Source organism: Pristiophorus japonicus, chromosome 16 (assembly GCF_044704955.1).
Source record: "Pristiophorus japonicus isolate sPriJap1 chromosome 16, sPriJap1.hap1, whole genome shotgun sequence".
Lineage (NCBI taxonomy): Eukaryota > Metazoa > Chordata > Chondrichthyes > Pristiophoridae > Pristiophorus > Pristiophorus japonicus.
In genome coordinates, this window is record NC_091992.1 from 120,917,748 (window position 1) to 121,061,926 (window position 144,179).

At 43.1% G+C, this 144,179-nt stretch overlaps 2 protein-coding genes across 8 annotated transcripts in view; both read left to right on the forward strand.

Annotated features, from left to right (window-relative positions):
* The first annotated feature begins 11,886 nt into the window (after positions 1–11,886).
* Positions 11,887–78,041, forward strand: timp2a (TIMP metallopeptidase inhibitor 2a). The gene is made up of 5 exons (XM_070857767.1): positions 11,887–12,224; positions 56,508–56,608; positions 63,851–63,959; positions 69,210–69,334; positions 74,455–78,041. Exons 1-5 carry the CDS (start codon positions 12,095–12,097, stop codon positions 74,650–74,652), a joined length of 663 nt encoding a protein of 220 aa, XP_070713868.1. The 5' UTR covers positions 11,887–12,094; the 3' UTR covers positions 74,653–78,041.
* A 16,310-nt stretch (positions 78,042–94,351) lies between these two features.
* The window catches only part of usp36 (ubiquitin specific peptidase 36), a 94,388-nt gene continuing 44,560 nt past the window's right edge, over positions 94,352–144,179 (forward strand). For 4 of the 7 annotated variants that reach the window (XR_011587312.1, XM_070857768.1, XM_070857772.1 and 1 more), the window contains exons 1-4: positions 109,343–109,416; positions 116,365–116,516; positions 132,734–132,995; positions 134,194–134,412. Coding sequence is in view for 6 of the 7 variants with exons in the window: in XM_070857768.1 (XP_070713869.1) it covers positions 132,743–132,995; positions 134,194–134,412 (472 nt within the window). In the remaining variant the exon portion in view is untranslated. Of the gene's footprint in view, positions 94,442–109,342; positions 109,417–116,364; positions 116,517–131,845; positions 131,938–132,733; positions 132,996–134,193; positions 134,413–144,179 lie in introns of those variants that run through there. The other 3 variants (XM_070857769.1, XM_070857770.1, XM_070857771.1) reach the window with 3 other exon arrangements.

Consider the following 144,179-nt stretch of genomic DNA (forward strand, 5'->3'; position numbering starts at 1 on the left):
TGGGAGTCTCTGGCAAGGACAGTATTTATTGCCCATCCCGAATTGACCTTAAATGAGTGGCTTGCGAGGAAATTTCAGCGGGCAGTTAAGAGTCAACCACATTGCTGTGGGTCTGGAGTCACATATAGGCCAGGCATTAGTGAACCCGATGGGTTTTTACGACAATCCAGTAGCTTTATGGTCACCATTACTACTAGCTTTTTATTCCAGATTAATTTAATTAACTGAATTATTTAATTTCCATACATAGTTCTGAAGTGCAGTCACTATTGTATTGTAGGAAACGTAACAGCCAATTTGTGCACAGCAAGCTCCCACAAAGGCAAATGGTATGTTGGCCTTCATTGCAAGAGGATTTAAGTACAGGAGCAAGGATGCCTTACTACAGTTATTTAGGGCCATGGTGAGACCACACCTGGAGTATGGTGTGCAGTTTTGGTCTCCTTATCTAAGAAAGGATATACTTGCCATAGAGGGAGTGCAGCGAAGGTTCATCAGACTGATTCATGGCAGGACGGTCGTATGAGGAGAGATTGGGTCGACTAGGCCTGTATTCACAAGAGTTTAGAAGAATGAGAGGGGATCTCATTGAAACGTATAAAATTCCGACTGGGTTGGATAGACTGGATACTGGGAGGATGTTTCCTCTGGCTGGGTTGTCTAGAACAAGGGGTCATAGTCTCAGGATACAGGGTAGGAAATTTAGGACCGAGATGAGGAGAAATTTTTTCACTCAGAGGGTGGTAAACCTGTGAAATTCTCTCCCACAAGGCTGTGGAGGCCAAGTCACTGAATATATTTAAGAGGGAGATCAATAGATTTCTAGAAACAAAAGACATCAAGGGGTATGGGGGGAAAGTGGGAATATGGTGTTGAGATAGAGGATCAGCAAGTGATCAGGAAGGCCAATGGAATCTTAGCCTTTATTGCAAAGGGGATGGAGTATAAAAGCAGGGAAGTCTTGCTACAGCTATACAGGGTATTGGTGAGGCTACACCTGGAATACTGCGTGCAGTTTTGGTTTCCATATTTACGAAAGGATATACTTGCTTTGGAGGCAATTCAGAGAAGGTTCACAAGGTTGATTCGGAGATGAGGGGGTTGACTTATGAGGAAAGGTTGAGTAGGTTGGGCCTCTACTCATTGGAATTCAGAAGAATGAGAGGTGATCTTATCGAAACGTATAAGATTATGAGGGGGCTTGACAAGGTGGATGCAGAGAGGATGTTTCCACTGATGGGGGAGACTAGAACCAGAGGGCATAATTTTAGAATAATGGGTCACCCATTTAAAACAGAGATGAGGAGAAATTTCTTCTCTCAGAAGGTTGTAAATCTGTGGAATTCGCTACCTCATAGAGCTGTGGAAGCTGGGACTTTGAATAAATTTAAGACAGAAATGGACAGTTTCTTAAATGATAGGGGAATAAGAGTTATTGGGGAGCGGGCAGGGAAATGGACCTGAGTCCATGATCAGATCAGCCATAATCTTATTGAACGGCGGTGCAGTCTCGAAGGGCCGAATGGCCTACTCCTGTTCCTATTTTCTACGTTTCTATGTTTCCATGTGATAACAGTCAAGTGTTATGGGGAGCAGGCAGGAAAGTGGAGTTCAGGCCAAGATCAGATCAGCCATGATCTTATTGAATGGTGGAGCAAGCTCGAGGGGCCAAATGGCCTGCTCATACTCCTATTTCTTACAATCTTATCTTATATAATCTGTTTTACTGATGTTAATTGAGGGATAAATATTGGCCAGGACACCGGGAACAACTTCCCTGCTCTTCAAAATAGTGCCATAAGATCTTTTATGCCCCCTGAGAGAGTAGACGGGGCCTCAGTTTAACGTCTCATCCAACTCCACAGGGCATAAATGCTGTGATCTCCGCTCCTGACCCGATTGGAGAACCCAAGGTCAGGGCAGGATCAGCTCATTTCCATGTCTTCAGCAGACCCCCATACCAGTATGCTTGCTTGTTCGAGGGGGAGACAGGAAATGGAGAACTGGTGGCCACTTGGGACTGCTGTTGACAGGTTCTGTTCAATAGCGCAGGCTCCCCAGCCAATCGGGGCTGGTCAAAATATTTCTTGACAGAAGTTCTGGGGCCTTCCAGGGCATGCCACTGGCCTGGGCACCTTGGTGGACCTCACTTGCAACCCCTACAGCAATTTGTACGCCAGGTTCTTCTCAGTGTCCAGATGAGTAGGCAGCTTGGAGACAGGTGGTAAGTGAATTCCAACATGGGAAAGCCCTCCCCCCAGCACCACCTCACCCAATGCCTTCACAAGATCACAAAGGAAGGCCATCTTAGTTCATCCATCCAGAGAAAACCCAATTCCAGATTATAGCATCCAGTTGTTTTCTAAATCATTCTAGGTTTTTGCCTCCATACTCTATCTGGAAATATATTCCACATGTTGATCACTCTTTGAGTAAAGAATTTCATTAAACTGTCCAAAAATGTTCTTTTACTACTTTGAACCTGTGTCCCCGAGTTCTTCTTCTGCAGTTTAATTTGAAGCAATATTCCGGATTAACTATCTCTTTATAAGAACATAACAACATAAGAAATAGAAGCAGGAGTCGGCCATACGACCCCTCGAGCCTGCTCCGCCATTTAATACGATCATGGCTGATTTGATCATGGACTCAGGTCCACTTCCCCATCCTCTCCCCATAACCCCTTATTCCCTTATTGTTAAAAAACTGTCGATTTCTGTCTTAAATTTATTCAATGTCCCAGCTTCCACAGCTCTCTGAGGCAGTGAGTTCCACAGATCCACAACCGTCTGAGAGAAGAAATTTCTCCTCATCTCAGTTTTAAATGGGCGGCCCCTTATTCTAAGATTATGCCCCCTAGTTCTAGTCTCCCCCATTAGTGGCAACATCCTCTCTGCATCCACCTTGTCAAGCTCCCTCATAATCTTATACGTTTCGATAAGATCACCTCTCATTCCTTTGAATTCCAATGAGTAGAGGCCCAACCTACTCAACCTTTCCTCATAAGTCAACCCCCTCAACTCCGGAATCAACCTAGTGAACCTTCTCTGAACTGCCTCCAAAGCAATTATATCCTTTCGTAAATATGGAAACCAAAACTGCACGCAGTATTCCAGGTGTGGCCTCACCAATACCCTGTACAACTGTAGCAAGACTTCCCTGATTTTATACTCCATTTGCAATAAAGGCCAAGATTCCATTGGCCTTCCTGATCACTTGCTGTAACTGCATGCTATCCTTTTGGGTTTCATGCACAAGTACCCCCAGGTCCCACTGTACTGCAGCACTTTGCAATCTTTCTCCATTTCAATAATAACTTGCTCTTTGATTTTTTTCTGCCAAAGTGCATGACCTCACACTTTCCAACATTATACTCCATCTGCCAAATTTTTGCGCACTCACTTTGCCTGTCTATATCCTTTTGCAGATTTTTTGTGTCCTCCTCACACATTGCTTTTTCTCCCATCTTTGTATCATCAGCAAACTTGGCTACATTACGCTCGGTCCCTTCCTCCAAGTCGTTAATACAGATTGTAAATAGTTGGGGTCCCAGCACTGATCCCTGCGGCACCACACTGCTTACTGATTGCCAACCCAAGAATGAACCATTTATTCGAACTCTCTGTCCTCTGTTAGTTAGCCAATCCTCTATCCATGATAATATATTACCCCCAACACCGTGAACTTTTATCTTGTGCAGTAATCTTTTATGTGGCACCTTGTCAAATGCCTTCTGGAAGTCCAAATACACCACATCCACTGGTTCCCCTTTATCCACCCTGTTCGTTACATCCTCAAAGAATTTAGCAAATTTGTCAAACATGACTTCCCCTTCACAAATCCATGCTGACTCTGCCTGACTGAATTTTGCATTTCCAAATGTCCTGCTACTGCTTCTTTAATATGGACTCCAACATCTTCCCAGATGTTAGGCTAACTGGTCTATAGTTTCCTGATTTTTGTCTGCCTCCTTTTTTAAATAGGGGCATTACATTTTCAGTTTTCCAATCTGCTGGGACCTCCCCAGAATCCAGGGAATATTGGTAAATTACAACCAATATATCCTCAACAATCTTGTACACTTCGATAAGATCACGCCTCAGTCGCCTCCTTTCTCGGCTGAAAAGGCCAAGTTTCTCCAGACTATCCTCATAAATTAGACCCAACTGCTGTGTATCTGTAAAGCATGCACTCCCATGTTCTGCCACCAGGGAGCTCATCCCCTGAAGTCCCAAGGGATCCCAGCATCCCTTGGGAGCACTGTATATAAGCCGATCCTGAAGGCCTGTTCCTCACTCTGGAGTGTCTTATTAAAGACTGAGGTTACTGATACTTTAACCTCCCTGTGTGCAGCCTCATCTGTGTCAGGAACACAATAACTGGCGACGAGAAGACGAATCCAACGCAAAGATGCAGAAAACTGTGGGCATCCTGGAGAAGTTCTCGGAGGGTGAGGACTGAGAAGCCTATGTCGAACGGCTAAACCAGTACTTTGTAGCCAACGAGCTGGATGGAGCAGAAAGCGCTGCAAAAAGGAGAGTGGTCCTCCTCACAGTCTGCGGGGTACCAACCTACAGCCTCATGAAGAATCTTCTGGCTCCGGTGAAACCCACGGATAAGTCATATGAGGAGCTATGTACACTGGTTCGGGAGCATCTTAACCCAAGGGAGAGCGTGCTGATGGCGAGGTATCGGTTTTACACGTGCCAGCGATCTGAAGGTCAGAAAGTGGCGAGCTACGTCATCGAGCTAAGGCAACTTGCAGGACAATGTGAGTTTGATGGCTACCTGGAGCAAATGCTCAGAGACTTTTTTGTACTGGACATTGGCCACGAGACCATCCTACGAAAACTTTTGACTGTAGAGACACCGACCCTGAGTAAGGCCATTGCGATAGCACAGGCGTTTATGTCCACCAGTGATAACACCAAACAAATCTCTCAGCACACAAGTGCTAGCAATGTTCATAAATTAACTGGAACTGTGTTTGCGAGCAGAAATGTACAGGGCAGAACCCACGAGTCTGCAACTGCCAGCGGGCCTCAGGTGACCCAGATGACTCAGAGTCCCCAACAAAGGAAGAATGCAAGGCAATTCACACCATATTGGTGTTGTGGAGGCTTGCATTCAGCCTATTCATGTCGCTTCAAAGGGTATGTTTGCAAGAGCTGTGGAACAATGGGGCACCCCCAACGAGCTTGCAAACGAGCTGCAAGCTCTGCAAAACCTGCTAACCACCATGTGGCAGAGGAAGATCGGTCCATGGTGGATCAATGCAATTTCAAGCCTCAGAGAGAGGAGGCAGAAGCTGAAGTACACGGGGTGTACACATTTTCGATGAAATGTCCACCTATAATGCTAAATGTAAAATTGAATGGCTTACCCGTAGCCATGGAACTGGGCACTGGCACTAGCCAATCCATCATGAGTAAAAAGATGTTTGAGAGACTGTGGTGCAACAAGGCATTCAGACCAGCCCTGAGCCCCATCCACACCAAACTGAGAACGTACACCAAAGAGCTTATCACTGTCCTGGACAGCGCCATGGTCAAGGTCACCTATGAGGGCACGGTGCACGAACTGCCACTCTGGATTGTCCCGGGCAATGGCCCCACACTGCTTGGAAGGAGCTGGCTGGGCAAAATCCGCTGGCACTGGGATGACATCCGAGCGCTATCACATGTCAATGAGGCCTCATGTACCCAGGTTCTGAAAAAGTTTCCTTCCCTTTTTCAGCCAGGCATAGGAAACTTTTCCGGGGCGAAGATGCGGATCCACTTGGTCCCAGAGGCACGACCTATTCACCACAAGGCGCGAGCGGTACCTCACATGATGAGGGAGAGAGTGGAAATCGAGCTGGACAGGCTGCAACGCGAGGGCATCATCTCCCCAGTGGAATTCGGCGAGTGGGCCAGGCCGATTGTTCCAGTACTCAAAAGTGATGGCACGGGTCAGGATTTGCGGCGATTATAAAGTATCTATTAATCGTTTCTCGCTACAGGACCAATACCCGCTACCTAAGGCAGACGACCTATTTGCGACACTGGCAGGAGGCAAGACGTTCACCAAGTTCGACCTGACTTCGGCCTACATGACGCAGGAGCTGGAGGAGTCTTCGAAGGGCCTCACCTGCATCAACATGCACAAGGGACTGTTCATCTACAACAGATGCCCGTTTGGAATTCGGTCGGCTGCAACGATCTTCCAGAGAAACATGGAGAGCCTACTCAAGTCAGTACCACACATGGTGGTCTTTCAGGATGACATATTGGTCACGGGTCGGGACACCGCCGAGCACCTGCAAAACCTGGAGGAGGTCCTCCAGCGACTGGATCGCGTAGGGCTGCGGCTGAAGAGGTCGAAAATGCATTTTCATGGCAACAGAAGTGGAGTTTTGGGGGAGAAACATCACGGCGGACGGTATTTGGCCCACAGATGCAAAGACCGAGGCTATCAGGAACGCGCCCAGGCCACATAACATCACGGAGCTGCGGTCGTTCCTGGGACTTCTCAACTATTTTGGAAACTTCCTACCGGGGTTAAGCACCCTTTTAGAACCCCTACATGTGTTATTGTGCAAAGGTGAGAACTGGGTATGGGGAAAAAAACCAAGTAATTGCTTTTGAGAAAACCAGAAACATTTTATGCTCCAACAAGCTACTTGTATTGTATAACCTGTGTAAAAGACTTGTGCTAGCATGTGACGCGTCGTCGTACGGAGTCAAGTATGTAGCACAACAAGTTAACGTGGCGGGGAAGTTGCATCCTGTCGCCTATGCTTCCAGGAGCTTGTCTAAGGCCGAGAGGGCCGACAGCATGATTGAGAAAGAGGCATTAGCGTGTGTGTTCGGGGTAAAGAAAATGCATCAGCACCTGTCTGGCCTCAAATTTGAGCTGGAGACCGATCACAAGCCTCTCACATCCCTGTTCGCTGAAAACAGGGGGATAAATACTCATGTCTCAGCCCGCATACAAAGGTGGGTACTTGCGCTATCAGCGTATAACTATACCATCCGCCACAGGCCAGGCACCGAGAACTGTGCGGATGCTCTCAGTCGGCTACCATTGCCCACCACGGGGGTGGAAATGGCGCAGCCTGCAAACTTGTTGATGGTGGCACAGCCCGCAGACTTGTTGATGGTCATGGAAGCGTTTGAAAATGATAAATCACCTGTCACGGCCCGCCAGATTTGGACTTGGACCAGCCAAGATCCTCTACTGTCCCTAGTAAAAAAACTGTGTACTGCATGGGAGCTGGACCAGCATCCCCGTTGAAATGCAAGAGCCAATCAAGCCGTTCCAGCGGCGAAAGGACAAGCTGTCCATTCAGGCAGACTGCCTGTTGTGGGGTAACCGCGTCGTACTACCAAAAAAGGGCAGGGAGACGTTCATCTCAGATCTCCACAGCACACACCCGGGTATAATAATGATGAAAGTGATAGCCAGATCCCACGCGTGGTGGCCCGGTATCGACTCTGACTTAGAGTCCTGTGTACGGCAATGCAGCGTATTTGCTCAGTTGAGCAACGCGCCCAGAGAGGCACCACTAAGTTTGTGGTCCTGGCCCTCCAGACCATGGTCGAGGATCCATGTCGACTATGCGGGCCCATTTCTCGGTAAAATGTTTCTGGTGATGGTGGATGCTTTTTCAAAATGGATTGAATGTGAAATAATGTCGGGAAGCACCGCCACCGCCACCATTGAAAGCCTGAGGGCCATGTTTGCCACCCACGGCCTGCCTGACATACTGGTCAGTGACAACAGGCCATGTTTCACCAGTGCCGAATTTAAAGAATTCATGACCCGCAATGGGATCAAACATGACACCTCGGCCCCGTTTAAACCAGCCTCCAATGGGCAGGCAGAGCGGGCAGTACAAGCCATCAAACAGAGCCTTAAACGAGTCACAGAAGGCTCACTCCAAACCTGCCTGTCCCGAGTACTGTTCAGCTACCGCACAAGACCCCACTCGCTCACAGAGGTGCCCCCGGCTGAGCTACTCATGAAAAGGACACTTAAAACCAACTCTCGCTGGTTCACCCCAACCTGCATGACCAGGTAGGAAGCAGGCAGCAGCAACAAAATGTAAACGATGGTCGTGCCACTGTGTCACGGGAAATTGATCTGAATGACCCTGTGTATGTGCTAAACTATGGACATGGTCCCAAGTTGATCGCGGGCACGGTGATAGCTAAAGAAGGGAATAGGGTGTTTGTAGTCAAACTAGACAATGGATAAATTTGCAGAAAGCACCTGGACCAAACGAGGCTGCGGTTCACAGACTGCGCTGAACAACCCACAGCAGACACCACCTTTTTCGAGCCCACAACACACACCCAAAGGATCAACCACACCACGCCAGACCAGGAAATTGAACCCATCAAGCCCAACAGCCCAGCAAGGCCAGGCTCACCTAACAGTCCTGCAGGGCCAACAACACGCCAGCCCAGCGAGGGCACAGCCAACACACCAGAACAGACATTTGTACTGAGGTGGTCCACCAGGGAAAGAAAGGCTCCCGACTGCCTCACCTTGTAAATAGTTTTCACTTTGACTTTGTGGAGGAGTGATGTTGTGTATCTGTAAAGCATGCACTCCCATGTTCCGCCACCAGGGAGCTCATCCCCTGAAGTCCCAAGGGATCCCAGCATCTCTTGGGAGCACTGAATATAAGCCGGCCCCTAAGGCCTGTTCCTCACTGTGGGGGGTCTTATTAAAGACTGAGGTCACTGTTACTTTAACCTCCCTGTGTGCAGCCTCATCTGTGTTAGGAACACAATACTAACACTTGGGATTGGCCTTGTGGTTGTTCTTTGAGTGTCTTTCATATTTCCTGCTGACCATAACTGGATGCGCTATTCAAGGTGCAGTCTGATGAGAGCGCTATAAAGTTTGATCCTTACCTCGTGTTTGGGGACAGTAGCAGTTCCGCCCAACATCAGGCTCCATCGGGAATTTCCGATGCCTCCTCTTTTGGTTGGAGACCCTGCCTTTCTGGGACCTGTTCAACCTTCTGTCCCTGCCAGGCCTTGGCACCCAGCGTATACCCCCAGAGGATTTTCAGGCCCAGGTTCTTATCTCGGGGGTAAGTGAGTTGTTGATGGTCAGCCCCATAAAAGTGAACAGTGTAAATAATTGCAGGCTGTCACTTATGTTGCTTACTGCTTCTTTACAGTCTCTTGTTTGTTCTAAAAACATAAGAAATATGAGCAGGAGTAGGCCATTTGACCCCTCGAGCCTGATCTGCCATTTAATAAGATCATGGTTGATCTTGGCTTCAACTCCATTTCCCTGCCCGCTCCCCATAACCCTTCACTCAAAAATCTGTCTATCTGCACTTTTAATATCCTTCTTCTTAGGCAGTCCCCGAAGTCGAGGATGACTTGCTTCCACACTCAAATGAGTTCTAAGGTGACTGATGGAACCAATGCGGGCCAGGTCCCGAACTTCATTTTAAAGGGTAGCAGATGCCTGTGCGTGAATTCTTTTAACGTGGGGTGGCCGTTGCACACCAGCTGCCACACGGACTTGACAGAGCAAGACCTTGGTCCAGTGGCAAGGAGATCCAAGCCAATTGGAGACCAGCCTCTGCTGCATGGGCCTGGCACACACACACACACACACACACACACACGTTCGTTCGTACTGACCCCCTCCCTCCCTCCCTCCCTCAGGCCCTCGCTCCCTGGTTTTCAGAGATCGCAGTGTACCAAATGTAGTCTAACAGTCATTCTTGTGCCAAGTCATCATGACCTCTTTCCTTCTGTATTTAATACATTCAATGACCCAGCCTCCACGGCTCTCTGGAAATGTATTCCACATATTAATAACTCTTTCTGTAAATAATTTGATAATAATGTCCAAAAATGTTCTTTTATTAGTTTGAACCTGTCCCCTAGTTCTACTTCTGCAGTTTAATTTGAAGCAATATTCCGGATTAACTATCTCTATATCCTCAACAATCCTGTTCTGTTGAGCTTTTACTGATTTTTGGGGGAATTTAAGTCTTTTTTTGGCTCCAACTTTCCTACTGATTTTTCTCCCCTTTTTTATGTTAAACAATAAAAGCCCAGTTTTCAAGTGGGCAAAAACTGAAGCATCGCTTTCCAACACCTTGATAAGTCTGAGTGGTGGCTCCCTATTACTCTACCCAGCTCTCTAGATGCACCAACGTCAGTGTTCTCGACCAGGCCAACATCCCCAGCATCGAGGCACTGACCACACTCGACCGGCTCCGTTGGGCGGGCCACATTGTCCGCATGCCTGGCACAAGACTCCCAAAGCAAGTGCTCTACTCGGAACTCCTACACGGCAGGTGATCCCCAGGTGGGCAGAGGAAACGTTTCAAGGACACCATCAAAGCCTCCTTGATAAAGTGCAACATCCCCACCGACACCCGGGAATCTCTGGCCCAAGACCGCTCTAAGTGAAGGAAAAGCATCCGGGAGGGCGCTGAGCACCTCAAGTCTCATCGTCGAGAGCGTGCAGAAATCAAGCGCAGGCAGCGGAAGGAGCGTGCGGCAAACCAGACTCCCCACCCACCCTTTCCTTCAACCACTGTCTGTCCCACCTGTGACAGAGACTGTCATTCCCGTATTGAACTGTTCAGTCACCTGAGAACTCACTTTTAGAGTGGAAGCAAGTCTTCCTCGATTTCGAGGGACTGCCTATGATGATGATGGCCCAGCTCTCTTCATTGAGTCTCAGCAGTGACTCCGCATTACACTATTTGGACTTCCTTCCAAGATCCTCGAAGCTAGCTCTCGATAAAACGTTCAAGCTATCTTCCCTGACGTTGGGCAGCCAGTGCCTTACACTTGCATTGGAGAGAGTGTGAACCTGAAGCCTGGTGCCAGCAAGCCACTGGTGAACACCCATTGGGGAGGAATCTCACTCAGCACTGCTGCCAAAAGAAAAATCCAGACCCTGATTTGTTCAGCTTTATTCCCTTTAAGCATTTTTGGCACGGGAGGCTCATGCTGTGGATGTCAACTTCATTCCTGTGGATTTATTTTTTTTACAATTCTTTATGCGTGTTAGCACAGGGAGCTCAATCATGTCAGGCTGTCCATATAATTTGTGAATAATCATTCGCTTTTCCCCATTTTATTCCAAAGAGAAAACAATGATTTGATTTGAGTATTGATATTTCACGAGGACAGTCCTAGACATCTCTGTATAGTAAGTCAATTTGTCTCCTGGGAAAAACATCACATGGTGCTTTTTAATCAACTGAGACACTGTACTGCACACAGACAGTGAAATCATTAATGTATTTGCCAGGACAATTCAGTATTGTGAGGGGGAGGGTTTGGCTTGTATATTTTTGCAAAGGATTTGATTGCAAAACTACTTATATTGCCATTTATGTGGAACGAGTGTGAAATAATCTGGATGCAAAAATGCAAACTTTTAATTTTTCTGAAAAACAAAGTGTATCCCTGTTCAAGTGTGTTTCACAGACACAAAAGTGGCTAAATCAAGATCGTAAAAAGAAAGCTTCTACAATCTATTATTGACATGCTTTCTTTCAGCAGCAACGTGTGTGTGATTAATAGCAGTTTAAATGCGAGGAGTGGCAGAAAATCAGGTCAGATCTGTGCATTTTCCTGATGTTTATTACTAGGCCATGAAATACTCTTTTTTTAATGAACCGAGCCACAACAGTGGAGTCCAGAGAGGGTATGAAGCTCATTAAAGAAGAAAAATGTGTGGAATTGCCAAGCAATGAAAAAAAAACAACAGGCGCCTTTGCTATTGTGCCATCAACATACTCTGGCTCTTGCTGTGACTGGCCTGTTGACACCGAGAGGCGGGGACCGCAAAAAAATTATCCAGCTATTAAATGGGGCTCAGCTCAGAGAGAGCAAAAAAAAAACACACAGCCAGGAGAGGCAGCAGAGGGACACGCTACGGCACCAGTTGACTTGATGTCATTTTGTTGGATTTCTTTTCCGTGATCACACATAACACACACACCACACACACACTGAACTTGCCGTGTGTTTCTGCGAGACAGCACCAGCCCCGGGGATCCTTGCTGGAAGAGCTATCTTAAGCGATTTAAAAAAAAAATCTATACATTTAAAAAAAAATGAGTGCGATAGTGAGCAGTTTGGTGGCAACATTGTTTCTGCTTCTGGCTTTGAGGCTGGAACAGATTGCCGAGGCGTGTAGCTGTGCGCCGATCCACCCGCAGCAAGCCTTCTGTAATGCAGATGTGGGTAAGTGAAGGCATCTTTCTGCACTTCCATCCTTTTTAACAGGCTTCAAAGCCGATTTAGTGCGAACGCCTTGAAAAACGCGGTACAAAATAATCCTTGCCTGTAATACGCTGCCCACAGTAAATGCAGTCAAAAAGTCAGAAAGGAAAGTTTAAAGTGCATGTATCGCTGCAAGCAGCCTCTCCTGTCATGTTGCAAATCCGGACTCAGCTTTTTGAGTGCCGATCTCTCCAGATGTTCTTTGTTTTTTTTAAAAAAGCAGCTCGGAACATTCCCGGTTAATTGCACATGTAACTGACAGAAAGGTTTACTTGGAAAATGGGATACTGCGGCTCGCACCTTTCCACAACTTGGAACTAACGCTGCTGACCCGCCGATCTGAACTTTCCGCTTCCAAAATCAATCGCCGGCATGAGAGTGTGTTTTTCAGACCCTCAATACAAACCTGAACTGTTTGCTCAGCCACTTGTTTACCGGGCACAGTTTTACGTGACAATGGAGATTCTTGACTCACAGTAATAGTTGCAGGGCTAAGTCTGTGTCATGCTCGAAACATGTCGTGACCACAGCGTTGTATGTTTGGATCATACTTTATTTATTTGTTTATATTAAGCTATTTTTCTTGATTTAGGAAACCTAATTCACAAAAGTCCTATAAATATTTTAGAACCCATACCCATAATTATGCACACATACTACATGAAATGTTCATCAGAATGACAGAGTTCACACAAGAGAATAAATAGGAAAAAAAACGCTGCATCCCAGCAAGAATTTCATAAATTATCATAAATTGGGCATTAATCTCTTTTTGCTGACATACAGGCTTGACTGTAAAAGCCACTATTGGTGATATCTTAAAGATTTATTGACATCGATTTGTCCTGTAATAATTCTTCAAGGTATCTCGAACATGGAGGTTGTACAGATCACACTGATGTCTGTAAATGGGGAATGAGAATAATTAGCATATTTTCTCGGGCACCAATTGTTTGTGAATGAATGTAACTCAGTGCAGATTGCTAAAAAAAAAGGACAGTTTAATTTGCATTACCCGGCTGAATTAAGAGGTTTCAATCACGACTGATCGTATATATATTATATGTGTGTGTGTGTGTATCTATATCCACCCTACACAATATGTGCCTGTGTTTCAGACTATATAACATCATGTCCAGTACATATGTACACAATCAGTGGGGCACAGTGTTGCGGGACTAATTGCATACATATTTTACACGTTCACATGTGTGCCTGATACCTATTTGTAAAGGGACAAACTCAATGGCATAGTACAAGCAAACAGTACAACATATTGGTAAAATTATGATAAATTACAGTTCTCAACAGAAATGTGTTTTTAGAATCCTGTCCCTATGAGAGGTTATAGCCAGAGTGCAGTACATTTCCACTCCCTGTTATGAACATACCCTAAATATGCATTGTCACTTATCAGAAATAGTAACTGAAAAACCATACATTGAAAAAATATATATTCTTTCTCCTCTTGGTTCGTTGAGAGACATGTCTGGCTCTGGAAGAGAAAAATTGAAAGTGGAAGGCTCAGTCTGGCAAGTGGCCACTAACAGTGAGACTGTACGGTTTCATATTGTACCATGCACTCTTGAGTTTTCAAACTTTTCTGTGTGGGGGGACACCTTGTAAATATTGATAAGTTTCCAGGATCCTCAGTTCTTACCATCTGAAAGACAGCATCAGCTACTTAATGGAAAATTGCTATCACCACAGGAAATATTTGTTATTAGTATGCAACAGCAGAAGTAGTGTGCTATTAAATCGGCAAGTACAGAAATGTGATGACCGACAGCCAAAATCCTTGAGGACTCCCTAAGGTCTGGCATCCGAATGTGTTATTTTTCTGTCCTGCACCTCTCGTTCTCCCTGGTGCGTGCACTATCCCAGAGCCGAGCAGGTGGGTGGCAGACCTGCCCCCAGACCGCTGCTTTCTTTCTGATCATTACAAGGTTCACAACAGCAGCGGTGGGTGACCTGCTGACTGATTTTTTTTCCACCTCTCACTGTGGAAAATGAACTGGCCTTCATTCCATGGCTTCACCTGATGGAAGTATCCAAGATTGGAGATTGCAATCACCATGCTGCTCCAGTGGAAGCTTTTCGAGTGAAAATGCTTCACTGTGTCAAGAGTTTTAGCAGCTCGCCAACTGAGCAACACTGATAAAAATGAGAGGTGGGGGGGGGATCAGCAACTTCAATGTCAGTCTCAGCATTATAAGCTTTCGATGAAAAGTGCAGTCATTTTTTGGGTCCAGATGATGACCAGAAGCCGAGCCTGTACTTCATCAAACGATTACAATCTAAAGCCTGTTTCCTGTAGCTGAACTGGAATCGGCGGTTTGAAACAGATCATTAAGAGATTCAGTCAAGAGTACAGACCAAGTTAAGTGCTTTATGACTGGAGGCAGCAGTTTCTATGGATCTGTTGGATGCTTTCCATTACTGCTTGTGCATTCAAGAGTGAAAAATCAGCCTCCAGATTTCCCCCATAAGTGGGCAGTAATTTCATAACTGGACTGTTATTTTGGTTTATATTTTAAGTGGATTAGGGGTACTGGAAGTTTTCAGCAGGGAAATGTTGTTATGTGAGTTCATTGTGAATGAGTTTCACTGTACAACTGAATAGCTCCCAAATGCCAGACTGTTCCTGATTTTAATTAGTGTTGGGCCATACTATTATGTGCATGTCTGATTATAAGCAACTTATTTTTCCTTCCTGAATTATTGCACATTACTGAATCTTCAATATCTTTGAAGTGAGCAGAACCAAGCCTTTCCCCATGATCTAGGTGTTCAGAAGTGAATATTTGAGCATAGTTTGAAATCAACATCTTATTTTATACATTTACTATCAACCCAAGTAGCAATCTCTGTGTACACAGGGTGTTTTATAAATACAACTTTCTCTAAATAGACCTGCAAAAAGATTTAAATATCTTTTCAAAGTGAACAACACGCAGTAATTACATCCAGCCCAAAAGGGGACAGCACGAAAAAATAATTTTAGAAAGATTGCAATGAAGATTTCCAGTTGAATAGCAAATAATAAAATCTATTTTTCTCTCACTCGACGCACTCGGTCAATAAATATTTTGCAAATTATCAAAAGTTCCTGCGGAGTAAAATAAAACAGAAAGCTCACTGATCTTTTCCTGCCGTTACTGATGGGGATAGACGAAAAAACCAACATCCTGTTTATCTGACTGAAAAACTGGTTAGAGGTGGTTTAAGGAAATTACATGACGTTTGTTTAACATATGAGCAGAGCAGTCTTACATGTTTATTTTGTGGTGGACTACGCAATTGAGTTTATATATAGCTTTCTGTAAGTCGGCACAATGTCTACCATATAATAACTACAAACATTACTTTGCCAAAGTCCTTTATGTAAGTAATTATATCAATGGATTCCCTGAAAGATAACCTGATTATGGTGTACTGACTGACAATGCAGAACTACCAGGACTGGCAAACTGTGATCAAATTATATTAATATTTGTAAACTTGGGATAAATGTCACAAAACAGGCAATAAAACTGAAAAAGCATAGCATATGGTTGTGTTCTCTGAGGCTATAATTACACATTTCTCTCCTGGTGCATACTATGTGCTGAGTTCCAAAGTGAAAAGTTAAAACATTGGTTTCTTAATATCACAAGTAAATATTGGTTGTCCTGTTAGACAGTGAGCATTGAAGGGCAGAATTACACATTGGCTGATAGATGCATCATTTTAATACTTTATTTAGGGATATCAAATGAGAGGGAAGTAATGCAATCTAGCTGTCTCCCATATTTGAGATAAATTTTATCTTGCCATCTTAAGTCCATTTGAACTTAATATGGCGTGAAATTGACTGAGTTTGATTCACTTCGAATTCTTTATGTTATGAATAATTTTCTTTTCTTTATGAAATTGTTTTGTGGAAATCAGTGTTGGTGAAGGCAAGAGATACCTGTGTTTTGGAATGGAGATGGCTACTGTTTGCATCCTGTGTCATATGGAATGGCTCAGATGGCTCAATTCACCTTAACTCCAGCTCAGAACATCACTGTGGCTTTTCATTTCCCACTTCAGCTGCTGACTGATTTTGTTTCCATATAATGGGCAGCTTCATGTTGTGGGCCCATTCTCGCTGGGAACGGGTTAAGGCTGCTCGAATTCATTTCACTTTGGGCCATTTCAGCAGGTGGAGGAAAATAACACTTTGGATCCCATTAGTCTGGGCTGGAATCAATCCAGGTCCACGAGGCTGAAGTGTAATATTCTAACCCACTGTGCTGCCCAGTGCCTCCATCTCGGACTCTTAACAACGAAAACCTGCATTCCATCTGTTGCAGGATTTGTACCAAAGGTGAAAGCGCAATGTATGTCTGCCCCATTAGAATGATACTTGCCTACTCTAAACACTTTCAGTGGTTACCGTGCCAACAACTATTTTAACAGATTTAATTTAATTTGGCTTTTTTTTTTAGTTGATTTGATAAATGGATGTATGCCAGTCACCATAAGAATATGTATTTCTTTTTGATAACTAGCTGTAGATGTAACCATTTGATAAAATTAATGAATTGAAAGAAAGAAAAGCTTGGATTTATATAGCACCTTTAACAACCACTGGACATCTCAAAGCGCTTTTCAGCAAATGAAGTACTTTTGGAGTGTAATCACTGTTGTAATGTAGGAAACATTAAATAAGAATATAAAGAAAGCTCATTCCTGGCGAATAGTGTCTGGGTCTAACAATGCAAGGATGAAGTTCTTCAGACTAGAGGGATAAACATACTGAATACCACAAGGATGAAGCAACATGATATGGAGGTACAGGTTGTACCTCCCTTATCCGGAACCCTCGGGACTGTTGTAATGTAGGAAACGCGGCAGCCAATTTGCACACAAGCAAGCTCCCACAAACAGCAATGTGATAATGACCATATAATCTGATTTTTTTGTTACGTTGATTGAGGGATAAATATTGGATAGGATACCGGGGAGAGCCCCCCCTGCTCTTCTTCAAAATAGTGCCATGTATATCTTTTATACCCACCTGAACAATTAGACGAGGCCTCGGTTTAACATCTCATCCGAAAGACGGTACCTCTGACAGTGCAGCACTCCCTCAGCACTGCACTGGAGTGTCAGCCTAGATGTTATGCTCATAGTCCCTGGAGTGGGCCTTGAACCCACAACCTTCTGACTCAGAGGCAAGAGTGCTACCCACTGAGCCACAAATGACACAGCTAAAAGGAAAATTGTTTGTGACTGGCTACAAAAGTATCATTGCCAAGAGCCAACAAGACGCAAATACAGTGACAGAACAAATAGATGCCCCCATCCAGGCAGCTGGATCTCTCATTAACTGCTGGAAACCATTTAGGAACTGAAATTCTGCTGCTGTGCACCGACGATGCAGGTATACCCCAGGCATGGGGGGGAGTTGGGGTGGTGGTACAGAAAACCAAAATCTTCAGCCTTGTACCTGTTTTGGCACTGATTTGTGCTAGCCTTGGGCTTTCTGATGGGGCTACAATGGGGACACAAGCGGCTTATACTATATGGTTCTGGCCTCATTAGCAGGTTATTTCAGGTCTTGTTGGTGGCCCATCCTTGCTGCATCGATGTTGCCCCACTCTCGCAGGTGAATAGCAACCATAAATGGGGGTAGATTTTCCACTTGTGTTAAACTGGGACTGTGTTCGGCCACCTGTTATAGAAACCACCTGATTCTCATTGAAATGAAAATGGGGCTGTTTCTATAATGACTAATCCACAACGCTAGTTTTACACCTGGGCAATAAGTTGAAAATCAACCTCACTGACCGTTTGCCGAGATCAGTCCAAATTTTTTTTAGTTCTTGATTTCTTGGCATTGCATCATTGCTTGTTTCTTTAGATTGGAAAGTTTACGTTTCATTTCAACTTTACTGCCAGACCCGACTAAAGCATTTAGCTTAAGAGGCTGTCCTCCCAGCGCCTGAGCATTAGCTGCCTCCTGCCTCATCTCAGCACAAAACTCAACAGAATTTCAAACTTTGCCTCCAACAAGAAGTACAGGCGCTGACTCACTCGCTTCTGCTCCCGCCCTAGAAATTCCAGACTGTGATTCCAGTGTGTGACGCAAATCCTGCCTGGAACACACAGGCTGTATTTAAATAAGGAGCCAGCAGAAAACCTGAGGAAGTCCTTTTCTGTGTGCCAGTAGCGCGATGTGCTCAGGAAAATGCGCTTATGCCACCAGTGCACCTACAATAGAATTACTGGCCCCGAACAGAACGAATGACCTGCTGCTGACTTATTGGATGCCTATTTTATCCACATTGGTGCATGAGCTACAAAATTGTAGAAAAATGAAGATTATTTTGATATTACAGTGATCTCTATAATTGGGCAACATCATTAAAAAGGGTTAATAAGATTAGTTATTGCAAAATAGTTGTCTTTAATTTTGTTGAATCAGCAGTGATGGTGCAAACTATCATTCGAATAAAATATTTCATTTGTTTGCCAAGTATTTGATCCACATTTTTATTCTAAGTGCTATTAAATGCATAATCAATCTGGTAGAACTGCTAAGGTTGACTAACTTTAATATTCTAGATATTATTTTAAAAAGATGCCTGTATTAAGATTAGACAACAAACCAGACATAAATAATAACTAGAAAATTAAAGTTAGTCGACCTTAGCAGTTCTACCAGATTGGTTATGCAATAACAGTGCTTTCATCTAATCGCACTTATAGACAAAGAACAAAGAGCTGTGGAATAATTGCATGTGAAATTTTGTTATGTACTGAAATACCTGGTAGCATCATCTGTGGCTCCAGGTATGGATCAGACTATTGTTGCTTGGTTTGAGGCATTTGAACTTAGGGCTAGAAATTAGTCTCAGGCGGTGACGCAGAACAGGCGGTATCGGATCAGCCGCCCGTTATATGCAGTGCTTGATATTCACTTCCATTGTAATCACATTTCTACCCCTAGTTTCTACTGCACATTTGGTGTTGTGTCATTCAGAGATGAACAAAAGGTGCTAAGATTAGACAACAAATCAGATATAAATAATATCTAGAAAATTAAAGTTAGTCAACCTTAGCAGTTCTACTAGATTGGTTATGCAATAACAGCGCTTTCATCTAATAGCATTTCATTAGCAGCTGATTGGAGATGTGATTGGATAACGCTGTCTTTTACTCACTTGTCTCGCCACAAGAAGTCCTTATTATGATGAAGTGCTCAATCTGACAATTTATCACTTAAATAATTTATAAATATTGCAAAGCTTAATCAAGTAGGATGATATTAAACTGCAATTTCAGACCTGCCAATGAAATAATTTTGATAATTTCAAGTAGCTTCCAATTTGAGGAGACATAAGATGCAGATTTTCCTCATCCATGCCCAACATCATCGTTTCAGTCACAAAGATTAATTGTATGTCAGTGGTAGAGGTCATCTGTAGGTCATGAATATAATCTTGGCAAAATGCCCTTTCAGTAAAGGGCAATAATGCATCTTTGGCACCATGTTGTTCATACCCAATTTCAGAAATGTAAAACCAAAGATATGATATTGTAATGAAATGGCAGCAGCATAAATCTAAGCATCTAAAATGTCACACTGGACCATTGTGATCTGTGTTGCATCTGTTGTGTCTGCTATACTATGTTGGCTTTCATGTCTGCCAGATAGCCTTCGGCAGAAATCCATGGTATATAAGCTTTTAAAATTAGCTAGAACATACTTCATAAAAAAACAAGGGAGTATCTCTACATTTTTGGAACCCGTATTTTTTTTTAAGTATTTTGACAGATTCGGTAGCCAATACCTTTCCATCTGCAGTCTCATAGTGAGTGTATCCGAGTGGACTAAATAGGACCAGTGTAAATTCATTGCCAGATGGACTTAAATTCACAGCACATACTGGGATAGAAATCGTGGTCGGAGGCTTCCTGCGACCTGCAAAAAATCTGCTAAATTACCTGGTGGTCTGGGATGTTCGGCGACTTGCGGTTCTGGGTCTCTACAATTAATAGACCTACGAAGAGGCCCACGTATCCCAGGAGCGCATGCGGCTCGCAAGTGCCCCTGGGATCACGTGGGCCGGCCTAACCAATTAAATTAGGGGAATCCCTATTCATACTTAATGGTGAGTTTGTTTTTACGGAGCTGCCGTAAGTACGAATGGGAATATGCTCAAAAGTACACAAACACATGAAATAAATGTTAAAAACACATTACATATTTAACATTAATTAAAATGACATTCAATTAAATATTTATTGAAAACATTTTAGTTAAGTGTTTATCATCTTGCCCAGACAGATCACCAAACTAGACATGAGAAATGGTGTTAATAAATGTTCTCAATAGTCAGGGTTGAGATTCATTGATGAGGAAATGTGTATGAGATGGTAAAGGGAGCTGTCATAATCATCTAAAATCTGTCACATAGCGTGTTTTGAGACAAGATGACTACAAGTTAAATAATCCCCATTATAGAATTTTATATTGAAATACGCCTGATATTTAATATGCCTGATATTTAATTGAATTAACATGCCAATTTTGAATTACGATGAGGTGGGGTGGTGGGAGGATATACTTCTGACCTGGTACTTTTGCTAATGCTATTTTAGAGTAGTAATAAAATGTTGTCCTGTATGTAATATCTCATTTTTAGAAAAAAAATTGGAAAGCTTCTGAACATCAATTTTTGTTAATAATGCTTGTTGGTATATCAAGCCTCAAGTGCACTTTCCACAGGGAACTAGTTAGGGCATTGGTGCCAAGTGATTAGTATAATGTTGACAGTGCAATATCAATGACCACCTTGAGGGTCCCTCACAAGTTTAAGAAAAGTTTTTATATTCTGCAACAGTGCATTATGAAGCACAGGAGCATATAATCTGCATAAAAATTGTATTTTTTGATGATAGGGTATTTACTCTCCTATTTCTTTATTCTCCATTTTGTTTTGTTTTTCCCCAATCCCTATTCTGCCATTTTCTTCCTTGCTGTCGCCTCCACCCTTGAAGGCGTTCACCCTTTACTGGGGGTTGGCTTGATGGACACTGGTGGTTGTAAACATCGAAAAGAATGTATTGCTTATACAGAAATAAACTCAGCCCCAACACATGTAAATAAATCTTTGTCTGTTATATTGTAGACCTCTGGGTGGGGGGCGGGAATACAAAACCACAACATTTTGAGTTGCAGTGCGATTGCAACAATGTAGAACATGGGTTTGAATCCAACCCACACTAATAGGACACATTTTCTTCCCTTCTAATGATAAGAGTAATGGTGATATGATGTACGATTGGTGACAACCCTGTTTCCACTGCATTCAGCTCCAGAGCAAAGAAAAACACACCCACAATTCAGTACAAATTGATAGTAAATTCATTCGTCTCACACAGACTGGGCATGAGATAGCAGCTGCAAGGAATGGAACTGCCACAGTGCTGGGAAACAAATGCTCTCCAAGTTTGGGGTTAAAACTGGGTATTTGGGACCTGAGTGAACAGAGCAAGCAACTGTGTATCTCCTTAACCAATCACATTGAAGCAGTGTGAAATTAACAGCGCAAGGACTGAGAAGGAAGTATAAATTGGAGTGGGTGAATTCAATGTCAAATCGGGTACAGAAAGAGAGGGAAAGAAAAATTAAATTAATAGAGAGAGAGAAAGAGACAGAAAGGAAAAGTTAAAAAACAAATACATGTTAAAATGATCATTTTTAAAAAATCCAACAACAATTAAAAACTGAAGGAACGGGACTTCACACTTGTGATAGTTGATTTGCAGTGGCAGAGAGGTTAACGGGCAGTAATTTACACTTATCACTTCGGTAAAAGGATACTTAGACTAAAATGGACAAGACTTTACTGTCTGAGTTGCTAGATTACATAGAATTACATTGAATATACAGCACGAAAAGCAGACCATTCGGCCCAACTAGTCTGTGCTGGTGTTTATTATCCACATGAGTCTCGTCCCATTCCATCTACACATCTCAGCTTTCAGCATATCTGTCTCGTCCCTTTTCTGTCATGTATTCATCTAGTTTCTTTTTGAAAGCATCTAAGCTATTAGCCCCAATCACTTCCTGTGGTAGTGAGTTCCACATTATAACTATTCTCTGAGTAAAGAAATGTCTCCTTATTTCCCTATTGGATGTATTAGTAACTACCTGGTATTTATGGCACCTAGTTTTGGATTCCCCCACAAGTGGAAACATTCTCTCCACATCTACTCTGTCCAACCCATTCATAATTTTAAAGACCTGTATCAGGTCTCCTTTAAGTCGCCCCAACCTGTTCAATGTTTCCTGATACCCTGTAGCTGTAAGCTCTCAGTTCTGTTACCATCCTTGTTAATGTTTTTTATACTTTATTGAGTGCTTCTGTTTCGTGGCTCAGTTGGTAGCACTCTTATCTCTGAGTCAAGATGGTGTTGTGGGTTCAAATCCCACTCGATAGACTTGAGCACAAGTGTGGTACTGAAGGAGTGTTGCATTGTTGGAGGTGCTGCCTTTCAGATGAGATGTTAAACCAAAGCCCCATCTGCCCTCTTGGGTGGATGTAAAAGATCCCATGGCACTATTTCGAAGAAGAGCAGGGGAGTTATCTCTAGTGTCCTGGCCAATATTTATCCTTCACTCAACATCACAATAAACAGATGATCTGGCCATTATCACATTGCTGTTTGTGGGAGCTTGCTGTGCTTAAATTGGCTGCCGTGTTACCTACATTACAACAGTGTCTACACTTCAAAAGTACAGCATTGGCTATAAAGCGCATTGAGATGTCCTGAGGTCATGAACGGCGCTATGTAAATCCAAGTCTTTCTTTATAGTATAGAAACCAGAACTGTGCAAAGTACTCTAAGATAAATGCATCCTGACTCTAACAGTATTTGTTCTGCTTTAAAATGTTGGCTGTTTTGCTGTGGTAGATATACAACTAATTCTGTTTATAGTGAACAAGTACAGGTTAACAGTAAGACATACATCCAGAGACAGAATGCTGATAGGGTTAGATGAAGTAGGGTGGGAGGAAGCTCGTGTGGAGCATAAATATCTGCATAGACCAGTTGGGCCGAATGGCCTGTTTCTCTTTTTAAATTCTATGTAAATCAAACCTTTTACTCAGTGTGTATTCATCATATCATCATAGGCAGTCCCTTGGAATCGAGGAAGACTTGCTTTCACTCTAAGAATGAGTCTTTAGGTGACTGAACAGTCCAATACGAGTACCACAGTCCCTGTCACAGGTGGGACAGATAGTCGTTAGAGGAAAGGGTGGGTGGGGAGTCTGGTTTGCCGCACGCTCCTTCCGCTGCCTGCGCTTGATTTCTGCATGCTCTCGGCAATGAGATTCAAGGTGCTCAGCACACTCTCTGATGCTCTTCCTCCACTTAGGGCAGTCTTTGGCCAGGGACTCCCAGGTGTCAGTGGGGATGTTGCACTTTATCAGGGAGGCTTTGAGGGTATCCTTGTAATGTTTTCTCTGCCCACCTTTGGCTCATTTGCCGTGAAGGAATTTCTAGTAGAGCGCTTGCTTTGGGAGCCTCGTGTCTGGCATGCGAACAATGTGGCCTGCCCAGCGTGTATTATAATACCCAGTGTGTATTATAGTTAATGCATGCTCTGAATTGTGAAAAGTTCCAATTGCTCCGACTAAACGTTGTCTTTGTCAAACCCCAGCAAGTGTAGCATTCAGATCAGAAATCTACCCTCCTCTTCACTAATTCTTCCCTTGATTTGGGACAATTGTTATTCTCAGTTGTTGGAAATATGCTTTATAATGGCCATTCTTTGTATCTGTGCTTTTTTGATATTGATCCGCCTTTCAGTTCTAGCTTATTCATTTGGGATTTCAACTAACGTTACATCCTCTCAGAACAGGAAGACTGTTGATATAACAGTTTTTACAGTATTTGTCCTTTGAGCATTTTCAGTCCTTTCAGTATTTTGACTGGTTTGATTGTCCTTGTCCTCAAAGTAAAAGTATACTTTTGCCCTTTAAAAATCTCTTGCAAACCATTTGTATGTGTGGAGGGGAGGGGTGTGGGGGGAGTATTTTAAAATCACAAAGAAAATATAAATATCAGCTCTATGGTAATCGGGTCACAAAACTATGTTGAAAATGTAGAAATTTTGATGGGAATGTATTTCACAAACCATTCGACATAGTTGTAGGCCAGCAATCCAGCATTTGTCCTGGTGCATTGTGTAAAATCAGCCTAAAAGGGCGTTGGATCAGGGCAGGGACTGTAAACCGAACCTCTGCCAATATGTTGGAGAAAAGATTTTCTACCGGGTCTCAGGTTGTTGTCATGTTCGAAAAAAACACAAACTATCCACGGTTGTTCATCTTCCATACCCAGCTTTAACATAGGAAATCTTAGCAGCATCTTCCAGTATATGTGTTAACAAAATCAAACTGAAGTCATACATGTTTAGTATAATACCAACTGATATATTTAATTGCAGAAAGCATTTGTGGCAAAGCTATAAATTATACATCTTGTGTGCTGGAATTCAGAGCTGAGGTATTAATTAAGATGCTTAACTGTGAATGAGTATGTCATAATGCAGTTGAATAGTATAAGCTTTAGGTCACCTTATTTGAACCTCAGAATTGCCTTAATCCTGTTATCAACAGTTACTGGTCGGGGAATGATAATTGCGTTTTAAAATATATCAACGCATTTGCTGAGGCATAGCTCATGGTAAGCCAGAGGACATGCTATTTTCCAAAAGGAGTATTATGCCAGATAACACACAGCATACTCTTATATAATGTAAACAATATATATGCACGGCGCAAGCCATATTGGACGCTTCAGCGCCTGTTTTTCACCCAAAAGATGTTGCAGTACATGCTGTAGACCATACATACTGCAGCCACAGTGCTGCTGATGGAGGGGGTGGATACTGAGCCCAGTGGTGAGGCTCTGTCCTGGATGGTGTTGTGTTTCTTGATTGTTGTTCCAAGGGCATCAATCCATTACACTTGTACATGATGGAGAGGCTTTGAGGGATAAGGAGGTGAGCCACTCGTCACAGAGAGCCCAGCTCTGCCCTGCTCTTGTAGTCCTTGTGTTGATGAGGCAGGTCCAGTTAAGCTTCTGGTCAGTGGCCACTCAGCAATGGTGTGGGCATTGAAAGTTGGGGAGATGTTTGGGAAGAATTAGGAGCAGGAGTAGTCCATTTGGCCCCTCGACCGCTCCACCATTCAATAAGATCATGGCTGATCTTCTACCTCAACTCCACTTTCCTGCACTATCCCCATATCCCTTGATTCCCTTAATATCCAAAAATCTATCAACAACAACAACTTGTATTTATATAGCGCCTTTGACGTAGTAAAACATTCCAAGGTGCTTAACAGAAATGTTTTAAGACGAAACAAATAAATTTGATACCAAGCCACATAAGAAGAAATTACGGCAGATGAACAAAAGCTTGGTCAAAGAGGTAAGTTTTAAGGAGCATCTTAAAGGAGGGAAGAGAGGTAGCGAGGTGGAGAGGTTTAGGGAGGGAGTTCCAGAGCTTGGGACCTAGGCAGCTGAAGGCATGACCACCAATGGTTGAGCAATTGTAATCAGGGATGCTCAAGAGGAATGCAGACATCTCTGGGAAGAGAGGGGGTTGTCTCTGACTTGAATATTTTCAAAGACTGAGCATCCACAGCTCTCTGAGGTAAAGAATTCCAAAGATTCACCACCCTCTGAGTGAAGATATTTCTCCTTATCTCAGTCCTAAATGGCCGATCCCTTATTCTGAAACTGTGACCCCTGGTTCTAGACTCCCCAGTCCTTGACTCCCCAGCCAGAGGAAACATCCTCCCTGCATCTACCATGTTAAGCCCTGTAAGAATTTTGTATGTTTCAATGAGATCACCTCTCATTCTTCTAAACTCGAGGGAATATAGGCCTGGCCTGCTCAACCTCTCATAGGACACTCCCACCATCCCAGGAATCAGTCTGGTGAACCTTCGTTGCACTCCCTCTATGGCAAGTACAGGAAACTCTCGTTTATCCAGATACGAATGTAACGGAAAACCTGCCGTAACGGAATTTAAAATAACTGTCACACGCGTGAATAGCTCGCTCACTTCAACTATCGCAAACGTGGACAGGTTGCTCAATTACACATAAATTGACACAGGCGTGGACTTCTTTCTCACTTTTCAACTGCCTTGTGACAGCACTAAAAGGATACGAAAAGTATTGAGCATTCAGCAGAAATTAGAAATTATAAAGAAGTCTGAAGCTGGCAGAATGTGCGTACTTTGATGGACGAATATGAAGTTGGATCATCAACAATTTACGATATCAAGAAGCAAAAGAAAGATTTAGAAAGTTTCACTGCTGCTTCTAAATCTTCCGTCAAGGCAATGTCCCCCAAGAATTTGCGAAGGCCGAAGCTTGACAAGCTAGACCAAGTGCTTTATGAATGGTTTTCTTTGAAATGGTCTGAAGGTGTGGCAATTTCAAGGCCAATGATTACAGCAAAGGCCAAGGACGTCAAGATGAGAATGAATCTAACTGAAAAGTGCATTTTTTCAGAAGGCTAGCTCACACGTTTTAAGCATCGCCACGGCATTTGCCAGCTAGATGTGTCGGGCGAAAAAAAATCAGCAGACAATGAGGCCGCACAGAATTATTCAAGAACATTTGCTGAACTGGCGCAGAAAATGAAATTGACTGTAGATCAAATATGCAACGCCGATGAGACTGGCTTACTATGGAGGTGTTTGCCAACTGCTACGTTGGCTGCAGCAGGGGAGAAGGAAGCTGTAGGCTTTAAAATGAATAAGGAGAGGTTAACAATCTTGAATTGTGCCAATGCCTCTGGAGAACATAGATTTCCACTTTTAGTGATTGGCAAATCAAGGAAACCACGTGCTTTAAAAGGAATTGCTCATTTACCAGTTAGCTATAAGGCTCAGAAAAGTGCGTGGATGGACAAGGACATATTCATGGAATGGTTTTCAACAGAATTCGTCCCCCAAGCTCAAGAAAACATGAAGAAAATAGGCAAACCTAATGGAAAGTGTGTGCTGCTTCTGGACAATTGCAGAGCACACCCGCACGAGTCAAAATTAGGGTCTAGTTGTGGCAACATCTTTGCATGCTATTTTCCCCCCAATGTGACCTCGCTCATTCAACCTATGGATCAGGGTGTCATACAAAACTTCAAGTGCCATTATAGGAATAACTTCATGCGCAAATTGATTAATAGCGATCAATTAATCTCTGATTTCCAGAGAGCATACAATATTAAAGATGCCATCTATGCACGCTCACTGGCTTGGAGAGAGAGAAGTAAAAAACGCTATATTGAAGAGGTGTTGCAGCAAATTGTGGCCCAATGTCATATTCAAAGATAGTGCTTCTGGTGACAAAGAATTCTAAGGTTTTTATGTGCGGGCTAATAAAAAACAGGCTGTAAAATAAATCGTGGAGATTGTCAGCAGTGCACACAAACAACGCACTTAAATCGTTAGCAGAAGATGACATTGCTAAGTGGATAGATGTTGACATCGAAACAGATGTAACACAAACTTACACTGACGAGGAACTTATCAGCATAGTCATCAATAAAGACAAATCTGACGAAGAGATGAGCGATTCAGACAATGACATTGAAGAAAAACAAAAAAAAGACTTGGACACGCGCTGAAGAAGCAATGAAATATGTCGTTGTTTTTTTTGAGGAAAATTCTCATTTTACTTCTCATGAGGTTCTGCAAACTCATATCATCCACAACATTTTAATTAAGAAGAAAATGAATTCATTTAAACAAGCAGATATAAGATCGCTATTTTAAAAATCAATCTCAGTTTTAACAGAATAAAATAATTTTTGATTTCGAAACATTATGAAGCAATTTTCATTTATTTTATTACGTTCACGTTCAAATAACATGAACTAAATCTTCGTGGGTGGTTCTATCACCTTCAAATATTAGCTTTAAAATGTAAACTCGCCTTATCGGAGAATTAGTTTACCCGGAATTGCCGAATCCCTGAGCGATCCGGATAAACGAGAGTGTATATCCTTCCTTACGTAAGGAGATCAAAACTGTACTCAATACTCCAAGTGCGGTCTCACCTGGGCCCTATATAATTGCAGTAAGATGTCTTTACTCTTATACTCAAATCCTCTTGTAATAAAGGCTAACATACCATTTGCTTTCTTCATTGCTTGCTGTGCCTGCATGTTAACTTTCAGTGATTAGTGTACAAGGATACCCAGGTCCCTCTGAACGCCAACATTTCACAATCTCTCACCATTTAAAAAATACTCTGCTTTTCTATTTTTCCTACCAAAGTGGATAACTTCACATTTCTCCACATTATATTCCATTTGCCATGTTCTTACCCACTAACTTAGCCGGTCTATATCCCCTTGAAGTCTCTTTGCATCCTCTTCACAACTTACATTCCCACCTAGCTTTGTATCATCAGCAAACTTGGATATATTACATTTGGTCCCCTCATCCAAATCATTGATATAGATTGTGAATAGCTGAGGCCCAAGCACCGATCCTTGCGGCACCACACTAGTTACAGCCTGCCAACCCGAAAATGACCAGTTTATTCTTACTCTCTGTTTTCTGTCTGTTAACCAATCCTCGATCCATGTTCGTATATTACCCCAATCCCATGAACCCTAATTTTGTTTAATAATCTCTTGTGTGGCACCTTATCGAATGCCTTCGGAAAACCCAAATACACCACATCCACTGGTTCTCCCTTATCTATTCTACTAGTTACAACATCAAAAAACTCTAACAGATGTGCCAAACATAATTTTCCTTTCAGAAATCTGTGTTGACTCAGCCCAATCCTATTATTATTTTCTAAGTGCCCTACAACCAAGTCCTTTATAATAGATTCTAGCATTTTCCCTACTACTGATGTCAGGCTAACTGGTCTGTAGTTCCCCATTTTCTCTCTCCCTCCTTTCTTAAATAGAGGGGTTGGATTAGTTACCTTCCAATCTGCAGGAACCGCTCTAGAATTTATGGAATTTTGGAAGATGACAACCAGTGCATCCACCTCTTTCAAAACTCTACGATGTAGCCATCAGGTCCTGGGGATTTATCGACTTTCAGTCCCATTAATTGCTCCAGTACTATTTTTTAACTAATACTAATTTCTTTCAGTTCCTCATTCTCACTAGACCCTTGGTTCTCCACTATTTCCAGGAGATTTTTTGTGTCTTCTGTGAAGACAGACATAAGGTATTTGTTTAATTTCTCTGCCATTTGCTTATTCCCCATTATAATTTCTCTTGTCTCAGCCTGTAGGGGATCCACATTTACTTTCACTAATCTTTTCCTTTTTACATACATATAGACGCTTTTACAGTCTGTTTTAATGTCTCTCGCTAGTTTACTCTCATTCTGTTTCCCTTTCATTTTCAATGCCTTGCTGAATTCCTTTGCTGAATTCTAAAATCCTGCCAATCCTCAGGCTTACTGCGCTTATTGACAACATTATAAGCCTCTTCCTGTGATCTAATACTATCTTTAACTTCTCTTGTTAGCCACGGTTGGACCACTTTTCCTGTGAGATTTGTGTGCCTTAAAGGAATGTATGTTTGTTGTAAATTATATATTAATTCTTTAAATGCTTGCCATCGCTTGTCTACCGTCGTACCTTTTAGTGTAGTTTCCCAATCGACCTCAGCCAACTCTCTCCTCATATACTACATAGTTTGCTTTGTTTAGATTTAAGACCCTAGTTTTGGATTTAAAGAAATCACTTTCAAACTCAATATAAAATTCTATCATATTATGGTCACTCTTCCATGAATGCCTCTTTACTACAAAGTTTTTAATGAACCCTTTCTCATTGCACAATACTAGATCTAAAATAGCCTGTTCCCAAGTTGGTTCCTCAACATACCGTTCTAGAAAATTATCTTATAAAAATTCCATGAATTCGTCCTCCGTACTATTACTGCAAATTTGGTTTACCCAGTTTATATGTCGATAAAGTCCCCCATGATTAATGTATTACCCTTATTACATGCACCTATAATTTCCTGATTTATACTGTGCCCTACATTACCACTACTGTTTGGGGGCCAATAAACAACTCCCACCAATGTTTTCTGCCCCTTGCTGTTTCTTAGCTCCACCCAAACTGATTCTACTTCTTGATTTTCTGAGCTAATCACTTTTTATCCCATCCTTTATTATCAGGACTACCCCTCTTCCTTTTCAATTTTGCCTATCTCTTCTAAAAGTTAAGAATCCTGGAATATTTAGTTCCCAACTTTGGTCACTTTGCAACCATTTCTCCGTATTGGCTATTAGATCAAACTTATTAATTTCTATTTGCACTATTAATTCATCTATTTTGTTGTGAATGCTTTGCGCATTCACAGGAGCGGAGGGTACAGGCTGGAGAAGATCAGTCAGATCGGGTGAAACAAGGTTACTAAGGAATTTAAAATCAAATACATGAATCTTTACATTAATTTGCTGTGGCAGCGGTCTGGTGTTTTACGTGTGCCGGACTTTTAGAAGAAGAGGACTCAGCTGAAAGTTCTAGTTTGTGAAGTGTAGCGATGGGCAAGCTGGTGAAGAGAACATTTGAGAAATCATTTCTTGAGGTGATGAAGGCATGGATTAAGGTTTCAGCAGTGTTTGCGAGGTAGTGACATTACAAGGCAAAGTTCCAGAGACCTAGTGTTAGACCAGATGTACAGCAAAAAATTTAATTCTGGGTTGAACAGAACATTGAAGTTGCTCATTACTGAATTTAAACTAAGCAGGGGAAGGGGAGGTTATGGGGATCTGAGCCGGAGGCAGATAGGTGCTACCAAGAACCGGAAAATATGGCTTAGACTTTGCTGATGTTGAACTGAAGGAAATGCTGACTTGGATGTTGGATGGGTAATAGAATAGAACTGTAATGGCCTTGGAGTCAGTAGTGGTGGTGAACAGAGAGTTGGTGTGATAGGCATACATGTGGAGGCTAGCCTAGTGCCAGCTGCTCGGATTCCACAATGGGGGAAAACCCACCTCGTAGTGTGTACTTTTAGACAAAGAGATAAAGTACCACGACATGGTGGTATTAGAGAAATGTAGTGGTTAATGGTAAAGCTAGTAGAAAGGTCACTGAGGATGAAGATTCATGGTGTAGTCATATAGGATGCCCTAGATAACTTTGACCAGGGTGTTATAGATGGGCCAGAAATTGAACTGGAGGGATTGGAACAGGAGTTGTTAAGAGGTGACCATGTAGTTGGCCAGCAATAACACAGCTAAGGACTATAGGTAGAAAGGAGAAGTTCGTTAAGGTGAGGAAAAGGAGAGATGAAGGGTGTTTTTTTTTAAAGGGATGCAGATCAATCCCTATCCTGAATGGGAGTCTACAACTAGGAATTGCAATGACATGATTACTCTGTGGGTAGGAATATCAAAGATTGTGACATAGAACTCAGAGGGAAGTTGTCTGATGATCAATGCTTGCGACTAATTAATTATCTACTTGTTTAAATGCTCCATTTAAAAATATGTTGCATCATATTTGGATAACTCCAACCATGACAGAAGGTATATTTTGTTGTGAATAACCCTGTCACTATCTTGGTCTGCCACACATCACGATAAGTGGCCAGCTGAATTAGAGCAGGTCCACAGCTGGCCTCTCAGGAAGTAGTTCCAGTAGTATGTAATGTTGGAAGACCAGAGTACGAAATACCGAGACATACTAGTTCACATACCACAAGGATGAGACACAGCTCAGCAGCAAATTACATTAAACGCACACTCCACTCCCACTGTTCTCTTCAATAAGGACATAACACATCACCTTAAACTTCACAATCATTGTTTATTCAAAATGAATGGCTTGCACATAAACAGTACTACTGAGGAATGGTTATTTATGAAGCAAAATCTAATGAAACATAAAGAACGGCTCAATCAAATCCTTGGAACACCTGGCTGCTTTTTGCAGTGGCTATTGAACTTCTGCCAACTCTTCATCGTTGTTTTCTGTTTCCTCTTTCTCCTCCTATGCTATCACTTATCGTCACTCATCTTCTATATGATGGCTATGTTGTATAGCATGCAGCACACTTGTACCATTCAGCGAATCTTCTACTGAGTGATTTATAAAGAACTCCTGATGCAACCTAAACCTGAACATCAAAACCATGCCAAATATCCGTCTCTCAAACGTGCATGATTATATACCTATTATAAACCTAAACGTGCATGATTATATATACCTGTTATGCTGCAGAGGTATTGGGCAGCAGAACCATCTCAGGAGACATATTTTGAGCTGTAATTCTCATTTACAATTGACCTCGGAGTAAGTAGAGAACCCGTGATAAACATCACTGGCCCTGCTTGAAAACCATGCATTCACTTGAATAATCATTTGTCAACAAAAGCAAATCAAGCTGTGACTCAGTGGGTAGTACACTTGCCTCTGTGTGAAGGTTGTGAGTTCAAGTCCCACCCTAGAGGTTTGAGCATAAAAATCTAGGCTGACACTCCATTGCAGTACTGAGGGAGAGCTGCACTGGCAGAGGTGCTGTCTTTTAGATGAGATGTTCAACTGAGGTCCCGTCGACTTGCTTGGGTGAACATAAAGGATTCAATGGCACTATTTTGAAGACGAGCAGGAGAGTTCTCCCCGGTGGCCAATATTTATTCCTCAACCAACATCACTAAAATAGATTATTTGCTCATTATTGCATTGCTGTTTGTGAGAGCTTGCTGTGCACAAATTGGCTGCTGCGTTTCCTTCATTACAACAGTGACTACACTTCAAAATTGGCTGTAAAGCGTTATGGAATGCCCTAAGGTCGTGAAAGTTGCTTTATAAATGCAAGTCATTTTTAATTTTGTTTTTCTTTGAATGGTAATCTTTTCCGTTGATGAGTGCCATGGGTTGTTAGACAATTGCTGCATAGTAACATGGGTGTATTTAATACCTTGTACCTTGGGAACAACACATTGTTTTGAAAAGCCTTGTTCCCAACAACATTCTTGTTAATGTAATCACCTGCATTTGTGACTTGGGTAATTCATAATTGAGCCTGAAACATTCAAGGTGTAGCCTTTGCCCACATTGCTTCTTAGTGGGATGGAGATAGCACTGTTGTGATTTGGGATTGCAATGGATCGTGGTTGACCTCCAATGAGCTCAGACACACGTGCTCTCTTCTACTGCTCATTCTCCTTGTCCTGCTTCAATATATCCAGCAAAATAAAACTTGCTGCTGCACCCATGCTCAATTCAGTTGCTCTTTACAATGTCTCCCGCTTTGCTCCTTCCTGGATGTCCGCTAGTGACCTCATGCCACCATTGTAACAAGTATCTGGCACAGTGGAGTGGTGAATAGCCAATGTAACACTTGTTCAAACACCGGGTAAGTTTAGACCTGTTAATCTAATTTTACTTGCCTTTTAGGGCTCTTTTGCCTTGCCAACTGCCCCTTTCCATTCCTCCGATCTTGGGGGAGGCCAGTTGCAAGGCCCACTGCTAACATATGGCACCCCACAGAATGGGCACCTTCCTGCTAACTTGGAGGAAAAGGAGATGGGTGGGCTGGAAGCGCCTCCTCCTGCTTCATTTCCATGGTGGCCCTTTATCATGGGTCTCCGCCCCCTTTGTGCCTGCAGAACTGAATATTGCCCATGAACTGAGTGTTGCCCAAGCATTTGAGGGGGAAATTGATCCCTATAATTTATGCATGGACTTCTAGGTACCATGGACCTCGGGTTCACCACTGCAATGTGGAACTAAACCTGTTGAATTACATGAAATAAAGTAAGTACAGGGTACCAGCAAGTGCCATATTTTATTCCCAGGTTCACACAGCTTCAGGCTACAGAACTGTCAATCAAAATCAGAACACAGGCACAACGGTAGCACACCATCTTCATAACCAGTGCTGGTCCTGACTAGGATATGTTCATGTGTGCCTGCCTCTGTCATTCAGATATCTCCTTAGTGGATCAATGATCAATTTAGTCTGGTCTGTTTGTTCACAGACAGCATGGCTTCATTTTCAACTGATGGTCACAAGAGTTCCATTTCACCACAAGTCAGTTGAGGAAAACCATAAATGTGATTAGAGAACAAAGGAAGAAACATATAATACCGCAATCTTGTAATTTGAACTAGGATGCACGTTCGTTGTCACAGCATCATAAACACAATGCAGTTAGTTGGAAGACAAGCCGATAGAAATATTCATGTGTGCCTTCAATTGGAGCTGAGCAAGGCAGCAAAGGTTTCAAGCATCAACATGTGTTAAACCACTTCAGGCTTGAGAAGAATTTTGGAACCCTGGACAAAAATGCACTCATGATATGTTAAATGTAAATACGGAAAAACAATTATGTAAGTCTTTACTCTAATCTCATCAGTTCTTGTGAGGGTCAACTAGCATTGCTTCATTTTCAGGCAGCATACACTAGTTAACAAACCTAATTTGTGTCACCATATTGCATAACTGGTCATTTAGGCACCAGTCCAAGAACAGTCGGTAGCAGACCAGTTACCAGGGAATTAAGCACTCTTCGTTTCATTAGGTTCATTGATGGAACACATGTGGAAGTATGTAGCCCAAACTGACTGTGTCTGGAGATGGATACACAATGGTAAACCATAGAATCAGAGAATGGTTACAGCACAGAAGGAGGCCATTCGGCCCGTCGATCCCGTGCTGGCTCTCTGCAAGAGCACGTCAGCTAGTCCCACTCCCCACCCTTTCCCTGTAGCCCTGCAAATTCTTTTCCTCCAATTTCCTTTTGAAAGCCATGATTGAGTCTCTTCCACCACCCTTTCAGGCAGTGAATTCCAGATCCTAAGCATTCGCTGCGTAAAAAAACAAACGCTTGCAAGAGAAGAAAATGTGAGAGTAACCTTCTTTGGAGAAGGTTCTCATTAAACCTGAGCCCTCAATTTTCATCTTGTGTGCGGAGTGTGAATGCTGATTGCCTATCGGCAATTGGCTTGTGCCCATATACTCAGTTGGTTCTTCTCTTTAGTACGTATACTAGAACACTGGAACTGTTTCCAGTCTGAGGACGAGATGGCAGAAATTGGCATGGATAGGTGCAGTAAGTGCTTACATGAAGTCCTTTCTCACTTACGGTTCACCTGGTAGATGCACATTGCCCCTTGAATTGTATATATACATCATCTGTTTTAAGCGGGAGTCACGAGTTGCATGTCTGAATAGCATTATCCCGACTTCCTGTGGTCAATCTTGAAAATGGTGGTTTAATCAATTTGCTAATATCCATTTGATTTATTTGCTGTAGAACCATTCCACTATGGCTTTGTGGACTGCTTTGTGCTTGTGAGAGGATTTGAGGCCCATGGGCTAGATGTGGTTGAGCATATGAGTTAATTTCTAGCATTTCTTATTTTGTGCAGAACACACTTTCTTTTTGCTTTATCGTAGCATGAAAGCATCCAATATCAGCAGGGGACACAGCAGCAGCTGAGCTGCAGGAGGTCTTTACCTGTGGTTTTGAGAGGGTTGCTGATTGCTTCTGTGGTTTTCAATCTATTTTATGCTTTTATCACACACAAGTCGCAGAAGGAATATCAGCAGGTTTAAAGGCTTTAGGTCAAATAGTTCATTGAACATGAAGCAAAAAATTCCGCTTTTGCCATTTTGCAAGGAAGGCAGCATGACTATAGTTACAGCTTAGAACAGTCTAGAATATCAACAGGCATACTAATCTCTCTATTATTTAATAATATTACTCCTTGAGTTCTTGCATGCATATATTTTTTCCACATTATTACCGTTCCAGTACTAACACAGCCACCCTGAGGCATGCAGCCTCTTGAAATATGTGCTCAGTAAGCTATGCTGATCTTTCAAGCATGAATCGTTCTGTACCTTTCAGTAGTGAGGGCCACTGTTTCTGATTTGAGTAAAAAAACGGCTGAATTGACATAGGCTGTTGAAATTCTGTTGAGTTCAGTATATTTCAGTTTAACTTGTAGATAAAATTAATATGTAACACTCGTAAAGGTCATCTTCACGGTGAACACTTTTATCGACATCAAAATATTACTGTTCACCAATTTATATTTCTGAAGGCCAAGGCACTGAGCTCCTCACATCTTGCGTGTCACATTTAAAGTGCATTACACCAGGAACATTGTCTACCGTTATTGCAAGGAATATTCTCCACTGTGGCTCACAGATTGTGAAGCTTGGATTTAATACAGTCATTAATAGCACAACCCCTTTAAAACTGTGCATATCCTGTACCTGTCATATTAGGGAAAATAGCAAGCTTTACCTTTTACTTTGATCATGAGATTAGAGTTATTGAAAAAAAAATGGTCGATACTTATCCAAATTATAAATACCAAAATATTTTTTTATTTAATTGGCAGAATTTAATTTTTGTAGATATTGGGTGGTATTGAATCCCAATGTCAAATAATCCAGAAAACTATATAATATGACAAAAGGATTTGTGAGATGTTATGGAAATGGTCATGTTGTTGGTAGGTGTCATTTCTTTGTCAACTTTTAAGTTCTTTTGCTCAGGATTTTGTTGGAAATTAGCATATGGTGCAGTTGTTGCTACTGCATCAAAGAGATGACAAATTAGTTAGCTAGATTGAGAACAAAATAGTTACGTGGGTTTTCAGTTCTCAGCAAGGCTGCCAAACTAACGCTACACGGGAGCTGGGCAGCCCATCTCGAGGTTAGGAAAGACTAACATAATTTGGCTGACTTTCTTTTAAATTGCACCTCTTATTGCGTAATGATAGATTGGCAATGATAGCAGTCATGGAGAAACCTGTGGGGCGATCTGCTTGCTCTCTCAGCTGCAGGAGAGTGTAGCTGGCAGACTGGCCGATAAAGGCAAAAGAAAGCCTTTTCTAATTCTGTTGTCGAATGATCCATCCATACTTGGTAATTTTACAGGGAATGGCTTGGAACATTTTTATGAACTGTGATTCTGGTAAATTTCCAATATATGCTCTGAAGTCCAGAGCAAATGGAAATCTGCCACACAATCCGTTTTAAAAAAACAGAAATACTTTGGCCATGCATATAGTGTAGAATATTTTGGAAATAACTTTGTTTTTAAGGACTCATGTTCTGCCAGTGCGTTCTTCCTCAAAGTTGATTGTCTAAACGTTTGTTCATTTGCTTTCCAATCTATTGAAACCAAGTCAGCCGGGTATATCATTAGCTGCACCTCTACATTATTTAGCAAAGGAATCAGTTTGTTTGAACTTGCATTTTGAAGTAGTGTTTGGATGCAAGCCTAAAGGCTAAGCAGTCTGTGTGTGAGTGAGAATGATTCTTCAGCAACCAGATGGTAAATGTGAAAAGATTAGCATCTTCACTATGCTGTCTAAATCTCATTAACTCTGTAAGTACGAGATTTCTTGTATAGATACAAAAGGCATAATTTAATCCTATTGCACTTTGCAAAGCTATCTAAAGAGATTTAAGAAAGCAATAGATCATCGTAACAAATGTATATAATTCTAAGCTGCTAACTGAGATTAAATGTTAATTTTCATAAAATACCACACTGCTGAAGTTAGTTTTGGAATGGGAGGAAAAGGATTTCTTCATGCATAGCATAGGTGCACCTAAAGTGACATAATAACATGTGCTATTTGTTATGACTTCATTTTTGTAAAGCTGTTGCCAAGGGAAGTAGTAAAGAATGGATTATAGCATAGACGCTGACTCCGAGCGGGTTATAACCACCAAATTGATCGATGGGTAATTAACCCTTAGCCTGCCACTCAAAGATTTTAACTACATAGTTACATTTATTTTGTAGTTTTTTAAAAGGCTAAATGTTAGGAAGCACATAGAAGAGAACTCATAAGCCACTGCTTTTGTAGTCATTTGTGGTAAATTGACTCTGCCACATTTCTACTGTAAAATGATCTGTTAGAAAGAAAGACTTGCATTTATATATCGTCTTTCACAACTCCCGGATGTCCCAAAGCACTTTACAGCCATTAAAGTGCTTTTTGGAGTGTAGTCACTTTGTAACATAGGAAACGCAGCTGCCAATTTGCGCACGGCAAGCTCCCACAAACAGCAATGTGATAATGACCAGATAATCTGTTTTTAGCGATGTTGATTGAGGGATAAATATTGGCCAGGACACTGGGGATAACTCCCCTGCTCTTCTTTGAAACAGTGCCATGGGAACTTTTATATCCACTTGAGAGGGTGGACAAGGCCTCGGTTTAACATTTCATCTGAAAGATGGCACCTCTGACAGTGTAGCACTCCCTCAGCACTGCACTGGAGTGTCAGCCTAGATTTCTGTGCTTAAGTCTCTGGAGTAAGATTTGAACCCACAACCTTCTGATACAGAGGCAAGAGTGTTACCCCGTTGTGTAAAGTTGGCTCACGCATTTGTGGCTAATGTTGATTTGTAGGTATTGCCGACATTATCCAAATGTTATTTGCATTGCAAAAACAAATATTGTGTTGCTTGCATGTAACATAGCGATGACATACAGCTCCTTCACAGCCTTTCCTTTGCCAAAATAACAATGATCCTTTCTTAATTTATTTGGGAATTACTTAAAACCTTTATTTTAATTCCAATATAGAATTGTTTTAGATTTTTTAAATGAAGGAAAACATAGATTTTTTTTCACGGGCCCTCATTGTTCGTGGAGTTAATTTTAATTAAATCTTCATTCAGTTACATTGTTATACAGATTCCAGGACAGGATATTTAGTAATATATATTCAAACTTTTCATTTTCAGCCATTTTATTCAGTAAATATGCACAAAACAATTATTGCCCTTTCCAGATAATTGTGGTGTTTGAAGTAAAACATTCAAGCAGAGTTGATAGCCACAGGAGTAGTGTGTTGGATAAATGCCCATCAACTGGAAGCCAAATGTGCTAAACCTAGTCATTTAAAAGTAATGAGCTTCATCTCAGCACCTAATATCATCATCATCATAGTTCCCTCGGAATCAGGGAAGTCTTGCTTCCACTCCCAAAGTGAGTTCTTTGGTGGCTGAACAGTCCAATACGAGAGCCAAAGACCCTGTCACAGGTGGGACAGACATTCATCAAGGGAAGGGGTGGGTGGGGCTGGTTTGCCGCGCACTCCTTCCGCTGCCTGCGCTTGATCTCTTCACGCAGTTTGCGTTGAGACTCGAAGAACTCAATGCCCTCCCGGATGCACTTTCTCCACTAGGGCAGTCTTCGGCCAGGGTCTCCCAGGTGTCAGTCGTGATGCCGCACTTTACCAGGGGGGCTTTGAGGGTGTCCTTGTAATGCTTCCGCTGCCCACCTTTGGCTCGTTTATCATGACGGAGCTCTGCATAAAGCATTTGCTTAGGGAGTCTCGGATCTGGCATGCGAACTATGTGGCCTACCCAGCGAAGCTGATCGAGTGTGGTCAGTGCTTCAGTACTGGGGATCTTAGCCTGGGCGAGGACACTGACGTTGGTGCGCCTGTCCTCCCAGGGGATCCGCAGGATCTTGCGGAGACATTGTTGGTGATATATCTCCAGCGACTTGAGGTGCCTTCTATACATCGTCCATGCCTCAGATCCATACAGGAGGGCAGGTATTACTACAGCACTGTAGACCATGAGCTTGGTGGTAGATTTGAAGGCCTGGTCTTCAAACACTCTTTTCCTCAGACGGCCAAAGGCTGCACTGGCGCACTGGAGGCGATGTTGAATCTCCGCAACAATGTCTGTCTTTGCTGATATAGTATACTGTTAAATGAAGAATGTGGAACAATACTGTTATTGCCTAATACAAAGTCACAAAAGTACTTGTAGTAGTGATCACAATCCCTAGGTGGCGTTCTGGGCGGGGGAGGCGAGGTTGCAGGGGTGTGGGGGGGCGGATGGGGCGGGGGGGGGGGAGTAGGGGAGGGGGGTGCTACAGGGGAGGACAACCTGAACTTTTGCCCATGATGCCCTTCGGTAATACTGTGAGCAGAGAAGAATTGTCCGCCAAAGAATTGTCCCCACAGTGAAAATGTACTCGAGTAAATTAACCTTGGGTTGTAGAATTATACCTGTTTGTTTCACATCATTATTATTGAAAGTTTATTCAAATGCTACCAAAAATAATAGATGGTATTGGTCGAGACTTTTTACCCAATGATATCACAGAGAACTCTCGAGCATAGGCACAGTCTGGATCAGTGGCAGTATTGAGATTGACTTTTACTGCCTGAAGAATTTACCTCAAACCCAATGTAATTCTGTAATACAACCATGACACTTGTGTCCTCATAAATATCGCTGCTAAATTATATTCCAACGCTAGGATACCTAATGGTCCTAAATGCATGCAGGGTGAGCAGATGATAGGAGGGCATAAATTTGCCACTGGTATTGGAAGCTTTAAAATTGAAGTACAGCATCTGCAAACCCAAAGAATGAGTCCAATAATAAAAGCCTGTGTATGAACCTTCTTTATTCTGCAGACTCCAGATGCTGACTGTGTGGTGGGAATAGATAGTAAATTGAAATTGACTTTCTAAAATTGGGTAATTTGGATAAATCGAGCAAAATCTAAATTTGGACAATTTATGATTTAAAACATGACATTTTTAAATTGCTTTTAAGAAACATAAGAAATAGGAACAGGAGTAGGCCATCTGGCCCATCGAGCCTGCTCTGCCATTTAATTGATCTGATCCTGGGCTCAGCTCCACTTCCCTGCCTGCTCCCCATAACCTTTCACTCCCTTATCGCCCAAAAATCTGTCTAACTCCACCTTAAATATATTCAATGACCCAGCCTCCACAGCTCTCTGGGGCAGAGAATTCCACCGATTTATGATCCTCTGAGAGAAGAAATTCCTCTTTATCTCAGTTCTAAATGGGCAACCCCTTATTCTGAAACTATGCCCCCTAGTTATAGATTCCTCCACGAGGGGAAACATCCTCTCTGCATCTACTTTGTCGAGCCCCCTCAGTATCTCATATGTTTCAATAAGATCACCTCTCATTCTTCTAAACTCCAATGAGTATAGGCCCAACCTGCTCAATCTTTCTTTACAAGTCAATCCCTTCATCTCAGGAATCAACTTAGTGAACCTTCTCTGAACTGCCTCCAATGTAAGTATATTCCTCCTTAAATAAGGTGACCAAAACTGTACACAGTACTCTTAAGTGTGGCCTCACCAATGCTCCGTACAGTTGTAACAGAACTTCCCTGCTTTTATACTCTATCACCTTTGCAATAAAGGCCAACATTCCATTTGTCTTCCTGATTACTTGCTGTATCTGCACACTAGCTTTGTGTGTTTCATGCACAAGGACCCCCAGGCCCCTCTGTAATGCAGCATTATGTAATTTCTCTCCGTTTAAATAATAATTTGCTTTTTTATTTTTCCTGCCAAAGTGGATAACCTCACACTTTCCCACATTATACTCCATCTGCCAAATGTTTGTCCACTCATTTAGCCTGTCTATATCCCTTTGCACATTTTTAGTGTCCTCCTCACAACTTGCTTTCCTGCCCAGCTTTGTATCATCAGCTAACTTGGCTTCTTCTGATGGGACTTCCCTTTTCCCACCAGAATACCTGTGGTGATTCTTTTTTGCTTTATAATCAATGAATGGTGGAATCAATTTTGGTAAGAGGCCTCATGAGGAGGGAATTGGAAATGAACATGAAGCTATAGTGTTAAAAGTGACTTCATCTCTCGGTGGCACTGAGGTGCTGCATGTCCGAGCACAAACCTGCCACACCAAGTGTCAGTGGCCAGGTTCACATTCACAATTCCTCATACCTTGAGCTCCAAACTTCAGGTCAATTGTTAGGATATGTTGTGTGGAGATGTGGCATATCTCCAAAGGGAGGCAAGGAAAATCAGCGGGGGCATAGCCATGAGCCGCACGTGCCCAGCTTCTAGACAAAGGTCAAAGCTTCGTTAATGAAGGCCGAGACTATGTCAACCTACCTTTCCCTTTAGCACCGACTGCTCTACAGGATTCATTTTAGCTCTGGCAATGAGCAACTTAGTGGATATACAGCAAGTCCAATAATTTAGTCAATCGTTCACAAGGTTGGAAGATTTGAATTCATGATTATATCTACAAATTAACAGCTATTTCTGGCATTAATCTTATCCATTTGGGGATTGTGAAACTTAGTGCCTAAATTTGTGCCAGGCTCAATGATGCAACCACTGCAGTAAACGCATTTGGAATTTAGTACAACATCAGTTCTTGGACATATGACCAGATAATAAACAAAATAATCTCGGTAAGCTGCCTATAAATGACCGTGTACATTTTCTGTGCCGCTAGCTGGATAGTTTTATGTATCCTGACAATTGGAAGTCATATTGCTCCAGTTTTGCATGTGTGCCAGTTTCTACTAAATACTAGCCAAGATACCACCCTGTTGTTATATAGAAAACTAAATTGAGTCTGAACCAATCAGTTCATTTTGGATTTGTGGTCAACAGCATGGCTGTGAAATGGCTTTGTGACAAGAATTATTGCATCTTACATTGCTCAATCACAAAATTGATATAATTGTGCCTTTAGCCTTCACAGAATTCTTTGCTTAGCTGAAGCCTAAAGCTAATTAAGGACACAACTAATGAAATTGTTGTAATCGGAATGGAATTATAGTCATTCTGTGTATTCTCACTGCATAATTAAACTAAAGATGCTTCTCAACAAATTACTTTCAAATGCTTATTGCCAATGAAGAAGAACTCTCTAAAGTTGCATGTAATATTGGGTTAAAAGGCCTTGCCAAGAGGAACAAGCAAATTACTACTTCATTTTTAAAGACATTTACTCAGTACAGGATTGTGTCTGCCTATGTTACAATGGAGGTGCTTTAGGTCCATTAGTTAGCCTCTTTGAAGTATGAATTTAGTTATAAAAACAGAAAATGATGGAAATACTCAGCAGGTCAGGTTGCCCCTTTCTCTGCCTCTGCACCTGGTTAAAATCTGTGGCATCTCTAACTTTTTACAGTTATGACAAAGGGTCTCAGACCTGAAACGTTAACTCTGTTTCTCTCTCCACAGATGCTGCCTGACCTGCTGGGTATTTCCAGCATTTTCTGTTTTTATTTCAGATTCTAACATCTGCAGTATTTTGCGATTGTATGAATTTTATTGGGCTGGTTATAAGTGGGGAGTGCTTTTCAGGGAGTTGGATGTCTGCTCACCACTAGGTCATTAGCAACACATCTATTTACTCATCTGCCAGGAGTAAAGATGCTTATTCATCAATATACTGACATAAAATCACATATACACCAACCCTATATTGATCGAGTTTCAGATGTCTAAATGCCTTTAATTGTCTTGGCCTTTATTGCAAAGCGGATAGAGTATAAAAGCAGGGAAGTCTTGCTACAGCTATACAAGGTATTGGTGAGGCCACACCTGGATTACTGTGTACAGTTTGGTTTCCATATTTACGAAAGGATATACTTGCTTTAGAGGCAGTTCAGAGAAGGTTCACTAGGTTGATTCCGGAAATAAGGGGCTTGACTTATGAGGAAAGGTTGAATAAGTTGGGCCTCTACTCATTGCAATTCAGAAGAATGAGAGGTGATCTTATTCATGTATAAGATTATGAGGGGGCTTGACAAGGTGGTTGCAGAGAGGATGTTTCCACTGATAGGGGAGACTAGAACTAGGGGACATAATCTTAGAATAAGGGGCTGCCCATTTAAAACTGAGATGTGGAGGAATTTCTTCTCTCAGAGGGTTGTAAATCTGTGGAATTTGCTGCTGCAGAGAGCTGTGGAGGACGGGACATTGAATAAATTTAAGACAGAGATAGACAGTTTCTTAATCGATAAGGGAATAAGGAGTTATGGGGAGCGGGCAGGGAAGTGGACCTGAGTCCATGATCGGATCAGCCATGATCATACTAAATGGCGGAGCAGGCTCGAGGAGCCATATGTTCTACTCCTGCTCCTATTTCTTATGTTCTTATGCCTCTACATCATCAGGATTTCAAATGGTTACTCACCAGTAGGGACTTAGATCTTATCTCACCATGAGAGCAGCAGGGATTTAGATGCATATTTGTAGCTAGGCCAACAGGAACTTAGATAATTGCTCACTGCCAAACGACCAGTGACTAAGATGTTTCATCATCATGAGATCAGCGGGGACTCGGGTGGTCTCTGGTCATTAAACAAGAGATACTAAGATACTGACCACTAGGCTGCTAGAGATTCAGATACCTACTTAGTAATCGTTGAAGGTGGCAGGCCAGGTTGAGAAAGTGGTTGAAAAGGCATATGGGATCCTGGGTTTCATAAATGGAGGCACAGAATGCAAAAGCAAGGAATAGAAACATAGAAACATAGAAAATAGGAGCAGTAGTAGGCCATTCGGCCCTTCGAGTCTGCACCGCCATTCAATATGATCATGGCTGATCCTCTATCTCAACACCATATTCCTGCTTTTTCCCCATACTCCTTGATGCCTTTTATTTCTAGAAATCTATCTATCTCCCTCTTAAATATATTCAGTGACTTGGCCTCCACAGCCTTCTGTGGTAGAGAATTCCACAGGTTCACCACCCTCTGAGTGAAAACATTTCTCCTCATCTCGGTCCTAAATTTCTACCCCGTATCCTGAGACTGTGACCCCTTGGTCTAGACTTCCCAGCCAGGGGAAACATCCTCCCCGCATCCAGTGTATCCAATATATGATGACTCTTTATAAAACTCTGGTCCGGCCTCAACTGGCATACTGTGTCCAATTCTGGGCACTGCAATTTAGGAAGGCCTTCAAGAGGATGCAGAAAAGATTTACAAGAATAGTTCCAGGGATGAGGGACTTCAGTTATGTGGATAGACTGGGGAAGCTGGGATTGTTCTCCTGAGAGCAGAGAAGGTTGAGAGGAGATTTGATAGAGGTGTTCAAAATCATGATGGGTCTAGACAGAGTAGATAGAGAGAAACTGTTCCCATTGGCAGAAGGGTCGAGAACCAGAGGACACAGATTTAAGGTGATTGGCAGAAGAACCAAAAGCGAAATAGGGCAAAACTTTGTTGTGCAGCAAGTGGTAGGATCTGGAATGAACTGCCAGAAAGGGTGGTGGAGGCAGATTCAATCACAGCTTTCAAAAGGGAATTGGATAAGTACCTTGAAAGAAAAAGATTTGCAGGGCTACGGGGAAATGGCGGGGGGAGTGGGACTAGCTGAAGTGCTCTTGCAGAGAGCCAGCATGGGCTCGACGGGCCGAATGGCCTCCTTCTGTGCTGTAACCATTCTATGATTCTAATAGTCCAGGAGGAATTGGACTTCCCCACCCCCGCCTTCATTTAGACCACCAGGAAAACCACTGAAATACTTGTTGGAAAAGGAAACCTACACAAAATCACGTTTATCCCTTCATCCATGCCACCACATTGTGATGTGCAGGTTATCAGATATATATCAAAACTGGACAAATTATGACAAAGTAGAATTTTTCTAAAATAATGCAGCTGGTTTAATTTGGATTTACGCTGTAGTACTTGTCCTTACATATGACTTTCCAGTTAATATTTTAGTTAGTATTCTAATTTGGCATAGTGCTCAGTTCAGGTAATGTTCAGACCAGTTGCTGGTTCAGGCATATTATTCATGGCATTTGATATGAATCGTGAACACTGGTTGATAATTCTATTAGCATCATGCCCTGCTGTAGTGTGTTCCTGGTGCAATTTATGATTTATTAATTTAATAATAATTAATTTAAATTGTGTACACATATGTTGAATTCAATCAAGGATAGGTGTTAAATTCAAAACATATTTTAAAAATCTTAATAATAGAAATGAAATGAAACTATTTGAATAATTTCGCTGTTTTAATAGTTACCAAAAAAGGCTACTTCGTTAGGAATTTTCCAATACGACACAGCATTATTGACTAGGATGCAGTTGGTTTTTCTTAGAGAAAATACTATAGCATCCTATAAGATATTTTAAGGAGTAATCTCCTCTCTCATTTTAATGGGAAATCATTGATGAGAACTGGTTTTATCTATTGCATATGTTGACTTTAAGTAATGAAAAATTCCAAGTTAATTTCCATAATTAATCCTTAAGAGCAAGGATGCCATCAACTCAAAATTTCATCTCAACAAATAATATACTTGAGATTCTATTTTGCTATTCAATTACACTTAAATTTGGTGCACAGGGTTAGATTCTATTTCAGTGTAACCTGCAGTTATTTTGTAGACGACAAAGATCAGACCACACAGAAATGCTGGCACCATGTCTGAGCATAGTGCACAATGACAGGCTGCCTCTCCATGGCAACTTTACCCAGTAGCAAGTTCCATAAGTAATGCTTCTGTTGCACAAAGCAACAAATATACAACTCATTTTTTGCTATCTTATGAAATGTAATTTTGTGTGCGGTTGATTGAGAAGCTTTGGACCCCATTTTTTTTTACTTCCTTCTCTATCGCACTTTGAGATTATTATGTGTGCTGTGAAAACTAAATTGTCACCTTTAAGAACTCATCTAAGGCTGAATGTAGGGAGACGCATTGGCAATCCAATGAATAGCACTATAGTGTGGTGATGTGGTTTTGCATCCATGACCTGCTGCTCTATGGTGAGAGGGGGGAGCAAGTGAAGCCATTCATTTCCCTCTCCCCATTGGACAGGGGACATCACTGGGAGAATTACCTCGAAACCCAAGAACGGAAAGGAAGAACAATAACTTGCAAAATTGAAGGGTACTTACCCTCACAGAAATGTTGCCCCTGTTGTGCACCTCCCATTAGGGCCTCTGGGGGGGGACTTGTTTTCACACGGGGGTGGGGAGGGGGGCGCTACCAGCTCCCATGAAATTGTGCGGGAATTAGCGGAGACGCCGGCACGGTAGCGCCACTCCCGACTAGTAGCTCCCTGGGACGCTGCGCGACCAGCGATGACGTCATTGGCGTGCGCGGCAACTCCTTAGCGCCCCGCAGCAACCCTTTTCCGCTCTGCAGCAGAAATTGGCCAGCACCTCGTGAGGCGGCCACGGCGGTGTCAGCGTCAACCTCACGTTGTCGCGAACCGGGCCGACATCTGCTCCCAGGGCGGAAGTTAAAGGGGAGGTGCGCTTTGCCGCGCACTGCCATTTTGGCCGACTAACCGGTCAGCCCATCTTGAGGCTCCGTGGCGTGGGCTTGGGCCTCGGCACCACGCCACCCTGGAGGCCATCAGAGGCCCTTCAGAGTATGCAGCAGCCCTCCCCTTCAACGGAAGTAGAGGGGCATTGAAACGCGTCAGCGCTACGTGGAGAAGCTGCGCAGCGCTGCTGACCCTACCCCAGGTACCGCCCCGACATGGAGCATGCGATATTGCGTTCCACTTCCTGTCAGGGGCAGTATCCCCAACTTTGTGGCTGGGGCGGGACTTCGCCGGATGCAAGAAGTCCTTCCCCGACTGGGTTACCGCCCCCAAACGGGGCGCTGGGGAATTTTGCCCCGTCATGTCAAATTTTAATCAGAATTTATAAGATGTTCTCTTGTTAAATATTGGACTGCTTCTAAAAAGGAATACTGGGACTGTGTCGACTCCATAAGTTGGACTCTTAAACTTAAACAGACTTCCTTTCACAAGTCTCGGGATTCTTTTTGAATTCTAGGTGCATTTTTATTATTTACCATAATCAAAAGATCATTAAATGCTTTTTCTTTGAACTTTAATTTGCCACTTCAGTAATTAACACATTTTTTTCATTTTCATCAAGCTGGATTACTTTGCTTAGACCGTACTCCATTTCAGAATGGCATGAGAAACCTTGTGAGCATGGATTTTTTCCAATTCATTCTTGGGATGTGGGTATCATGGTGAAATGTATGCACCTGTGAGTGTGCTCACAGGTTTATGGAGCTGTTGCAAACCAAAATAGTTGTAGAGCGGTTGCATTGTGAGTTGCTTAGCGATGATGTTCACAGGACTCAATAAAACCCCAGTCAGTTGGGTTTAGGTCATCCACGATGAGGTATGCAGTTGTGAGCCTAATGGATGAACTGGTAATGTGTAGTGTGATTATTAAACCTTTGTTAATAAACCAACTAGTTCTTAATAGCAATATATATGAATTCTTAAGCAAAGAACCCATGAAGCAAATACATTACAAATGACAAAGCCATCATTTATTGCCCATCCCTAGTTGCCCAGAAGACTTTGATACAAGGGCAGTTAAGAGTCAACCATGTTGGTATGCGACTGGAGTCACATGTAGGTCAGACCAGGTAAGGAGAGCAATTTTTTTCCCGTAAAGGACTGTAGCAAACCAGTTGGTTTTTTTTAACAACAATCCAATAGTTTCATGGCCACTTTTACTGATACCAGATTTTTTTTAAACGGAATTCAAATTGTCAAATTGCCCTGGTGAGATTTGAATTCACGTTCTCTGGATTAGTCCAAGCTTCTGGATTACTAGTACAGTAACATAATCGCTACACTACCGTACCCACATGTGCATTATTAAATGTTGATTTGTTAAAGTCTAATAAATAATTTTAGATTTTTTTTAGATTACCAAACACCACTCAAATAGTGAGTTATTCTTGAGATATTGAGGCCAGGCCTCGTTACCATACCCTAGGCAGGCTGCGGGCAGAAAACGGGTCCCTCGGGCCAGCTCACCAGCTTTCAGCTTGTGCAGTATCAGGCAGCCCAGCGGCATGTCCTGCCCAGAGAAGGGTAGGTTGAGCGCGGACCCGATGTGGCAGTGGCCCGGGTTATTTTTGTGCGGCCCAGACGGGCACTCCTCCTCTTTGGCTGGACTGCCAACTAAAACTGGGCAATTGGGGTACTGAAGTTGCATGTTCAGCCATGAACTCATTGAATGGCGGTGCAGGCTCGAAGGGCCGAATGGCCTACTCCTGCACCGATTTTCTATGTTTCTATAATTGTGCCCGGCCCTGATTCTGTCCTAAAGTGGCAACCAGTGTCCTCTGTGCATCGAAGGACCCCGAATTCTGCAGATCTACCGCCTGAATCAGGCAGACATTTCGGCTGCCTGGCGGTAGCCCTTTGATGGTAGCAGCGACACAGGGTGCAGGCGTAATGGACATATTAAGCCACTTTTGGGCTGCGACCGCACTCCTTGCATCAGGCGGCCCAAGTTAAAACCCAACCTGTTATTTCGTGCAGTTTCCACCATTTTCTCTCTAGATATCCATGAGTTATTATTTGTCAACTGAGTTGACCTGCATTGCAAAGGGAAGGCATCCCAATTTACCATTTAAATTAAGTTCATTTAAAAATGTTTCTCGGCCTACTTTTCTCTGAAAAATCTGTGTGAAGTGACACATTAATCATTTCTTTTGCAAAATGCACTCTGTTGACTGGATTGTTGCATCCCTGAGTTAGGCAGGTTTTAAAAACATACGTTAAGCCTTCAAACTCTGGCTCCTAAAAACTGATTGTAACGTCTTCAAATTGTGACTTATTTTGATATTTAAGCTGAAGATCAACATTGGTTGGGATTTTTTTAAAATGCTGATGATGCATTGAAATTTGTCCTGACCTACATTGAGCGCTTCATGTTGGGACTTTGTGCATCGTATTGCTTTATTTCATATTATGCAGAGCTAAAAAAACTAGAATTTTCCCAGCTTCTGAATGCTGGACAAAGAGAGTGAGCAAAATCAGCAGATTTCTGGACCCTGCCCAAAAACTGCAATGGAAATTTCACGTCCTGCCCCACAGCAAGGTTGAGGGAAACCCCATGGGTATGTGTACAGTATATCAGCAGCAAGACTTTGTTCCCTCCCTCCTGCCACATGGAGTGCTGCCCAGAAACACGTACTCACCAAATCTGTTATTCTGAAGAAATGAATCATCGAGTTTGTCCCTTCTGGCAGAAAAAAAATGGAGAAATGGCTTCCCAAGTGCCAATTACTGCCAGAATAGCATTGAACAAAAGGTATATTTTTCAACAATAGAGTGAAAACACAGTTCATACTACCGTTCATTTTTTTTCCAGAATGCAGTACTTCATAAGCCATGAAAATTCAGGTCTGGGATAATAGGCAGCAGATCTGAAATTCCTTAATCTGCTATTTCAGTGTTGGCAGTATCCAGTTTAAAATAAAAGGATTATTGCCACGACTAAAGGAGAAGACGGCAATTGAGGCAAATGTCTTCAATGCTCCTTCCATTAACCCAAGGCGTAATTTCACAGCTGTGTCTATGTTTCTATGTTTCTATGTTTCTGTGTTTCTATGTTTCTATGTTTCTAAATCTGACATAGAATTTACAGCACTAAAACTGGCCATTCGGCTCAACTGGTCCAATTAGGAGCAGGAGTAGGCCATACGGCCCCTCGAGCCTGCTACGCCATTCATTGAGGTAATGGCTGATCTTCTACCTCACTATCCCCCTATTCCTTGATTCCCTTAACATCCAAAAATCTATCCATCTCTGTCTTGAATATACTCAATGACTGAGCCTCCACATCACTATGCTGTAGAGAATTCCAAAGATTAACAACCTTCTGAAGGAAGAAATTTCTCCTCATCGCAGTCCTAAATGGCCGACCTCTTATTCTGAGACTGTGACCCCTGGTTCTAGAATTCCCAGCCAGGGGAAACATCCTCCCTGTATCTACCCTATTAAGCACTGTAAGAATTTTGTCTGAATAGTGTAAGAATTATGCCCACATGAGCCTCCTCCCACCTTTCTTCATCGTCTTAACTTATTCAAGCATCTGTCACCTGTGAGCTATCGGGCTTATTTCACATGTTGAATAAATTATCTATTCTTTCTTCCGAATGTCTTTCTTACTTTGCATTAAATCTATTAGTTTTCCAGAAATTTTCTTGGTCCCTTGCAATTCTTTGGAAAAAAAAATTCAAAGAAGCAGTTAAACATGTTCTTGCGTGTTCAAATGATGACCTTCCTCTTGGCTATAAATCTATAGTTATCCTTTGCAGGACATGCTGTCTGATCATTTTTGAACAAAACTCCAGTGTTACCACTATATAGGTCGATGTGCAGAAATGAGTTTCAGAAATGGCATCCAGCATTAGGAAGGTTGCTGATTCCCCATTCCGATCAAGGGCAGTTAACTGGAAACTGATTAGCTATATTCGAATGAGACATTTTCAGCAGGGAGATGGTAGGGTAGATTTTCATCGTTGCCTCCTGGATTTGGGTAAGCATTGTCTGGGTAGAGCATGGAAAGGAAAATCTGGCGTGAGGTTTGCATGCCAGTAACAGAAACCACCAGACTTGCCTTCCATTTAAATGAATGAAAGGAAAACCTGTGGGTTCTGTTAGGAGTGTGAGAACCTCCCCATCAGATTTTCCTCTCTACATTCCACCCGGACGATGCTTACCTTCCAGGCAACAACAGAGTAAAACTATCCCAGTGGTTGGATGTCTCTGTCACTCCATTTTGACTTACAAAATAGAGTAATTCCTTTCAGGAAGAATGAATTTAACATTCAAAGTGCTTCATTCACAAATACAAAAGCAAAATACTGCTGATGCTGGAACCTGAAATAAAAACAGGCACTGTTGGAAATCTCAGCGGGTCAGGCAGCATCTGTGGAGAGAGAAACAGAGTTAACGTTTCAGGTCAATGATCCTTCGTTAGTTTCCGGTCGCCTGTCACTTTAATTCCCCGCTCCACTCCCACTCTGACATCTCCGTCCTCGGCCTCCTACACTGTGCCAATGAAGCTCAACGCAAGCTTGAGGAACAGCACCTCATCTTTTGTTTAGCTTTCTGGACTCAACATCGAGTTCAACAATTTTAGATAACCTCCCCCGTCAATGATCAAATGGATTTTTTTCCTCTTTGTTGACCATGGCAGCTGGTCATTATTCCACCATTCACATCCCCTCTAGACTAATCTTTTTCTAATTCCTGGTATTACCATTTCAATTCAGCCCATCATCCCTTTTGTCTCTCTAATCACTCCTGACTTCCACCCTATCACAGACCTTTCCTTTTGTTCTTTCTTCCTCTCCCCCTTTCAGAGTTCCTTAAGAATCTGTTCTTTTCGAACATTCGCCAGTTCTGACGAAGGGTCATCGACCTGAAACCTTAACTCTGTTTTTCTCTCCACAGATTCTGCCTGACCCGCTGAGATTTCCAGCATTCTCTGTTTTTGCTTCATTCACAATATTGTTTTCCTTCTGCTTTTTGTTTTCTAACTAGAGTGCTGTATGGTTCCCCTGAATATCCATAGTCCTATTTGCACTCAATATTGGTTTGGTTTAAAAAAATATATTGGGCCCGAATTTGTTGAAAACTTGCACCATAGTAACGGCACACCTATGGCGTGCACCACCATTGTGGTGCAGAAATCCAGCAAATTATGGTGTAAGTGACTTGCGTCATGTACACCACACCATCATTTGCTGGAAAAGCACCTGGGAAGGAGTCGAACACCTCGAGTCTCTTCGCCGGGAGCAAGCTGAAGCCAAGCATGAACAGCGGAAGGAGTGCACGGCAACCCAAGCACCCCACCCACCCGTTCCTTCAACCACCGTCTACCTCACCTGAGACAGAGTCTGTAGATCCCACATCGGACTCATCAGTCACCTGACAATTCATTTTTAGTGTGGAAGCAAGTCATCCTCGACTCCGAGGGACTGCCTAAGAAGAAGAGAAGAAGGTACTTGGGTGCTGTTCCGCAGACACTCACCAAGAAAGTTGAACCGCTAATTATCATAGCCCCGTCCCCATTAAATTTAATGGCGGTTGTGAATTTGCTTCATTTAAGCCCGTTTTCACACCGCTGCTGCTTAGACTGAAAAATAATGATGCCAGAGACCTGGCAGTGGTGCGATTTACCCTCAAAGCCTCCCTGATAAAGTGTGACATTCCCACTGACACCTGGGAGTCCCTGGCCCAAGACCACCCTAAGTGGAGGAAGTGCATCCAGGAAGGCGCTGAGCACCTCGAGAGCGTGCAGAAATCAAGTGCAGATCGCGGAAAGAATGTGCGGCAAACCAGTCCCACCCACCCCTTCCCTCAACGACTATCTGTCCCACCTGTGACAGATTCTGTGGCTCTCGTATTGGACTGTTCAGCCACCAAAGAACTCACTTCAGGAGTGGAAGCAAGTCTTCCTCCATTCCGAGGGACTGCCTATGATGATGATATTCAAGATGGTTTCAGCATGCGTGTCCTTTCTGCTTCTGATGCCACATTATCCACATTTAGTGCACCTCTCATAAATCACATTGAAAACGCTATGAGATGTTTCTGAGAGACACCATAAGGAGCTAAATAAATGCAGGTCTTTGTTTGCAGTTATAAATGTTCAAATCTTCAATCCTCACATGAATTGGAAATTGATAAGTAATAACGTAGGCAAGAGTTAAATTACACATCCGGAGAGAGTAAAGAAAACATAACCGCGGCAAAATAATACAGCAGGTGCATGAAGAAACTGAAGTGCCTTTTGGGTTTGGCATGTTTTAGGCACTTTCAGAATTGTTATTAAACATCGTCAATATACGGAAAACTGAAAGTTAGCTTTTATCACGAGTAGGAATGTCAGCAGCCACCGGCCATGTTTCACAGAGACTGCTCGCTGTCAATTAATCCAGCATTTTCTAGTTAAAATTTAAGCTTTGTTGAACAAATGGATTATATGGCATCAGAATGTCACATCGTATCAGCAAAAAGGTGGCCAGCGGAACAACTAAAATAAATGATTGTGTGAAAGTTCTCTTGGTGCCACGTAAAACATTTACAGGTGAGAACGACAATAATTTCTGCATTTATACTGTTTACGTTTTAGATTTGGTGAAGCTCGGAGAAAACCTATCAGATATTCCTAAATGCCCGGTTCCCTAAAGGACTATTCACAATTCCCGGCGTCTTGGATCTGTATCGGACATTGGCTGCGTAAATAAAACTGGAACTCATTTAAAACTAGATGGGCAGCCATAAGACTTTTTCTACTGCCTTCATGTTGCATCTTTGCCACCAGCATTACACCATGTTTGTATTGTGACTGCTGAAGACATACTGTAATGGTTGTAGTGCCTCCACAAGTTTGAAAGCAACACTAACAGTGAGATAACCTCTAAGCAATGGTTTCACATGGGTAGTGCTACACACACACACACACCAGCGCTACAACTGTCACCATAGAATACACAACACAATGCACGTCAATTCAAAACGTTATATGCATGGGTACATCTTGGGATCATCAAAGTCATAGATCTGCAAAATCCTCTACTAAGTGGAACAGTGCAACTCTATTATCTGCCCACCCAACTCTAAAAACATCATCGGTCTGCACTGGTACTGAGGGTATTTTATAAACGGTTTTGAAAACTTCTGCAACAAACATTATACTGGGAAGATTACAAAAGCAGCCCATACAAAGTTATAATCATTGTTATTGTTCTACTCTGAGCCAAAAGGTTTACTGTAATCTGTTCACGGGCATATTTGCTTGTGAGCAGAAATCAAGGTTTCCTGCCTGTTGGTTGATGCTCAGAACCAATCCTATTTGTTATGTATGCGTGTTAATGATGAACTGTAACACTAGACCTGAATGTACCTTCACCTTGTATATACCATACCTGTACACCAGAGGGTGCTGCTGCTGGAGACCTAAGGGTCACCTGTACACTGCAGGTAACCCAGCATAAAAGGGAGCTCGCCTCTTGGTGTCCTCACTCTAGAAGCTGCAGTAAAGGACTACAGTCTGTACAGTTCAAGTGCCATACCCCTGCCTCATGGAGTCATTAAGAGAGTGTTTGCATATACAATACTATTCGTATATGTTGAAATGGAAAAAGGTTTTCTTTGAGGGTAGTCTGTCTGGTGTTTTGATTTTTTTTAAATCAACATTGTTTACATATTTAAAGAATTTACAACAATACTGAGATTTATTTATTAGACCCCGATAGAAAACTTAAGTAAACTCCCTGTTCTCGGGTGAAGTATGTTTGTTATAGAATCATGCAGCACGGAAGGAGGCCATTATGGCCTATCGTGCATGTGCCAGCTCTTTGAAAGAGCTATCCAATAAGTCCCACTCTTTCCTGATAGCCCCTGTGTTTGTGTGCATGTGTTCTATTGAGGGCAGTTGATGCCAAACTCTACTCTATGGCATTTGGATAACTGAGGGATTGAGTCAATGTGAAGGGAACAATACAACACAATCTGGTATCCTCCAAGGCAGGAAGATTTTGCAGGCCATCCAAAGCTCCCTCCGAGTTTGACAAACTTGTCTGGATTATTCATGTGAACAAGTACTTTCACATTCAGACACATTTCAAACAACAGACACAAAGATATGGAAGGGGTTTTGCAGACATCGATATAAATACATATATTCATGGTCATAATTTTAAGTATATAAAAGAGAGTCATTCTGGCCTCTATTTGACATAAAAATCTTCTGCGCGATATCTGCCTTTATATGACCTCGGGTAGGCACAGAAATACTGGTATAATCGATTAAAGGGGTCACATTTATATAAAGAAAACATAAAAATTGAAGCTAGTCTGATCCCCAATTGACTTGAGAATCGGCTAAGACTAATTGTTTGTTTCTAATTGGCCTGACGTGGACACTGCAGTTACCCTCGTGGTCCCAACTTGAAAGTGACCGGGGCCCAGGAGAGGCGTGAGTCTGGGACCCAGAATAAGCGAGGGCCCAGGGGCAGCACGGACCAGTCCACACTGCGATATGTGTGCATGCTAAGTCCATGCAGCAGAGCAGGTCTCCAGTCGTCTTGGGTAATCCTTGCCACTGGACCAAGGCCTAGCTCTGTCAAGCCCGTGTGGTGGCTGGTGTGCAACGGCCACCACATATTAAAAAAATCCACGTAGAGGTTTAGTTCGGGATCTGGAATATTCGGTCCTTCATTGAAACACCTGTGAACTCATTCCTTTTTGGCGTGGAAGCAAGTCATCCTCGCTTCGAGGGACTGCCTATGATGATGATAACTTGACACTAAGCTGCACACAGTTGCTTTTTGTTAACAGAAATATATGTAGTGAGCCACAGGATATCAGTCTCCTGCCCTTAAAAACAGACATACTGTGAGCATTGCTACGGGAGATCCACTCACATTTCATAAAACTGCTATTACTTATTTATGCAAATGTTTATTCATTGGGATGGAAGTTTCTTTCCTAATGCTATTCCAAGAATTATACTTGATCTTTAGAGATGGGAAATTGGTTCTCTTGACTCCATCGTTGCTTAAACGATATTCCTACTGTTTACTTTAACTGCAAATTAATTCATTTCTCTTTTTTTTAACAGTGATAAGGGCAAAAGTGGTTGCAAATAAAGAAGTGAATTCTGGGAATGACATCTATGGAAATCCCATCCAGAAGATCCAGTACGAGATCAAACAGATAAAGGTACCTACAGCAAAGAATGAAACTAAAATGGAAACTTTACATTGTGGTCACAATTGCATGTTCTGATTTAATTAGAATTCAAACGATAATTCTCTGAACAGAATTCAGAATTGTACTTTGTTCTTAGAAGGTGGCTGTGTTGGTGAGTGATGTTGTGGATCTGACAACCCAGCACCAATCATTAGAGCTATTCTTAATCTAAATGATTCTAATGTTCACGCAGTCAAAATTAATCAACTTTCTCCAGCGAAACAAAATGGGGGAGGGGGGGTAAATTCCTTATGATCTTTGACAGTAACACTGTTCATGCCATTTAACACTGAAAAGATAAAGGAAATTTCCACGCTATGCCATGTTATAATGTTAAACGTAAGTTTTCTGTATCGTTTTGGCAGCTTTGAGAGTCCGCCCGCCCAAGCCCTATGGGGCTAATTTGCATAGAAGTGCCAATCATCTAGTGGTGCTGTGACTGAGAATATTACTGCACTCTGGGTCAGTTAGACCGAGCTTTGGAGTCCACAAACTTTCTTCACTGATGTCTGGCTTCACAAATGTTTTTTTGCAACAGAGTTTGTTCAGTCTCATTGAGACTTGTACTTCACCCCCCAAACCCCACCACCCCCCCCAACCCCACAGTCCTACATTCCCACCCCACCCCTAGATTTTTTGACCTCCAGCCTTCCACGTGGATAGAATGACTTTGAAACAGATATGAAATTCCCCTTGCTCACCTCTCTCTGCCATCATTATGGATGAGGACTAGCAACAGCAGAGCTAAGACGAATAAGACAATATTGCAGAAGGCACCAGCCCACCAGATACTATCCTCAATCACGTGTCTAAAGGCAGTAGAGGTCCTTCGAGGACCTCCTAGAAGAACTCTGTGTGAAGATTGCCCAAGGCTGCCATTGCACATCTCTGCGACCCTCTTTATGAAGACCTTGAGCCTCGCTCCACTGCCTGAACGGCAGTGTCTGTCCAAGTGAAAGTGATCATTGCCCTGCATTTTCTGGCACCTCATTCTTTCAAGGTGCCACAAAGGATCTATGCAATATCAGCCAGGGAAAGGTCATGACGGCCATTCAACAGGTCACAGGCATGCTCTTCAGCAGAGCTAGAGAGTTCATCCACTTTGCCACGACACCCAGGCAGCAGAGGGGGAGAGCCAACATTGTTGGATTTCCCAGGGTTCCACATAGCACTGAATACGCCAAAAGAAAATACACTAACATTGGTGAACAGGGAGGGGTTCCATTCACTGAATGTTTGGATTGTCTGCAATGCCAAACATAAGATTCTGCATGTGAATGCCAAGCATACCAACAGCAGCCACAATGCTTTAATTGTGAACCACTCCACACTCACTGATCTGTTTGGTGAGGATTACTATGTCCAAGGAGACGAAATATACAGCCGTGCTCCAGTCTCTACTGGAGCAACCGAGAACACAGGCAAAGGATGCATACAACCAGGCCCACGCAGCAACAAGACTTGTGACGGAGAGGGCCATCGGACTGTTGAAGAGCATATTTTGCTACCTGGACTGATCTGGTGCAGTACGCACCCCAACGATTCGTGAAGATCCACATTGCATGCTGCGCTCTGCACAATTTTGCTCTGAAGGAAGGCCATCAGTTCAGGCTTGATAATGAGGAGCCAGTGCTTCTCAAGGATAGGGAACTGCAGACCCTAGAAATTCGGGAGGATGAACATTCGCAGGGATCATTCCTGGCCAAGTTCCAATTCAGATTCTGAAGGACCTGTTCAGCCATTGAGGGACATTCCCATGATTGGAACTCCCTGAGCTGGTGCCTGGGGAAAAAAGAGGCAACTTCCATGGGTGACAAACTGGGCGGGGTTGGGAAAAAGGCAGATGGGGGGAAATCAGTCTTCTGATTGTGTGCTGTGGCTTGCTGTTTGCTCTCTTCCTCCTCCTCCAGAACTATCACTTCCTGCTGTATTGCTAAGGATGGAAAATGGTTCACTTCCTCCTCTTCCTCAGACTCTTCGTCTGCCATATGGAGGCCACCATGGCTGCTGTGCTTCTACAGGGAAGGATGGCAGATGAGAAGGAATGAACACGTTCCCTCTCAGGTTAAATGAAAAGCTTGAAAGTGTGTGGTAATGCTGTGGGGTACAAGGCAAAACTGTAGGTGTTGAGGCATTTCTCAGACACTGGTAATCTTCTACCAGCTTCAGCATCACATATAGCGATGGGGCTGTGCATGCCCAGGGTGTCCATGGCCTCCTGCTCATGGGGAGGTTAGGAGTCTGCAGGTGGAGATGCTCCTGCTGGTTCTGAGTCTCTCCTGGGAATTGTATGCTCGTTTCTGCTGCAACAAGATAAGTGAATGAAGGTTAGGCTTGCAGTTAAGGAATGTCTGACAAGAATATTTTGGGAAGAGTGGGCTTGAGTACTTGAGCTTGCTTTGGAGGCAGTTCAGAGAAGGTTCACTAGGTTGATTCTGGAGATGAGGGGGTTGACTTATGAGGAAAGGTTGAGTAGGTTGGGCCTCTACTCATTGGAATTCAGAAGAATGAGAGGTGATCTTATCGAAACGTGTAAGATTATGAGGGTGCTTGACAAGGTGGATGCAGAGAGGATGTTTCCACTGATGGGGGAGACTAGAACTAGAGGGCATGATCTTAGAATAAGGGGCCGCCCATTTAGAACTGAGATGAGGAGAAATTTCTTCTCTCAGAGGGTTGTGAATCTGTGGAATTCGCTGCCTCAGAGAGCTGTGGAAGCTGGGACAGCAAATAAATTTAAGACAGAAATAGACAGTTTCTTAAACGATAAGGGGATAAGGGGTTATGGGGAGCGAGCGGGGAAACGGAGCTGAGTCCAAGATCAGATCAGCCATGATCTTATTGAATGACGGAGCAGGCTCGAGGGGCCATATGGCCTACCCCTGCTCCTATTTCTTATGTTCTTATAAATATGTCTGAGTGGAAAAAAGTGTTTTAGGGTGGTGCAAGGGAGATGTGCGGCCATAGTGTGGAATAGGGAGTTGTTGGTGCCCTTAAGTAGCACAGAGTGCAAAGGATTGGTACTGAATTCTGAAGAGTTGGTAGTGTCAAGAGGATCAAGAGTGTGGTGGTGTTCAGGGTAGAAAGGGACAACATTTTTTTGGACCTTCCCTTGCCTGCCGTGGTCAAGCTGTTGAAGTTCTTCTGCCATTGGTGTGCAATCTCAGTGTGAGGAAATTGGCATTGAGTGCCTGGGCAACCTCCCTCCAGGCAGCAATGTTGACACTCATTTTCTGCCGGCCACTTTATGTCTGCCACACCGAGGAGTCTGTCCCTTCTGTTTTCCATCTCTTCCAGGAGAGCTGGCAGTTCCTGATGAGAAAAATGTACAGCCCTTTGGCGACTTGCAACCCTGTCATGGTGCCTCATGGGCACAGCTGGCTTGTGACTGGTCATGGTTCTGCCAGGAGTCACTTCTGATGAAAGTGGGTGATGTTCTCAGTGGATCAAATCAAAGGGGTCGAGGAAAGAAACACTGCAGCCTCCCCACTGTCCTCAAGAGCATAAATGTAGTCTTTGCGGGGGCTGCACATTTCCTGCACTGAAATTTCCTGGGGCCTATACCGCTCACAGCGCCTTGATAATGTGATAATGCCACAACTAACACAACTTCATATGCAAATGAATTGGCCCAGGAAATTTGCATCCTCCTCCCCCTGCTGGTGAATGTTGTTATTTTCTGGCACTGTAACCGTGCTACTGCACAATGGACCATGTGGAAATTCAGGGCCTTTTTTTAAATGTAAAACTTAATAACATAGGAATAGTGGGCAGTGCAGTGTTTTAAAACAATGTGCTGACACTTCTGAATCCTGAGGTTTAATCAACCATGCCTTAAGAGAATGGTGACTTCTCCCCAGCCTTCATTCAAGCTAATTGCATTTGTGCATTCTCAACCTTTTTACCAATGAAAGATACCCAGTTAGGTTGAAAGTAATGCCTTTGTTGTGCTAACCTGTCTGATATGAGTGAGGTGAGGTACACATCTCAAAGCGCTGGAGAAATATCACCAGCGCTACCTCCGCAAGATCCTGCAAATCCACTGGGAGGATAGATGCACCAACTTCAGTGTTCTTGACCAGGCCAACATCCCCAGCATTGAAGCACTGATCACACTCAACCAGCTCCGTTCGGCAGGCCACATCGTCCGCATGCCCGACACGAGACTCCCAAAGCAAGCGCTCTACTCGGAATTTCTACATGGCAAGCGAGCCCCAGGTGGGAAGAGGAAACATTTCAAGGACACCCTCAAAGCCTCCTTGACAAAGTGCAACATCCCCACCAGCATCTGGGAATCCCTGGCCAAACACCGCCCTAAGCGGACGGAGCATCCGGGAGGGCGCTGAGCACCTCGAGTCTCGTTGCCAAGAGCATGCAAAAACCTAGCGCAGACAGCAGAAGGAGCGTGCGGCAAACCAGGCTCCCCACCCATCCTTTCCTTCAACCACTGTCTGCCCCACCTGTGACTGAGACGAATTCCCGCATTGGATTGTACAGCCACCTGAGAACTCACTTTTAGAGTGGAAGCAAGTCTTCCTCGATTTCGAGGGACTGCCTATGATGATGATGATGATGATGATGCACTAAATAATGAGATCTCAGCCACACCAGTTGCACTATATATATATATATATATATAGGCGCACCCTGCTTCCTCTGAAACTTGGAGTACCACTGCACAAACACGGGCACATTAGTGTTTATTAAAGTGCCACTGTACTATGGATCCCTACAATAAGTAGGTGTTATGCCTAGCCACTGCTGAATCCTTGTCCAGCCCATGGGGTTGAACACGCACTATTAATTAGACAGAGGTCATGGCCAATAGATGTTGTGGTGCCACGATATGCATTGGATTGCCCAATTTACATCATAGTTTCCATAAATATGAATAACATTATTTGTACAATCCATGATGTCGTGGTTCCCATGACACTAGCACTCTTGGATAGTTAGCAAGTATACACAGTGGAGTCACCCAAGCATGATTTTAATACCTCTTTATTGGAGCAAATTAATGCACAAGTTTAGTTTTGACACATTCATTTTGTAAAGGCAGGGAAACTTCATTCAACCCTAAACTATCTCAATACTAAATGGCCCCCTTCATGCAATAATCCACAAAGTGGCCAGACCTTGAGAAAAGCAAGAATACTTGGATCACAGTCAAACTGCATGCTTAGCATCCCAAAAGTCTTTGGCTATATGTCGTGCAGGAGCAATTCCTGTAGTTAAAAAGAAATTGCATTGATGAAGCACATTTCACATCCTCAGGACATCTCAAAATGCTTTATAGCACAATACTTGTCCTACCAGCGGCCTGGAAAATGTCTCGAACATTAGAGAGAGAAGATGCAATTTATTTGACTCCTCTGGGATTGTTGTAGAAAAATCAGCAATCGGGATTGAGATAGAACCAATGCATTTCAAGTCACGAGAAGATGAGTATATCTCACGTTCAAAATCTTTTTGATCTAAGAGCCAGGGATATTTTCAGAGCTGTAGGATTTGTGTTGCTTCCCTGGAACTGAATCACTTAAATAGCGGCAATTCAAGTGATCAATTCAACTCGTACAGAGGTTGCAAGAAAGGACAAAACTTACTGTAGGAAACAGTCCAATGTTGATAAATGTTTGACTTGCTGCAGTTCATTAATGAGTAGGCAAACAGTTTAATGAAAGGAATTGGAGGTCAGAACATTGAGCAGTAATGGAAATTAGTCTTGAAGGTGAGCACTCGCCCAGCTACAAAAATCAATCTAAATTCCTTCAGTGCAATGTGTGTAAGGCATATTGAACGTCACTTGGCCTCTGAAAATATCAATCTCAGTTGGAGTTGGAGAGTGTACAAGAGACCGATCGTTCACAGATGACATTACCTAGAGTTATGTATTCTGGTGCCTATAACATGGAAGCTTCATATATTAGCAGAAACTGCCCTGTTGATGCTGGTTATGCAGGGCTGGCTCAAAAATATCAAGGTGGATAATAGTAGTTAAGCTGCTAACATTAGAAAATGCATTTCAAGGAATCACACATTTTAAAACCACAATTAAATTAGCAGGTGATGAATTATCAAGAAAAATTGATAATTCTTCCATTGTTCCACAACAGAGAAAGATATCCTCGGTAATCACGTGACTATATTTTGCCAATTGTTTAAATTCTGCCAATCTGTCATACATGTGTTCATGCATATAAACTGAGCTGATGGCTCCACAAATGCTTTTTATAAGAACATAAGAAATAGGAATAGGAGTAGCCCATATGGCCCCTCGAGCCTCCTCCACCATTCAATAAGATCATGGCTGATCTGACCATGGACTCAGCTCCACTTCCCCATCCGCTCCCCATAACCCCCTATCTCCTGATGTCACTGAATTCAATGCAAACCATTAGTGACCAGTCAACAGTGAAAATCCTTAACTGAAGTTCATTCCCCATCGAAAAATGACTCAAGTAGAACTTTTATGATTTCTATCTGGCACAGGTAGCAAATTATAACTTAATCTTCAGTAAACATTTTGAAGTATGCATATCTAGAAGACTAGAAAAATAAAAATATTCGTGTTTCAAGTCTGCATAAGAAGAATACATTTAGAAACCGCGTCAGCTGTGGCTCAGTGGGTAGCACATTCGCTTCTGAGTCAGAAGGTTATGGGTTCAAGTTTCACTCCAGGGATTTGAGCACATAAATCTAGGCTGACACTCCAGTGCTGTGCTGAGGGAGCGCCGCACTGTTGGAGGTGACGTCTTTCGGATGAGGCGTTAAAATTTCTGCTCTCTCAAGTGGACGTAAAAGATCCCAAGGTCTTCAACAAAGAGCAGGGGAATTATCCCCGGGGTCGTGGCCAATATGTATCACTCAATTAACATAACAAAAAACAGATTATCTGGTCATTATCACGTTGTTGTTTGTGGGAGCTTGCTTGTGTGCAAATTGGCTGCCGTATTTCCCACATTACAACAATGACTACATTCCAAAAGTACTTCATTGGCTGTAAAGCGCTTTGAGATGTCTGGTGGTTGTGGAAGGTGCTGTATAAATTCAAGCTTTTCTTTCTATTGGGTCTCAGAATTGGTGACCTTTTAATAGAGAACAGCTAATCGCTGGATCCCACTACTTACAATCTATTGCCTATGTTCTAACAAATTTATCCTCTTAATTTCCTGAATTACACTGATTTTAACAGACATGTTGCATTGTTCACAGATGTTCAAAGGACCAGAGAACAATATTGAATATATTTTCACTGCCACTTCATCAGCAGTGTGCGGAGTCATGCTTGAAACAAGTGGGAAAAAAGAATATCTAATTGCAGGTACAGTGTAAGCCTCTTATTATGAATTCCATAAAGATGTGATAAATAAGTGAGTCCCACTTTTATTAGAGATTTATAGAAAGTTTCCAAGCAAGTAGGATGTGAGTTCAAGTTTGTGGTTTTCCCAATGCCGATTTTCTGGTCTTGATGGTGCAGGGAAGGGGTGCAGACAGCAAGTAGTCCCTCAATGGGAGGGAGAGAAAATAAAATGGCAAGCTGCCCAGCTCCGCTCTTGCTCTTTCCAATCAGCAGTTTCAGAACTGCATTAATAGAATTCTGGGGAGATGTTGCCTGCTCACCCTTTCAGCTGAGCAATAGGATTACACAGGATATATGGCACAGAAACAGGCCATTCGGCCCAACCAGTCCATGCCGGCTCCACTCGGGCCTTCTCCCATCTTTCCTCATCTAAACCTATCAGCATAACCCTCTATTCCCTTCTCCCTCATATGCTTGTCTAGCCTCCCCTTAAATGCATCTTTACTATTTGCTTCAACCGCTCCCTGTGGTAACAAGTTCTACATTCTCACCACTCTTTGGGTAAATAATTTTCTTCTGAATTCCCTGTTAAGTTTTTTGGTGACTATCTTATATTGATGGCCTCTAGTTACGTGCTTCCCCACAAGTGGAAACATTCTTTCTGTATTCACTCTTATCAAAACCTTTCATAATTTTAAAGACCTCTATTAGGTCACTCCTCAACCTTCTTTTTTCAAGAGAAAAGAGACCCAGCCTGTTGATCCTTTCCTGATATGTATACCCTCGCATTTCTGGTATCATCCTTGTAAATCTTCTCTGCATCCTCTCCAGTGCCTCTGTATCCTTTTTATAATATGATGACCAGAACTGGGTGCCTGATAGTGGGTAAAGAGGCAATTGAAAATGTAAACATGGCAGTAAGGCATCCTAAAAAACAGGACAGGGAGTACCTGTATGAAAATGTTTCAGGAAAGCAAAATTATTTTGGAATGGAATATTAGATTACATTTATTCCAATTACAAGTTAACTGATTGTATATATTTTATAAATCAATGCAATCTACAATTTTCATATCAGACAACAATGTAGAGAAATGAAATTATCTGGAGAATAACAATTTTATACTGCTAGCACATCACACATTGTAGTGAAAGGATCTAATTGTACATGTAACCTTTTTACAAGTGTGGGTGTAGAGAAAGAGAATGAAGCACAACACTTATAGAGTAGCTAATCTGTGCTGGGAAAGATTTAGCAGAAAGAATATTGAATGCAATTTTTCCTAATTGAAATGATCGCAAATTTAAAACATCTACAGGTTTTTGAAATTACAGATCCATTATCTTCAACTTCAAGACATGAATTTCTACATTTATTTGATCCACCATTGTATGCACTTTTAGTAATTGGAGGTATTTAATTATAGATTAATCTACAATTTCCCAACATCAGTCCAGAAGCAAATGATTCTGACTTTTCCAAGGGAACCATCAGCATCTTGGAGAGTTTAAACGACTCGGTTTTGGAAGAGCGTGCATCATTTGGTGTTGCATGTCTTGAAGACAATAAATCTAAATGATTTGGTTACTGTTCCATTCAACAGACGATATTTTTCCACCACAAATTATGCCATCAAATTAAATGCTCACAAACATTTTTGTCCCTTTACTGCCACGATTGTGCTCAAAAATAGGGCAGTGGTAGGTGGAAAATAAAATGTTTGTTCTTTCTGAACACTTTCTGCTGCTTTTTACACCGTGCCTGATTTTCCTGTAGTCATAAATCCTGCTGACCCAAGCGACTGTCTGAAAGAGGCAAGAACCTCATGACTATATTCACGTGATGCTATTATAATGCTAATGCCATTTTCTGACTGTACCACCGAACACCACTTACGGCCCCCACCCACCAATCATGGGCAGTACAATACCTGAGGTAGCCATTTTAAACACTATATTTAACGGGACCCTCTGCTTCGCTCAGGTAAAGCTGTAAAGTAGAGCTTCAGGAGACATTTTTCTTGCCGAGCTTGTGGATTTTTTTGGAAGATTTGAAGGGGCTTGTAGTTGCTATTGTAGATTTTATAATTTATTTTGGGGATGTGGGTGTCTCTGGTAAGACCGGCATTTATTGTGCATCCCTTGTTGCCCTTGAGAAGGTGGTGGTGGGCCTTCTTCTTCAACTGTTGCAGCCTATGTAGTGAAGGTGTTCCCACAGTGCTGTTAGGGAGGGAGTTCCAGGATTTTGACCCAGCGACATTGAAGGAATGCTGATATATGTCCAAGTCAGGATGGTGTATCACTTGGAGGTGATGGTGTTCCCATGCACCTGCTGCCCTTGTCCTGCTAGCTGGTAGAGAATTGCAGGTTTGGGAGGTACTGCCAAAGAATGACACTAAGTTGGGTGACAGTGTGAGCTGCAAGGAGGATGCTATGAGGCTGCAGAGTAACTTGGATAGGTTAGGTGAGTGGGCAAATGCATGGCAGATGAAGTATAATGTGGATAAATGTGAAGTTATCCACTTTGGTGGTAAAAACAGAGAGACAGACTATTATCTGAATGGTGACAGATTAGGAAAAGGGAGGGTGCAACGAGACCTGGGTGTCATGGTACATCAGTCATTGAAGGTTGGCATGCAGGTACAGCAGGCGGTTAAGAAAGCAAATGGCATGTTGGCCTTCATAGCGAGGGGATTTGAGTACAGGGGCAGGGAGGTGCTGCTACAGTTGTACAGGGCCTTGGTGAGGCCACACCTGGAGTATTGTGTACAGTTTTGGTCTCCTAACTTGAGGAAGGACATTCTTGCTATTGAGGGAGTGCAGCGAAGATTCACCAAACTGATTCCCGGGATGGTGGGACTGACCTATCAAGAAAGACTGGATCAACTGGGCTTGTATTCACTGGAGTTCAGAAGAATGAGAGGGGACCTCATAGAAACGTTTAAAATTCTGACAGGTTTAGACAGGTTAGATGCAGGAAGAATGTTCCCAATGTTGGGGAAGTCCAGAACCAGGGGTCACAGTCTAAGGATAAGGGGTAAGCCATTTAGGACCGAGATGAGGAGAAACTTCTTCACCCAGAGAGTGGTGAACCTGTGGAATTCTCTACCACAGAAAGTAGTTGAGGCCAATTCACTAAATATTCAAAAGGGAGTTAGATGAAGTCCTTACTACTCGGGGGATCAAGGGGTATGGCGAGAAGGCGGGAAGGGGGTACTGAAGTTTCATGTTCAGCCATGAACTCATTGAATGGCGGTGCAGGCTAGAAGGGCTGAATGGCCTGCTCCTGCACCTATTTTCTATGTTTCTATGAAGCCTTGTCGAATTGCTGTAGTACACACTGAAGCCATGGTATGCCAGTGGTGAAGGGAGTGGATGTTTAAGGCAGTGGATGGGCTGTCTTATCAAATGGACTGCTTTGTCCTTGATAGTGTCGTGCTTCTTAAGTGTTGTCACAGCTGTATCCACCCAAGCAAGTGGAGAATATTCCATCACACTTCTGACTTGTGCCTTGTAGGTGGTGGAAAGGCTTTGGGGAGTTGTGAGGTGAGCCACTCTTCACAGAAATACCCAACCCCTGACCTGCTCTTGTAGCCACAGCATTTGTGGCTGGTCCAGTTCAGTTTCTGATCAGTGGTGACCCCCAGGATATTGATGGTGAGGATCTCGGTGATGGTAATGCCGTTGAATGTCAAGGAATGATGGTTAGACTCTTTTATTGGAGATGGTCATTTACTGACACTTGTTGCCGCGAATATTACTAGCCACTCATCAGCCCAAGCCTGGATGTTGTCCAGCTCTTGCTGTATGTGGGTATGGACTGCTTCATTATCGAAGGAATTGCAAATGGAGCTTAATACAGTGCAATCATCAGTGAACAGCCCCACTTCTGGTCGTATGATGGAGGGAAGGTCATTGAAGCAGCATATAGTTGGGCAAAAGACACTGCCCTGAGAAACTCTTCCAACGATGTCCTGGGGCTGAGATGATTGACCGCTAACAACCATCTTCCTTTGTGCCATGTATGACTCCAGGCACTGGAGAGTATTCCCCCTGATCCCCATTGACTTCAGTTTTACTCGGGTTCCTTGGTCCCACACTCTGTTTAAATGCTCGTTCAAGGGCAGTCATTCTCACCTCACCTCTGGAATTCAGCTCTTGTGTCCAGGTTCGCACCAAGGCTGTAAAGGAGGTTCTGAACTGTCAAAGTGCTTCTGGCATTACAATTGTTTCTTGAAGGGGGTCCTTGTAGGAATATGAGAAGGAACAATCTGAGCTGGAGCTGGAGAGAAATCAATTAGAAAGAAACTTGTTCAGAAGAATCACTACCCTATCCACAGAGGTTATGGGCCCAGAACAGCATTCTTGCAGTTCCTTGAGGTACATTGCTGAAGGAGGCTTTGATTCTCCAAGGAGGCAGTGTCAAGAATTGTGTCACATCTTGCAAGAAGACAAGCAGCCAACTGCAATGGCTTGGCATATAATTGTCTGTTGTGCTCCAGGTCACTGCAGCCCTGAACTTCATTGCCTCCGCCTCCTTCCACAGGGGTTATCATCCGCATCAGTCAGTCTGCAGTCCATATTCGTATTAAACAGGTGACTGATGTCTATATGCCCATAGACATCTGAAAGCAGCAGGATAGGACCCACTGGGAGATCATAATTGAGTTCATAGTTCCAAATCTCTGCCTAACTATGCAGGATGATGCATTTTTGAAAATGTTTTTACTTGGCGGACTGCAGAGCGGATTCCTTTGCCTCTGAAACTTTAACTTAAATCCGTCCCAGATTGGCGAGATGAAAGCGCCCTCTTTCTTACAGCTGGAAGGAATGAAATGGAATGATTTAGGCAAGTCTCTGTTCTGTTAAGGTTGAGTGCAGGTCTATATATTAGCATTCACATTCAGAGCAGCTGTAAGTATGCAGTAGGGGCTACAGTCCTGAGGTTGGGTTTGAGACATACTGGTGAAGCAGAGTAGAGCAGGGTACAACAAGTTGGGAAGTGTTTCATCCCCAGCACTGAGACCCCTGACATTCTTGAGCAGATAAAAAATGACCAGGAATCTAATGGAGGAGATCATGGTCTCCAATATTAAAAGACAAACAGTCAAGGCCTCAGATGTATAAATATGCACAAAACAAGAAGTTTTCGTCAACTTGACATGCTAAACCCAGTCAGTCTATTTTTTCTTGATTGTACATGAAGAAAAGAAAGGCAAAAAATCCACTGATCTTTGAAAATGATTTGGGTTCATTTTAATATATCCACAGGAAAACTGGGCAAAGATGGAAAGATGTTAATCACACTCTGTGATTTTATTGTGCAATGGGACATGCTAACTCCCACACAGAAGAAAAGCTTGAACCAGAGATACCAAATGGGGTGTGATTGTAAGGTAAGAGAAAACACATGAGATAATAAACAAGAAAATGCTGTGTGATGAGAACATTATTTGGGTGAAAATTGAGTCATGAATGCACAAGCTTGTTAAAGTTGGTGCATCTTCAGATAGATTGGTGCCTCGTCATGTCTTCAACTGCCCTGCTGTGAAGTGGAAGATATGTCAGTGGCGATCATCATGTGTACATTCTGATAGCCAAAATAGTTCACTGGAACAGTGTGTCCGCCAGGGACAAGTTTTTATTACAAATTTAAAATCTAGATCACTGCAAAATGCAAGTTAATTACATGCTGTGTTTGAAAGTGAAGACTATTGAATAAAATGAGAAATGTTGGATAGAAAGTATGAGCAAAGAGTTCTGTGGCTGCCTGGTTGCTTCATAAACTGAACAATGTGGTGTGGATTGAAGTACTGCCACTGGATCCTTTGCTGAGATCAGTCAATTGAACACAGACCATGGATCAAAGCTGGAACCTTACTGATCTATATGCTATTTTTAAAACCAACTTTGGAAACCACAAATCACATTTGTTTTACAACTGTTTTTTAGTGAAACATTTTTGTTTCAAAAATGAACAGGTTGTAACTTCAATCCATGGCCTGTGCTCAATTAATTGATCTCAGCACTGGGTCCAGGGGCAGTGCTACAATTCGCCTCGGTGTCCCTGGTCTAGGGAAAGTAAAACATCCAGGACTCCCACTGTCGATTATTTTTTTAACCCCTGAGGGAATTGCACATGTGGATGCCAATACACTTGCTGGACTCGGGTATGGCCAGTTGGCCAAAATTCCGGAGGGTCTGCCGTCAACATCTCCCAAGAGCAGTCACTACCTTCAGCAGAGTAGGAATTAGAGGAGAACATTTTCAGAAAAATCGTGATATGTACTTGGGATAAACGCCAACTGCTGTCCAAACAGTCTTCAGTTTAGATCTGGATAGAATGTTCACTTGAACATTGACTTGAATTCTTTTTTCTGGTTGATTTGTTATGCAGTCTAAGCTAGATTTTGGAGACCAAGGTTCACCATTGTGGTCGAGGCTTCTCTGCTCCCATATTACTTCATAATAATTACCGTTGATTGTCGCAGTTGTGAACAGTCTGTCCCAGGACACCAAGAGTAAGGTTTTGACTGCAGTTTCTGATGGCTTTAAAAAATAACAAGTTTGGGTTTTCTACAGCTAATTGCACTGGAATGGACAAATCTACTTTATATATATATATATATATATATAAAATGCTGAGTGGGTTGCAACATCTCATTAAACAATGTATTGAAAAATCATATGTTAGCCTCTCTCCATGGTCGAATCCATTGTGGAAGTGTCAACATCTACCTTTAGTGGCAGTTACACCTCTTGGTAGTGTTGTAAATGGCCCTTTTCCATTATAAATCTGTTAGGGTCACGTTAGCTGGAAAACCCGCTCCCTATTCCCCAGCTGAACGGAATTCAAGTGCCTGGGAAGGGAAAGAGGTAAATGTTTAGCTTCACCCACCTGCACCATGAGGATTTTCAGAGTCTAGACAGGTGGGGGTGAGGATTTTGGAATCTTTGGGGAGGGAATGTTTAGCTCACTACATAGAAACATAGAAACAGAAACTTTGTGCAGGAGTAGGCCATTCGGCCCTTCGAGCCTGCACCACCATTCAGTAAGATCATGGCTGATTATTCACCTCAGTACCCCTTTCCTGCTTTCTCTCCATACTCCTTGATCCCTTTCGCCGTAAGGGCCGTATTTAACTCCCTTTTGAATATATCCAATGAACGGACATCAACAACTCTCTGCGGTAGGGAATTCCACAGGTTAACAACTCTGAGTGAAGATGGTTCTCCTCATCTTGGTCCTAAATGGCTTATCCCTTATCCTTAGACAGTGACCCCTGGTTCTGGACTTCCCCAACATCGGGAACATTCTTACTGCATCTAACCTGTCCAGTCCCGTCAGAATTTTATATGTTTCTATGAGATCCCTTCTCATCCTTCTAAACTCCAGTGAATACAGGCCCAGTCGATCTAGAATTGTCGCTCACTCCCACAGTGAACGTTTTGGCTCTCCCCTGCCCACATTCAGCTGAAAATCTGGACTCCTGCTCCTCATTCTGTTAGTTTCCAGCCTTTGTTTCCCCTGCTTTCTCTCTCTACTTCTTCCCTCCCCTCTCATCTCCTCCTCATACATCTCTTCTCCCTTCCTTCATCCCCTCCTCTCCTCTCGCTTTCCTTCCTCTATCCCTCTTCTCTCCTTCTCCTCCTTTGTTCTAGCCCTTCCCCTCCTCTCTTACCTTGTCCTCTCCCTTACCGTTGCCTTTTTCCTCCTGCTTCAGCCCCCTGCCCCCCTCATAGCACTACATGACCTCAATACTACACTTGCTCTTGAATCTGCGGGGGCGGGGGTGGAGGGCGGGGCTGGACAGATGCCTGTCAAAAAAAGAGCAGTACAAATAGTTACATCGATTAAACTACCGTTTCTTCCATGGGAGCAACTTTGAGACAAATATTAATGAAGTGTTTTTAATACAATGGACACAGCAAGCAAGCAAACATTCACATTGCAGTGCCTCTGAAACGGCGTAGGGTACAGCAGACTCCAATGTCTATTATACATACAAAAGCAAAATACTGTGGATGCTGGAATCTGAAATAAAAACAGAAAATGCTGGAAACACTCAGCAGATCAGGTGGCATCTGTGGAGAGAGAGACAGAGTTAACGTTTCAGGTCGATGACCCGTCGTCAGAACTGGAAAAAGTTAGAGATGTAACTGGTTTTTAAGCACGTGTAGGAGCAGGGAAAGCGGGGAGGGGAGGAAAGAACAAAAGGGAAGGTCTATGATAGGGTGGAAGGCAGAAGAGATTAAGAGACAAATGGGATGATGGTGCAAGGCAAAAGCAGATGGTAATGGGACAAGTTAAGAAACAAAAGATGAGTCTAGATAGGGTGTAAATGAAGATGGCAGAATGATCAACAGCTGCCCTATTATACATAGGTTGATGAGCAATTAGCAGTACCCAACATTTCATGACTGCCAGACTACAATGATACTAAAATAAATAGGGAGTGAAATTCATCATCGCCCGTTTGGGGCGGTAACTTTTGAAAGCTGGGAAACTTAGCTCCAGGCGCTAATGCTTCCCAGCTTTCAAAACATTGGCTTTAGTGCTTCAGGAAGAAAATCAAGCACTCCACTTCCTTCTTGGAGCGCTAAAGGACGCAGACAGGGGGGGGAGACCTCATCAGCGCTGCACATTGGGCCGTGCAGCGATCCCGCACGGTCAGAACCATCGCGGGCAGTTAGGGAGTTAGCATGTCCCATTGCAAATACCGACAACAACAAAGGTAGGTTTTTTTTACTTACCTGGGCTACCTCGCCTTTAATCATCGCCGGCCGCCCAATCCACGCCTCCTGCAGCTGTCAGTGTTTTCGCCCAGCGCTGCTGCAGGGACAGAAGTGAATTTTGGGTCCGGGGCGATGCGCACAGTGATGACGTCACAATCTCCGGGCGCAGGAGATCGGGGCGCAACACCATAGTGTTGCCGCTAAATTCCCGCCCAATAGGACGGGAGTTGATGTCAGCACCGCGCCTGGTCGCAAAGGTATTTGCGCCCCGTTAGCGGCCCACCCATTGGGTCGAAAATGAACCCAATTTCTCTCCCATAGACTTTCTTATAAGAAACATGAAACTCCTTTTCTGTCACACCTTGTACTCGGTGCCTTCTTATCACGGAGCACCTATAGTGACCGACATGTGCTTAACTCGAAGCCCACCCAGTAACTGACCATGCACTCTGCAGCTAAGCTGTGGTAGAATGATTCATTGTGTGAATCCCGTTTAAGATGTTAAGTGTGCCATGGGTTGTAGTTGTAAGCTTGCCCAAAGACTTCATTTCCTCATTTATTTTGTTATTCATTGTTTTTGCCAGCAACATTTTAATTGGAGCAAACAGTCTTTGGGAAGACTGGCCAACAATTTCCCATGCTCATTATATGGTCAATAATCGCCATTATAATTCTTGGAAAGGCTTTTATTCACCATCTGCATTTAAGTACCCACATCTCCTTAAATCTCAGCTGTAGCCTTTTCAGGGCTGTTGCCATTCTAAGAGGTGCTTGCCTTGGCACAGTGGTAGCACTCTTGCTGGAGTCAGAAGGTTGTGAGTTCAACCCTCACGCGAGATATTGTGCACTTAATTTAGGCTGACACTGGGGCAGTGTTGTGCTGACAGAGGTGATGATGAGATGTTAAACTGAGGCCCGACCTAGTCAAAGGATAGAGCAGGGTGTTTTCCTGGTGTCCTCGCTGATATTTGTCCCTCAACTAACACTGTCAAAATAGATTTTGTGGTCATGTATCCCATTACTGTGCTGTGTTTGCCTACATAACGATTACTGTACTTTGGGACATCCTGAGGACATGAAAGATGGTATATAAATGCAAGTTCTTAATATTTATCCTGGGAGATCCCGTTGGTTTGGCTATTTCTAACTTGCGAAAACTTTAAGAGCTTTATGGTCAGCGGTCCTGCAATCTCGGCACCGAAAAATGTTATCTATGAAGGGCCATACACGGTAACGCAGCCATAAATTCAACACAGTGGCACACTAATGCATGGGTCTATGGGGCCTGTGTCCAGGGGCCACAGCCAATTGTGGGGCCCCTGCTTGGGGGTGAAGCCATGGCCAATAGGCAACCTGTCTGGAGCACAGCCTTCTCACCCTCCCCCCCCCCGCCCCCGATCCAATTGAAACTATAAGCTGTCCTTCAACACGCATGAGTCCTAGTGTTGGAGAGCAGCAGCCCATCCTTCTCCATTGGGGTGGGTTTTAATTGGTTGGGGGAGGATTGCGTGGAGGGTCTTGGTGCCCAGGGCCCCAAGTATTCTTGATTCGGCGTAAACACGAGATGCCTAACTGATCGAGATGTGGAAAATTGAACCGCGTCAAGGTAACAGGAACAAGAATGGTGTCAGAGCAATCCAATATTGCCATTGGCTAGCAATATAACCAATCTATAAGCGCATCAATAAAACAAGTGGGTTATTGTTGGCAATTTGCTAATTTTTTTACCAAGGAAGCTGTTCAACATCCACACTAATCTGTTTGCCCTTTTCCTCATTAGATCGTCAGATGTCCATCCATTCCTTGCTACATCACCTCTCGAAGTGAGTGCCTGTGGACAGACTGGGTGACCGAGAAAAGCATTGACGGACGTCAGGCCAAGCACTATGCTTGCGTTAAGAGGAGCGATGACTCCTGTGCATGGTACCGTGGTGTATCTCAACCCAAGAAAGAGTTTCTGGATGTAGAAGATCCATAACTTTATTACATCTAATTCACCATTCAACAGAAAATTCACGCAAAAACAGTGTTGTCTATAATCTGAAAAATGTAACCCAAATTTCTTCTGTCCAATATAGCAGGTCTGTTTGCTTACTGTCTGGTGATACCTGTATGTAACATGGCATATACTTATATTTTGCATTTTGGCATCAGCTGTACAGTGACTGTGCATTTCTCTGGCTAGAAGTAGAAATGCACTTTTGTTTGTTTTAGAAAGCTGCAGTAAGCTGAAAGTATTTGGTATAAGTCTGAATGTGTTAAAAGTGAGGATTGACTCCTCGATTTTTGTAAGTATTTTTAACCCCTTGAAGGCCTAGAGTAGTGCATTTGCATTCATGTCCAAAAATGACATTTTTCCCCATTTTATTTAGGAAATGCTGTTTCTGTGGATTCTGAACTCTATTCTTGATCTAATTTAATAAGTCTGTCACAATAACTTAACATAATACTGCAGTTGTAGACTTTGCATGATAGAAATATATGTTGCAAGCTGAAAAAGATAATCAATGCTGAAAGTGTTTGAATATTTATTCCTTTTGCAACTTAATAACTCTTCTTACTTCAATTATGGTTGTCACAATAATATACAATAGTAAAAATATTAACCAGATATGAGCCATGATATTGATTATCATTAAGGCCATAATTGTAATATGTATTGTGATAATCTTTAACTATTTTTTTATTCTTACATTTTTGTGTTCCATCAAGAGATGTTCATACTGGGAATGGAACTCTTACCATTTCCAGGCACCTAGCATTAGTTTCCAGCACTTCCAGTTCAGGTACAGCACTGCCAGATGCAGAATGAAGCTTCCTCTACTTTGTCCCAGCAACATTCCCCAGCCAACAACAACGTGCATTTATATAGCGCCTTTAACATAGCAAAATGTCCCAAGGCGCTTCACAGGAGTGCTATGAAACAAAATTTGACACCGAGCCAATTAAGGAGGTATTAGGACAGGTGGCCACAAACGTGGTTTTAAGGAGCGTCTTACAGGAGGAGAGAGAGAGCTAAACAGGAGAGCATCCTTACTGCACCAATGTTGACATTTTTGTTTTATTTCCCTCCCTAAACAAGATTTCCAATTTGCGTTATATTAGGAACAGTTTTGTTCTGTAGGCCCATGACTGTTAAGAACTGCATTATAATTGCACAAACTAGGATCCTTACCGTCAACAGAGAAAGGAGACTTTCATTCCAGCAGTCCTGGCTAGACCTGACCTCGGGTCCTGGAGATAAAAAGCCCATGTCGAACCCACTACATTGCCCAGTTGCCCACTTCAATCTTGTAATTATTACATGAATATGGTATTTCCACCCCCCATGCGCCCAAGAATTAGTTGTCAAAATGACCATTCTGCAAATTTGCTTTACCTACAAGCACTTGTCTGGAATACTATTGACATTCACAGTTAATGGAAATAAATTCTACCCTTGGAATTGTTAAGAAATAGCCAGTTTCTAATTTGTTAATAATTTACAGTTTGAATACTTATCATTCATCGCTAAAAAAATCAAATATGTAATCAGCAAAGAAAGCATACATATTTTCAAAGTTCAGAAATGACTCAACTAGTCATTTAAAATGATAAAAAGAATTCGATAGGGTAGATAAGGGGAAACTATTTCCACTGGTGGGGGAATCCAGAACAATGGGGAACATTAGAGCCAAGCCATTCAGGAATAAAACCAGGAAGCACTTCTTCACACAGAAGATAGTAGAAATCTGGAACCCTCTCTCCTAAAAGGCTGTGGATGCTGGGTCAATTGAAGCTTTTAAGACTGAGATCGATAATTTATTTTTGTTAGGTGAGGGTATTGAGGGAGAGGAGCAACAGCGGAAAATTGGGGTTGATGCACAGATCAGCCATGATGTTGAATGCCGGAATTGGCTCAAGGGGCTGTGAATTGCCTAAACTTGTTCCTAGTCCTTTAACTTCCTCACCTTCTAAATGATCCATCATATTGTGTTGAATTGGTTGCTGCAGTAGGTTAATTCTTGAATGATAATCATTGTTTTTTAATAGTTATCTAAATATATTCTTTGACTTTGCCGACAAAATCCAAGTCATTAGTTTATGCATAGCCCAGTGCGCTACAAAAATGATTGCTGTGGTAATGGCATTTCAGCAAATGCTAGAGATAGACCAATCATGTATTTGTTGGAATTACCAAGAATCAAAAGTAAATCCATTTTTATTAGTGTGAATTTTTGAACATCATAAGAAAAATTTGAAGTTATTTGTCGAACCTCCTTTATATGTATTTTTTAAATGTCAGAGGCAAGGTACCATGAAGGTTATGGAGAGTGTTAGGCTTTCGCTGTATAAATAAATACAAAGTTAGATAGCAAAAGAGCAAAATAGTGCAGATGCTGGAAATCTGAAATAAAAATAGACAATGCTGGAAACATCAGCAGGAAAGGCAGCATCTGTGGAGGGGACAAGGTAGGGTTCACGGTTCTGGTCGATGACCTTTCATCACATCCCCTGACCTGAAACATGAACTCAACCTTCTTTTCTCCACAGATGCTGCCTGGCCTGCTGTGTGTTTTCAGCATTTTCTGTTTTTATAAAAGTGAGATAGCATTATTTAAAAAGATTGAAATTTGAAAGAAATGCCTTTGTTTTGCAAATTAAATATTCTCTTTTAACTGTAGAATTTAGTTAGTCCTCAACATTATTTCGTTATCTCACTCACTGTGTTGGAAATGAGACGGTGAAAGTTCAGTACAGAGGAGGATGAATCACAAATTTGATTTATCAGAGATTTCAGTTTCGAGATACATTATTTGGAGGCCGATTGTTCAAAGCTTTATAACAAAAAATTGGCTCTGATGAAAAACATTGAAATATTCATATTCACCACTAGTACAGCTGCCTTGTAAATACCTCGTGGATATTTCTTTCGTAATTAACATTCTTTTAGGATTACCAGTATAAAATATGAGCTTCATTAACACTATGGATAGAATGTCACATACCAAAAGTTATTTTTCTACATTCTTGAAGTATCTTTGTACTTAATGCCCAGACGCTAAGATTTGATCTATTTCTTCTGTAATTCTTTTTTTTAAAGGTTTATTAATAGAATGTTTAACTTATAATTCTTTTAAAGCTATGCTTTTTAAGTAATACGTGTTCAGAAAATGCTGCCATAATTTAAGGCTTTGATGTTTTGCAATGATTGTTAGAAGAAAAAAAGTCAGAGACTTGCAATTTGTTTGATCTGTAAGCATATAAAAGGACGATGAGAAACATTTGCGCATGTGTTTGTTACTCTGTATAATTCATGTAGTAAATTCCATGTGGACTGAATTCATGGAAAAATACAGTATTATCAAATAAAGATTTATTACTATATATGTTAGTGACATGCTTTTCTTTTACAAGCCGAGGTTTTCTTTCCTACCACATGTCAATTCGATCTTACTGGATTCCCAGAATATGTGTGCAGGAATTGTAATTGCTGCTGTGGATCTGAGGAAAAATAAATGTTAGTTAAACAGGAACTAAAGTCAATTAAAATACTCAGCACATTCCACTATGATTCTTCGTTTACATTCTGTAAAGTGTCCCTGACAAAAAAAGAATTAAACTGAACACTTTGGCTTGGTAATTCTAAAATGGGGAGTTTAGTGTTCATACACACACAGCAGGTTATGGTGCCTTTGCTGTTTAAGATAAAGAGCTGAATTAATTGAATAATGTGGGTATCCTGCCTCCACACTGTTTTAACTGGATGAATAAAGCAGTCTGGGCTTTAGATCTCTCCGCAACTATCAAAATTGCCCAAATAGTTCCATGCAGGATGGGTATTCCTGCAGGGTTACCCGTCTCAAACATCAGAAACCCTGTGGGGCAGAGTTTCAGGTGACGATTCTTACTGTTGGGCTTTTGTTTAATTACGAGTGGACAGAAAATCGTGGGCCATGTGCCCACTGCTTCCTGATCTGTGCTCCCAGTGGAAGAAGGTTCATATCAGTCATGCAATATTGGTTCTAAATTGTAAAAATCCAAACCAAACTAATTGGATAAAATTCAATAGCAGCCCACGTGCTAAGTATTTTAATATTGGTGAGCTACCAATGGATAACCTGTTCGGCCAGAATCCAAAAGCCAACAATGTCTTAGATAGATACTTCAAATTATAGTATAAAATATTCACCCAGAGGCATCTCAATTCCTACTAGTCGAAGGGGCCGAAATTGCCCCTTTCCAAAAGGCCCATTAGCGCCTCCCGGAGGCGCAAATGGGGCGATAAGGACTTTTTGCCCGGGGGTAGGCAGCGGAAGCGACCCGCCCGGAATTGCCCCCAGGATGACAACAGAGGCGAAAATAGCTTTGCACCGCACACCGTAGTTTTCACCCTGGGCGGCAGCGCACACGGCGATGACGTCATTGCCGTGCGCGCCGACCCCTCTACGCCCCATGGGGGAAATTGCCCCACGGGAGCGAGGTTGGCGTGAGGCGAAGACACCGATATCTTTGCGCTGTGGTGGCTGGGGCGTCACATACACCCTTAAAGGGGAGGGCCTTGCGCCGCGGCCAGCATGTTTTTTTTGTCGGCTGACTTAGCAGTCGGCACGAAAATGGCGGCTGCTGGTCACACCCCTTCTTGGGTGTCGGGTCACTGGCCTGGCCAAAACCCTCCCTGATGGGCCAGTGGGCACCACGGAAGCGGCTGCAGAGTTCACAGCGACTCTTCCCTTTAACATAGAAACATAGAAAATAGGTGCAGGAGTAGGCCATTCGGCCCTTCTAGCCTGCACCGCCATTCAATGAGTTCATGGCTGAACATGCAACTTCAGTACCCCATTCCTGCTTTCTCGCCATACCCCTTGATCCCCCTAGTAGTAAGGACTACATCTAACTCCTTTTTGAATATATTTAGTGAATTGGCCTCAACACCTTTCTGTGGTAGAGAATTCCACAGGTTCACCACTCTCTGAGTGAAGAAGTTTCTCCTCGTCTCGGTCCTAAATGGCTTACCCCTTATCCTTAGACTGTGACCCCTGGTTCTGGACTTCCCCAACATTGGGAACATTCTTCCTGCATCTAATCTGTCTGAACCCATCAGAATTTTAAACGTTTCTATGAGGGCCCCTCTCATTCTTCTAAACTCCAGTGAATACAAGCCCAGTTGATCCAGTCTTTCTTGATAGGTCAGTCCCGCCATCCCGGGAATCAGTCTGGTGAACCTTCGCTGCACTCTCTCAATAGCAAGAATGTCCTTCCTCAAGTTAGGAGACCAAAACGGTACACAATACTCGAGGTGTGGCCTCACCAAGGCCCTGTACAACTGTAGCAACACCTCCCTGCCCCTGTAGTCAAATTGCCTCGCTATGAAGGCCAACATGCCATTTGCTTTCTTAACCGCCTGCTGTACCTGTATGCCAGCCTTCAATGACTGATGTACCATGACACCCAGGTCTCGTTGCACCTCCCCTTTTCCTAATCTATCACCATTCAGATAATAGTCTGTCTCTCTGTTTTTATCACCAAAGTGAATAACCTCACATTTATCCACATTATACTTCATCTGCCATGCATCTGCCCACTCACCTAACCTATCCAAGTCACTCTGCAGCCTCACAGCATCCTCCTCGCAGCTCACACTGCCACCCAACTTAGTGTCATCCGCAAATTTGGAGATACTACATTTAATCCCCTCGTCTAAATCATTAATGTACAGTGTAAACAGCTGAGGCCCCAGCACAGAACCTTGCGGTACCTCACGAGTCACTGCCTGCCATTCTGAAAAGTACCCATTTACTCCTACTCTTTGCTTCCTGTCTGACAACCAGTTCGCAATCCACGTCAGCACACTACCCCCAATCCCATGTGCTTTAACTTTGCACATTAATCTCTTGTGTGGGACCTTGTCGAAAGCCTTCTGAAAATCCAAATATACCACATCAACTGGTTCTCTCGTGTCCACTCTGCTGGAAACATCCTCAAAAAATTCCAGAAGATTTGTCAAGCATGATTTCCCTTTCACAAATCCATGCTGACTTGGACCTATCATGTCACCTCTTTCCAAATGCGCTGCTATGACATCCTTAATAATTGATTCCATCATTTTACCCACTACTGAGGTCAGGCTGACCGGTCTATAATTTCCTGTTTTCTCTCTCACTCCTTTTTTACATTGGCTACCCTCCACTCGCTAGGAACTGATCCAGAGTCAATGGAATGTTGGAAAATAACTGTCAATGCATCCGCTATTTCCAAGGCCACCTCCTTAAGTACTCTGGGATGCAGTCCATCAGGCCCTGGGGATTTATCGGCCTTCAATCCCATCAATTTCCCCAACACAATTTCCCGACTAATAAGGATTTCCCTCAGTTCCTCCTCCTTACTAGACCCTCTGACCCCTTTTATATCCGGAAGATTGTTTGTGTCCTCCTTAGTGAATACCAAACCAAAGTACTTGTTCAGTTGGTCTGCCATTTCTTTGTTCCCCGTTATGACTTCCCCTGATTCTGACTGCAGGGGACCTACGTTTGTCTTTACTAACCTTTTTCTCTTTACATATCTATAGAAACGTTTGCAATCCGTCCTAATGTTCCCTGCAAACTTCTTCGCATACTCCATTTTCCCTGCCCTAATCAAACCCTTTGTCCTCTTCTGCTGAGTTCTAAATTTCTCCCAGTCCCTGGGTTCGCTGCTATTTCTGGCCAATTTGTATGCCACTTCCTTGGCTTTAATACTATCCCTGATTTCCCTTGATAGCCACGGTTGAGCCACCTTCTCTTTTTTATTTTTACGCCAGACAGGAATGTACAAATGTTGTAGTTCATCCATGCGGTCTCTAAATATCTGCCATTGCCCATCCACAGTCAACCCCTTAAGTATCATTCGCCAATCTATCCTAGCCAATTCACGCCTCATACCTCCAAAGTTACCTTTCTTTAACTTCTGGACCACGGTCTCTGAATTAACTGTTTCATTTTCCATCCTAATACAGAATTCCACCATATTATGGTCACTCATCCCCAAGGGGCCTCGCACAACGAGATTGCTAATTAATCCTCTCTCATTACACAACACCCATTCTAAGATGGCCTCCCCCCCTAGTTGGTTCCTCGACATATTGGTCTAGAAAACCATCCCTTATGCACTCCAGGAAATCCTCCTCCACCGCATTGCTTCCAGTTTGGTTAGCCCAATCTATGTGCATATTAAAGTCACCCATTATAACTGCTGCACCTTTATTGCATGCACCCCTAATTTCCTGTTTGATGCCCTCCCCAACATCACTACTACTGTTTGGAGGTCTGTACACAACTCCCACTAACGTTTTTTGCCCTTTGGTGTTCTGCAGCTCTACCCATATAGATTCCACATCATCCAAGCTAATGTCCTTTCTAACTATTGCATTAATCTCCTCTTTAACCAGCAATGCTACCTCACCTCCTTTTCCTTTTATTCTATCCTTCCTGAATGTTGAATACCCTTGGATGTTGAGTTTCCAGCTCTGATCATTCTGGAGCCACGTCTCTGTAATCCCAATCACATCATATCTGTTAACATCTATTTGCACAGTTAATTCATCCACCTTATTACGGATACTCCTTGCATTAAGACACAAAGCCTTCAGGCTTGTTTTTTTAACACCCTTTGTCCTTTTAGAATTTTGTTGTACAGTGGCCCTTTTTGTTCTTTGCCTTGGGTTTCTCTGCCCTCCACTTTTCCTCATCTCCTTTCTGTCTTTTGCTTTTGTCTCCTTTTTGTTTCCATCTGTCTCCCTGCATTGGTTCCCATCCCCTTGCCATATTAGTTTAACTCCTCCCCAACAGCACTAGCAAACACTCCCCCTTGGACATTGGTTCCGGTCCTGCCCAGGTGCAGACCGTCCGGTTTGTACTGGTCCCACCTCCCCCAGAGCTGGTTCCAATGCCCCAGGAATTTGAATCCCTCCCTGCTGCACCACTACTCAAGCCACGTATTCATCTGCGCTATCCTGCGCAGAGAAGGGGAGGGACATTGTGACGTGTCAGCACAGCGCTGTGAGCTATCGTTCCATCCCTCGCTCGCATCGCTACCACCCGGCAGAGGCACAGAGAGCCTCCGATACCGCCTGGATATTTTTTCATGCACCAAGACCCTAATTCCGGGTCATTTAGGTTCCACTTTCGCCGGGCGATAAATTTTTATTTAATTCGAATTGTGCACCTCAAACGGGGCATGGGGCAATTGCGCCCCCACAGAATCTAGAAAAAGTACTAATGTGTCTACCCTTGCCATGCAAATGAACCTGTCAAGTTTGGAGCTAGGGCGGACGGGGTCTGCGCTTGCAGACACTCCAGAATTTCAAGGCCGTTAGATTTATTTGTTGGAGCCTGTCCACTTTAACAAAGGTTCAGACTCGAGTAGAATTCCTGGTATGATACTGTGAGGACATGCGCTTGATTTTGGTGCGCTGTGTCAAAATCAGCTGTTAAAGTAAAGAGTTGTGTCAATAGCAATCTATCACCAAGCCCCCTATTTGGGTTGGTCTCACTGGAGATACTTCAATGGTGCTTTATACCATACCCTGGTAACAAATAAAATACCAAGAATTTATGTTAGATCATTCTACAATTCATCTAGGTTATTAGATGACCTGAGAAATATCAAATGGACAATGCCAGTCCAAATGCAAAGCCATTTTAACAGGATTCTCTGATTGACAGTAATGAATGTGCAATCCTACTCATAAAATGAAAGCACTTTAACATAATTCAACACTACCGTTCAGAACACAAATACACAGTCCTATTCCAAAAATAATTTCTAATCTCAGACTTTAAGAATCTTAAACCTGTGCTTTCTGATCATGCAGCTTGTTGTGAGACCATCTCCTTGCTTTCCAACAACAAGTCTGAAAATTTAGAACGGTTCTCCATATTTTCCTCCATCACAGTTACAGTGTTTAAGAGTATTTGTTGACCTTTTCCTTTTGTCCTCTATTGAGATACCATTTGACATTTGTAACAGTCTTTGAAGTGGTCCATTGTAGCAAATGTCAGCCTTCTGAAAGAAACTCCATATTTCAGCCTGTTCCATTAGAATATTTGAGAACTGGGGAACATTTCTACTGACTTCTTGTGCTGGCTCTTTTGTGCAGTGACTCTCAGTTCCTGGAGCTTTGCATCAGTGACAAATTATTTAGCAGAATTAAATTCAGCTTCAACACCCTTGAACCAATGAAAACATTCTGAAGTCCTTTTGCCTTCTCTTGTTGCTTAGCTAATCAGATTGGTGGGGCTCACTGATCCGGTTTACTCAACCAGCTCCGCTGAGCAGGTTACATTGTCCACATGCCCGACACAAGACTCCCAAAGCAAGCACTCTACTAGGAACTCCTACGTGGCAAGTTAGCCCCAGGTGGACAGAGGAAATGTTTCAAGGACACCCTCAAAGCCTCTCTGATAAAGTGCAACATCCCCACTGACACCTGGGAGTCCCTGGCCAAAGACCGCCCCTAACTGAAGGAAGAACATCAGGGAGGGCGCTGAGCACCTCGAGTTTCATCGCTGAGAGCATACAGAAAACAAGCGCAGGCAGCGGAAGGAGCGTGCGGCAAACCAAACTCCCCACCCACCCTTTCCTTCAACCACTGTCTGCCCCACCTGTGACAGAGGCTGTAATTTATGTATTGGACTGTACAGTCACCTGGGAACTCACTTTTAGAGTGGAAGCAAGTCTTCCTCGATTTCGAGGGACTGCCTATGATGATGACTGTATCTACAATTGTCAGTTTACAAAAATTACCTTCCTAGTAAAAAAAAATCGTTAAAATTTTGGAGAGAATGTCCTGAATCTTTATCCATGTATCAAAATAGTTAATGGGTGTATCTTGAATGAAAAAGCCACTGGGGTAGAGTTTCTGCTTTGGGCATTATTGGGAAATGGCACTTGAAATTGCGCAGGTTAGGTTACAGATCAAGGTTTGCTAAAATTCACTTGTATAGTCACAAACGTAAAATCTTCCATGAACCAGTGCAATTGAGCAGCATAACTAGAGCAAACTTGTTTCCTTTTTTTCCATAAAAAGTATTCCTTAATCTGGTGCACTTTTATTAATACAACTGAAAATGGGTTTATCAGCAAAAATAATCATTTTTAATAATGTTCTCCAGTCCTCCACCCGTGAGTAACCTGATTTAAAATCACTGAAAATGACATAATCTGAACCATTTAACAGTTTCACTGGTGTACAATAGGCAGTATCTCAGTAAATTAAATATTTTTGATATGAAAAAGTTTTTAAAACATGCCTGTGCGCCTTCTCTTGTTTTTAGTTTCTCGTCTGTGTCTATTTGCGAACGCATTTTGGCTGCCGCTTCAGACTTTGACTTCTTTTTACATTTCCTTCTCCCGCTTTTTGTCTCTTTCCCTCACTGGTCAGTATCATGTGAAATGTATCTGTTTTTTCTTGTAACGCTGCTGTGAAGCCCCTTGGAATGCTTTACTACGTGAAAGGCGCGAAATAAATAAAAATTATTATAATAAGAACATGAGTGCAATTCAAAGACCCTTCCCGAACCAATCGTCAGAATCTCGTAACTTTGAACTGGCAGTGGGGCGGAGGGGCGTGGCCAGTTTTGTGGGCGGGGCCTGAACCGGGTGAACTGAATCTTGAACCAGCGTAAAAGATTATGGAAAACATGAACCCAAGTGGTTTTGGGCAAAGTTCACCAACGTTTAAAATTCCCCAATCTTTTGCACTGGTTCTGTCGATTCCACCCAGATTGCACCGATATTACTTGCGTAAACGGGCTGAAGTTCCACCCCACTATCTCATCTTTACTTGCAACCAGTCTGAGAAAATTTTATCATTTAAAAATTAAAGTCACCATTTTTATTATATACGTAAGTCTTGCTCCTTCAGTGATTCCAACCTTCCTGACACTTCTGTCATTTAAGAGTTTTGTTTCTCCACATCCAAAATAGTTGCATTGAATTCTCAAGGATTTGGGGATATTTTGCTTTTTTTGGCCAGAATTATTTCATGGCTTTGAAAAGATATAAAATGAATTACAAAGCACGCGCATTGCAGGCAGCTAATGTTATCATTGGCCAGTAGTTGTTGATACTCTGCACTTTCATAAAATTGCCTTTTTGCAATGCATGTAAATGAAGGTGACTATGTTTTCGGTGGGTCGCCGCCACATCTATTGGCAGACAATCAACAGGCACTGCATTATCAACAATTTGTGAAGCATGCCAACACCAATCATCTCTCTTGCTCCTGCAGTTTGTTGTCCAATTTGTAATTTGTCTGAATTGTTTTCTGCCCTTCAATCATATGATTTGTGTTCTTGGCTCCAACTTATCCATTACATTTTCCACAACCTTCATGATTTGTCTGCCATGCTCTATGGAGCTTCATGTCGAACAGATAAGAAATCAAGGACTTCTGTTTTGACCCCTACTATAGTTCAAAATAATACACTTCAGGAGACAGTAGATTATGCGCATATACAGTGGTTTCAAGCAAGTACTGATACAAATATTGTTCCATTACATACCCCTGGCCAACTGTGCAGATGTCTACCGTATTCGTAATGATCTCAGTCCGTGTCTAGGCTGAGTAAGATTTTAGTGGTAATATTTGCTGATAGGTTTCGATGTAAAATGCACAAACAAAAGCTATGGCTGTTAGTTGTGGTTGTAAGGCATATTCTACGCATATTCCTTTGGTGGCTATCTACTGTAATTCTTTATGGCCTGAATCTTTGTCTGCAAAGTAGATTCTCCCTCCCTCAATGCATTCAACCTCTTGACTGAACCACCAAATTTGTCATTCTTTGGAAATAATCAGAACACAACTACAGCGCTCAAATAGAAAGCTGAACTGCAGCACACACAATAAACCTCACTTCTGTCCTCCTGCCTTTTACTTAGAAATAGAACTCCCAGCTGTGCTAAACAATAAATCCAATCTTAGCATTTTTACTACAGTATTTAACCTAGTTGAGATTTCAAATAAGTGACTGCACCAACAGCAAAAATGCTCAAATGACTGAAATTGACAAGTTTTCAGAAGGACGCATGGAACCTGCGCAAAATCAGAGAAAGACCAAACTTTTTCAGATGTTGTAAAATAACTTTGAATTTAAAGCTAGTGTTCCAGTAAATAAGGTTGAATAAAAGATGGAAAAGAAATCACCAGACTGACTCATGCTATTGGTAATCCACTGTGGCTTTGGTTAGAGGCAGAGTAATAAGCAACACTATATAGTAATGTAACATTAGTTTCAATGGGCTAGAATTTCCTAACAGCCCGCCAGCAACTGATTGCCGCCCCAAAGACCGCTAAGATTCCCAAGATTATCGCCAGCGAAAACTTCTCCCAAAAAAAGAAAAAAATCCGCCCAACAAAAAAAATGGGCGTTGCATCCCAATTCTCAGCGAAAAAATGGAATTTAGGGTCAATGGGGCGGTTCTTAAAGAAAATGGGCGATAATTAAAAAATTCACTAAAAATGTACCCCGAGGCTGCGGGTTGGGCCTAGGAGGAGAAAAACACGAAAAATATTTTTCCAAAAAACAGAACATAAAAAAATCATAAAAACATTCTCAGGACCCTTTTAACTTAAACCATCACAACAGAATTTTAAAATAATGAGTAAAAAACCAATTACTACCTTTTTCTTGCAGAGCTACTCACCTACTGCCCAGCTCTGCTGATTCTCGTGGGCATTTTTTTTAGACTTACCTACGGGTCACTGCTGAGCCAAATATTGCGCCAGGGCAATCTGAGGACAGTGCACGCTGGCGGTCTGCTCCTCAGCGGTACCTTGAAACCGCCGGTGTAACTCAGCTGGGCAATTTCTCACCGACCTGGTAATCGCCCAAAATGGCAAATACTGCGCAAAAACCGGGCAGTGAGCAACTGCAATTTCTCGCCCAGTATAATTTAAAGGAACTGTTAAAAAAAAGTGCTAATCTGACGTAGACCTGTCAGGCCTCACTCATTTTGTTGTAAGAATATAACCCATTTTAATGTGCTCACTCTGAAAGTAAACACCACTTAATATATATTATATTCATCGTTGCTGGGTCGAAATCCTGGAACTCCTAACAGCACTGTGGGAGCACCTTCGCCACACCGACTGCAGCGGTTCAAGAAGTCAGCTCACCACGACCCTATCAGGGGCAATTAGGGATGGGCAATAAATGCTGGCCTTGTCAGTGACGCCCACATCCCAGGAATGAAAAAAAACAATATTAAGAGAACAAATTTATTTTTAATACTAAGTTGTAAATTTGCTGAGCTTTCAGAGGTTCTTCTGGATTTCCTCTGTAACATGTTTTGGTCCAGTATCCTGCATTGGAAATAGGAGTTCCTGAAAAGGGGAATTTTGGGTCAGTGCAAATCTTTGTGGAAAAAAATAAACTTGTTTTTAAGCAGAATCAGCTGACCACTTGTTTGTGACTCTGGCAGTAAAAGACTGAAATCCTGTAAATGTGATGCAAAGCTGACTTAAGACTAGCTCAGCAGTGCCACCAGCAGAAAGCTAGTGATTCTGCAACTATTTGAACAGTGTGCCTTCAAATAAATTCATAAAATTATCACATTTATTTTCCCATTTTTTAATTTATTGCACCAGTTTTCTTCTCTTTCCTTTCCACTCATGAAAGTGATGACTCGGTACTGCAGCACCATTCTACATGTGATAGCAGCATTTCAATACCTTGTCTAAGAATGTTTGAGGCTTAACAGTGTATGAAAGGAATAATTAACCGCCATCGCATCTGAGCCTGATTCTGTCGCACCTGGAGTCCAAGTACATCCACTTTTAGCAAGGACCACTGAATACTGTTCAGGAGTGGGAGCCAAAGCCAATATTCCTCTCCCTATCTTGGAGACATTGAGCTTTACTGTAACCCCTATAGCTGCCCTGGAAGTGGTGCTATCAGAACTAATTGGTCTTGAATAAGGACACTGTTAAATTGGGAGCTAGGAATTTTCCTTTCTCACTGAGGAGAAGGCTGTTAATGTTGGATCAAATGATCAAATCTCCGACATGAAATTTCTACCAGAGCTTCCCTGATGGCTCATTGAATTATCTAAGTGAGAAATGGGTCAGGAAGGTTGCAAGACCTTTGGATTTCCAGAAGGTATTTGACAAGGTGCCATATAAAAGGTTACTGCACAAGATAAAAGTTGATGGGGTTGGGGGTAATAGAGCATGGATAGAGGATTGGCTAACTAACAGAAAACAGAGTCGGGATAAATGGTTTATTCTATGGTTGGCAACCAATAACTAGTGGGGTGCTGCAGGGATCAGTGCTGGGACCCCAGCTATTTACAATCTATATTAACGACTTGGAAGAAGGGACTGAGTGTAACGTAGCCAAGTTTGCTGATGATACAAAGATGGGAGGAAAAGCAATGTGTGAGGAGGACACACAAAATCTGCAAAAGGACACAGACAGGCTAAGTGAGTGGGCAAAAATTTGGCAGATGGAGTATAATGTTGGAAAGTGTGAGGTCATGCACTTTGGCAGAAAAAAATCAAAGAACAAATTATTATTTAAATGGAGAAAGATTGCAAAGTGCTGCAGTACAGCGAGACCTGGGGTTACTTGTGCATGAAACACAAAAGGATAGTATGCAGGTACAGCAAATGATCAGAAAGGCCAATGGAATCTTAGCCTTTATTGCAAAGGGGTTGGAGTATAAAAGCAGGGAAGTTTTGCTACAGCTATACATTGGTGAGGCCACACCTGGAGCACTGCGTGCAGTTTTGGTTTCCATATTTACGAAAGGATATACTTGCTTTGGAGGCAGTTCAGAGAAGGTTCACTAGGTTGATTCTGGGGATGTGGGGGTTGACTTATGAGGAAAGGTTGAGTAGGTTGGGCCTCTACTCATTGGAATTCAGAAGAATGAGAGGTGATCTTATTGAAACGTATAAGATTATGAGGGGACTTGACAAGGTGGATGCAGAGAGGATGTTTCCACTGATGGGGGAGACTAGGGCATGATTTTAGAATAAGTGGCTGCCCATTTAAAATTGAGACGAGGGTTGTAAATCTGTGGAATTTGCTGCCTCAGTGAGCTGTGGAAGCTGGGACATTGAATAAATTTAAGACAGAATTAGACAGTTTCTTAAACGATAAGGTGATAAGAGGTTATGGGGTGTGGGCAGGGAAGTGGAGCTGAGTCCATGATCAGATCAGACATGATCTTATTGAATAGCGGAGCGGGCTTGAGAGGCCGTATGGCCTACTCCTGTTCCTATTTCTTATGTTCTTGTGTTCTTATGTAAGACCAATCCTTGGTCAGCGGTGGGCTAGCTGATTCCAATTGAGATGGGAGTAGAGACACGACAATGGATTTTAATGCCCCCACATTCTGGAGAAAATAATTGACCAGGATTCTGACTGCAAAATCTTTCAGAATGATCTGAGGGCATGATAAGGTGATACATAAATGTAAGTTCCTTCTTTCTTTTCTTCTATATCCAGCTATCCCTGATGAAAGGGGAGATTGGCTTAGGACAGTAATTAGTTCAGTTATGATGCCCCACAGTGAATTCCTGCACTCACTGTTAAGGTTACAAGAATAATGGTGAGTTGGGTGTGGTAGCGGACTTGAATACAAGGGATTAGATGTCATGCTACAGCTACACAAAACCCTGGATAGACCACACCTGGAGTACTGTGTTCAGATCTGCGCACCACATGTTCGGAAAGATATACTGGCCTTGCAGGCAATCAAGCATAGTTACCAGAATGACAACTGGACTCCAAGTGTTTAATTACGAGGAGAAATTACACAAACTGGGGTTGTGTAAGATTACGGGATTTGATCAAAGTTTTCATGATATTAAGGGGAACTGATAGGGTAGATAGAGAGAAACTAGTTCCCCCGGTTGGGGAATCTAGGACTAGGGGACTTTGCCTAAAAATTAGAGCCAGGCTTTTCAGGAGCGAAGTTGGAAAATATTTCAACACCCAAAGGGTAGTAAAAGTTTGGAACTCTGTTCTGCAAATGTCAATTGTTGCTGGGTCAATTGTTAATTTTAAATCTGAGATTGATAGATTTCTGTTAGCCCTCTGTTAAGGGATATGGGGCAAAAGTGGGTATATGGAGTTAGGTCACAGATCAGACATGAGCTTGTTGAATGGTGGAACAGGCTCAGGGGCTAAATGGCCTGCTCCTATTCCTATGGTACAGAAAGCACCTGGCACAATGGAACTGAGCCCCAGTAAGGAATCATTGTCATTCGAAAATGATGGGAGATGAGAAAATTGGCAAGAAAAAAAGAGAAAAATAAAGCTTCCTCCAAAGCCAAATCTACTCATACCTGTGCATATCTAGAACGCTATCACTTCTCTTCTGGTATATCGCTGCATCTAGGGGTTTAGATTACTTGTCCTGGGCACTATTAGAAATGTCAAGATGCTTTTCGAATGTAAGTTTGTACCTGAAAAAATAAAACAAATCCTACAGACTGGTTTTAAAAAGTCAATGAAACCAGGCCCTTTGAATGCAGGTTTACCCGTACAGGTAGTGAAGGATACTTTGAAGGCATTTCTGAAAACCGGTTGGTCATGTCCTGGATCAATTATGGCACAGAAAATCAAGGAAACTTTATCTTGCTAAGATTGTTTTACCTTGCATCACATGCATCTCCAGGTCAAAATCACTTTTACATTTAAGTTGGCAAAATAAATATTACTTATATCAGGCTGAGATATGTTGTCTGAAATGTGTCTTTCTGTTCCTGTTTCTTGTGGATGTTTCTGTTATGTTTCCACTTGATAATCTTAAATTGGGTAACACATTGAAATGTTTGAGTATTGGGAATAAGATGATCAGATTGACTTGACATTGGTGCATCTTAGGTGATTCTTGTTGAGCTCAGTTCAGTGGTAAGACTTGAGACATTAAACCGAGGCCCCGTCTGCTCTCTCTAATGGATGTAAAAGATCCCATGGCACTATTTCAAAGAAAAGCAGGGGAGTTATCCCCAATGTCCTGGCTAATATTTATCCCTCAATTAACATAACAAAAACACATTATCTGATCATTATCACATTGCTGTATGTGGGAGCTTACTTGTGCGCAAATTGGCTGCCACGTTTCCCACATTACAACAGTGACTACACTCCAAAAGTACTTCATTGGCTGTAAAGCGCTTTGAGACGACCAGTGGTGGTGAAAGGTGCTATATAAATCCAAATCTTTCTTTCTTTCTTTAAGCAACCTAACCTGGAAAGTTGAACATCCTCTGAGGAACAGTCTCAGTTTCTCATATCAAACACACTATGAAGGTAGATTTTCATCTCTGGCATAATTGCTGGTGGGGGTAGCGTGAGATGGAACTGATGCCATCTAACCTCGCACTGAATATTTTCGGTAAGTTCCTGCCACCTTGGGGGGTAGGGCAGGAAATGGCGACTGCTGCAGGAATCACAAGTCAGCAACAATTTAACGGGCCAGGTAGTTTTCTAAAATTAAAACAACTTGGTGCCTTTGATAAATATGCAAAATTTTGCCACTGTGGAATCTTTGATCAATTGTTCCCGCATTAATTTCACTGACTACGGTGGCCATTTCAATTTTTAAGCACATTATGCATTGCCCAGCAATGCTGGAAGCCTGTTGTATGCAGGCATAAGTAATGTACAGCGTGCTGAGGCAGAAATGACAGAAACTGCAACCACAACAACTTGCACTTATATAGCGCCTTGAACATGGTTAAACATCTCAAGGCGCTTCACAGGAGCGTTATCAAACAAAATTTGACACCGAGCCGGGTAAGGAGATATTAGAACCTTGGTCAAAGAGGTCGGCTTTAAGGAGCATCTTAAAGAAGAGAGAAGTAGAGATGGTTTAGGAAGGGAATTCCAGAGCTTAGGCCCTAGGCAGCTGAAGGCACGGCCACCATTGGTGGAGTGATTAAAATCGGGGACGCGTAAGGAACATTGAAGGAACACTCAGATCTCAGTGGGTTGTAGGGCTGGTGGGGGTTACAGAGATCAGGAGGGGCGAGGCCATAGAGGGATTTGAAAATAAGGATGAGAATTTTAACATATGTTGTCACATTGTCATTATTGCCTCATTTGCTTATCCCTGATCATATTAGGGTGAGCACTTCCAACATCCGGCTTTGGTGATACTGGAAAATTGTAACCCATACTAAAATAGTGGGTAATCCAGTTTAACAGAACCCTTTCAAATTTTCTACCCCATTTCCACCACGAAACTGGAGGGAATTGACTGGAAATTCCTCCACTAAGACTCAAATTATTGCACCTGGGAACCAGAATATGTGTTACATAAGTGCTGTTCCCCCAGTTAGCACTATTCCCAAAGGTTGGATTTTGCTGACAGTCATGATCATGTAAGCAAGGCATTGGCAAATGATGATGTAATCTGGTCTAGTCGAAACACAATAACTGGATATAAAACCCAATGTAGCAGATGGATCCATGGCATTTCTTTTTTTTACATATTCATTCATAGGATTTGGGCGTTGCTGGCAAGGCCAGCATTTGTTGCCCATCGCTAATTGTCCTAGAGAAGGTGGTAGTGAGCTCCTTCTTGAATCGCCGCAGTCTGTGTGGTGAAGATTCATCCACTGTGCTGTTAGGGAGGGAGTTCCAGGATTTTCATCCAGCGACGATGAAGGAAGGGCGATATATTTCCAAGTCAGAATGGTGTGTAACTTGGAGGGAAACATGGAAGTGATGGTGTTCCCATGTGCCTGCTGCCCTTGTCCTTCTAGGTGGTAGAGGTTGTGGGTTTGGGATGTGCTGTCGAAGAAGCCTTGGCGAGTTGCTGCAGTGCATCTTGTAGATGGTACACACTGCAGCCACGGTACGCCGGTGGTGGAGAGAATGAATGCTTAAGGTGGGGGATGGGGTGCACAAATCACCCTCAGTAACAGGTAAAACGTCTTATATCTCCCCACAAATATAGTAGCAATGGGACGTAACTACTCTGTCAGGCTGCAGTAACTAGTGTCACCCTTAAATTTAACATATCGAATTCTATTATAAAGACTTGCATTTACATAGCGCCTTTCACGACCACTGGATGTCCAAATGCACTGTACAGCTACTTTTGAAGTGGTCACTGTTGTAATGTAGGAAACACGGCAGTCAATTTGTGCACAACAAGCTCCCACAAACAGCAATCTGATAATGACCACATAATCTGTTTTTAGTGATGAGATAACACTGGGGATAACTGCCCTGTTCTTCTTCAAAACAGTACCAAACTAATACATGGGGAATGTGGAGATAGTCTTAAGACGTTTTATCTATTGCTGAGGATGATTTGAGAGCAGTGCATTCTAGGTCTTTTCTATTTCTTTCCAGAAGTATAGGAGGACTCAGCCATGTTTTGCTACAATGAAGTGTTGCAGCCATTGAAGCAATACTCATTTCAATCTCCCCTGAAGACTAAACACATGATTGTGATTATCCACAATATTAAAAGTTGCATCAGCATACACTTCCTGTTAATACAACATTTACTTTCCATAACACTTTCTCTCTCTCTCTCCTGAGTGTTCCCACTTGGATTGAATGTTGCTGTTTGTTGCACTGAGCTGCCATTGAGTCCTCCTTCCTGCATCTCCAAGCTAGGTGGCGCTGTCGCGCTGTGCCGTTCCTTACAACTGAACTGCGATTGGCTGATTCCGCCCATGTGACTTGCTGGGCTCTCCAGTGCTGTGCCCAGCTGAATAAGTTTGCTTTGATCAGAATGCTTACCTGTGCTCGCAATAGCAAGACCTTGGAAAGGATCAGGTATCTTTTTCTAACTCCTCCTTACTCTGTTTATTTTTCCTAACCAAATGAATCTGCTTGGACAGAAACAGTGGCTGAAAGTTGTGGAAACAAGTTTGTGAGGTTGCCTGACTTGCTGGCCAAAAGTGACAGAAGTGGTTGTGCTGCAGGAACTGACAAGTTCCCCAAATCTTCCTCTTCTGATTCACGTTCTGGCTGCTGGGCCCCCTTCCAACCTTTTTAATCTCTGGATGTCAAATTAAATGAGGTCCTGACCACATGAGGCCAGTATGCAAATAAATGACTCATTCACTCCAGGCAAAAAGCAAAACATTGCAGGTGCTGGGAAATCTGAAAACAGAAACAGTAAAAGCTGGGAATACATCCGTGGGGAAACACAAATCAGTGAGTCAATGCTTCAGGTACAAGACCCTCCAGTCCTGAAATATCGACTGGCAAACCTGTTTCTCCACAGATGCTACCTGACATGCTGAGTTTTTCCAGCTTTTTCTGTTTTACTAACTAATTCAGTCCATCCGCTGAAAAGCAAATAAGTCGTGGTGCTGCAGTCACTTTGTTTACCTTATTTTTTTGCCAAATCTATTTCCAGTTGTTTGTTTTTAATATGAGCACTTGCTTTCTTTAATTCATGTGGATCTCTGGAAATTTTTATTTGCTATCGATTTTAGAATTGAAAATTGATTTTGAATGAATTCTGTCGAACTGCTAAATTGTTCTCTCATCTCTGTCTTTGAAATTAAATTAATCACTGTACTGGTGCTGCGACAGGTGAGACAGTCTCCTTTTCCACTCCCTCCAGTCAGAGGGGTGCAACTTTGCGAGTACATTGCAGATAAGTAGCTTAGGCATTAATGAGATCTGTTTCGACCATGTCAAGCTTTACTGTGTTGGCTTGAGCCAGGAGTGTCTATTACACTTAGATCATGGATAGGACAACCTTGTCCCCACCCCACCTCCCACCTCCCACCACCTCCCACCTCCCAGAATCAAACAGCACAGAAGGAGGCCATTCCGCCCATTGTGCCTGTGCTGGCTCTTTGATAGAGCTATCCAATTAGTCCCACTCCCCTGCTTTTTCCCCATTGCCCTGTAAATCTTTCCTTTTCAAATATTCAAGCCCCTTTTGAACATTACTCTTGAATCTGCTCCCACCACCCTTTTAGGCAGTGCATTCCAGATCATAACTCGTTGCATAATTTTGCCAGTCATCCTCAGTCTGTGTCTTCTGGTTACCGACCCTGTTGCCAGCGAAAACCGATTCATCTTATTTACTCCATCAAAACCATTTTGAACACCTCAATTCAATTTCCTCTTATCATTCTCTGCTCCAAGGAGAACAGTACCGACTTCTCGAGTCCCTCCACATAACTGAAGTCTCTCATCCCTGGTATAATAGTACATCTCCTCTGCACCCTCTCCAAGGCCTTGACATCCTCCACCCCTTCAGTCTCACCTCAAACACCAAAGGAATTCTTAGATATCCTCATCTTTAAGATTGAGTTATCTACACAGATGCCTCTGCTACCTCTTCTCACCACCCCCTCCCCCCCAGCCCTGACCCCAAACTCTTTCTGTATTTCCTCTCCCATCTTCCCCCTGTGCTCTCCAAACTCATCTTGTCCTCGAGACCTCCAACCTGCTCCCTTGATCCTCTCCCCATATTACTCCGACTCAACTCCTCTTTTTGATACCAATGCAAGCGGACATCACCAATCTCCTTCATTACTGTTAAATCTTGGATAAAGAGTCAGACTAGGTACTGCAAGCTCAGTGTGAGTGTGACCGTAGTCCTTTATTACAGATCTCAGAATGCCTCTCCAGCCTGTGAGGCCTCCTTATATACAGGTGCTCCTAAAGGATTGTGGGATCCCTTGGGACTCCAGGGGATAAGCCCTCTGGTGGTTAGACATGGTAATTACAGGTTTACATACATAACAATTACCATCTCTCTATCCCCTTCAGTACCATTGTCATTACCCCCTTCTCCAAAAAAAAATTCTTGATGCATCCATTCGCTCCAACCACTGCCCTATTTCCAGTCTCCCAAAGATTCACAAAATTATTGTTGCCTCCCAGGTCCATTTTTCATCTCGCCTGTAATTCTCTTGTTGAATCCTGCCAGTATGGCTTCCACCTTCTTTGTACTAAAACAGTCTTAGCCAGTGTCATGAATGACATAATCTGTGACCATTGGATAGGTGCATTAACTCTCCTCATCCTCTCCATACAATTCTATATAGCTGACCATACCATCCCCCTCCAATACCTCCTTTATTGTCCATTTCTGTTGGACTGGCCTTGCAAGATTTGACTCCTATTGATCTGAATGCAGCAGTGCATCTCCAGCATTTGCTTTGCTTCCCTCCCATGTACTGTCGCCTCCGGACTCCCTTAGGGATCAATCTTTGGCTTTCTCGTCTTTCTTATCTACGTGCTGCAACTCGGCAACATAACCTATAGACCCAGTTCTACCTTTCCACCACTTCTCTGCACACTTTGACTGCCTCCATGCTGTCAGACTGCTTATCCAACATCATCATCATAGGCAGTTCCTCGAAATCGAGGAAGACTTGCTTCCACTCCAAAAGTGAGTTCTCAGGTGACTGTACAGTCCAATATGGGAATTGCAGTCTCTGTCACAGGTGGGACAGACAGTCGTTGGAGGAAAGGATGGGTGGGGAGTCTGGTTTGCCGCACGCTCCTTCCGCTGCCTGCATCAAATTATGGACGACTCACAACTTTCTGCAGGTTAGCATTGGGACAATTGAAACCATTGTGGCACTTACCATAAACTCTGCTCCTTTACCACAAACTCTGCTCCTCCCGGTTGGCCACTCTCTCAGGCCGAACCAGACCACTCATAATTTCGGCATATGGTTGGACCTAGAGCTGAGCTTCAAACCTCACCTCCTATCGATCATGAAGACCGCTTACTTTCATCTCCGCAACATCACCTACTTCTGCTTGTACTTAAACTCCTCGGTTACTAGCTTGTAGTTGCTAGAAATCTTATCCCTGTCTTTGTCAAGCACCTTGGGACGTTTTACTACATTAAAGCCGTTTTATAAATGCAAGTTGTTGTTGTTGTCCCCTCCAGATTTGACTATGAGAACTCTCCTTGCTGACCTCCCATCCTCACACTCCATAAACTTCAACTTGTCCAAAATTCTGCCACCCATACCCTGTTCTGCATAAAGTGCTCCTCACCCATCAACCATGTCCTCACTGGTCGACACAGGTTCCCCACCTCCCAACATATTAAACTTAAAATCCTCGCCCTGGTCTATAAATCTCTCCAGCCTCGCTCCATCATATCTTTACAGTCTCCTCTAACCCTATATCCTCTCCCCAAATCTCCCTTCCTCTGACTGTGGCCTCGTGTGCATCTCCCCGCCCCCGCCCATTGGTAGCAGAGCTTTCAGTTGCCTTGTCCTACTCTTTGGAACTTCCACTCTAAACTCCTCCACTTTTCTTTCCATCTTGAAGAACCTTCTTGACACTCCTCTCTTTGACCATGCTTTCAGTCACCCTTCCTAATCTCTTTCTTCCCGGCTTGTCGTTCATTTCCTTGCTTCTTTTAGTGAAACATCCTGATATTTTGCCTTATGTGTTACACTATATTTTTATAGTGCCTGTAATACTGTAACATGCTTATTTCTGATGTGAGGCAGGCTTGATTGATGGTGTCCGTCAGTGTGGAAATACTTTGCAGAAATGTTCAGCCAGTAACCATTAGTTGTGAGTTGTACACACCGTTTGGGTGGTGTTTTTCTCTTATGTTTGTGTAATGTGAAGCAAAAAAAAACACTTCTTGTCGTAATAAATATTCAACAATTTATTTTGTTACTCTTTTCTTACTATGACATATTAGTTACGGGTTTATTTGTCCCATGATTTAGGGAGTGATGTCATCACATTGTTGTATAGTGTCTAAATAAGACATGTTAAGTATTGATGCCTCGTGTGCAAAGCAGAGGAGATCAACAAGTATATATTAACATATCTTGTGTCTAGTGCATCTGTCACATAAGAACATATCAAAAGAGCAGGAAAAGAATATGAGCCCATCAGATCCAGGTATGGTACAGCAATGTATTTACACCATTGACACACAACTAAAATAGGCAAAGAAAACAGAGAAAAACCTCTGGCATGCAGGAATAATTCTGGGCAGTTTCTATTTGACTATTCCCAGATAATTCAAGTAAGCCTCCAGGAGACTGTGGTAGCCGATAAGTTCTCTTAAAGCCAGCTCAGTTACAACAGGTCTTCTATAACTTGAAATGCCCTCCTCTGTCAAAAACTTGTCAAGCCCCTTTTTGAGGGACTATAGTCAATCTATGCCTACATTCTGGAAGGCAATGACTCCCTGAAAATACAAAAGTAAAATACAGCGGATGCTGGAAACTGAAATAAAAACAGAAAATGCTGGAAATCTCAGCAGGTCAGGCAGCATCTGTGGAGAGAAAGAGAGTTAACGTTTCAGGTCTGTGACCCTTCGTCAGAACTGGAAAAGTTCAAGATGAAACAGATTCTTAAGGAAGTGCAGGGGCAGTGAAAGGGGGAGGGGAGGAAAGAACAAAAGGGAAGCTCTGTGATAGGATGGAAGGCAGGAGACGTTAACTCTGTTTGAGACTGAATGTAATGTAGCCAAGTTTGCTGATGATACAAAGATGGGTGGAAAAGCAAATTGTGAGGAGGACACAAAAAATCTGCAAAGGGATATAGACATGCTAAATGAATGGGCAAAAATTTGGCAGATGGAGTATAATGTAGGAAAATTTGAGGTTATCCACTTCAGCAGAAATAATAGAAAAGCAAATTATAATTTAAATGGAGAAAAATTGCAAAGTGTTGCAGTACAGAGAGACCTGGGGGTCCTTGTGCATGAAACACAAAAGTTAGTATGCAGGTACAGCAAGTAATCAGGAAGGCAAATGGAACATTGGCCTTTATTGCAAGGGGGATAGAGTACAAAAACAGAGAAGTCCTGCTACAACTGGACAGGGTATTGGTGAGGCCACACCTGGAGTACTGTGAACAGTTTTGGTCTCTGTATTTAAGGAAGGATATACTTGCATTGGAGGCTGTTCAGAGAAGATTCACTAGGTTGATTCCGGAGATGAGGGGGTTGACTTATGAGGATAGGTTGAGTAGGTTGGGCCCATACACATTGGAGTTCAGAAGAATGAGAGGTGATCTCATTGAAACTTATAAGATAATGGCCCTGAAATCCCGGCCTCCCCGGGCCCGTACGAAGTTTCTACGGAACTTTTTAAAAACTCAGGGGAAAAAAAACATCTCTGATATTTATTAACTTTAATTTCAATTAATTTTAATTATGTGAGGTGTGTTTTTTATTTTTTATTACATATATTTAGTGTCTTTGTTTTTTTTCTCATTAATAGCAATGAGAACTCGTAGATACGGAGTTCCCATTGCTATTAATGAGAAAGCTGTGGGATACTGTACCTGATTGGTTGAGCAGTCACACATGACTGCACCTTCTACGTGGGAACCTGGAGGACGGGAGCGTGCTTAGCAGCGCGGGAAGAGAAGGCCTCCCCACCGGAATGGTAGGCTTCTCCGGGACTCCCAGGTACTTTCGTAGAAATGTTTTAGGTCAGAGACAATTGCCCGGGGGAAGCCTCCGAGTGGAATTTCAGGGGCCAATGAGGGGGCTCAACAGGGTGGATGCAGAGAGGATATTTCCACTCATAAGGGAAACTAAAACTAGGAGACATAGTCTTTGAATAAGGGGCCGCCCATTTAAAACTGAGATGTGGAGAAATTTCTCCTCTGAGGGTTGTAATTCTATGGAGTTCTCTGCCTCAGAAAGCTGTGGGGACTGGGTCATTGAATATATTTAAGGCGGAGATAGACAGATTTTTGAGCGATAAGGGAGTAAATGGTTATGGGGAGCGGGCAGGGAAGTGGAGCTGAGTCCATGATCAGATCAGCCATGATCTTACTGAATAGTGGAGCAGGTTCGAGGGTCCAAATGGCCTACTCTTATTTTTTATGTTCTTATGTAAGTACAAGTAAATCGCTGCTTCACCCGGAAGGAATGTTTGGGGCCCTGGACAGTGGGAAGGGAGGAGGTAAAAGGAAGGTGCTGCATCTCCTGCGCTTGTACGGGAAGGTGCCGTGGGAAGGTGAGGGGTGCTGGAAGTGATTGCAGAGTGGACCAGGGTGTCGTAGATGGAGCGATCCCTTCGGAATGCCGGGAGGGGAGGGGAAGATGTGATTGGTGCTGGGGTCACGCTGGAGATGGCGGAGGATGATCTGTTGAACGTGGAGGCTGGTGGGGTGAAAGGTGAGGACAAGGGGAACCCTGTCGTGGTTCTGGGAGGTAAGGAAAGGGGTGAGAGCAGAAGTGTGGGAAATAGAACGAACACAGTCGAGGGTCATGTTAACCACGGTGGAGGGGAATCCTCGGTTGAGGAAAAAGGATGACATATCAGTGTGGAAGGTGGCATCGTCAGAGCAGATGCGACAGAGATGGAGAAACTGGGAGAATGGAATGGAGTCCTTCCAGGATGCAGGGTGGGAGGAAGTGTAGTCCAGGTAGCTGTGGGCTTATAGTGAATGTTAGTCAATAGACAATCCCCAGAAATGAAGACAGAGAAGTCGAGGAAGGGCAGGAAGAGTTGGAGATGGACCATGTGAAGGTGAGGGAAGGGTGGAAATTGGATGCAAAGTATGTAAATACTTCCTGGTATCTAACCTATCTGGCTTTGCGGAATGATTTTGTATGCATAACCCTCAAACTGCGAGATGTTGCATTAAGATTCCAAAATGATGTTTAAATCATTGATCTGGAACCTGAAATGTATAAGCAGTTATATAACAATGTTGTCTATCTGAGCCCAGCACTGTAATTAGATGGATTTAGAGCAGTGACTTTGAAGTCACAGGCTTTGTTAGCAGAGAAACATCACTGTGCTGCAGACCGAAGACTGTCCATGAAAAATCTCAAAGATTCACTGAAACTCATCAAACTATTTTTTGTTTCAACAACAGCAACTTGCATTTAATAAACGCCTTTAATGTAGTAAAATTGTCCCAAGACGCTTCACAGGAGTGTTATCAAGCAAAAGGTGACACATAGCCACCTATGGAGATATTAGGACAGGTTCCCAAAAGCTTGGTCAAAAAGGTAGGTTTTAAAGAACTGAGGTGGAACATAAGAACATAAGAAATAGGAGCAGGAGTAGGCCACATGGCCCCTCGAGCCTACTCAGCCATTCAATATCATGGCTGATCTGATCATGGACTCAGCTCCACTTCCCTGCCCGCTCCCCATAACCTCTTATCCCCTTATCGTTTAAGAAACTGTCTATTTCTGTTTTAAATTTATTCAATGTCCCAGCTTCCACAGCTCTCTGAGGCAGCGAATTCCACAGATTTACAACCCTCAGAGAAGAAATTTCTCCTCATCTCAGTTTTAAATGGGCAGCCCCTTATTCTAAGATCATGCCCTCTAGTTCTAGTCTTCCCCATCAGTGGAAACATCCTCTCTGCATCCACCTTGTCAAGCCCCCTCATAATCATAGGTTTCGATGAGATCACCTCCCATTCTTCTGAAATCCAATGAGTAGAGGCCCAACCTATTCAACTTTTCCTCATAAGTCAACCCCCTCATCCCCGGAATCAACTTAGTGAACCTTCTCTGAACTGCCTCCAAAGCAAGTATATCCTTTTGTAAATATGGCAACCAAACTGCACGCAGTATTCCAGGTGTGGCCTCACCAATACTTTATATAGCTGGAGCAAGACTTCCCTGCTTTTATACTCCATCCCCTTTGCAATAAAGGCCAAGATACCATTGGCCTTCCTGATCACTTGCTGTATCTGCATACTAACCTTTTGTCTTTCATGCACAAGTACCCCCAGGTCCCGTTGTACTGTGGCACTTTTCAGTCTTCCTCCATTTAAATAATAATTTTCTCTTTGATTTTTTTCTGCCAAAGTGCATGACCTCAAACTTTCCAACATTATACTCCATCTGCCAAATTTTTGCGCACTCACTTAGCCTGTCTATGTCCTTTTGGAGATTTTTTGTGTCCTCCTCACACATTGCTTTTCCTCCCATCTTTGTATCATCAGTAAACTTGGCTACGTTACACTCAGTCTCTTCTTCCAAGTCGCTAATATAGATTGTAAATAGTTGGGATCCCAGCACTGATTCCTGCGGCACTCCACTAGTTACTGGTTGCCAACCAGCGAATGAACCATTTATCCTGACTCTCTGTTTTTTGTTAGTTAGCCAATCCTCTATCCATGCTAACATATTACCCCCAACCCCGCGAACTTTTATCTTGTGCAGTAACCTTTTATGTGGCACCTTGTCAAATGCCTTCTGGAAGTCCAAATACACCACATCCACTGGTTCCCCTTTATCCACCCTGTTTGTTACATCCTCAAAGAATTCCAGCAAATTTGTCAAACATGACTTCCCCTTCATAAATCCATGCTGACTCTGCCTGACCGAATTTTGCTTTTCCAAATGTCCTGCTACTGCATCTTTAAGAATGGACTCCAACATTTTCCCAATCACAGATGTTAGGCTAACTGGTCTATAGTTTCCTGCTTTTTGTCTGCCTCCTTTTTTAAATAGGGGCGTTACATTTGCAGTTTTCCAATCTGCTAGGACCTTCCCAGAATCCAGGGAATTTTTGTAAATTACAACCAATGCATCCACAATCCCTGCCTCTACTTCTCTTAAGACCCTAGGATGCAAACCATCAGATGCAGGGCATTTATCTGCCTTTAGTCCCATTATCTTACTGAGTATCACCTCCTTAGTGATTGCGTTAAGTTCCTCCCCCACCATAGCCCCTTGGCTATCCACTGTTGGAATATTGTTAGTGTCCTCTACCATAAATGATATGTCCTTACTATACAGTACAAATGCACACGAGGCCCATACTAGAGAGAAGGTCACTCTCTGACCAGTAACCTTTATTCGCCAGTACTGAAGTGGAGAAGATGGGTGGAGCTTCCCCTTTTATACCTGAAAGTCCAGATTAGGAGTGTCTCCCACAAGTTCATCAACTAATGGTGTACAACTTAGGTCAGTTTATACATGGATTACAATGACAGTTGAATACATGACATCACCTCCCCCCCCCCCCCCACAAAGTCTTATTGGGATCACAGGTTAAGTGTCTCTGGTGGTTTATGCTCCCTTGTAGAGCGCCTGAGTTGGGGCTCCGGTTCTTGGGCGCTGGCCTGAGTGTCTGCTGTTTGCGGTGCCTCAGGCCTGTCCAGACTGCCCACAGTGACTGGGCTCTCCTCCACTTGGTTTCTGGTGTTCGGTCACCTGTGGTGGAGTGAACTCTACATCGTGTTCTTCCTCTGCTTCTTCTATGGGGTTGCTGAACCTCCTTTTTGTTTGATCCACGTGTTTGCGGCAGGTTTGTCCAGTGGTAAGTTTAACTACCAGAATCCTATTCCCCTCTTTGGCAATCACAGTGCCTGCGAGCCATTTGGGCCCTGCAGCGTAGTTGAGGACAAAGACAGGGTCATTGACATCAATACATCGCTTCCTCGCATTCCCGTCATAGTAGTCACATTGTGACCGGCGCCTGCTCTCAACAGTTTCTTTCACGGTGGGGTGTATAAGGGATAACCTGGTTTTGAGCGTCCTTTTCATTAGCAGCTCTGCGGGTGGAACCCCTGTGAGCGAGTGTGGTCGGGATCTATTGGCCAACAGGAGGCGTGATAAGTGGCTTTGTAGGGAACCCCCTTGGATTCTGAGCATCCCCTGTTTGATTATCTGCACTGCTCGTTCTGCCTGGCCGTTTGAGGCCGGCTTGAACGGTGCCATTTTGACATGGTTGATACCATTTCCTGCCATGAAGTCCTGGAACTCAATGCTTGTAAAGCACGGGTCAATGTCGCTGAGCAAGACGTCCGGTAGACCATGGGCGGCGAACATTGTCTGTAGACTTTCTACCGTGGCAGAGGATGTGCTTGAATTGAGAATGTCACACTCAATCCATTTGGAGTAGGTGTCAACTACAACCAAAAACATTTTTCCCATGAAAGGACCTGCGTTGTCCACATGGATGCGTGACCATGGCTTGGCGGGCCAGGACCAAGGGCTAAGGGGGGCTTCCCTGGGCGCATTGCCCAGCTGGGCACACGTGTTGCACCTTTGAACACAAAGTTCCAGGTCTGCATCTATACCTGGCCACCAAACGTGTGACCTGGCAATTGCCTTCATCATGACAATGACCGGGTGCTCATTTTGGAGTTTTCGGATGAACGCCTCTCTGTCCATCTGGGGCATAACTACTCGGTTTCCCCAAAGTAGGCAATCGGCCTGAATCGAGAGCTCATCCTTGCACCTGTGAAATGGTTTAAATTCCTCAGGGCATGCCCCGTACGTGGATGCTCAGTCTCCATTCAGGACATAATTCTTGACTAAAGAAAATAGCGGGTCTCTATTTGTCCAGACTTTGATCTGACGGGCTGTCACAGGTGAGCCTTCGCTTTCGAAAGCTTCAACAGCCATGACCATCTCAACAGCATGCTTGGTTGCCCCTTCGGTGGTGGCTAGTGGGAGCCTGCTGAGTGCATCGGCGCAGTTTTCAGTGCCGAATAGTAGTGTCATAGGCGGCCAATGTGAGTGCCCACCTCTGTATACAGGCCGTCGCATTTGCATTTATGGCCTTGTTGTCGGCCAAAAGGGAAGTTAGGGGTTTGTGATCTGTCTCCAGCTCAAATTTCTTGCCAAACAGGTACTGGTGCATTTTTTTTTACTGCATATACACATGCAAGCGCTTCCTTTTCTACCATCCCGTAGCCCCTTTCTGCCTGGGACAGACTTCTGGAGGCATAATCTACCGGCTGTAACTGACCCTTGGCATTAACATGCTGCAACACACACCCGATCCCATAGGATGACGCATCGCACGTTAAAACAAGTTTCTTACATGGGTCATATAAGCGTTAACACATTGTTGGAACATAACAAATTGCGTGCTCTATCAAAAGCCCTTTCCTGGCTGTCCCCCCAGACCCATTCGCGATCTTTGCGTAGGAGCACGTGTAGCGGCTCTAACAGCATGCTCAATTTGGGAAGAAAGTTACCAAAATAGTTCAGGAGCCCCAAGAAAGAACACAGCTCCATCGTGTTACAGGGTCTGGGTGCTCTCTGGATCGCTTCTGTTTTGGATGCAGTAGGTCTGATACCGTCTGCTGCTACCCTCATCCCCAGGAATTCTACCTCTGGAACTAGGAAGACATACTTCGCCTTTTTCAGTCGCAGCCCTACCCGGTCCAGTCTGCATTGCACCTCCTCCAGGTTGTGGAGGTGTTCTTCAGTATCACGACCCGTAATGAGGATGTCGTCTTGAAAAACCACCGTCCTTGAAATCGACTGGAGGAGACATTCCATGTTTCGTTGAAAGATCACGGCGGTCGAGTGAATCCCGAACGGACATCTGTTGTAGTCAAACAACCCCTTGTGTGTCGTGATGGTGGTCAGCTTCTTCGACTCACTCGCCAGCTCCTGGGTCATGTAAGCTGAGGTCAGGTCCAATTTTGAAAAAGGTTTGCAACCGGATAGCGTCGCAATGAGGTCCTCCGCTCTCGGTAGCGGGTACTGGTCTTGGAGTGACACCCGATTGATGGTGGCCTTGTAATTACCACATATCCTGACCGATCCATCCACCTTGAGCACCGGCACAATCGGGCTCGCCCAGTTACTGAATTCGACTGGCGAGATGATGCCTTCCCTCAGCAGGCGGTCCAATTCGCCTTCTCTCTTTTCCCGCATCACGTACGGCACCGTTCTGGCCTTGTGGTGTACTGGCCTGGCGTCCGGGTTTATGTGAATCACTACCTTGGTCTCCATGAAAGTGCCAATGCCGGGTTGAAATAGTGAGTCAAATTTGTCCAGGACCTGTGAGCATGATATTCGCTCCACAGAAGAAATTGCATTGACATCGCCCCATTTCCAGTTCCTGACAGCAAGCCATCTCCTCCCCAGTAGTGCGGGACCGTCCCCCGGGACAATCCAGCGTGGTAACCTGTTGTCCGAATCTTTGTGGGTCACGACTACCGTGGCGCTGCCTAGCACTGGAATGATCTCCTTTGTATATGTCCATAGCTGTGCGTCAATCGGCAATAATTTTGGCCTCCTGGCCTTGGGCGCCCACAACTTGTTGAACTGTTTGATACTCATCAGGGACTGGCTGGCCCCTGTGTCTAGCTCCATTGATACTGGGATGCCATTGAGGAGCACTTTCATCATTATTGGTGGCGTCCTGGTGTATGAACTGTATTTGTGCTCCACGTGAACTCGCTGAACTTCAGCTTCCAGCGATTTCCCCCAGTGGCCATTTGGCCTCGTAGTGCTTACATCGGGCCCGTCCTCCTCGTACATCAACCTGGCTGCAGGTTTCCTGCACATACGCGCCAAGTGATCGCTGACGTTGCAATTTCTGCAGGTATATTGCTGATATCTGCAAGCTCTGGCTGTGTGTTTGCCTCCACACCTCCAACATGAGCCGTTGTTGGAAACAAAAGGTCCCCATTACCAGTCGATCGTCTCTGACTGTCTCTGTAACTGTCCTTAAATGCACCATTGACAGATGTTGATGGCCCCATTACTGGCCGCATTGTCCCTTGCGATAGCATGAATCGTCGTTCAGCTAGCCATTGTCTCTGTTGAATTCCCCCTTTGGGTTTGACTACATGCTGGGGCATGTCCGATTGCCCCTGTCTGCCTGGAGAACTGTGTGCCGCGTTAACAATGTTGACTCCCTATCCATTTGTTGCATTTAAACCAAGATTTTTGTCAAACATCATTCTGGTCTCTTCCTCCCCTGAGATAAATGTCTGGGCCATCAAAGCCGCCGTTTCCAAGGTCAAGTGTTTGATCTCATCAGTTTCCTGAAAACCCCAGCGTGCCCGATGCCCTCAATAAAAAAAGTCTCACAGCATCTCTGCTCTGCATGCATCTGGGACTTTACATAGGCTCGCCAGTCGCCGGAGGTCTGCCACGAAGTCTGGAACGCTTTGCCCTTCTCGCCGCCGGTGCGTGTAAAACCGGTGTCTTGCCATGTGCATGCTGCTCGCCGGTTTAAAGTGTTCCCCGATCAACTTACTGAGTTCTTCAAAAGTCTTGTCCGCCGGCTTCTCTGGCGCTAGAAGGTCCTTCATCAGGGAGTACGTCCTGGATCCACAAACCGTCAGGAAATGAGCCCCGCGTTTGTCGGCCGAATCCTGTCCCAGCCATTCCTTAGTGTCGAAACTTTGCTGTAGTCTCTCAATAAAATCGTCCCAATCATCACCAACACAGTATCTCTCGTCTGTGCTGCTAGTGGCCATGCTCGCGTGGTTTAAATCCCAGTTTCTTGTCGCCGATGATATGACCTTACTATACAGTATAAATGCACACGAGGCCCATACTGGAGAGAAGGTCACTCTCTGACCAGTAACCTTTATTCGCCAGCACTGAAGTGGAAAAGATGGGTGGAGCATTCCTTTTTATGCCTGAAAGTCCAGGTTAGGAGTGTCTCCCACAAGTTCACCACCTAATGGTCAGTGTTCTCACGGTGTACAACTTCGGTCAGTTTATACATGGATTACAATGACAGTTGAATACATGACAGTAAAGACTGATACAAATTATTTGTTCAGAGTTTCCGCCATCTCCAAGTTCCCCATTACTAATTCCCCAGTCTCATCCTCTAAGGGACCAGCATTTACTTTAGGCACTCTTTTCCTTTTTATATACCAAAAGAAACTCTTGCTATCTGTTTTTATATTTTGTGCTAGTTTACTTTCATAGTCTCTCTAGGAGAGAATTCCAGTGCTTAGGGCCTAGGATTTTGAAGGCACTGCCACTAATGGTGGAGCTATAAAAATCAGGAACGCGCGAGAGGCCAGTATTGGATTCGTGCAGAGATCTTAGAAGGTTGTAAGACTGGAGGAGGTTACAGATAGAAAGTGGTGAGGCCATGGAGGGGTTTGAAAAGGATTAACAAACATGGCGTAAATCTCATTAAAACACTGTCTCTTGCATACGAAATAATTCAAATGACGCTCTCCTTTCTCAAATAGGAAAATGTTGTCCAGACACTTTCTACAAAGGCAGCAAGTACATTTTAAAGAACTAAAATAATGAGAATTATTTCACAAACGGGGGGGGGGGGGGGAAAGTTGTGCAATATTTCTTCAGGTTGATGTACATTGAAGTGACGTGGTCTGATACACCTAGTTACATCTTTAAACTTTGTCTCTAAACAAGTTTGCAAACATTTTTTTTTGCCCAGATAGCAGCACTTGAACTGATGACTTTATAATCCCCGCTTCACCCCACCCCACCCATCCGACTTCCAAATTATTTCACATATAATATTGAACGGCGTTGTGGCAACGAAACGTGCGTCTCGCCAGCAGGATCAGTGCTTTCTCAAGACGCACGCGTGTCCATTCACCAGACATGTCAGCCCATCATTCATTGCTGTTTACTGCTGGCTTGCCCGGATGTGCAATGCTGCTCAACACCCGAGTCCATGTTGTGACACAGATCTGCAGTGCTCAGTGGCTCCACGTTTGTTCCGTTCAGGTACTGCTGATTTTGCTTCCTTTTTTCTTTAAAGACAACCTATGTTGTGCTGTGTGTGTGTGTTTGGGGAGGGATGCGGTCGCCAGCAGGTTGCAAGGTGTTGCTACCGCCGGGCAGTAGCGGAATGTTGCACAATGTCACACTGGCAATGGATACATGTAGCCCAGCTCGAGGCTGCTCTCCCGGCGAGCCAAGCCCGCCCCCACGCCCCGCGCCGATTGGCCCGGCCTGCCGCCAGGCCTTCCAAGTGGGCGGAGGCTGAGGCGGCCGCGGTGTGCAATTGGTCAGGCGCGCTGCCGGTAAAGCGACGCGAAGGGAGAGGGAGGGACTGAAAGCGCTGCGAAGAAGCTGCTACTAAAGTATCCGTCGCCCCAGCGAAGGAAGTCAGGTCAGAATTGGTGCATTGTCAGATACCGCATCGCATGGCGCGCTGGCACCGTCCATAATCTCTACATTTCTCTTTATGTGTATATAAATATTTTTAAATGCGGGTTGTAATTGTCGCAGGGCAGTTTGTGAAGCGCTTTTGACCGTGACTTTCACACTTGACTGGCTCTGTGCTCGGTTTGAGGGGGGTTTAAACACGTGCTGGGGTTGCTGCATTTGCTGGAGTCAAAGCTGCGCTTTTACAGCGAATATACAAGTCGTCATCGCGCGTTACTAATCGAAAAGCAGTCCCTGGATCCTCACACGCTGCCCTGCAGGATTGGTGCTCGTCAGCACTGGGCTTTTAATGGCCAGGCAGTCGTCTGAAGGCGACAAAACAATATTTGCACTGTTTTATTTTTAATGCCCGAGGTATTCCTTTGAAGATAGCAAGAAACTGCAGGTTGTGTGGCCACAGCACAGCATTTCTGGAACGATTAAGTTTTTTTTCATGTAGCAGACAAGTAAAAGGAGTAAAGCTTGGTTTACAACCGGCGTAATACGTTTGAAAACATTGGTTGGTGTTTCATGTAGGGTTTTACTTGTTCAATCTTGCCTTGTAGCAGTCAAGATGGGGGTCAAAAAGACGGCGCTCGATAATTTTTTTTAAGGGTATGGGCCAACAAATCCCTGCCAACTTCCTTCAGCTCGGTAAAATCATTAAAAAAAAGTAGTGGTCAGCGTGGCCCAGTGGATCACACACTTGTATAGGAGTCAGAAGTTAGTCGGTTCAAGTACCACACAAGGCCTTGAGTCTATATTCTAGTTAACACTTCAGAGCAGTACTGAGGGAGTTAATGTTGGAGGTGCTATCCTTCACGTGAGAAATTTAGCTGAGGTCTGTTCGGTAGGCATGAAAAATCCCACTTCAGTATTTGAAGAATAGCTGTCTGTCCTGGCCAATAATCTGCCCCCTCAGCACAGCTAAAATGGATTAATTGAGTATTCATCTCATTTGGGATCTTCCTGTGTTAAAAAAGGCAGCTATATTTGTACAAACAGCAACTTGTGACTACACTGCAAAGTAATTAATTGCAATGTGAAATGCTTTGGTGTTAAGGTTATTTTAGAATTTAGTTTTATTTAATTTTACCACTGTTAAATAAGGATGATTGTCACTTAAATCGTGAGTCTTTAGAGTAGGTGGAACAGATTTATAATGTCATGCTTTTACCTCTGCTAAAAGGCATGGGTAAGAACTGGGGGTATTGTTTACTTGGTACAAGATTTGACCACAAGCTGTGAAACACCAGCAAACTATTTGTTCCTGCCAGGTTGGTCTTAAAAAAAATTTCAGAAATTGGGTGGTGCAGAATAAAATGGCATGGGGAGGAGAGCGTGCGTATGTTGGAAGTTGATTGTGTTAAGCCCTCCTGTGTCCCCATGTGTATTGGTGGGTAACTACACCACTTGGTATACTACTGAGCCAGGAAGAGTCTAGGTTCCAGTCCTGGCCTCTTCTGAATTAACTAATTACAGTCAGGGTGGTAGTAAGGCTCCACAATTGGCCTCTATGCAGCTGTGTGAGGATGGGGAGAATGGCGATGACTTCTACTTCAGTTAGCTGTCCAGTAATTTTTGCATAAAGTGTGTGTCGAGCTGAATGGTGACAGTCTCCTGTGACCGTGTTGAAGCTAGCACACAAAGGTAAAGAACAAAATGGCTGTGTCCTCTGAAATTATACTTGGTGTGAACCATTTTCTTCAGGGGAGATGGGGTAAGGGGACAAAAGAAAATCCATTGCATTCATGAATGCTTTTTTGGGAGGGGGATGTGGGAACCTGTGGTGGCTGGATGCTTTTTTCCGCTTGTGTATGTATATTGATGAGAAATAATTGTTTAGAGAGCGTTTTACTCTTGAAGTGGTAGCTGAGGGCTGACTTCCCCCTAGACCAATGGAAATGGTTATGCTTAGATATTGGGTGTTGAACAGGATGAAGGGGAAGGGACTGAATATGCTGGATTGAGGCATGTGTTGTACGGCTTGCACCGTATTCCATACAGTTACTCCCAGGTGTCATTTTTTCCTCCGCAAAGGTCTTCATTTATTCTTGCCGCTGAACAGAGTTCCCTTAGTGCAATGGAATCTTTCATCGCTATTTGAAGAATAACGGGGAGTTGTGTGTGTCCTGACCAAAGTAATGTAAGGCTGAAAGAGACGATGTGACTACTTGTATAATTGAACTGTACTTTAAAAATGGTATGCAGCAAGTCATCAAATTTCATTTTTTTAAATAGACCGCTGTCGTTCCATTGCTTCTCTTGAAATATGTGGGATCAACTATTTAACGCTGTCTTCAGATGCTGTTCAGTCTAATCCAAAGATATGCTTTGGATGACTTTCAATGCAGTTTCATTTTTAGTATATCTGCTTTGCACTGTACCCAGCTGAGTATGTAAGCAGACAGCCTGTTCAGAAGCCTCTGCCAGTGTCTCTTTGTAAATGGTTGCTAGAGAGTGCACAAGACTGACCCAGGATAAATCTTCCGCTATCGATAGGTTCCTTCCTCAGTGTGACCGTTCAGGAGGGCAACGGTACATATGAGCCCATGCCTGGCCACTCGCAGTGCGTTGCAATATTGATGCTCAGCACCGTGCGTAATGTACCTTCATTATTCAAGATGGAGTTCAAATTAGTGCTGCTTATATCAGAGGTTATGGTGTGGAGTGATGTACAAGTACAGTGTTTTTAAATAAAATATCTCTTGGGTTTGTTTAACTTAACCGTGATTACTGCCCGTCTGATTTTACGCATCTTAAAATGTTTGGTGTATATTTGTGCTGAGGTCTTCAATTCAGTGGTTTGATTTTTAAAGAAAACGGAATTTTCATTATCTCAAAAATTATGTGAAAGCTATTGAATGAATTGATTTGTCCTGCTCTCTGTGGTTCAGGGTGAGATATAATAAAAATTTTTGGGAAAAGAAAATGTTTGTAATGCAATCAATTTCAAATTCCTCATCTACAAATCTCTTTATGGCATCACCTCGCTCTATCTCTGTCATCACCTTCACCCCTGTGCCCTGTCTCAAACCCTTTGTTCATTCAGCTTTGGCCTCCAATCCCCTTCAGGGGTGCAGAGTTTTCAGCTGTCTTGTGCTTCCTCTCCCTGGCTTTGAACAAGTTCTAGTCAGACATGCCCTGGTCACCTCTCCTAACTCCTTTACTGATGGTCTGTGTCTCGTTTTCTCCTCAATGAAGTACCTTGGGACATTGTTCACCACGAAAAGCATTATATAAATGCAAGTTGTTTGGATTGGCTGTTTTGTCACAAATTTTGAAAAGCAAGTTAGAATTTTTAGTAACCAAATGATTAAGAAGCTATGCAAATAATCAACTGCTTGTGAAAGGTTGAGGAAAAGAAGGGGATGTGTGCAGCTCAAGTTGTTCCAGTTGCAGAGTATTATTTATCCAGTCCCTGAGCAGGTGAATTTGACTTCTCATTTGCTTCATCCTTTGTCATCTTGACTCATGGGGTCTCCTTCCTTATCTCAGTGGATTCTGCTGTAAATCGTAATTATGCTTTGTGTGTACTTGCTCTGGCTCTAACATTCTCTCAAAGGCAGTTATACTATTTTTATGTGCTCTGTAACTCACTTGTGTGTTTGGATCTGTAAACAACAGGCTTCGGAAACCTTAAGGTGACCACTTCAGACCCCACTTGTAACCTAATGTCTCTGTTCAGAATACATTTAGAAACCAGCTAAGCTTCTGAATGTTTCCAACATTGTCTGAATCTCTTGATTGTGTTCCTGTTGTCCTGCTCTCCTAGGTGAGTGTACTTCTACATGTAATAATGTCTGTAATAATTTGGATAGGTGAAAGTGGTTTCTTTAACTCGTGAGGTGGTTTGAATAGGTCAGGCTCGGCTCTGATTGAGTAGTCTGCCACTATTTGCTTTCAATGTTCACAAATATTGGGTGCTTGGACAAGGTACAATCTACGCCACCTATACCTGGCGTGTTGGTGTCACCGCACTGTGCCTGCTATACGAAGTGGCTGGTACAACAAATAAATTATGATGTGAAGTTGTGGGCAGGTAAAATAATTCGCGATAATTCTGGAAGAATATGCAAGACATCAGGATATCTTGTTGAGCACTGGAACCGTTTCATAGGTGGTCAGACTGTGATGGGAGTGGCCGGAAGGTGCCTGTAGGAGGGTGAGTTAGACGGACCCTGAATCTGCAGCAAATGGTAACACTAGTTGTCTTATTCCCAATAACCTCCCATTTCTATTGAAATTGTCTTTCAAGAATTCTTGCATGTTGGTCGCAAATAGTTTATTCAACAGAATAACTGCTTCTCCATACACAATTAATGTCACTTGATCAGACTCGTTTTAATTTTAAAATCTGTCCAGCTCAGCAAGGTGGCAAGCAGGACTCTTAGTGGCAGGAGATCTCGGTCACAGGGTGTTGGGACTTAATGACAGGCAATTGCATTTTAACAGGGTGCGAACAGCTACTTGAATTGCCCAGAATAGCCGTCGTGCTGAATATGGTTTAAGCAGCACCTTTGTAATTGATGCCTATGGTAAGGGAAAATGGTTAGCTCAGTTTGTCCAATATTGGTGCACGGGATAATCAGAAATGGTGTAAGGGGTGGGGACTGTGCCGGAGGTAACCAGCATCCATGGAGCTTATAGTCCATCAAGGACTGACTGCAGGAGAGAAAGGAAGAGAAGAGAGCATGGATAGAGGGGAAAACATCTTGGCACGGAAGTTGATGATCCTAATCATCTGCAGTGGTGTGAGCTTTCATTATGGAGTTTGATAGTTACATTTCCTCCTTCCCCACCTGCCCCCGCTCTATCTTCCCCCTTCTCCTTGGCCCCAATATAACGCCCATTTTAGTCGTGAACGACGATCTCGCTGCAGCTTTCCCCCTTCACAGAACTTCCCCAGCCTCCAGAAACTCATCTGATCTCGGAGAAACAATTCCTGCTCCCTTGATCTCCATCCCATTCAATGTCTCACGACACAACTTCCCTTTCTGGTTCCTATGCTGGCTGGTTCCCTCTTCCCCGGCATTGTCCCGCACCCCGTCAAAACCCATCTACCCTCATCACTATCCATCCCTTTCTCGTAGCCTCTCATTTCCATAGCTATTTCTCTATAACTCCGTTTGAATCCTCCAGTCCACCTTTGATTTTTTTTTTAATGCTGAATTGGCCGTACCCTCTGTGAATGTGTCCGGGGCACTTTATCCCTCCCTGTGGTTCTTCAACTTATCTGCAGTGGGACTGCTCTTGCATGGTTCCATTTCTACCTATTCAAACAAACAGGACATCTCGAGCAATGGTTTCTTTTCCCAATTGGAGCCCCCCAAAGATCAATATTTGGCCCCTTCCTCTTCTGACTCCATATATACCCCTTCAACGGTATCATCTCCACCTCTCTCTCTCTCTCTATCTCTCTCTCTCTCTCTCTCTCTCTATCTCTCTCTCTCTCTCTCTCTCTCTCTCTCTCTCTCTCTCTCTCTCAACATTGAAAAGAACAAAGCCATCAACTGCCTCACTTTGCCAATTATTCCACTCTAAGTCAGAAGATTGTGGGTTCAAGTCCCACTCCAGAGCCTTAAGCTTAAAAGTCTGAGCTAACGCTGCAATGCTGAGGGAGTGCTGCACTGTTTGAGGTGCCTTCTTTCAGATTTGACGTTAAATCGAGGCCCCGTTTCCGCGCTCGGTGCACGTAAAAGATCCCATGGCACTATTTCGAAGAAGAGCAAGCGAGTTATCCCAGGTGCCCTGGCCAATATTCATCCCTCAATCAACATCACAAAAACAGATTATCTGGCCATTATCATATTGCTGTTTCTGGGAGCTTGCTGTGTGCAAATTGGCTACTGCGTTTCCTACATTACAAGTGACTAGACTTCAAAATTACTTTATTGGCTGTAAGGTGCTTTGGGGTGTCCAGTGGTCGTGAAAGGTGCTATATAAATCCAAGTCCTTTCCTTATTTCCGCACACTCCCTGAACACTCCATTCCTCTGGCCTTGTGTATCTCCCCATTCCTTTGCCATACCAGAGCCTTCAGACACTTTTATTCTATCTCTCGAATTCCTGCCCTCCGCTTCTTTCTCTTTAAAACTGTCTCGCAATCCATCTCTTCGACCAAGCTGTTGGTCACTCACCCTCGTAATCTCTGTTTTCCTTGTTCAGCACAGTCTGTGAAGTGCTTTGGACATTTTTTAAATTGTTGATGGTGATGAAGAAGAAAGAAGAACAAATTCATGTTTTGGACTTTGCTTTTCATTAGATTTGGAGACTGAGATATTCTTGATTTTTAAAAGTAAGAGTAACTAACATAAGAAATAGGAGCAGGAGTAGGCCATTTGGCCCCTCAAGCCTGCTCCGCCATTCAATAAAATCATGACTGATCTGATCATGGACTCAGTTCCACTTCCCTGCCTGCTCCCCATAACCCTTGACTCCCTTATCTTTCAAAAATCTGTCTATCTCCACCTTAAATCTATTAAATGAGTCATTTTAACCTGAAAGAAGAGACAGAAAAAAGTACAAGATAATACAACGCAGGCAAATTTTAAAATAAATTGTGACCACTCTTCTCTCCCTGCCTCTCTTTCCCTCTTTAAAAAGTAACTCGCATTCCAGTACATTTGATAAATGCTGGAACTTCTATTTTAATTTATATGGGGAGAAGAGAATCAGTAGCCGAGCTATTGGAAAGCAAAAGATAATGTTAGAAGTGACCTTGATTTGAACTGTCTGCTGTACATTGCCTATTTGGAAATAATGGCTATAGAGGGGGTTGCCCCAAAAGACCATTGATTTCAGGACTATGGGCCACAAGGTCTATTTTAAATCGTTAGTCTAAACTGTATGTAGAGGTTGCTGCGCTAACGATTATCAGCATTTAGTAACATTCTGATACAATGTGCTTGCAGCTATCTGGACAAGTCTTTGCTGAATTAAGTGGGTGTAGTTGTGCTGCAAACAGCAGAGAACCGGACTGTGAATCATCAAGGACTAAAAATCACGGAAATAAAATTGAAGTGCTGGAAATCCTTAGCAGGTCAGGCAGCATCTGTGTAAGAGAGTAAGTTTTTCCTCTTTTTAAGGAATCAAATTGAGATTTCTTGTGTAGTAAAGAGGTTTACATTTTCTAAACTATTTTCATCCATGTATTTTGATATCTTTGTTACGTTTTTTTGTTTCGTGAAAGTTGCACATTTGTATGGAAGAAAGGCAATTTAAAAACTGACAAAGTACTCTCCAGCATTCGAATCCTACAGACTCCTTTTAATGGTACATCTTGGAATATAGCCGAGTGATTGACATGACCTGTTTTAAAAAATGTGTAATATATACACAGAGGAAAACTCTCTGCATTGTCAGGGTTCATGAAAAGATGGCATTTTCACCCACTCTTGTATTGTAACTTCTGTCTAAAAATAGAGGGGGCGGAAATGTAAGATCGCTGACCTGTTGAAGCCCTTTGTGATTCAAAGACGAAGTTATTCCTTCCCTAGAAACAGGGAATAAAAATAATTTGCGCCGCATGTTTTAATTGCGGTGTTGAGTCATGTTGTTTTTCAATAATACATAATACTAAGAGTACCAACAAGACCATGTATTGTGCATGTTACTATTCCATCCTGCAATAGTCTTTTTGCTGATTTGAAATGAAGTGCATTCACTTTTTTTAAAACTTGTAATATTTCATTAAATATGTTACATGGCCCAATTTGAAATATCCCTTTTTTTTAAATTAATCAGAATGCAGCCACATTAAAGGAGCTTCTGGGATAGGTATCTCAGATCCTGGGATGAACTGGGGGATCTATTGGATACAGAAATAATTCTGAGCCTGATACAGTTGTAATCATTTAAAAAGGGACCATTGGGACACCAGTTTTTAAGACTTTTAAGCTAATCAGTTCACAATTATTCACCAGGAACTACACACAGCAGCAGCATTATCTCATGTTAGCCGTGTGTGGTAAAGGGGGTAAATACAGTATGCTTTGGTGTGTGCAACCATCTGTAACTTTCTGGAGTAAGGTAACGGAAAGTGTGGGGAAACTCGCAATTGAGCATTGCCAAGTATGTCCGGGCACGGAGAGATGCTCGAAGAATTGGATATAAATAAACTCAAAAATTGTACTGGTGGCCCTGATAATAGGGAAAGGAATAATATTGTAGAGATGAATTCTCTAACAGTGGATTGATGCACAGCTAGAAAGATAAACTAGGAAGGCTGGCATTTTTTAAAAAAGCTGACATTGAAAATATGGTGGCTGTATATATCAAGAGGAGAGATGTGTGAAGAGAGCAGAGGCCTCTGGGAATAGTGAATATTAGTTTGAAAACTGGGTGTTACAATTTAATTCCAAGGAATTCAGCAAGTAGGTAAAATTGGATGCGGTAACTATAGATTATTTTCTATCTGAAGGAGCTTGGGTAGACCAATTGTCTGTCTTGTCTGTTTATCTTGTGTTGTGACCTTTTCCTGACCTGTCAAATTTCCGTCTGACATTTGAGCATGTTAAAGTTGCATTTTTGTCTGATGCTTGAAAATAAGAGTGTGAGTGACTATCTCCCAACCTCTCGGCTACGAGAGACGAATGAGTTGCCATTACTGGAACTCGAGTTGGCATCTCATCCCCATTGTTGCCCACGGAACCTCCTTGTTGATGAAAATTACCTCGTTGGCTGTTCAAAACCTTAATCACTGCATTGCTTGGTTTAATGAGTAAACTATTGGTTTTCTGTTCCTGCAGATTGATTTTGAAGTACAATACTTCTCCATTTAAAAATCTTTATTTTTACTTTACATTCTTAAACATTGCCTTTCTGTAGTCTCGTGCTGTACATATTTTGCATTTCTTAGTCATAACATTTGCACCTATCTAGTCTATTACACGTGACTGCCACTCTTAAGGGAAGACCAGTGCTCTGTATTAAAAGCAAATTATTTTAAGCTAAGGAATTTTAAGCAAAGTTTTACTTCTGTTTTTAATACTTGTCGCTTTAGTGAATATTGCTATCTGGGCTGAGTGAGGAATTAATGATCCCAGCCCTGAGAATGGAATTCATGCAATTGAAATCAATATTTTTCATGAAAGAAAATACCAGTGGGTAGGAGAGTACTTTGTTTAGTTTCCTTTTTACGTGGCTGCTGATTGAGCAGTGCTGTTTCAATTAGTGCAGATTCAAAAGCACCCATAGCACACGTACCAATTTTGATCCTTGAATGGATAACTTGTGTATCTGTTGCTAAGTGGCTGCTTGTTATCTCACAGAAGATCGGCCTCAGAAGCTGTGTGAGGTGGGTGTCTTTAGAGACCTTTCAAATCAGTGCCAGTTGAAATATCTAATTGAGTGAGAAATCTGTAAATCAATAAAAAGAATGCCCCCTTCCCTTCTCCATGTTCCCCTTCAATTTGTGTGATATAAAAAAGACCATGTTAAAGTTGGATTTTAAATGGGACAATTGAGTGAGATTCCCTCTAAGAAACTCAAACTTTTTTACCGTACATTCAGCGTACACCATTTTAGTGTTGGTGCAGAGCCAACTGGTTTTCCTTTTATCAAGAATGCTAACGGAGAAACTGCGTGAAGAGTGGAAGTCACATGTGTTCAGTGATTCTGAAAGGAAGCAGTGATGCTGCCTCCTCCAGGTAGTCTCATTCCACTTCCAGTACCCAGCTGAGCCCTGCATTCCATTCAGGCTGTACCACTCGTTGCATAAATGCAGCCTTAAAAGAGCAGTGCGCAGCTTTCTCTCCATTTGTAAGCACTGTGATGTCACGGCAGTAACTTACTGCAAAACTTGCTGCTGTTTTTTTCATAATCTCAACCTGTGACTCTTAAATGTTCTGATTCTGTTGGTAATATGTCAAAAAAGCTTTTAAAATAAAGATCTTGCATTTATATAATGCCTTTCACAACCTCAGGATGTCCCAATGCACCTTACAGCCAATGAAGTACTTTTGAAGTGTAGGCGCCATTGGAATGTAGTAAATGTGGCAGCCAATGTGCTCACCGCATGGTTCCACAGTCAGCAATGTGGTAATAACCAGATAATCAGCTTTTTAATGATTTGGTTGTATACATATTGGCTAGAACACGGGGGGGGGTGAGTCCCCTGCTCTTCTTTGAAATAGTGCCGGGGGATCTATTGCGTCCACCTGAGAGGCAGACGGGGGGCCTTGGTTTAACGTCACGCCTGAAAGACGGCACCTCCGACAGTGCAGCACTCACTCAATACTATACATGTGTGTTAGCCTAGAATTTGTGCTCTGATCTCTGGTGTGGGACTCGAACCCACAACCTTCTGAAAATAGGCAGTTTTCTGTTTGGCATTTGATTTGCCAGATCAATTTAAATTATCTATGCTTTTATAAAATCACCATGTGTATTTTGTTTAAGCACAAAAATGCTACTGGCACTTAATTGCTTTTTGCATCTAGTTTGTTTACACAGCAGTAAATGAGACAACTTTTAGTGTGTTATGCAAATAAGAATCTTTGAACTTGCAAGCTGTTGCCTCAGTTTATGGGACTTGGTGATTTACTGAAAATGGAAGAACGATGGTGCATATCTTTCAAGATTCATGATCTACTGGCGTTATTCACTTTACTTGTGGTAAATCATAGACTTCTGCTGCATCCTATTCGTACCACACATGGGGGCCAAGTTTCGGCCTGAGTTGCTCCTGTTTTTTTTCGAGCAACTGGTTTAGAATGGAGTATCTTAGAAATTTGAATTCTCGGCATTTAGTTTGCTCCAGTTCTAGTCAGTTAGAACAGTTTCACTTTGGAACAGAATTTTTTTTTTTCTGACCACTTACGCCTGTTTTCAAAGTTTAGGCAGTGAAAACTTACTCCAAACTAACTTTTAGAATGGAGTAAGTGAAGATTTTTGTACGTTCGAAAAAACCTTGTCCACACTTTAGAAAATCAGGCGTAGGTTACAAATTAGGCGTAGGGAATGGGGGGGGGGGGGGGGAAAGAGTCATTAAATTCTACAATCAATCTTTAGTCATACTTATACAAATATTATACAAATAAATCCAACCTGAATAAAAATTTATAAGCAAAGAAAAGATTAAATAATCCATGTTCCTACCTGTGTGAAACAGCAGCAGCCTTCGAGCTGCTGTGCTTCAGGCAGGCCTTTCATGTTGGAGACAGGCAGGGGTGTGGCGGCAGTATCTCGACGACAGCCCCAACAGCGGCAGCAAGCAGCCTTCGAGCTGAGCTGCGGTGCTTCAGGCAGGCCTTCATTCCGTCAGTGGCTGGCTGGCAGCCGAAGAAGCAACACGCACACAGCTTTCGAAGGGGGTTGAGGCCATTTGGCCATGGGATAGCGGCATCATCAGTGACTGGATGGCAGGCAAAGACACAGCAATCAAGCAGCCTTCGAGCTGTGAGGGGCACTGAGACTATTTGGACAGGAAGAGGCAGCCACATACAGTTTTATACTTAATGCAGCACCCATTATGCAAATTTATCAACACCATGTATTATGCAATGGTTCGCCATCAATTCACTGCATAGGAGAGAATTGATTAGAGCTCACCGCACCAGGAACGTCGTAGCCCGTAGATTGATGGGCAGGAGACCTTACCCACGTCGACAATATCGAGCCAGGGGCTCGTACCTGGACATGAGCGAGGCTGATTATGTGAAAAGGCTGCGTTTTCGCAGAGAAGTTGTCACTGAAATCTGTGATATGGTGAGAGCAGATTTGCAGCCCAGAAGCAGAATGCCAACTGCCTTGTCTGTTGAAGTGAAGGTAACAGCTGCACTTTCTTTCTATGCCTCGGGATCGTTTCAGGCTACAACTGGAGATATGTGTGCCATCACTCCAACGTGCAATACATGCCTGCATTTGCCAGGTCACGGCTGCACTGTATGCGCGAAGGAATGACTTCATCAATTTCCCAATGACCGCACAAGCGATCCATGAGAGGGCTGTGGGCTTCTTCAGGATTGCCGGCTTCCCAAAGGTATAGGGCTGCATTGATTGTACCCACATAGCCTTGCGAGCACCCGTGGAGGATTCTGAGCAGTACCGAAATAGGAAAGGTTTCCACTCCATCAATGTGCCGCTCGTGTGTGACGACAAGCAGCGCATCATGTCAGTCGATGCGAGATACCCTGGCAGCACCCACGATGCGTTCATCCTACGCGACAGCGTTACATCTGACATGTTTGAGCAGCAGCCAGAAGGGCAGAGCTGGCTACTGGGAGACAAGAGGTACGGCCTGACCACCTGGCTCATGACGCCCCTACGCATGACACGGACAGAAGCTGACCGTCAATACAACATGGTGCACATTGCGACGCGCAGCATCATTGAGAGGACCATTGGCATATTGAAACAGCGATTCCGATGCCTGGACCATTCTGGAGGACAGTTGCTATACTCTCCTCAGATTGTCGGTCACTTCACTGTTGTGTGCTGCATGCTTCATAACTTAGCCATCATGAGGCAGCAGGAGCTGGTAGTGGAACCAGAAGACCTACGTTGAGGGTCCAGTGCATGATAGTATTACGGAAGAGCAGGATGTGGATGATGACGACTATTAGGAAAGCATGCAAATGCCTGATGCCGGAGGAGGGCCGTCCATCGTGCCCCTTTAACGATTGCTCGAGCCTTGCGCCAGCAGCTCATCCGTGAACGCTTCAACTACTGATGCCTGAAGGCTCTGCAACCACTTTTGCGCATGGACATGATTATTCTTTGCAGTTGTTCCTACGTTGTGTTGTGTTAATGGAACATGAAACAGTTTTAATGAAAAAATATTTTATTGAAAAGTTACCACTGAAATAAAATATTTGTTGTATCAAACGATACTTTTTAATATGACTCTTGAAGATCAATTAAAAACTTTAAGATCACTTATAAACTTGTAAAATTACAAAAGTTACAAAACTTTTGAAAAATCTTACACTCTGAAGAACACTTAAACTTCAGGATCACTTTTTAGGTGCAAAATTAAATAAGATACAAAATGTGAGAGCATTTACACTATAAGATCACTTTAAAAACCATAAGATCACTTATAAGTTGTAAAGTTACAAAACTTACAAAACAATTTCAATTTGAAAAATGCTACTACAGCTACATCAAGAACAAGAACAAAAGCAGCAAAGAAAGGCTGCAACCATGTCTCATCCATATCTCGGTGAATGTTCACTTCTTCATGGGGTGTCATTTGATTGGCCGGGCTGTGTGCCCTTATTGCAGCAGCTGTCTCAACCAGGCCCTACCTGACGGCCTGTGCCGTCATTTGCATGCCCTCCCTAATGGCCTGTGCTGTCAATTGCACTCTCTCCCCAAGTTCCCGTGTCATTACTGCTATTTCTCCCGTCAGGACCGTCAACTCTTCACCCACTGCACTGACGCCACCGATGAGTGATCGGGTAAGCTCATTGGTCTCCATACCCAGTGCCACAACTTGATCCACATCTGTTGCACACTGCATCTCAGGAGAGCGTGTCTCCAATATCCTTCTCCTCTGCCTGGGTCTGCTTCGTGGCACCACTACACTGGGAGGCACGGACGTTGGGATGCTCGGTGTTGCAAGCGGCACCGCGACACAGGGAGGCGCGGGCTGGGACTGTGGGACGCTCTGTGTTGCAGACGGCTGAACTAGAGGGAGAGGCTCGGGCTGGGATGGTGGGGCGCTCGGTGTTCCAGACGACAGCACTCGAGTGTGAGCCATGGGCTGGAATGTTGGACGAATGGGTGTAAACTGCTCCATGATACCAGCAGCAGCACTGGGACCCGCAGCGTCGGAATCAAAACCATAGTAGGTGGAACCAGAACCTATGCGAGAGGGAGGCGCAAGCTGGGACGGTAGTGCACTGACTGTAGAATGCTGCATTATACCAGTAGCACCACTGGGACCCGCAACATCGGAAACAAAACCATGGAAGGTGGAACCAAGACCTATGCTAGGGGTTGAAACTCTGATGCCCCTTGATGGGGGCTCATAAACATTAATTTGGAAGCTCTTCCCCTGCAGACATTTCAGTCATTGCTGGCATCATCCGGTCTGGTTCGTCCGCAGCTGGTTGTACTGGTTCTTGTTCTGTACCCTCAGGATCCTCAGAGTTGGCAGCAGCAACATCGGCGTCATCATCATCATCATCATGTTCTGCAAAATACATCAGAACACGATGCTGAGAATGGCGTGAGTATCACGTGTAGCTAGTTGGTCGTACCGCAGGGAAAGGGTCCACAGCCAGATAGGGAATGGAAGACCAACAGGAAGAGCAGTGCAAGGAAGGTAGTGCAGGAGTCCCCTGCGGTCATCCCCCTGCAAAACAGATACACCGTTTTGGGTACTGTTGAGGGGGATGACTCATCAGGGGAGGGCAGCAGCAGCCAAGTTCATGGCACCATGGCTGGCTCTGCTGCACAGGAGGGCAGGAAAAAGAGTGGGAGAGCAATAGTGATTGGGGATTCAATGGTGAGGGGAATAGATAGGCGTTTCTGCGGCCGCAACCGGGACTCCAGGATGGTATGTTGCCTCCCTGGTGCAAGGGTCAAGGATGTCTCGGAGCGGGTGCAGGACATTCTAAAAAGGGAGGGAGAACAGCCAGTTGTCGTGGTGCACATTGGTACCAACGACATAGGTAAAAAAAAGGGATGAGGTCCTACGAAACGAATTTAAGGAGCTAGGAGCTAAATTTAAAAAGTAGGACTTCAAAAGTAGTAATCTCGGGATTGCTACCAGTGCCACGTGATAGTCAGAGTAGGAATCGCAGGATAGCGCAGATGAATACGTGGCTTGAGCAGTGGTGCAGCAGGGAGGGATTCAAATTCCTGGGGCATTGGAACCGGTTCTGGGGGAGGTGAGACCAGTACAAACCGGACGGTCTGCACCTGGGCAGGACCGGAACCAATGTCCTAGGGGGAGTGTTTGCTAGTGCTGTTGGGGAGGAGTTAAACTAATATGGCAGGGGGATGGGAACCAATGCAGGGAGACAGAGGGAAACAAAAAGGAGGCAAAAGCAAAAGACAGAAAGGAGATGAGGAAAAGTGGAGGGCAGAGAAACCCAAGGCAAAGAACAAAAAGGGCCACTGTACAGCAAAATTCTAAAAGGACAAAGGGTGTTAAAAAAACAAGCCTGAAGACTTTGTGTCTTAATGCAAGGAGTATCCGCAATAAGGTGGATGAATTAATTGTGCAAGTAGATGTAAACAAATATGATGTGATTGGGATTACGGAGACGTGGCTCCAGGATGATCAGGGCTGGGAACTCAACATCCAGGGGTATTCAACATTCAGGAAGGATAGAATAAAAGGAAAAGGAGGTGGGGTAGCATTGCTGGTTAAGGAGCAAATTAAGGCAATAGTTCGGAAGGACATTAGCTTGGATGATGTGGAATCTATATGGGGAGAGCTGCAGAATACCAAAGGGCAAAAAACGTTAGTGGGAGTTGTGTACAGACCTCCAAACAGTAGTAGTGATGTTGGGGAGGGCATCAAACATGAAATTAGGGGTGCGTGCAATAAAGGTGCAGCAGTTATAATGGGTGACTTTATTATGCACATAGATTGGGTTAACCAAACTGGAAGCAATACGGTAGAGGAGGATTTCCTGGAGTGCATAAGGGATGGTTTTTTAGACCAATATGTCAAGGAACCAACTAGGGGGGAGGCCATCTTAGACTGGGTGTTGTGTAATGAGAGAGGATTAATTAGCAATCTCGTTGTGCGAGGCCCCTTGGGGAAGAGTGACCATAATATGGTGGAATTCTGCATTAGGATGGAGAATGAAACAGTTAATTCAGAGACCATGGTCCAGAACTTAAAGAAGGCTAACTTTGAAGGTATGAGGCGTGAATTGGCTAGGATAGATTGGCGAATGATACTGAAGGGGTTGACTGTGGATGGGCAATGGCAGACATTTAGAGACCGCATGGATGAACTACAATAATTGTACATTCCTGTCTGTCGTAAAAATAAAAAAGGGAAGGTGGCTCAACCGTGGCTATCAAGGGAAATCAGGGATAGCATTAAAGCCAAGGAAGTGGCATACAAATTGGCCAGAAATAGCAGCGAACCCGGGGACTGGGAGAAATTTAGAACTCAGCAGAGGAGGACAAAGGGTTTGATTAGGGCAGGGAAAATGGAGTACGAGAAGAAGCTTGCAGGGAACATTAAGACGGATTGCAAAAGTTTCTATAGATATGTAAAGAGAAAAAGGTTAGTAAAGACAAACGTAGGTCCCCTGCAGTCAGAATCAGGGGAAGTCATAACGGGGAACAAAGAAATAGTGGACCAATTGAACAAGTACTTTGGTTCGGTATTCACTGAGGAGGACACAAACAACCTTCCGGATATAAAAGGGGTCGGAGGGTCTAGTAAGGAGGAGGAACTGAGGGAAATCCTTATTAGTCGGGAAATTGTGTTGGGGAAATTGATGGGATTGAAGGCCGATAAGTCCCCAGGGCCTGATGGACTGCATCCCAGAGTACTTAAGGAGGTGGCCTTGGAAATAGTGGATGCATTGACAGTCATTTTCCAACATTCCATTGACTCTGGATCAGTTCCTATGGAGTGGAGGGTAGCCAATGTAACCCCACTTTTTAAAAAAGGAGGGAGAGAGAAAACAGGGAATTATAGACCGGTCAGCCTGACATCGGTAGTGGGTAAAATGATGGAATCAATTATTAAGGATGTCATAGCAGTGCATTTGGAAAGAGGTAATATGATAGGCCCAAGTCGGCATGGATTTGTGAAAGGGAAATCATGCTTGACAAATCTTCTGGAATTTTTTGAGGATGTTTCCAGTAGAGTGGACAAGGGAGAACCAGTTGATGTGGTATATTTGGACTTTCAGAAGGCTTTCGACAAGGTCCCACACAAGAGATTAATGTGCAAAGTTAAAGCACATGGGATTGGGGGTAGTGTGCTGACATGGATTGAGAACTGGTTGTCAGACAGGAAGCAAAGAGTAGGAGTAAATGGGGACTTTTCAGAATGGCAGGCAGTGACTAGTGGGGTACCGCAAGGTTCTGTGCTGGGGCCCCAGCTGTTTACACTGTACATTAATGATTTAGACGAGAGGATTAAATGTAGTATCTCCAAATTTGCGGATGACACTAAGTTGGGTGGCAGTGTGAGCTGCAAGGAGGATTCTATGAGGCTGCAGAGCGACTTGGATAGGTTAGGTGAGTGGGCAAATGCATGGCAGATGAAATATAATGTGGATAAATGTGAGGTTATCCACTTTGGTGGTAAAAACAGAGAGACAGACTATTATCTGAATGGTGACAGATTAGGAAAAGGGGAGGTGCAAAGAGACCTGGGTGTCATGGTACATCAGTCACTGAAGGTTGGCATGCAGGTACAGCAGGCGGTTAAGAAAGCAAATGGCATGTTGGCCTTCGTAGCAAGGGGATTTGAGTACAGGGGCAGGGAGGTGTTGCTACAATTGTACAGGGCCTTGGTGAGGCCACACCTGGAGTATTGTGTACAGTTTTGGTCTCCTAAGCTGAGGAAGGACATTCTTGCTATTGAGGGAGTGCAGCGAAGGTTCACCAGACTGATTCCCGGGATGGCGGGACTGACCTATCAAGAAAGACTGGATCAACTGGGCTTGTATTCACTGGAGTTCAGAAGAATGAGAGGGGACCTCATAGAAACGTTTAAAATTCTGACGGGGTTAGACAGGTTAGATGCAGGAAGAATGTTCCCAACGTTGGGGAAGTCCAGAACCAGGAGACACAGTCTAAGGATAATGGGGAAGCCATTTAGGACCGAGATGAGGAGGAATTTCTTCACCCAGAGAGTGGTGAACCTGTGGCATTCTCTACCACAGAAAGTTGTTGAGGCCAATTCACTAAATATATTCAAAAAGGAGTTGGATGAAGTCCTTACTACTAGGGGAATCAAGGGGTATGGTGAGAAAGCAGGAATGGGGTACTGAAGTTGCATGTTCAGCCATGAACTCATTGAATGGCGGTGCAGGCTAGAAGGGCCGAATGGCCTACTCCTGCACCTATTTTCTATGTTTCTATGTTTCTAAATGTTTAACAGCAAGGGAGGGGGCCGGATGGGTGGCATGAGTACTCTCACACATAGCAGGTTAGGCAGCAGGTTGATTTAAAGGGCCATGATGCATTTTCAGGACTTGCCCTCTTCCTCGCGTGCGGGCCCAGCTTGTGCTGTGCTGATTGCTTTTCTCCATGTACGACTCATCATAGCAGCTACCCTTTGTTCCAAGGTGTCAGTGGATGCAGATTGGGCGTGCCTCCTCCTGTCTGTGTTGTCTCCCTTTTGTTGTGGGCCAATTTCTTCTGCAAAGAGTAAAATATAACTTTTTACAGAGTGTCAGTCTGCAAGGTGGGACAGAGATAGCCAGGTTACAATTACGATTAAATTAAAAATGGGAAATATTACTTGCACTAACTACTTGACCAAGGTCATGCCATTTCTTTTTACACTGGCTTCCAGAACTCCTGGTATGCACCACTGCGCAGTAATCTTCTGCAACTTGGTTCCAGCGTTTCTTTTCTTTTGGTGGCACTTTTATGCGACCTCTGTTGCTGGTATCTAGCTCCTGCCATCTCTGCTCAATTACGTTGACTAATATCTCTACTTCCTCATGCAAGAAATTCTTTGTTCTTGGTGGACGTTGATCCATTGCAAAGTTGAATTGGCACTCTTATTTCTCAAAACACATAGTCCTTAATTTGCATGCACCAATGCAGCACCAGTTCTGCAAGTTTAGCAGTGAAAAGCTGAACTCACTGATTTCAGCAGGTGATTAATTCAACAGTGCTGCTAAAAGCACTCCCTCTCTCAAAAATATCTCAAAAATTAAATCACAAGCCTTTCCAGGGGTCCAAGAGACAAATCTTCAATTCCTCCAATCCCTTTAAAAATAGTCGAGTACCAATGTTTGTTTCACACTGCGCGTGCACGCACACGCTGGGTTGCCGGCACAACGTTGCCTCATTTGAATTTGACCCCCACTGCTTACAGAATCGGCGCGAGTGTCTTGCTCCGACCCCGCTGTGATGTGCGCGCCACGTCAAGCTGAGTTAGAGCTCCGAGGAGCCGGAGAATCTCGCAGTTTTTTTCCTGCGCACTTTTAGGCGCGAAGAACAGGGGTCCAGCTCTGTTGGGGCCATGATGTGGTCTAGAATTTTTTTGATTTAAAAAAAAAAAAATGTTCCTTCATAGCTACCTTGCAGTGAGGTGTACTCGGACATTCCTTCAGTCAGGGCCTTTTATATCTTGGAAGTATTTAGACTGAGTATTTGAAATTAATGTAAAATTGTTAATGAATGTAGTAATAAAATTGAAAATGGGTAAATATAGCAACATTTTACAAATGAGAAATTGTTACTTCTGAATTTGCTAAGATGCTAACCGTATTAGAAACTTCATTATTTTCCCACTTTCAAAGTTACCATATGCAAAGAAAACAACCCCAAAGGGTTTCTTTATTTTCCTTTCAGCCCATCCCGACCCGATAGTCTTCCATAAGTGATCACTTTTATGAATTTTATTATGGCTTGAAAACTGCATACTGTTTTTGGTCTCCTTATTTAAGGAGGGGTATACTTGCATTGAAGGCAGTTCAGAGAAGGTTCACGAGGTTAATTCCTGAGATGAAGGGGTTTTCTTATGAAGAAAGGTTGAGCAGGTTGGGCCTATGCTCTCTCTGGCATTTAGAACAATGAGAGGTGATCTTACTGAAACAAGATTCTGAGGGGGCTTGCTTGATAAGGTAGATGCAGAGAGGATGTTTCCCTTCGTTTGGGAATCTAGAACTAGGGAGCATAGTTTCAGAATAAGGGGTTGCCCATTTAAAATGGAAATGAGATGGAATTTCTTCTGAGGGTCATGAATCTTTGGAATTCTCTGCCCCAGAGAGCTGTGGAGGCTGGGTCATTGAATATATTTAAGGTGGAGTTGGACAGATTTTTGACCGATAAGGGAGTCATAGAAACATAGAAAATGCAGGAGTAGGCCATTCGGCCCTTCGAGCCTGCACCACCATTCAATAAGATCATGGCTGATCATTCCCTCAGCACCCCTTTCCTGCTTTCTCTCTATACCCCTTGATCCCTTTAGCCGTAAGGGCCATATCTAACTCCTTCTTGAATAAATCTAACAAACTGGCATCAACAATTCTCTGCGGTACAGAATTCCACAGGTTCACAATTCTGAGTGAAGAAGTTTCTCCTCATCTCGGTCCTAAATGGCTTACCCCTTATCCTTAGACTGTGACCCCTAGTTCTGGACTTCCCCAATATCGGGAACATTCCTCCTGCATCTAACCTGTCCAGTCCCGTCAGGATTTTATATGTTTCTGAGATCCCCTCTCATCCTTCTAAACTCCAATGAATACAGGCCCAGTCGATCCAGTCTCCTCATATGTCAGTCCTGCCATCCCGGGAATCAGTCTGGTGAACCTTCGCTACACTCCCTCAATAGCAAGAACGTCCTTCCTCCGATTGGGAGTCGAGGGATATGGGAACGGGCAGAGAAATGGAGTTAAGGCCAAGATCAGCCAGGATATTGAATGGAGCAGGCTGCTCCTATTATGTTCTTGTGATGTGTTTTCAAGTTGGTAATGTGTCCAAATGAATTTGCCGTCCCTTTCTGATTTGTAAATTACTTCATCTCTCTCCAACATTTTCTCCATGTTGAGAGCCCACACACGTAGTGATTCCTAAAATACTTACACTTGGGTTTAATCTAGATGCTTCACTGTGAAATCTGGAATGATTGGGTGGGGGTGGGGGGGGCGGGGAGGGTCTCAAACCTGCCAATCAATGTGAAAGTTTTCATACTGACCCTGCCCTCTGCAAAAGAATCTTCAAGTTGGGTCTGATGGTCATTATAGCTGCTTTTAATAAGCATGCACTATGCTAAATCTCCTGGAATTGTTTTAAAAAGGACTGCTTGCCCTTGTGGCAGGTGTTGTACTAACCTGTTACTGCAAAGGTAAGCTACATTTTGTAAGTGCCCTCTTTAAAGATTGTATTAAAAGAAAAAAATTCTCTTCCACTTTTCAGCCCTTGCTTGCGTGGGTCGAGCACAGAAGAGGTTACCAAATGTAATATTTTGTACTTTTTTTATTTTGTTGCCATCATTTGCGCACACCCTTTCTTGCATTAGCTTATCGTTTCTTGCTTTCTGTTTGCAAAAAAATGTGCTGTTTATCTCAATGAAACTAACTTGTGGTTTCCTGCTATCTAATTTAATTTCATAAAGTTGCAAGCTTTCTAAATTGATGGCAGACTTTTGTAAAAAATCTGCACGTGGACAAACTGGCGGGTGATAAGTGGTGGAATTTGAAGTAATCGCAGTGAGGCAGGGAATTTGCAATCCAGGTACATTTAGATCCTCAGCTGCACCATCATCAATCTTTAAAAGCACTGTTATATTTCTGTCGCTATTTAACCAGGACAGGAAACCGTGCGAAAAGCCCAATTTTTTTTTTGGTGCATGGCGGGGTTACGTGAGGTGGTGGTGGGGAGGGAGAGAAGTGGTGGGCTGAGAAGGAAAAGAAAAATAAACGCACATAAAAATGCAAGAAAATCAGGAAAGGAAAGGAATATTTAGGTGTGGGGAGGAGAATATTTGCATTCTATCAAATGCTACTGTCACTGTGGCACACTAAAATGTAAATAAACACCATGCTACAGTGGACCACATAGCCATATGTTTGTGTGTGATAGGGAAAGGAACATAATGTGCTTGCACTTTGTACCAAACAGCTGAAGTAAGCAGTTTTTTGATGGATTGCAGAGTTCCTCCTATGTTTGTATGATCAAACTTCAGCTTCAGAAAGCAATCTCTATCGAACCAGGGTCTTACTTATTTTCAGTAGTCTTTTCATAGTCAATGAAATGGCTAAATCAAATATTAGTATGTTTGTATATGGTGCACTAGTCTGATGGGGAAAGATAAAACAGTCCACCCTACTGATGTATGCATCATAATTACCTTTTGTTCCCATTGATGAGTGTGCTGAATTTGGCCCACATTCCAGAAGTGAAGGAACAAATTAATTATGCTGTAAAATTAATTATATTATACTAGCTAATTTCCAGTCATTTTTCCTGCTTAAAATGACTGTGTAATTTTTACTTTGCTGTAGGACTCGGTACTGAGGTTTATTTAATGATGTGATGGAAGTGCTTTGGAGTCTTAAGTGGAAAAATGATGAGATGAAGTGTCTGTGTATGGTAATTGGTCAGACCTGATCTCGAATACTTCCAGTGCTGCTGTTGTGTATGTTTAAGTAAAAACATTTTGAATCCCTCTAGTAAGAGTTAATTCTACAAAAAATAAGAATTGCAGTTGTGCAAGACATTTTAGTTAATTATCTGTATCTAGCCAAATTTGACGAGAGAATCAAACATGGCTATTGTCAACATAACTGCTACCTCTACATACACTGCTGTCAGTGACACTTTAAAAGCAATGGAACAGCTGTGTGTTTAGATCCTAGGTTTTCCTGACCTAGAAGGTAAAATATCTCCTGCATGCTGTGCAGGTACGAAAGATTCAAGGTTTAAGTTTTGTTAAATGGAGTTAGATTTTATCGTTTTAAATACCAAAGCGCAGCTTGATTTAGAATGTGGTGTGTTGTTGTAGAAGTGATGTGGAATGTTTGTTATTTATAAGGACTTGGAACATTTTGTTTCTCAACTGATTCCATAATTCTCTTTGACAAAGGGGGAGCCCTGGGAAGATACTGCAGAGCAATTCTTTATTCAAAATTAAAACGCCATCTAAAAGTGCCATTGTCTGTAGCAGGGCAGTGAATGTTTCCATCTTGTGGCGCTGTGGGGAAAATGTATGGCCACAGTTGTAATGACTATTTGGTAAAAGACGATCCGATAGAACTCTTTGCTTTAAGTTGGCTAATATAATTGCGACCATGCGCTCTAGTGCTCACCTTGGCAAAGATCTTTGTATTTCGCAAGTGCCCTGATTCTGGAGCTTGGAATACATTGCAAAGTAGGGCTGTAGTTTCAGTGAAAGATCCTTCCAGAGAAGAATATTGCATGTTCAAATTGGGGAGGGGGGGGGAAAGTAATAGTTAGCAGTCCATGTAGTAAAAAGAAAATATTAAACGTTGTATCCTAGCTCAACTAAAATTTTTAGTCAATTTATATCTGTTCAGTACAATATGTGATGGCTTTGGTTTAACATGGAGCTGTTGTTGATGCAAAGAAACAAGGTTAAGTCAACCTTGTATTGATTAGTTCACCGTGCTGCTGGTGGGAGATGATTTAGCTCATTATCCTTTTGTCTTTCAGTTATGCACCATGCCTATAGTAGACAAGTTGAAAGAAGCCCTGAAGCCTGGACGGAAAGATTCGACTGACGAAGGTGACCTCAACAAGCTGCTAGCAGCTTCAGCAAAAAAGGTTCTTCTTCAGAAAATTGAATTTGAGCCGGCCAGCAAGAGCTTTTCCTATCAGCTGGAAACTCTGAAGAGTAAATATGTCATTTTGAATCCGAAAACCGAAGGGGCAGCTGGCCAGAAAAATGCTTGTTGCACCCCAACAAAAAAACAAGGTACAGACTTCCATCCGCCGTGAATACCATTTTATTGCAGCGCGCAGCCTGAGGTTCAGTGAATGTAGAGGCTGTGGTGGTATTGGGAGCACTACCATGGCTTCACATACCTGTGAAACTGTTCTGAGCTGGTGACTTTAGCATTTGTAAATACAACTTTCTATCGCCTTACAATGCCCAGGTTCCAGAACTGCCTGCATGGCAGACCCTGAAAATATGGAACTCGTTACTGCAAGGAGCAGTTGAGGCGATTAGTATAGATGCATTTAAGGGGAGCTAGATAAGCCCATAAGGGAGAAAGGAATAGAAGGCTATGCTGATGGGTTTAGATGACAAAGGATGGGAGGAGGCTTGTGTGGAGCATAAAGACCGTCATGCATCTGTTGGGCGGAGTGGCCTGTTTCTGTGCTGTAAATACCATGTAATGATTGATTTTAATTGCGCTAATAACGAAGATTTATATTTCCCCAGTGGGCAACAGATAATGGCTAAATTCTATAAGAAAGGACAGATAATGGATTTTCAATTCATTATCTGGCACATTGTTGTGAATGGACAGTGTTATTTCTGCAATTGTGATCTCTATTGTATTAATATTTAAAACGCTACGGTAGTAGATGCTAAACTTGTCAAGCAAATCAGAAGGTTTACACATTGGTCTTTTTACAATCTGTCAAAATTTGCTGTGGTCAATGCCATCAACCAACATTCACGTCCCTTGTATGAATTTAGTGAAGGATAACTACACTTTCTTTATCTTGCGACAGAAAGATCAGATATCGTAAATTTTTGTGATATTTACCTGAGATTTTGAAGCCTCTTCGAGATGCTGATGGAACAGGAAAAGTCTGGATATGAGTTTTAGTTTTATATTTAAAGCATGATTTCTCAGAGCAGAAAGTGTCCATGTTGAAAGATTAGCTCGCTAGTTCTTGTACAAGAAGTGCTTTAAGCATTGATGCTTCTTACAATAAAGCTGTCGCCTAAATATTTAAATATTCCTACAGCTGTAAATTGGTTATCGCGCTGTTTTTATGAAGCTGCCTTATCACTGTTACCTGGTCTGTCTGCCTTCAAATACTTTTCTGCAGATGTAGAACTAAAGCTGATGTAACTGAAAAGCAAGCATTTTGGCATTTATACAGTTGAATTTTCACCCCTTCCTTGTATCCAAACTACTTCATGTTTTTCTTTTTAGTTTATGAAACCAGTGGCATTCCAAATGATGGCATCCCGGCCCCTCAGAAAGTGCTATTTCCTGTGGAAAAGTTGTCCATGAAATGGGTGCGTGTGTACAGAGTCGGAGCTGGACTCCACAACCTGGGAAACACATGTTTCTTGAACTCCACTATACAGTGCTTGACCTATACACCACCGCTGGCCAATTATCTTCTCTCAAAAGAGCACAGTAAGACATGTAAGTTCTTTGCTGCAGTATCTGGAATCTTTGAAATCAAATACATTGTGTGATTCTGGTAATCATTGACTTTGAAATTGGTTAAAAGTAACACACTGTTACATTTAGGGTCTGTTTATCCCACTGGCTCAGAAGCAGTGTTCTGATTGTAATTGATACATGCAGGCTTTGTTTTGAGACTACGCCATTCGATTTGATCCCAGACCTGGAGTGAAGATATAAAAGGCCTGTGGAAATCCAGAAAGTGTATTTTACCAAGTCTCTGGTACTGAGACTATTTCTGACCTGAAGCAGAAAACATGACACTGTATTTGGAGTGCTGGGGGGTTGGGGGGGGCTTGGAAGGTACTCGGCTGGATTCCTGAGTAGACAGGAAGGCTGCCTGATGAAGGGCGATGTCTCGAACCAGCTCAGGAAGCTTGGGAGCAGGTTGGTCACATGCCCTGTCAGCTGCAGGTGATGTGTTGGCCTTTGGAGACCTGAAGGGGATGGAAATAACAGCCTCAATTTAATTATAAAGCATGCTGCTTCATAGAAGCTGATGAAGATAAGGTGCAAGCTTTGTATTTTAAGTTAATTGTGAGTACACAGATTGTTTGTCCTAATTGAAGCAGATGCTCACATCATTGCAGGAGAGAACAATTGTAAAATTACACTTTGGGGAGAAGAGAGATTCCAAGTGCACTTTCAGTGAGTGTCTGCTTCTCCTTTCAATAGCTGTGACTATGGACCATTTTTCATTTTACCAACCTGAATTTTTTTCTACTTAACACTGTTGAACCACTCAAATTGTCAAATTATTTTGTGTTGAGATCTCAGTTGTCATCTTTCGAATTGTTTTTTGGTAGCTGTGGGAACTTTGAATTTGAGCATGAAATCCCCGTGCCTCTTGTAAAATGTGCAGTGTTGCTATTAGTGACTGGGAGAAGTAAAGATGGAGGCGGGAACAAAGTTTGATCGAGTTTGTATGTTTTGTGCTGCAGTTCCCTGCGTGTGTTATTCTTTGCAGTTGTGAATAGAATTCAGTATCTTTTAATTTTTGTTTATAGAAATTAATACTTCATTTATACTGGCAAATTGGTGTTTGGATTGACTAATCCCAGTAAGTTTGCCCTCTATTCCACTTCATCCTTCAACAACACCACAACTTTCGTAGATTGAAAATGACACTGACTCAGTGGTACAATTCAGTAAACTTTAGGCAATGCCACACTGGCCCAACACATCCACTCCAGAGCGATGGGATAAATGATTCTACTTTCTATTGGGGACCTATAATTTTGGCAGAGTGAAGCTAGTTCCTTGCGGTTGTCAATCCCACTACTAAACTGCTAACAGAATCATAGTCTCATGCAGAATTCACGCGATGGCGGTGGGTTGGGGATTAAATAAAATAAATACACTGTTACATTTTATAATGAGATTAAGCCACGTTGTTGGGACATAATGCCTTACTCCAGGCCTATGATTGCCTAATGTGCTCTGTTCCCCACGCTGACATCTTTCACCTTGATGAGCACAAAATCATCATAAATTGCACTATTTTAAAATATAAATTGATGCTGGTTTCATTCCCAGGCAAGACCACTTGCTTTCACTTGAATGCTAAGGTCGCTCTGACATCAAGGTGCAGCCAAGGTCTACACTTCTGGACTGTGCATATATGCTAAAACATCAAATGCCTGTTGTGACTTCTCTACTGGGTGCAATACAGATGAGCCATAACTAAATTGAAAGGAATTGATTTTTTTTTCCTCTCGTCCTGTTTTTATTTAACCGCATTGTAATTAGACCTGTGTGTGTTGTGTTAAACTTAAAAATATTTCAAAGTAAATGTGTTATATTCCTATAGATTTATGGCCTAGATACAGGAAGACATTTCTTCTGTTAACCTTCCTGCAGCTATGGCTTTTTTGCCGACTTGAATTCACATAACCTTGGTGTGGGCAGACAGTAAATCACTGCACTTTTTGCAGTGCTCATCATTGGAAGCTGGCACAGTTCTGTTCTGGGTTCTGCTTGTCGGAGAAGTGTAGCACAAGCAGATTGATGCAGCATGCAGAACTTGTCCTGAGGCAGTACGTGGGTTTGGCAACAACAGGAGCTTTAAAAAAAAAAATACCGTTGCAGTCTTCTGTGACTGTAAACCATGTGACTGGCCATTCCCAGTGCCCTAATTTAAGAAGTTGTGATATTGGAATGCAACTGGAGGCTATAAAATAGAAGTATATTACAAAAATCTGCATACTGATTGCATTAAAAGTTCTGAAATCAATGGAAATTCCCAGCATTTGATGTCATTATAAATTAATTGTTCCTTTTTATATATTTAGATAAAGAAAGTGACAATACAGCATGGCATAATAACCATGCAGACCTCATTTTGTCCACTACCAATCTTGAGGAAGCTGTTGGGCACTAGGGAGGTATCAGTAGATTGGAAACAGACTAACATCGTGGCCATATTCAAAACTGGCAACAAAATTGACACATACGACAGACCCATTAGTCGTCATCCAATTCAGCTTAAAATAATGACCTTGATCATCGGGCATAAACTTGAAGGTTATCTGTCCAGTAAGCAGCAGTCAAGGCAAAGATCTTGCCTGTCCAACCTCTTCAACTTGGAGGAAGTGACGGCCCGAGTGGACTGTGGAAAGCGCAGTGAGTGCAATGATGTGCTGTACCTATACTTCCAAAAAGCTAATCACAATGTTCGATGCAAGAGAGTTTCAAACTCAAAACAGTGGGGATTTAGGATAAATCTTGGCAATGGATAAAAACTGACAGATAGGAAACGATGAATACTGGTCAGGAGTTTGACGGGGAGGGGCGGGAGGTCTCTGAGCTTGGTGCTGAGAGCACTACTGTTTCCAATTGAACTACATGACCTGGCTTCAGCATCGCAATAGAAAGTGGTCACATTTGCAGAACTAGGAGGGGCAGTAAAATTATCGGAGACAGCTCAAAAGTTACAGAATGAACTGGACAAAATAAGTAAGTGCGCAGAAAAACAGGATGAGATTTATTGCAGACACGTGTAAAGTACTGCACATACAAGAGAAAAATAGATGTGCCTTCTCCATGAATGGTGTTGAAATAGCAAAGGATGAAGCTGAAAGGGACCCAAGTGTTTTCGGGGCAGTTTTCTGGCAAAAGACGTTTTAGAGCTGACAAGGAATAAGGCCATACTAGATTAGTGCTGAGTAATGAGCCAGAATTAGTTAATAATTTGACCAAGGGAACATCTTGCAAATCGTGACCATGATATGGTTAAGTTTTATATTGGGTTTGAGAGGGAGAAGCAAGAGACACAAACCAACATTTTACATTTTAATTAAGCAAACTTCGAAAGGATGAGAAATGAATTGACCACAGTAAGTTGGGCTGAGTTGTTAATGGGTAAACCTACAGACAGTGGGAGATATTCCAAGAAGATTTTGGTACAAGGCAAAAGCTCTACTTGTGCAGTTAAGCAACCATGGTCAACACGAGGTAAGGGACAGTGTCGGGCCAAAGGAACAGGCTTGCACAAGTGCAAGGAAACGTTGAAATCCAGCAGACTGGGAGAGCTATAAAAATAACAAAAAACAGAAAATAATGAGGTGCAAAAAGGAGTACAAAAAATACTTGCAAGAATATCAAATATATTGAGAGAAGGAATAGTAAAGGGGATTGTGGGTCCATTAGAGAGATACAGGTGTTGTACTAATGGGTAGTAAGTAAATGCAGACCCGTATTCAAAGAAACGGGTGGGGAAATTGCAGATGCATTAGTCACAATTTTCAAACCCCTCTAGATTTGGGGATTTGGACCATTGATTGGAAAATTGCAAATGTCACTCCATTATTTAAGAAAGGAAGGAGGGAGAAACCAGGAAACTACAGAGCTGTGCGGAAGTTACTGCAATCTATCATCAGGGACAGACTCGGAACCTGAATAAGAATGAGCTGATCAGTGTCAACATGGATTTGTGAAGGGTTGGTCATGTATGACTAATCTATTTGAATTTTTTGAGGAGGTCACTAGCATGATGGATATGGGAGTCTCTAAGGATGTTGTGTGTATATATGTGCTTCCTGAAGACATTTGATAAGGTTCAGCACAGGAGATTATTAGCAAAGATAGGCGCTCATGGAATTGGAGGTAACCTTGTGGCATGGTTTGATAATTGATTGGGAAGTAGGAGATGGGGAGTAGGGATAAAGGGAATGAATGACAAAAAGTGTTCCCCAGGGATTTGTACTGGGGTCTCAGTATAGATCAATGACTTGGATGAAGGAATAGGGAGTCATACATCAAAGTTTGCAGATGACATTAAATTAGGAGGCACAGTAAGTTGTGAAGATGGGAGCGGGAAGTTACAAAGGAACAATACAGATTGTGAGTGGGCCAAATTGTGGCAAGTGGAGTTCAATGTGGGGAAGTGCGAGATCATCCACTTTGGATCCAAGACAGACAAGTCAGAATTATTGCCAAGAGACTAGCAGCTGTGGAAAAGCAAAGGAGTTTTAAGTGTCTAGGTGCACAAATCATGAAAAGCTAATGACAGGAACAAAATGTAATCAATAAGGCTAATAGAATGTTGGCTGGAATACAAATGGGAGAAAGTTATGCTCCAGTTGTACAGAGCCTTGCTCGGATCCCATCTGGAGTTCAGTTTTGGGCACCACACCGTAGGCAGGATATATTGGCTTTGGGGAGGGTACAGTGCAGATTCTCAAAAATGATATCTGGGTTTAAAAGGTAAAATTATGAAGATAGGTTGCATAAAGGTAGCTTGTATTCTCGCGTTCAGAAGATTAAGGGGCGCTCTAATTGATGGGCTTATAATAAAGAATTTGATCAAGTAGATATGTAGAGAAGCTCCAACCTCCAGAGTGATCCCACCACCAATCACATCTTACCCCCTTACCCTCTCAGCATTCCGAAGGGACCGCTCCATCCCTAGTCCATTCTGCAGTCACCCCCTCCCCTTCCCACGGCACCTTCCTGTGCAAGTACAGGAGATGCAACACCTGCCCTTTTACCTTCTCCCTTCCCACTATCCAGGGCCCTAAATACTCCTTCCAGGTGAAACAGCGATTTACTTGTACTACTTTCAATTTAGTATACTGTATTCGCTGCTCACGATGTGATGATCTCTACATTGGGGAGACTGCTTTGCTGCACACTTCCGTTCAGTTTGTAAGTGCAACCCTGAGCTTCCGATCGCCTGTCACTTTAATTCTCCGCTCCACTCCCACTCTGATATCTCCGTCCGTGGACTCCGCCACTGTTCCAATGAAGCTCAACGCAAGCTCAAGGAACAGCACCTCATCTTTTCGTTTTGGCACTTTACAGCCTTTCGGACTCAACATCGAGTTGAACAATTTCATAACCTCTAGCCATCTTTGGCTCCCTCCCCCCGCCCCATCTGATGGTTTTTTTTCTTTCTCTTTTTTTCTCTGTCTAAAATGGCAGCTGGTCATTACTATGCCATTCACACTCTATCCAGCTTAACCTTTTTTTAAACTTCAGTCATTACCATTTCAATTCAGCCCATCATCCCTTTTTTGAGTCTCTCATTTCTCCTGCTTTCCACCCTATCACAGACCTTCCCTTTTGCTCTTTCTTTCTTTCCCCCTTTCAGTGCTTAAGAATGTGCTCTTTTCGAACATTCAGCAGTTCTGACGAAGGGTCTTGGACCTGAAACGTTAACTCTGTTTTTCTCTCCGCAGATGCCGCCTGACCCACTGAGATTTCCAGCATTCTCTGTTTTTATTTCAGATTCCAGCATCCGCAGTATTTTGCTTTTGTATATAGAGAAGCTGTTTCCTCTAGTGGGGGAATCCAGAACAAGGGGGCACAATATTTAAAATTCGAGCTAGGCCATTCAGGGGTGAAGTTTGGAAGCATTTTTTCACACACAGGGTAGTGGAAAAAAGGCGAGAGAATTGCTGGTTCAATTGAAATTTTCCAAGATTGAAATCGACAGATTTTTATTAGGTAAGGCGGGCAAATGGAGGTGAGTTACAGATCAACCATCTTCTAGTTCTTTTGTTCCCTGTATATTTGACCTGATGCTAAACGTATCCAACCAATGCAGAGCAGCAATAATCAAAGCCAGTAGTATATGAAACACACATCCAAAAGTGTAGAATATAAAGTTAGGAGAGGTAATGATCGAACTTTATAGTGCTCTGATTACACTTGCATCCAGTTCTGGTCACCAACAGACAAGGGAGGCATTGCAGGGAAATGCCATGAGGCTGACTCCCTCTTGACAGGGGTCTGAGTTATGAGGAATGACTGGAGAAAGTTGGGCTTTACATAACAAGAAATAGGAGCAGGAGTAGACCATTTGGCCGGTCTATCCTGTTCCACCATTCAATAAGATCAATGATTTCCAAAAGGCATTCAATAAGGTGCCGCATAAAAGGTTACTGCACAAGATAAGAGCACATGGTGTTGGGTGCAATATATTGGCATGGATAGAGGATTGTTTTCTGTTCGTTAGCCAGAGATTCGGGTTAAATGGGTCATTTTCAGTTGGCAAACTGTTAACCAGTGAAGTGCCACAGGATCAGTGCTGGGCCTGAACTATTTACAATCTATATTAATAACTTGGATGAAAGGACAGAGTGTATTGTAGCCAAATTTGCTGATGATACAAAGATAGGTGGGAAAGCAAGTTGTGAGGAGGACACAGTCTGCAAAGAGATATAGGTAGGTTAAGTGAGTGGGCAAAAATTTGGCAGATGGAGTGTGGGAAAATGTGAGGTTATCCACTTCAGTAGGAAGAATAGAAAAGCAAAATATTTAAATAGAAAGAGACGACAGAATACCGCGGTAGAGGGGGATCTGGGTATCCTATATGAAACACAAAATGTTAGTGTGTAGGTACAGCAAGTAATCAGGAAGACAAATGGACTGTTTGCCTTTGTTGCAAAGGGGATGGAGTATAAAAGCAGGGAAATCCTGTTACAACTGTACATGGTATTGGTGAGGCCACACCTCGAGTACTGCCTACAGTTTTGGCCTCCTTATTTAAGGAGGGGATATACTTGCATTGGAGGCAGTTCAGAGAAGGTTCACTAGGTTGATTCCTGTGGTGAAAGGGTTGTCTTATGAGGAATAGTTCAGCATGTTGGGCCTGTACTCATATTGGAGTTCAGAAGAATGAGAGGTGATCTTATTGAAACATGTAAGATTCTGAGGGGGCTTGACCAGGGAGATGCTGAGAAGATGTTCCCCTCGTTGGGGAATCTAGAACTAGGAGTCATAATTTCAGAATAAGGGATCGCACATTTAAGACCGAGATGATGAGGTATTTCTTCTCTTGGGGTCATCAATCTTTGGAATTCTGTCCCAGAAATATATGGAAACTGAGATAGACAGATTCTTGAACTATAGGGGAGTCGAGGATTATTGGGAACAGACAAGAAAGTGGAGTTAAAGCCAAGATCAGATCAGCCATGATCTTATTGAATGGCGGAGCAGGCTCGAGTGAGAGTATGGCCTACTCCTCCTATTTCTTTTCTTATTATGGCTGATCTATTGCCTCAATTCTACTTGCCTGCACTATCCCCATTTCTCTTGATTCCCTTAATATCCAAAAATCTCATCAATCTCTGACTTGAATATACTCAACAACTGAGCTTCCACAGCCTTCTAGGATAGAGAATTCCAAAAATTCACCACCCTCAGTGAAGAAATTTCTCCTCATCTCAGTCCTAAATGGCCGACCCCTTATTCTGAGACTGTGACCCCTAGTTCTAGACTCCCCAGCCAGAGAAAACATCCTCCCTGCATCTACCCTGTCAAGTCCTGTAAGAATTGTGTGTGTTTCAATGATATCACCTCTCATTCTTCTAGAGAATCTAGGCCGAGTCTACTCCATATCTTCATGTAGGACAATCCCCTCATCCCAGGAATCAGTATGATAAACCTTCATGACACTCTCTCGATGGCATGTATATCCTTCCTTGGGTAAGGAGACCAAAACTGTACACAATACTTCAGGTGTGGTTTCACTAGGGCCCTATATAATTGCAGTAAGACATCCTTGCTCTTTTATAGTCAAATCCTCGTAATAAAGGCCAACATACCATTTGCTTTCTAATTGCTTGCTGTACCTGCATGTTAACTTTCAGTGATTTGTGTCCAAGGACACCCAGGTCCCTCTGAACACCAACATTTCCCAATCTCTCATCGTTTGAAAAATACTCTCCTTTTTTTCTACCAAAGTGGATAACTTCACATTTCTCATTATATTCCATTTGCCATGTTCTTACCCACTCATTTAGCCAGTCGATATCCCCTTGAAGTCTCTTTGCCTCCTTCTCACAACTTACATTCCCACCTAGCTGTATCATCAGCAAACTTGGATATATTACATTTGGTCCCCACATCCAAATGATTGATATAGATTGTGAATCTGAGGCCCAAGCACCAATTCTTGCAGTACCCCACTAGCTACAGCCTGCCAACCCGAAAATGACCCGTTTATTCCTACTCTGTTTTCTGTCCGTTAACCAATCATCAATCCATGCCAGTACATTGCCCCCAATCTCATGAGCCCTAATTTTGTTTAATAACCTCTTGTTTAATAACAGCCAGAGTACTGTGTGCAGTTCTGGTCACCACATTACAGGAAAGATATGATTGCACTCGAGAGGGTACAGAGGAGATTTCCGAGGATGTTGCCTGGACTGGAGAATTTTAGCTATGAGGAAAGATTGGATAAGCTGGGTTTGTTTTCTTTGGAACAGAGGAGGCTGAGGGGAGACCTTATTGAAGTGTATAAAATTGAGTGGCCTAGATGGACCTATTTCCCTTAGCAAAGGGGTCAGCAACCAGGGGGCACAATTTTAAAGTAATTGGTAGGAGGTTTAGAGGGGATTTGAGGGGAAATTTTTTCACCCAGAGGGTGGTGGGGGGTATAGAACTCACTGCAGAACCCCTCACCACATTTTAAAATTGCTTGGATGTGCACTTTAAGTGCCGTAACCTATAAGGATACAGACCAGGAGCTGGAAAGTGGGATTAGGCTGGATAGCTCTTTGTCAGCCATCGCGGATGTGATGGACCAAAACATGCTCCTTCCGTGCTGTAAATTTCTATGATTCTATGTGTGGCACCTTATTGAATGCCTTCTGAAAATCCACATCAGGCTGCTTGTCTGACATGAAGTCTTAGACAAATTACAATTTCTTTCAGCTGAACATTGAGAAGACTGATGCTGTTTTTGGCATATACTCTGAACTTTGATGCCTTGTGTCTGATAGTCATCAACAACGTCAAATTTGTATTTATACAGTGCCTTTAACGCAGTAAAACTTCCCAAGGAACTTCACAAGAAACAAACTTTGACACCGAGCCACATAAAGATATTGGGACCGATGGGAGGTCAGTTTTAAGGAGTGTCTTGAAGGAGATAGCAATGCGGAGAGGTTTGGCGAGGGAATTCCAGAGTTTAGGGCATAGCTGACAATGGAGTTACTAGCTTTCTTGGGTTGAACAAAACTGTAACCTGGTATGTTCAATCCTGTGCTGAGCTTCACACCCTGCATCTTCACCATTACCCAAATCTGTTTATTTCCACTTCCAATGTTGCTCATCTATGCTTCTGCCTCAGCCCCTTCCCCCGGCTGCTGAAATCCTCAGACATGCTTTTGTCACCTCCAAACTCAATTAATCCAATGCTCTCATTACTGGTTGGCTCATCGTCCATTCGCAGAGACTCCAACTTATCCAAAATGCAGCTTCCTGCATCCTGTTCCCCA

What these genes read in the sequence shown, in the direction of transcription:
- timp2a (XM_070857767.1), top strand. Translation starts at nt 12,095, where the DNA reads ATGAGTGCGATAGTGAGCAGTTTGGTGGCAACATTGTTTCTGCTTCTG. An exon ending in AAAAGAATATCTAATTGCAG is followed by an intron (nt 63,960 to 69,209) that starts GTACAGTGTAAG and finishes ATATATCCACAG; the next exon opens with GAAAACTGGGCAAAGATGGA. An exon ending in AAATGGGGTGTGATTGTAAG is followed by an intron (nt 69,335 to 74,454) that starts GTAAGAGAAAAC and finishes TTTCCTCATTAG; the next exon opens with ATCGTCAGATGTCCATCCAT.